Source organism: Cryptomeria japonica, chromosome 1 (assembly GCF_030272615.1).
Source record: "Cryptomeria japonica chromosome 1, Sugi_1.0, whole genome shotgun sequence".
NCBI classification, from domain to species: domain Eukaryota; kingdom Viridiplantae; phylum Streptophyta; class Pinopsida; order Cupressales; family Cupressaceae; genus Cryptomeria; species Cryptomeria japonica.
The window spans coordinates 589,617,006-589,761,184 of record NC_081405.1 but is presented as its reverse complement, the minus strand read 5'-3'; positions in this window follow the sequence as shown (position 1 = coordinate 589,761,184).

Below are 144,179 nucleotides of genomic sequence, written 5' to 3'. Positions count from 1 at the left end.
AAGTTGTGGACAAGAAGGTTCAAATGTTGGAGAGCCTTCGAGCTGTTAATAAAGACCTTCTGAAATATAGTGAAGATGATTCTTCGAAAAAGGACTGTGAATTGAATGTTTGTATACTTGATGAACATGTTGATCTAACAGATGATTTTATGACAAAAAATTTTAGTGAACATGCTGCAAACTCATCTGACGAAGTAAATGGCAGCGATGTTCACATTCATTCTTTAGCTGATGATGAGTGTTCAATTGGTGAAGAAGATCAGTTGTGGCAAGATAAGTATGATTATCTTGATTTTTAGAATGATGGTAATAGTATAAAATCTTTATGAATGTGAAACATGGAACACTGAGGATTGTTCCAGCCAAGTTTCATTTTCTTCTTCTTTGTTTGATGAAGATGATTATGATGATCGAATGGATGGTGTCTTTAGCAATTTTACTAATGCTTTATTCAATGCTGATATAGATACGGACCAGCCACTTCAGTGTCATAATGTTCATAAGGGGGCTCTTCATTTTGTTTCTAACCCTTTGTATGAAGAAATAACTGATCAGTCAGATGTTATGGATGATGAACCAGTCCATAATACTGATAGAATTCTGAACAGCAATAGCAAGAGTTGTAAGAATTTATTTCATGATCAAAGTAAGAGGCATGGATTATGTGATGATCACTTAAAACCACAAATGAAAATGTTTCAGGTGGATATAAGTTTGGATGAAAAAGATTCAGCTAAGGATTTGCTTCAGCCAGAGGTATGTATTCTTTTCCATGAAGGGGATGTTGAGAATGCAAAGGTTTTCAGTTTGATAAGCAAGGGTAGTATGAGGTGTGATCAGCGTAGTGAAGTATCACATCCAGATGGTAATGTTCATGTTCCTTGTTTGCATCATTCAGATAGTAGTGTCCCTCATTCTATTGATTTAAATGATAACAAGGTGAATGCTGATAGGAATTGCAATGTTGAAAATGAGTGTTTTATTTTTCAAGTTCAGCATGATGATGTCCTTGCAAGTGATAGAGTTGAGTGGGACAGTGAAAGGCATGTCAGCTTGTGGGAATGCCTCTATGGTGAATTGTCTCATATTTTTACTTGTGTTGAAGTAGTGTGTGGTTACAAAGCTCAAAATCAGATAAATGGCATGCACACCAACTGTTTCAGCAATATGATGGCAAGGTCTGATTATAATGATTATGCTCAGTTGTTACTGGAAGGTGCCTTTGTTTCGATCATGATATCAAGAGATGAGAATCAGATTTTTGACAGAGGTAAATGTTTGTAAGTGGAGCAGTTATAATCAGTTGTGTGTTTGTTTGTATATATTGTACAGTCGCTTTGCTTCAGTTGTGTGGTTTTCAATAAGGTGCCTTGCTGTTTGGGTAGAATAAGGAAGCCCTATTTTGAGAAGAGAAGAATTGAGAGAAGAATGACCCGTCTTTTGGGTGGTCTGCTTAACCAAAGATATCTGGATTGTTGTGTTGATCTTGCAATCAACCATCCCCAGTCAGAGCCACTGTTGGGACTAATTAAAACTGAGTCAAGTTTATAGGCCCATTTCAAAAATTTGCCCGGCATTTCCGAATGATTAAAATAAGTCAGTTTGAATGGCCTAGTTAGCAAGGGGGTAAAATGGAGCCGGTTGATTTTCAGAGGGTAAGGCTCGGGATTCATGTCCCACACCTTTCATTTGGCCTATTTAGTGTGTTGCAACTTTCAGAATTCAGTTTGGAGAAGTTTATCAAGTACCCGTTTTGAGGGGTGAGCTGAAAGTGCATCCTAGGCACAAATGCAGTTTTTATTGAGTAGCCTACTTTGAGGGATTACATCTTTTGCCCTATTGATCATCATGGAGAAATTCAAAATGGATTCAATTGTATGCATTAATGTGATTCACCCTGCAAAATTTCAAGTCTTGACAAATCCATTTGCTTAGTTTTCAAAACTGAATCCGTTTGCAGTTTGTGTTTTTTGGCAAGTCCCTGTTTCGACAGCTAGTTGGAGCCCTGTTTTGCACAATTGTAAAACTTGCCTCAGTAAGCATCATGCCAAAGTGTTTCTTTAAGGTTGATGTCAGTATAAGTGGTGAGCTACGTTTCAAATTTCAAGTCTTTATCAATCCGTTTGCTCAGTTTTCAAAGTTCAATCTGTTTGTAGTTTGTGATGTTTGCACAAGTGTAAAAATGTCCCGGTGAGCGTCATGTCAGAATGTTTGTTCCGGGCTAATGTTGGTATAAATGGTGAGATACATTTCAAATTTCAAGATTTTATCAATCCGTTTGATCGGTTTTCAAAAGGACTCATTTTGCCATCAAATTCAGTTATCCGCACTTCCAGTATTAGATCAGTTAATGTAGCCGTTTTGGTGAGTGCGCCGTTTGCATCCTGTCAATCAGGTGATCGAACTGAGAATTCAAAGATTTAATATGTACTTAAAGGTACCTATGTTCCGAATTTGAGAGCTTACGGAGGTCGTTTGGTATTTTTAAGAAAGGCATCATGTGTTGCCAGAACATTGACTTCATCAGGTCCGCAGTGTCGACAAAGCCAGTTGGGCATTTTCGGAAATTAATATCTCTTCGCTCGGGACTCATCTTGAGAAACCGTTTGGTAGATATCATCCTTGTATATCAAAGTACACGCCTGTCAAATGGCGAGCTCCAAAAAGGTGTTTTGACAGGTTTGAAAATTACGTCTTCGCGATTAAATGCGAAAATTGTGGCGTAATTGCCTGAAGGATGTAAAATGCAATTTTATGATCCGAAAATGGTGCCGATCGATTCCAGAGGTGTGTTTGAAGTTCCTAAAGCATTTTGAAGGCCAATCATTTGAAAACGAAAATTTTTTTTAGTCGGACCCACTTTGGGGCCCGACCTGGCCCATGCTTGTGCACTAATTTTTTGTGGCGAATTGTCCAGTTTTCAGAGTGTGCAATTTCCCTTTTGACAAATGATGAAGTAGAGAAAGAGGTAGTTGATATGGAAATGGTTTTAGATCCTGCTGACAAAGAGACCACAACTGAAGAAGAATGATTCATGTCAATTAATTGTTCTTTGTCATGAAATTGAGAAGACTTTCAGTAGCTTAAGCAAATGGAAAATTCAAATTGACAAATGTAATGTCAAATGTTCCTTCAGCAAACAAAGATAGACATGAAATATAAGCACATTATGCACAATATTTTGACTACTGGGTATGCTGGTAGTTATTTATATGCAATTGCAGAGGCACACACATTTTCATTGAGAAGTATTAACCAGAGGTGAGGAGCGTTGAAAGCATAAGAGAATGCAGACTTTGGCAAATTAAATGCCAATCAAACAAAGAGACCTCTTTCCACATAGGTTTATTTTGGCAAATATCTCCAGCGGATGATTGAAGACCAGCATTCTCCCTCACATGGCATGGCTAAGAAAGGTGAATGGAATGCAAACAGGTTAACTCCCATGTGGTTTTTAGAGTCCCAGCAAGTGTTCATAAACTGCATCAAATGTCCCTCTTCTTACGTGCTGTAGGGAGTTCTGAAAGAAATGCTCCAAATTTCAAGTGATATCCTCCATTTTGTGGTCTCCTGTCTTCTTTTCCCCCTGCGTGACACGGAGGATGGTGAGCGGGCTGCATTGGAGCTTTGAAACTAAAGCAAGTATGGTATCTCCCTTCCCCCATGCGTGGTGTGCTGGAAGGTACAGAGGCTGTTATCATGGATTGGGGAGGAGTTTTTTTTAAGTTTTCAAAAAAATTGATATGGCAGCCTCCTCTTTCTCCTCACGCACCCTCCCATTTTCCTCCCAGAGTTCACGTGGCATGTGAAAAGGCCATAAAAACAAAACACATTCAAGCAAATGTGATTGGCTGTTGAAAGCCATAAACCCCCTCTGCGTGAAGTGGAAGGAACCAGAAAGCAAGCAAAATTCAGTCAGAAAGGAGGTAAATTGGTTGCGGTTTCATGTGTTTTGGCTGCATACAAATTGAAGGGAACCTGTGTATGACTATGCTATTGACTAGATTAGGGTGAATAGTTCCAATTTTGATCTCAAGCAGAGCTCTTGTGCAGTGTTTGATTTTGAAAAGGATGATTGAGGTATTTGTTTTGTAAATTTAAATGGTAATGCAATTGGTAGGCCTCCAGCATCATCCTCGTGTGAAAAATGGAGAAGAAAGACCATTGATTTCCAATCAAGTGCATAGAAAACACCATTAAAGTCGTAGGGAAAAGCTCTAAAGTGTAGCTACAGGCATAATGTTTTATCCCACATGCACTGGGAGATAGTTATTTTTAATGTTTATAAGTTAAAACGCACTATACTATAATGTCTAAGCCATAAAGGCTTTTGACAAATGGTGCCTATGGGCGCCTAAGGCGGGCCCATGTGCGAGCACGCTTCCCGAGGCGATAGAGGAGTTGATTGGACGAATACCAAGTGGACCCCACGTAGGCACGCTTCTCGAGACAAACAAGCAAAATTTTGCAGACGAAGGTCGGGTTAACGATCGAGCAAGTCCGAGAGAGATCAACGGCTCGCGCTATTTCGCGAAGGGAGATGCGCATAGTTTAAACCCCGCAAAATAGCGAAAGTGAACGAGAGTCGTCCATGTGGCACACAAGTGGTGGGTACAGTCAGCGGTCCAGCAAGCGGGCCCCGGTGAGGTGGCACCCAGTGGCGATGATGTGGCATACAAGCAAGCAGCCCAGTGGCGGCGACCAGGCCGACAAGTGGCAAAAGATGAGGTGTCATCCTAGGTGGCGTCCGGTCAACCCCATCGACCAATCAGATCCCGCCACGTGGCAAGGTGTCAGAGCACAAATGGAGGCAAAAATCAAATTTAAAATGATTAAATGATATAGTTTAAACTATAGAGAAATTCGAAAAATTTAAATGATGGGTCCATGTTGAGGATTAATTCGCCCAGGGCTCAATTTTTTGCCAAAGTATAAAGTGTTATATGTTTTCGGAAAGCTCTCGGAGTGAGGAATCCGATTATGTGGTTAATTTTGACAAATGTGAGATATTTTGGAAGCAGTATACACGGGAACAAAATTCAGTTAGAGGGGAGACACTTGGCAATTTTCAGTTGTAGATTTGATTCTCTTCCCTCCTCTTCTTATTCCCCATTCTTCTTAGTTGTAGGGGTTCCAGTTTTTGAGAGATTTGCTCCAAGGGAGAAATCCAAAATTGCAGGTTCCAGTGATGGCATCCTTTTATCAATGCAAATGACAGTGTGTTCGTCTATGTTTTCATTGTTGTCTTTACTGTAGGTTTAGTTTTAGTTTGCAAGTTCACACATATGCAAGGCATGTGTGAGTTTCCATGAAATTGTCTCCAAGATGTACTCAGATTCATATAATTTCATATTATCAAGGATAATTTGAGTTGTCTCTTTTAGATTCCTCTAAGAGTGTAATGTTGTCTTTTGGGTATTCTTCAAGGAAGGATTTAAATCCTAAAACCCAGCATTAATGATTTTGAATGCATATTGGATATCTACATATAAGTATGGTTTTGTGACAGAGAAGAGGATTGTATTAATGTAAGGCATTGATACATGAAAATTTAATGTTGAAAAGAACTTGCATCTGAGATTTCTCATCCAGTTTTATGCATGACTCTGTGGCCTAGATAAGGCACTAGTCTCTTGTAATATTGAAAGGTTGTAAGAACACCATTTAAAAATCCAAAATCAGAATATCTTTTATATTTTATGTTATGTGGAAGTGTCCCTCCATCTCATGATTCAAAATGTTGAGTTGCAAGTGTGGATCTAGCCCATCTGCAGTTATCTCTTAGTTTTTGAACCTTTTGAGATCCATCTGCTTTTGATTGATGCAATCTTGTGTGTAATAGGTCTGATTAAATGCATCAAAGTTATACCTGCCTAGGTTTTGCAGAGCCTGAAGAGTAGAAGGATTCATATCCTTGTCATGTTGTCCAAGCCCTGAAGTGTTTCGTAGACTGAAATTGGCCATTTCATAGAAATATTTGTAGGTGTTCTTGGGTTATCACTTTTGGTGAACAACAAAAATGGCGACTCTGCTGGGGAATAAATGAACTATCAAGAGCCTCTGGTTAAGAAAGAATTAATTCATATAAGGTTGAGATTATCCCATCCGAGTCACCACAACAAAAATGGCGACTCTGCTAGGGAAGCTGAATAGAAATTGCCTAATTTCATCCAGTTAGTCAGTCCATTGCATATGCATAGAGTTAAAAGTGTTTTATGATGAAGATACTAGTTCTTGTTCTGGATCTGTAACATGATATGTTTTACATGTCATGTATTGTATGAAGGAGTAACAAATAAAAGTTATATTGCATAGTTGTGAGCAAGTCCTTGCAGCTGTATGCAAATTTTTCCCCAATTCCTTATTGGGTGGCGACTCTAGTCTCTGTACTGGTGCTTGAAGGAAGTTTGCATTCCAAGACTTTCACAAGATTGGTAGATAATCTTATGAATCATCTTAAAGTGTAGATGGATTAATTAGCAGATTCACACATAAGTGCTTTCATCATAAAAGCTTGAGAAGAAAAGTGCAGTAATAGCCTGGAAGAGTGAGTTGGTTGCAGCGAGATTGAAGGAGACAATAAAGAATTTGAATGTGTGTTGAATGGTGTTCTGATGTTCAAAATATCCTCTGTGCAAGAGGTGGCGACTCTGTGATAAAAGACCGTGCCAAAGGTGAAGTAAATCTTCCGATCTACAAGTCTTACAGCTGCAAATCTCCAGGTATTTTTTCAGAGGTTTCAAATGCAAGAGATCTCTTCTGAAATTTTGAATGTGTAATGTTGTTTTCCCATTTAGTGAACAACACTAGTTTAGAGGGAAAGAGAGGATCTCAAAATTGATTTGCATATCTATGCTGCTAAAATATTCAGTGTATGTTATCCTCCGTAGTATGCAAATGTGGAAGAACTTTATGTCAAGCAGTGTTATGAATAGATCAGTATAAGGATACTTGCTTGAAGTTTTCTATCCAAGATTTTATAATCATTTGTGGAAGTAAGAAAAATGAATAGTGAAGTTTTTCAGTCTTGTGTATTTCCACATAGAGCCATGCCCAGTAAACCAGAACAACCATATAATAGGAGAAGTTTCATCATGAACCATTATGCTGCTCTAAATTTTAGAGATATTCCGGGTTACCCAAATCCCATACCCACAGAAATTAGAAAGTATTTGCCAATTTTCAGTGGGAAGAAATCAGAATCAGCATGTCAACATGTTAAAAGATTTTCAGATTTGATAGGAGAATTTGAAATTTGCCAAGAAGATGTATGCATGAAATTGTTTATTCAGTCATTAAAAGAGGATGCAAGAGATTGGTTCTCTTTTTTACCAGTGAATTCTATTACCTCATGGGAAGAATTGATTTCAGATTTCATGGATCAATTCGATGAGAAGGTGAGTGATTCTGACTTACTGAAAGAGTTCACTTATATACAAATCAGGGAAGATGAATTGGTACCCACATTTAACACCAGATTTTCACAAGCTTTGTCCAAAATTTCTAGAAAGTATAAACTCGATGATAAAGTATGTCTCGATGTTTACATGAGTGCATTTGATGAGGAGATGGGTTTCCTATTGAGAAACAAAGAACCCAAAACCTTGTATGAAGCCTTTAACACAGCTAGGGATATGGAAAATAACTTGAAGTTTGGAATCTCAAAGAGATTCATGTCTCCTGTTGTTTCTTGTCAAAGCACCTTCAATGGTAAAATACCATGTGAGTCTCAGCAAATCATTCCATGTCTAGGTGCATCAAGCTCTGCAGTTCCGAATGGTTTTGTTGATGCATGTGCTTCAAAGTTAAATGAGAGTCAAGAACCTTTGCTGTTAATGCCGGTTGTCTCTTGCAGTAGTGATGGAATGATTAGTGGGAAGCATTGTGAAAATGTTGATACAGAGACAGATATATACAAGGGATATGTACCATTTGATTTGTATGCCGGTTATGTTGATTATGTGACTGCCAATTACCAAGTGAATTATGCATCTCCCCAAGATAATATTAAAGAAAATAATGATGGTGATGACCATCAATCTTTACATGCTACTGATGTATTTGATGTTGAAATACCAAATACAGAGGGATTACTAAGTGTCGCTGTTTGTGCAAGTGAAAGTGTGCAATATGATGAAAATCAAAATTGTTTGGTGCAAACAATAGCTGATCCTCTTTTAAACATTGATGATGTCAATTGTGTTGAGAATGAAGTAAATGTATTTTCAGATTTCACTTCTTGTAATCATGTTGATAATCTTTCTATTTTGAAAGTTATGCACAAAGTAAATTCAAAAAATTGTGATGGTATGCATGATTGTAATGAAGATATAGCACACATGGATGGAGAAAATTTTATGGAATCTCACATGGAACAGCAAAGTGCAATGCAAGTCCAGAAGATTGCAGAACTTAAGAAATCTCTTAAAGTTGTGGACAAGAAGGTTCAAATGTTGGAGAGCCTTCGAGCTGTTAATGAAGACTTTCTGAAATATAGTGAAGATGATTCTTCGAAAAAGGACTGTGAATTGAATGTTTGTATACTTGATGAACATGTTGATCTAACAGATGATTTTATGACAAAAAATTTTAGTGAACATGTTGCAAACTCATATGATGAAGTAAATGGCAGCGATGTTCACGTTCATTCTTTAGCTGATGACGAGTGTTCAATTGGTGAAGAAGATCAGTTGTGGCAAGATAAGTATGATTATCTTGATTTTCAGAATGATGGTAATAGGATAAAATCTTATGAATGTGAAACATGGAACACTGAGGATTGTTCCAGCCAAGTTTCATTTTCTTCTTCTTTGTCTGATGAAGATGATTATGATGATCGAATGGATGGTGTCTTTAGCAATTTTACTAATGCTTTATTCAATGCTGATATAGATACAGACTAGCCACTTCAGTGTCATAATGTTCATAAGGGGGCTCTTCATTTTGTTTCTAACCCTTTGTATGAAGAAATAACTGATCAGTCAGATGTTATGGATGATGAACCAGTCCATAATACTGATAGAATTCCGAACAGCAATAGCAAGAGTTGTAAGAATTTATTTCATGATGAAAGTAAGAGGCATGGATTATGTGATGATCACTTAAAACCACAAATGAAAATGTTTCAGGTGGATATACGTTTGGATGAAAAAGATTCAGCTAAGGATTTGCTTCAGCCAGAGGTATGCATTCTTTTCCATGAAGGGGATGTTGAGAATGCAAAGGTTTTCAGTTTGATAAGCAAGGGTAGTATGAGGTGTGATTAGCATTGTGAAGTATCACATCCAGATGGTAATGTTCATGTTCCTTGTTTGCATCATTTAGATAGTAGTGTCCCTCATTCTATTGATTTAAATGATAACAAGGTGAATGCTGATAGGAATTGCAATGTTGAAAATGAGTGTTTTATTTTTCAAGTTCAGCATGATGATTTCCTTGCAAGTCATAGAGTTGAGTGGGATAGTGAAAGGCATGTCAGCTTGTGGGAATGCCTCTATGGTGAATTGTCTCATATTTTTACTTGTGTTGAAGTAGTGTGTGGTTACAAAGCTCAAAATCAGATAAATGGCATGCACACCAACTGTTTCAACAATATGATGGCAAGGTCTGATTATAATGATTATGCTCAGTTGTTACTGGAAGGTGCCTTTGTTTTGATCATGATATCAAGAGATGAGAATCAGATTTTTGACAGAGGTAAATGTTTGTAACTGGAGTAGTTATAATCAGTTTTGTGTTTGTTTGTATATATTGTACAGTCGCTTTTCTTTAGTTGTGTGGTTTTCAATAAGGTGCCTTACTGTTTGGGTAGAATAAGGAAGCCCTGTTTTGAGAAGAGAAGAATTGAGAGAAGAATGACCCGTCTTTTGGGTGGTCTGCTTAACCAAAGATATCTGGATTGTTGTGTTGATCTTGCAATCAACCATCCCCAGTCAGAGCCACTGTTGGGACTAATTAAAACTGAGTCAAGTTTATAGGCCCATTTCAAAAATTTGCCCGGCATTTCCGAATGATTAAAATAAGTCAGTTTGAATGGCCTAGTTAGCAAGGGGGTAAAATGGAGCCGGTTGATTTTCAGAGGGTAAGGCTCGGGATTCATGTCCCACACCTTTCATTTGGCCTATTTAGTGTGTTGCAACTTTCAGAATTCAGTTTGGAGAAGTTTATCAAGTACTCGTTTTGAGGGGTGAGCTGAAAGTGCATCCTAGGCACAAATGCAGTTTTTATTGAGTAGCCTACTTTGAGGGATTACATCTTTTTCCCTGTTGATCATCATGGAGAAATTCAAAATGGATTCAATTGTATGCATTAATGTGATTAACCCTGCAAAATTTCAAGTCTTGACAAATCCATTTGCTCAGTTTTCAAAACCGAATCCGTTTGCAATTTGTGTTTTTTGGCAAGTCCCTGTTTCGACAGCTAGTCGGAGCCCTGTTTTGCACAATTGTAAAACTTGCCTCAGTAAGCATCATGCCAAAGTGTTTCTTTCAGGTTGATGTCAGTATAAATGGTGAGCTACGTTTCAAATTTCAAGTCTTTATCAATCTGTTTGCTCAGTTTTCAAAGTTCAATCTGTTTGTAGTTTGTGATGTTTGCACAAGTGTAAAAATGTCCCGGTGAGCGTCATGTCAGAATGTTTGTTCCGGGCTAATGTTGGTATAAATTGTGAGCTACATTTCAAATTTCAAGCTTTTATCAATCTGTTTGATCGGTTTTCAAAAGGACTCATTTTGCCATCAAATTCAGTTATCCGCACTTCCAGTGTTAGATCAGTTAATGTAGCCGTTTTGGTGAGCGCGCCATTTGCATCCTATCAGTTGGGTGATCGAACTGAGAATTCAAAGATTTAATATGTACTTAAAGGTACCTCTGTTCCGAATTTGAGAGCTTACGGAGGTCTTTTGGTATTTTTAAGAAAGGCATCATGTGTTGCCAGAACATTGACTTCATCAGGTCCGCAGTGTCGACAAAGCCAGTTGGGTGTTTTCGGAAATTAATATCTCTTCGGTTAGGACTCATCTTGAGAAACCGTTTGGTAGATATCATCCTTGTATATCAAAGTACACGCCTGTCAGATGGCGAGCTCCAGAAAGGTGTTTTGACAGGTTTGAAAATTATGTCTTCGCGATTAAATGCGAAAATTGTGGCGTAATTGCCTGAAGGATGTAAAATGCAATTTTATGATCCGAAAATGGTGCCAATCGATTCCAGAGGTGTGTTTGAAGTTCCTAAAGCATTTCGAAGGCTAGTCACTTGAAAACGAAAATTTTTTTTAGTCGGACCCACTTTGGGGCCCGACCTGGCCCATGCTTGTGCACTAATTTTTTGTGGCGAATTGTCCACTTTTCAGAGTGTGCAATTTCCCTTTTGACAAATGATGAAGTAGAGAAAGAGGTAGTTGATATGGAAATGGTTTTAGATCCTGCTGACAAAGAGACCACAACTGAAGAAGAATGATTCATGTCAATTAATTGTTCTTTGTCATGAAATTGAGAAGACTTTCAGTAGCTTAAGCAAATGGAAAATTCAAATTGACAAATGTAATGTCAAATGTTCCTTCAGCAAACAAAGACAGACATGAAATATAAGCACATTATGCACAATATTTTGACTACTGGGTATGCTGGTAGTTATTTATATGCAATTGCAGAGGCACACACATTTTCATTGAGAAGTATTAACCAGAGGTGAGGAGCGTTGAAAGCATAAGAGAATGCAGACTTTGGCAAATTAAATGCCAATCAAACAAAGAGACCTCTTTCCACATAGGTTTATTTTGGCAAATATCTCCAGCGGATGATTGAAGACCAGCATTCTCCCTCACATGGCATGGCTAAGAAAGGTGAATGGAATGCAAACAGGTTAACTCCCATGTGGTTTTTAGAGTCCCAGCAAGTGTTCATAAACTGCATCAAATGTCCCTCTTCTTACGTGCTACAGGGAGTTCCGAAAGAAATGCTCCAAATTTCAAGTGATATCCTCCATTTTGTGGTCTCCTGTCTTCTTTTCCCCCTGTGTGACATGGAGGATGGTGAGTGGGCTGCGTTGGAGCTTTGAAATTAAAGCAAGTATGGTATCTCCCTTCCCCCATGCGTGGTGTGTTGGAAGGTACAGAGGTTGTTATCATGGATTGGGGAGGAGTTTTTTTTAAGTTTTCAAAAAAATTGATATGGCAGCCTCCTCTTTCTCCTCACGCACCCTCCCATTTTCCTCCCAGAGTTCACGTGGCATGTGAAAAGGCCATAAAAACAAAACACATTCAAGCAAATGCGATTGGCTGTTTAAAGCCATAAACCCCCTCTGCGTGAAGTGGAAGGAACCAAAAAGCAAGCAAAATTCAGTCAGAAAGGAGGTAAATTGGTTGCCGTTTCATGTGCATTGGCTGCATACAAATTGAAGGGAACCTGTGTATGACTATGCTATTGACTAGATTAGGGTGAATAGTTCCAATTTTGATCTCAAGCAGAGCTCCTGTGCAGTGTTTGATTTTGAAAAGGATGATTAAGGTATTTGTTTTGTAAATTTAAATGGTAATGCAATTGGTAGGCCTCCAGCATCATCCTCGTGTGAAAAATGGAGAAGAAAGACCATTGATTTCCAATCAAGTGCATAGAAAACACCATTAAAGTCGCAGGGAAAAGCTCCAAAGGGTAGCTACAGGCATAATGTTTTATCCCACATGCACTGGGAGATAGTTATTTTTAATGTTTATAAGTTAAAACGCACTATACTATAATGTCTAAGCCATAAAGGCTTTTGACAAATGGTGCCTATGGGTGCCTAAGGCGGGCCCATGCGCAAGCACGCTTCCCAAGGTGACAGATGAGTTGACTGGATGAATACCAAGTGGACCCCACGTAGGTACGCTTCCCGAGACGAACAGGCAAAATTTTGCAGATGAAGGCCGGGTTAACGAGCGAGCAAGTCCGAGAGAGATCAACGGCTCGCTCTATTTCGCGAAGGGAGATGCGCATAGTTTAAACCCCGGGAAATAGCGAAAGTGAACGAGAATCGTCCATGTGGCACACAGGAGGCGGGTACAGTCAGTGGTCCAGCAGGCGGGTCTCGGTGAGGTGGCACCCAGTGGCGATGATGTGGCATACAAGCAAGCAGCCCAGTGGCGGTGACGTGGTCGACAAGTGGCAAAAGATGAGGTGTCATCCCAGGTGGCGTCCGGTCAACCCCATCGACCAATCAGATCCCGCCATGTGGCAAGGCGTCAGAGCACAAATGGAGGCAAAAATCAAATTTAAAATGTTTAAATGATATAGTTTAAACTATAGAGAAATTCGAAAAATTTAAATGATGGGTCCATGTTGAGGATTAATTCACCCAGGGCTCAATTTTTTGCCAAAGTATAAAGTGTTTTATGTTTTCGGAAAGCTCTCGGAGTGAGGAATCCGATTATGTGGTTAATTTTGACAAATGTGAGATATTTTGGAAGCAGTATCCACGGGAACAAAATTCAATTAGAGGGGAGACACTTGGCAATTTTCAGTTGTAGATTTGATTCTCTTCCCTCCTCTTCTTATTCCCCATTCTTCTTAGTTGTAGGGGTTCCAGTTTTTGAGAGATTTGCTCCAAGGGAGAAATCCGAAATTGCAGGTTCCAGTGATGGCATCCTTTTATCAATGCAAATGACAGTGTGTTCGTCTATGTTTTCATTGTTGTCTTTACTGTAGGTTTAGTTTCAGTTTGCAAGTTCACACATATGCAAGGCATGTGTGAGTTTCCATGAAATTGTCTCCAAGATGTACTCAGATTCATATAATTTCATATTATCAAGGATAATTTAAGTTGTCTCTTTTAGATTCCTCTAAGAGTGTAATGTTGTCTTTTGGGTATTCTTCAAGGAAGGATTTAAATCCTAAAACCCAACATTAATGATTTTGAATGCATATTGGATATCTACATATAAGTATGGTTTTGTGACAGAGAAGAGGATTGTATTAATGTAAGGCATTGATACATGAAAATTTAATGTTGAAAAGAACTTGCATCTGAGATTTCTCATCTAGTTTTATGCATGACTCTGTGGTCTAGATAAGGCACTGGTCTCTTGTAATATTGAAAGGTTGTCAGAACACCATTTAAAAATCCAAAATCAGAATATCTTTTATATTTTATGTTATGTGGAAGTGTCCCTCCATCTCATGATTCAAAATGTTGAGTTGCAAGTGTGGATCTAGCCCATCTGCAGTTATCTCTTAGTTTTTGAACCTTTTGAGATCCATCTGCTTTTGATTGATGCAGTCTTGTGTGTAATAGGTCTGATTAAATGCATCAAAGGTATACCCGCCTAGGTTTTGCAGAGCCTGAAGAGTAGAAGGATTCATATCCTTGTCATGTTGTCCAAGCCCTAAAGTGTTTCGTAGACTGAAATTGACCATTTCATAGAAATATTTGCAGGTGTTCTTGGGTTATCACTTTTGGTGAACAACAGTCCGTTTCTCTATTTGCGCCTCAGATTTCATCTTTTTCCCTATATCCTCTATCGGTTGCTCTGTATCTCCTGTTACCAGAGGCTCTTTAGCCATATCTAATTTTTCAGTTGTGTCTTTATCAACTGTTATGTTGATCTTTTGGGTATCAACATTTATAGTGTATAGGACTTCAGGATTTGTATTGCTATCCTCTGCATCCATGCTTTTAGCTGCCGGTTGGTTTTCAACGATTGTAATTTTTACAGGTGGAGGTAGGTTATCTTTAACCTTTATGCTTGGAGGTCAACCAATTTTTCCTTTCCCTTTGTCCTTATCCTTCTGATATACCTTAATAGGCTTGGGATTCCTATATTCTTCTTGTTTCTCTTTCTCAACCAAAAATATGTCCCAACCATCTTCTGTTTCCTCTGAAACTTCTATAACTCTACCTGCCATCGATGAAATTTGCCGGCATGTAGTGGAAAAAACTGTCTGGTTAGCTTGAGCTATTAGATCATTAATTTCTTTTGGGGAGTTTACCAGATGTACAACAAGTAGTTTTTCTATTTTTAATTTCTTGTCCAGTTCAATTACTCCTTGTCTTCTGGCCTCAAGTCTTTTGTATAAGTCATCAATAATTTCATTTATGACTTCCATCAAAAACTTTTTGAACATGTCCATGTGTAATATTACACTTTCCTCAACTTGCCCTTTCTCATCAGCCGATAGGGTGTCATAAATTTTCCCTATGTTCTTCAGTTTTCCTTCCTCTGTGATCTCATTTAACAAAATGTCTAGAGGTGCCAAGTTAGTTTTTGCCTTTTTCTTTTTCTTAGGAGTCAGCTTCTTTTTAGGTGTGACCTTTCTGACCGGAGATCTCACAGCTTGTTGCTTCTGCCTTGTCCTTCTAGGTGAAGGAGTGGTTGTTGGTGAGGGATCACTTTTCCTAACAACTCTTTTAAAGGTTGCTGGCATGTCTCCTTCTGAAGAAGTACCTACCGGTGATAGATGAGCTTCAGGTTGTGGGGCTGCCAACTCATCTTCAGTTATGTCAGTTTTCTTTAATACATCTTCCTTAATGGCTTTTGCTTGTCTGGATCCTTTTCTCACAAATGCCTCTACCTTCTTCACTTTTTTCTTGGACTGTATTTGGCTTTCTATTGTTTCAAAACTACCAAATACTTCCTCCTTAGGTTCATTGGGGGCTTCCAGAAGTGCTTTGGCATAAGTTTCAACTATGTGGTCATCTGTCTCATAGCCCATTTCTATTACCCAGATTGTCCTTGGGATGACTGCTTCCATCCATATTTCATCCTTTTTGATAACAAAGCATATATCATCTTTGTATTTATCTACAATTTCCTGAGATAACCTTGTCCTTTTCTTCATTTTTGTCTTTAGTGCTTGGAAAAAGTCATGAATGTTGTTTTCCTTATTCTCACCCATGGTATTGAACAGTTCTATCAGTTGCTTTCCTACCAGTATGTCATAGCCAAGTTCTTTATATACTATATCGGGAACTTGTTTTGTTATATGAAGCATTAGACACACTAACAGATTTCCAAATCTAAAGGTTCCTTTCTTATCCTTCTTTATCTTTCCAAGGTTGTCTATCTGTTCATCCTTTAACCATTCACAGATGTCAATTTTTGCATTGTCTGTTATCATGTCATAAGTACTCTTAATGCATAAACTTGAAACTGGGTTAAGTCTATTGGCATGAGTGGCTTTGTAACCTAATATCATGCTTATGAATCTCACATTTGTATCCTTTACATCATTAACCCTTAAAGATCTTTTATCAAATGTTGCACATGTCAGGTCTATGACTAAATCATTTGAAACTTTCTTGTTTTTGTCTGGTCTTTTACCGTGGCAGGTAACCCTGTGACAGCCTTTACTACTTGCTTGGTGATCTTATGAATTGCATCTAACCAGAAAAATTCTCTGTGAACTCTACTTAACACTATGCTAATCACATCCTTTGGAAATTCAGGAATGCTAAGGATTTCTGTGAATCCTAGGGTTTCAATGATTTTGTGTTCAGCTTTGACATTGCCGGTATCATCACATATCTCAGTTTTGTACATGGTTTTGATTTCCTCATCTCCTAACTCTTCAATATTGTAGTGAATATACATTCTAGGGTCTTCAGCATATACAACACCTTTAGGGATTTGAGAAAATGCACCTAAGGTATCATCCTTCTTTTCTATTTTGGGGACCAACTGAAATACGGGCCTAGGTCTTTTAATTACTTCCACAATAGTAGGGTTCTCTATGTATTCAATTGCAGAGGTGGATTGCATGATAAAATACCTTTTTCTATCTTGGATGGATGATTGCTTGGAGTGTGCTTGCTTCTTGCTCAAAATGCCTTAGCTCAGAAATCTTCATGCTCTCTAAAAGTTTGAAATCACGGTGAAATGAAATGGAGCCAAAACCTTATTTAATAAAGTCTTTTTTGCTATCTACCACATTAATTGCATGTCAGTTAAGTATTAACTTAACTTTATTTGCCGGTAATAAGTGATTTTCAACTTCTTTTCTCTAACCGAGGGAATAATAGCACGTGTCATTAGATTGCCAAACCCTCAAGACAATTTTCTTCAATTAGATGAAGAGCTTCTTGCTGGTGGAGCACTGCTCTGTCCTACCAGTGAGGCATCACTCTGTCCTGCCGATGGAGCATTTGTTGGTTCTACCAGTGGAGGAGTATTCCCAATATTTAGACCAGCTTTTCTAATCCATTGCTTTGAGAATTCTTGCTTAACCTCTTCAACTTTTTCTTTACCTTTCAAGCTAGCACTTTTGTTGTCTATCGGTGTACCTTTACTTCTACAAAATTTAGCAATATGCCCAATCTTGTTACATGCATAACAAGTTACATTATTTTTCTGAATAGCTTTCCCATAACCTATGTCAGTTTATGTTCTGCATTGATTAGATAGATGTCCAACTCTTCCACAAACATAACATCTCACATTCATTCTGCAGTTTTCAGAGTTATGACCAACTTTGTTGCATTTGGAGCATTGATCGGTGGGTGGATTGATATTTTGATAATTCCTAGATCTACATTCATTTGCCCTATGACCATATTTATTACAGTTAAAGCATTTTCCATTGAATTTATAAGTATTAGGTGGTCTTACTAGTTTGCTGTGATCCTAAGTATTTGCAGTACCAGAGCTTTCTCCAACTTCAAATCCAATTCCAAAAGTGTCACCTTTGGGTTTTTAATTCTTCAATAAGGTACCAAGTTCTTCTAAGGTTTTCTTGAATTTTTGTTTATGTTGATTTGCAGTTTCCAATTCCCTTTCCAAGAATTCTTTTTATCTCATTAGTTCATTTGAGTCATTCTGAGTATGCATTAGATCTGTCTTCAACATGTCATTTTCATAGCTAAGTCGTGTGTTCTCATTTGCTGCATCACTTAGTCTTCTGGTCAATTCTTCTTCATTCTTCTTTCTGTCCTCAATCTCTTTGCAAAATCTCATAGTCATATCCTGCATTTCATTTTTTGTTGTCTGATCTCTTGTTTCAACTTGCTTATCATATCATTAAGTGATTCCTTTTCATCATTCTCATTTTGTAGTTTTTCACAAAGTTCTCTTCTCTTATTTTTTGTAACAGTAAGATTTTCTTGAAGTGTCTAAATGATATCCTAAGCTGCTCTGAAATCATCTTCTAATTTGATATTTTTCAACTTCTTTGCATCATAGTCAGTAAGAGCTCCTTCAAGTTGCTTCATCAGATTTTCCATCTTTACTGGTGTCAAGATCTTCCTCAAGCTGTTAGGCTTCTGAAAATAGAGGACCAAGCTCAGATACCAATTGTTAGGGTTCCCATAGATACTGAGAGGGGGGGGTTGAATTAGTATCTGACTGATATTCAAATTTTCTTAAGTTAAAACATGCAGAACATAAAGTAGCAGTATACTGGTATGCAAGAATTAATGTAATAAAAAAACATCCACATGAAAAGAACACCATAACACAAGATGTTTAATGAGGAAACCCAGTGTGGGAAAAACATCGGTGGGATTTGTGACCCACAATATTCACTTACTGGCCAATAAGAGAATATTACTTACAATAGGGGCCTACACATGCAGGAAGGCCAAATACCTAGAGCTCACTGCTCAATGAGAAGTCACACTGAATTACAATGAGGATTGTACTAATCCAATGATCTATACTTCTTTACAATAGCATCTCCAATGCCATATTCAGTACCAGTTCTAACTCTTTTCTTTACATATACCCTTGACCTATAATTCGCACATTAGGTCTACCTAATAATTTTCTTTTTGTCTGCTTCCTTACTCTCACAAATGTCTACAATGATCTCTTTTATATACAAGAGTCATTTTACAATTTGCCAAGTTGGCTTACAATAATAATCAAAATATTACATATCAAAAATCCTGTCAACCTCTGTGCCGGTATACATCTTTTCTTTTGTGCCGGTGCCAGTGCTAGTGTAGAGTGATCTTGTTGATGCCAGTGCACTGTCTTGCTTGAATAATGCTTTGCTGGTATGATGTCTTTCTGGTGCCATAGGATTGCAAGGTTTCCATCAATGAAAAAACCTTCAATCACACACAATGTCTCATTGGAGTGTCCATATGCCAACAGTCCTTCTCTCCCATAGGACCAGCTCCTTCATTTTGGCCTCTCCCACCATTGGAACTAGAGTTCCCATCTTTCAAAGGATTTGAATTTTGAATTCTCCCATTGTCACTTCCTACTTCGGATCTATTATGCAAGATGTACACTTTCATTATCATTCTTCATCTTCTCATGAAGTTATTTTCTTTTATTCGTATCTATAGTAAGATTCTCCTGAAGTCCTTGAATGAATTCCTATGCAGTCCTTAGATCATCTTCAAGTTTGATATTCTTCAACTTCTCTGCATCATAGTATACAAGAGCTCCTTCCAATTGCTTTCTTAAATGCTCCATCTGTACGGTGTCAGAATCTTCCTCAAGCTGATATGCTTATGAAAATAGAGGACCAGGCTCTGATAGCAATTGTTAGGATTAATGATAATCCCAAATATACTGAGAGGGGGGGTGAATCAATATCTAACTGGTTAGTAGAATATTTAACCTTATTACGAACTTTGTATTCCAAAACAGTGTACTGGTAATTAAGAATTAATGCACTAAACAGGAACAAGAAAGATAGCATAGAAAACACACCATAACACAAGATGTTTTAATGAGGAAACCCGATGTGGGAAAAACCTTGATGGGATTTGTGACCCACAATATTCACTCACTGGCCAATGAATAAATATTACTTACAATGAGGGGCCTGCACATGCAGGAAGACCAACTGCCTAGAGCTCACTGGTCAATAAGAGTCTCACTGACTACAAAAGTGGATTATAAAATCCAATACAATATACTACTTCAAATCAGCATCAACTATGCCAGGTTCAGTACCAGTTTAAGCTCATTCTATAACCAAAACCTTCACTGTCACTTATATCACCTTATACAAAAACATCATCCATTCATGCTATACTTCTACCATACAAAATGACCTATAAGATCTCATACATATATATGAGTCTTTTACAATATGCCATGTCGGCTTTACAAAAGATAATTACATTAAATATAATAAACAAAAGTTTATTCCTTGTCAACTGGGGTGTCGGTATGCATTGTTGCCACTGCCGGTGAAGTGTCTGCCAGTGTATGTAGATGTCAATGTTGATGTTGGTGCCTATCGGTGGATTTACCAGATGAATGCTAGAAGGTTTCCAGATGGTTGCCATCAATGACAACACCAACCATTCTCATAAGAGGGTATAATGCCAACAAAACCAAGATTTGATGTGCCTTGTAGGTATCAGAAAATCCTTTTTACTACAGTTTCATGATTTTCTTTAGGATTGCTTTGAAATCTTGAAACAATACACATTGCATTCATTATATCAGGTCTGGTTTACGTCAAATATAGTAACCCTCCAATCATAGATTTGTACCTTGTCAAATTTATAGGAGTTGAATCATCCTTTGATGTCAATTTATCTGTTGTAGTCATAGGAGTGCTTACCGGCTTGGATTTTTCCATTCCAAATTTCTTCAAGAGTTCCTTAAAGTATTTTGTTTGGCATATGAATATACCTTTATCTGTTTGAGAAATCTACAAACCTAGAAAATTGTTTATCTCTCCAATCATGGACATTTCAAATTCTTCCTACATCTTGTTAGCAAATTCTTTAAATAACTCTTCTTCTTCTTCAAAAATGATATCATCCACAAATACTTCAATAACCAAAATGTTATGATTGGTAATTTTATAATAGAAATTACTGTCAGCATTACGTTTTGTGTATCCAAGCTTTAGAAGATATTTATCTAGTCTAGCATACCAAGCTCTGGGAGTTTGCTTCAATCCAGATAAAGCTTTCCTTAACCTGCAAAACATATCCTTATCATCTGTTAATGAAAATCCATCAGGTTGTTCAATGTAAACTTCTTCTCCAACATCTTCATTCAAAAATGCACATTTTACATCCATCTGATAAACTTTATAGTTCTTGTGAGCTGCAAATGTAAGAAATAGTCTTATTGCTTCAATTTTGGCTACCGATGCAAAGGTTTCATTATAGTAAATTACTTTTTTCTGAGAATAACCTTTACAAACTAATCTTTCTTTGTTTCTAATTAATTCACCATCTTCATTAGGTTTATTTCTAAATACCCATTTAGTTCCAATTACATTTTTGTATTTAGGTCGGGGAACTAATGTCCAAGTATTATTATTTTCAATCTATTCTAATTCATCTTCCATTGCTTTTATCGAATGTTTATCCTGACATGCTTCAACAAATGATGCTGGTTCAACTTGAGAAATTAAACATACCTCTTCATTTGCCAATCTTCCTCTTGTCATAACACCTTGATTTTTATTTCCAATTATCTGATTTTCTGAATGATTCAATCTTACATACCTAGTTTTATTCTAATTTCCACTTACAACCTGTTGTTTTTCAGTCACAGATGATTTTTCTGATGATGTTGATGTGACTCATTCTTCATTTTGTTTCGATGCAATTTTTGGTGGTTCATTTATAATCATTTCTACTTTTGGTTCAGAACCTACCGATCTTGATTCTCCTCTAAAATGTTCATCTATCTTCACATTAGTACTTTCAATTATTTTCTGCAATCTTTTATTATAATAGCTATATGCTTTGCTTTTAGTTGAATAACCAAGAAATATCCCTTGATCACTTCTAGGATCAAATTTTCTAATAGACTCATCTCCCTTAATATAGAATTTGCTTCCAAATATTCTGAAATATTTAAGAGTAGGAATATAACCAAACCATAGTTCATAAGGGGTCTTACCAGTTTCACCTTTGATGTGAACTCTGTTGAAAGTATAGACCATTGTATTCACTGCTTCTCTCTAGTATATATGAGGTAGATTTGCTTCCATCATCATGGTTCTTGCTGCATCCAGTATAGTTATGTTCTTCCTTTCCACAACTCCATTCTATTGGGGTATCGGGGGTGCTGATAGTTGTCTTTTGATTCCATTATCTTCACAGTATGCATTGAATTCCCTAGATGTTAATTCTACTCCTTGATTGGATCTCAAACATTTGATTTTCTTGCCGGTTTCATTCTCTACCATAGCCTTGTATATCTTGAATCTTCCAAAAGCTTCTGATTTCTCCCTGATAAAAGTAACCCAACACATTCTAGAATAATCATCAATTATTAGCATAAAGTATCTATCACCCTGAAGACTCCTTGTTCTTGTTGGACCACATAAATCAGTATGAATTAAATCAAGAATATTATTGGATTTCTCATAAATGCTCCTAAATGTTGTTCTAACTTTCTTTACCATTTGACATTCCTTACATACTGGATTATGAGGTTTCACAATCTTAAGTAAATCCCTTACTGCCTTGGTTGAACTGATCTTTACAATGCAATCAAAATTCACATGACAGAGTCTTGTATGCCATAACCAACTTTCATAAATATGAGAAATCAAACATGTCTTATAACTGGTATTCAAGTGAAAGATATTACCTTTAGTCTGATTACCTATTGCAATCTTTAATCCAATTTTGCTCATTATTTTGCATTTTCCATTCTTGAATTGTAGTTGAAATCCTTTCTCCACTAACTGACCAACACTCTATTGGCATATGTGTAGAGTATGCTGGCATGATGATATTGTGTTTTCATTGATGTCAATATGTTGAAGAGTGAACTGGTAATATGCTGAAGAGTGAACCAGTAATATTTTGAAGAGTGAACCAGTTTATTGAAGTTAAGCAACTGGAAAAGTGAATCGATATATGTGCAAAAGGTGAAGCAGTATGTTTGTCCAAATGAACTGGTATATGGAATGTTTTCTATCAAAGTTTAATATGGTATGACTATCGGTTGGTAGGCCCAACCTCAAGGTTTTCAGTTGAAGTGTTTTGAGCCTATGTGATTCAAGCGATGGCATTGTGTGATGAGTTAGCATTGTAATGGAGATCAGATCATGTTGCCACGTTAGCCTCATGTGCATCAAGGATCTTGAATGAAGGGGATTGATCCTATCTACCTTGGGAATGTGCGAAGTCCCTGCAAATGGTGAAGAACGCATGATGGGTTATCGCCTCCAAGAAGTGGTGAAGAACAAACGATGGAGAATGTCTTGAGATCTATTCAAGACCGTTGTATTCAAATGCAAAGTGTTCAATGGTCAAGATTGAACTGACTGAATTGCTCAACCTAAATGTTTAGGGTTTAGGGTTTATGCTACCAACCTATCTGTTTCCTATAAGGTCAATGTTGTGTTTTATGTTGAGGGTTGTTGGCAAATGTTGTGTGTGTATCTAGGTGCAGAGATACGTGATTCTTGCTAGACCAAATAAGAGAATTCATACCTACAAAGTGTGTGTGCAAAAGGAAGGAACTAAACCGGATCTGCATTGGCATTGAGTGCTATTACCAGATCATTGTAATACCTGTTGATCCCTAATCACTTCAATAGTTGGAAAATCCCTTAACAGGGTAGCTTTAACCAGCTTGGTGTAAATCCTTTAACAAGGTGACTCAAAGCCATTGAGATCATAAAATCCTCTAATAAGGTAACCTTTAACAGGGTTTAACCCTTAACTGGGTATTCTAGCCATCCCTTAACCGGGTGATCCCTAATAGGATCGGTTCCTAACAGAACCTATTGTAACAGTCTTTAACTAGACTAGGTTCTTAATAGAGCAGACTTCTAAAGAGTTCAAAAACAGCTTGTGCGTATTCAACCACATCGTGGTTTTTCCCAGTTGGGTTTCCATGTGAAAAATATGTGTGTCATGTGTCATGCCTCTTTCATGTGATGTTTTGTTACTTCCTGTTTAGGAGTGAATCATGTTGTTCTAGTAAATTATTGTATCTCTGATGATAGATTATCTATTTATGCATAAGGATAAAGTGGAAATGAGGAAGTAGATTGTATGGAAAGCTAAGTGTTGCCAGTTTATGTCTTTCACCGTCTCATTATTTTTAACCGGTAGTAATTCGGTTTAGACCGGTATTAGTGATTATCTGTCAAGTGCACTTTTTGTAGTCAAACTGGTTTGGGATAAGATATTGTGTCTGTACTGATTCACCACCCCCCTCTCAGTACCGGTTTGGTACTCACTGTTCGTCATTGAGTTATCACACTCAAAAGACTATTCTTTAAACCTTCAACATAATAAAGATTGTCAGTATTGTGCTTACCATCTAAAGATATAGTGCCTCTTCCTTTGATTAAACAAGCTTTGTCATCTCCAAATCTTAGTAGACCTCCTTGGCATTCTTGAAATCATAAGAATTTGTTTTTATCACCAGTCATATGATGCGAGCAACCACTATCAATGATCCATTCATCCTTTTCTTCAATTTTTGCTACTAATGTCTGCTCTACCAGTTTGACAATAGGTGTTGGTTGATCTTGTTTTATTGCAAAAAATGCCCATCCAATATCCACTGGATCTTCACCAGAGTCATCTGTAACACCTTCATCTGCATAGTAACATGACTTATCTTTGTTTTTCTTAAATCTGTATCTCTGATATTCAGGGTTAGGTTTATATGTTCTTTTTGCCTCCTCTTTTAGTCTTGAATTTCTATCAGGACACCTAGATGCCATATGACCAACTTTATTGCAATTAAAACATTTGAAAGGTGCTTTACCTTCATACTTACTTCCTGCTAGACCTTTAGGCATCTTCCTTGCAAATGGTGCTTCAACTTCTTCTAGTTCTTCATTCTCTCTTCTGATATCTTCAAGCTCTTTTGCATAAAGTGCTTTCCAATCAGATTTTTCAGATGATGATGATGCTAATGTTGATGCTTTGAAGGCTATATCAGTCATGACTGTAGCAACAAGACCAAACTCTTCAAGCTCAAATGCTGAAAGTTTTCCAACCAAAGTATCTCTAGATACTGATGTATTAGGCATTGTTCTCAACTCATTAATAGTTGTCACTTTCATTTTGTAAGCCGGTGGCAAAGCTCTTAAAACTTTAGAAACAATTTCATCTTCACTTAAAGATCCTCCCCAACATTGTATTCCTAAAACAATTTAATTAACTCTTTCAATAAATCCAGAAATTCTTTCATCCTCTTCCATTTTTTAATTTTCATACCTATCTTGGTAACATTCCAATTTTACAATTTTGATAGTGGTATATCCTTCATTCAATGTTTCCATTTTATCCCAAATAGCTTTATCTGTAGATTTGTCTAATAATCCCATGATTTGTTGATCTGATAATGTGCTCAAAAGTGCTTCTCTTACTTTTCAATCATTCTCCAAGTCTTTAGCCATGGTTGGTGGATTAGGGTTATTCGGAGTAGGAGAAACATGCCCATTCTTTGTAACATCCCATATATCTTTTCGAATGCAATTCAGATGTGTCTCTATTCTGATCTTCCATATACCATAGTTAGTTCCATCAAGTTTGGGCCTATCCTTCCTGAAGATATTTGTTGCCATAGGATCTCCTCAAGTTGTTAGGCTTCTACAAAAAGAGGACTAGGCTCTGATACCAATTGTTAGGAACCAAGAAGGATAACTGAGGGAGGCGGGTGAATTAGTTGTCAATAATTTATAACCCAAAACAAATTATTCCAACTTAAAACTTAGAGCCGGTAAAATAGATTAACAGTTATATTAATACTGGTATGACTTAAGCATGAAACAAAAATAAAAACATATCCACAACACATGACACAAATATTTTGACATTGACTGTAAGGGGAAAAACCATGGTGGGAAACCTTACCCACAATCAGATGATACTACTGCAAATAGTAAGTGAATACAATAATGGGGTATGCACATGCAGAAAGGCCAACCACCTAGAGCTTACTGCTCAATCACAAAATAGGAGCCACACTAACTACAATTGGATGGTTAAATCTAATAACAATGTATTGTTTCAGTATAGCATCTACAATGCTATATTTAGTACCGGTTTAAGCTCTGACCATGAGTTCCAAACACCTTCATCACCTTTCCTTCAACCTTCAGATAATATCTATGTGATTCGTACAAGGATTTGCTTATTTTCACTCTTCATAATGATCTTCAATATTCGCACACTCTCATACTTCTTCCAAATGAGATCTTATAATTATTTATACAAAACCTAAGACCTCATGATTAGGTCAGCTTCCTGAAGATATTACATTTAAAAAATAAGTCTTGATGCAATACGATATGTCAATCTCAATACATTTACACATTATCCAATCAATAAACCATTTCCAAAATGTGTCGTGCTGGTCTGGAACATGATATCTTGTACCGGTCCATAACCTAGACCTATCTACCAGTAAAGGCAAATATGTGAACCCAATAAATGCAAACATCCAATCCATGTCTTTGACATAACCAAATGATCTCCAGATGATAACAAGTCATCATCAACTTCTTGAGTTGCTTGTGAAACATATACTGGTGACTATGCATAAGCCAATATCCATGTCGAGACCATAATGTGCCACTTCAACAACAAACCAGTCTAACCAGAGTGCCAAATCAACAATGTAGACCTCCAGATAGATAAATGTTGACATCAATGACAAAACTAATGCAACACATGACGAACTCATCCATAATACCAACACAAGAAACCCTAATCTGTCATTGATATGAATGACTTTTAGTGAAAGAAACTTGATCTCGATCAAACATCTCCATGTCGGATAAAAATATCCAATGTTTGTAACGTCTTCTATAACTTACCAGGGCTTAAGCAGTATCTTCATGAAATTTTCCTACCCCTAGGGCATCTGCCTTAGTTACCGAATGAGCTTCCTGTCGGTGCAAGAGAAACCTCCTCTATCGGTTGAGTAACCGTAGCATTCCCATCTACTGATTGATCTTCTATCTTCCTAACCCATTTCTTGATATTTTCTTGTTGGATTTCATTAACCTTCTCTTTTCCTTTAGCATTTGATCCTTCATTGCCAATTGGTGGATTTTTGCTTCTACAAAATTTAACAATATGTCCAATCTTATTGCATGCATAGAATATAACATTGTTCTTTTGAATTTCTATACTAAAACTAGTTTAATTGTTTGACCTACACTGATTCGCCATATGTCCAAATTTTCCACATGCATAACATTTAACATTCATTCTACAATCTTTTGTCTTATGACCATTCTTATTGGATTTAGAACTGTTACCAAATTTTTGTACATGCTAAATTTGGTGGCCTAATGAGGCCTTGCACATCAAATGAAGGGAAGGTACACACAAATGTTTTTCCTTATACTTCATCATTTATCAAGATTTGAATATATAAATGAAGAATCCTTTTCAGAATGCAATACATTTCAATAATATACTTTTTAAACCACATATGAAGGAATATTTTTCATAGCATAAATGTGTAAGGACCCACACAAGTCATGGGTATGAATAAGGAAGGTGCATAAAGTAGAATGATAAACATATGTATAAATAGAATAGAGAGAAGAGAAAGAATCTATCATTTCCTTTGAATAACAAACTGCTAGTTTGTAAAAGCTACATCCTCATCTCTTCATCATCCTACTTCTCTCATCAGTACCTGCAAGGTGTATAATAGATGTGTCAGAGCTCGAGATCATTAATATTATAACAATCTACTCATACACATGTATATCAGACTACAAAATGGAAAGAAATCATATCAGAATCAGAGACAAAGGGTCAATGAAGAGAAAATGCCATGAGAAAACAACAAGTATCATGTATTATTTTACATTTTTGTTTCGTGTGCAGGTAAAAATGAATAGTACATTTTAAGCATATGGTTAAAATGAGGCTCCCAGAAGGGTTGAGCCCAACATGCTAGCATGTCAATAAAGCTTCAAATAATAGAGGCATGTCATCCATAATAGTGAACCAATGAGATCACTATCATAAATGACATGTCAGTGTCTAGTGAAACCATACTGGTAGGCTAAAAGGTTGGACAACCCTTAGTAGAGTCTCATAATACCAAGTATTTATGAGTTTAGGGGCAGAAAACAGAGTATCAAAGACACTTATGTAACTGTCATATAATGAGTATGTAACTGATTCAGTATCACAAGGGTGATATTAAGAATAGTCATGTGAAGGTATCTATTATTGCAATGAGTTCATGATTACCAACCAAAGTCACAACAATAGCTATATCAGTCATATGTATGTATCAATAGTTACAATAGTAAAGCTCTCACAACCATCATTAAAGAGTCAAAATCAAAGAAGGTGGAATACAGTAAATGCATGGGAACACAATGTCTAATAATAGAAGCATCAACTATAGTAAAGAAATCAAAGGAGATACAAAACCTCATTGCCCTATGCAATAGTAGCAACATGTGAATAGGAAGACATTATGATTTAAGGGCACAAATGCCAATGAACTGATTAAAGAAAAGTTCAGCCCTTTCATAGTCACCCCAAAAGCATTCAATGGACAACAAAATGATAAAGGATTGGAAAGAAATGCACCAATGCATCATATCCAAAGGGAAAAGAGGGAAAATTTGATTGAAGAGACATCAAATCAACATCACAAAGAACTATAACAAGCCACAATACATTGAAAACACAAAGTATTCATGCGGCCTGAAATATAACAATGAGCAATATCATGAAATTCATCACTGAGAAGAGAATGTATGGAGAATTTATAGATTAAAGTAAATAAGAGAGCTTATAACAATGTATCCATGCACAGAAACCTCAAAAAATAAACAAGAGCTTCTTTACACAGTAGACTATTTTCGGAGAAAAGGAGAGATAGAGATAAAATATCAAAACACAACTATAGTCTGAGATCATGCACAGAAGGTGCACATGTAAAATTTTATTTTCTGGAAATTGTATGCATGCATGGATATAAAACGAAGAAATTTTTTGCAATAAATCTCTTTGAAAAAGACAAAATTGATGAAGAGAGAAGCATACTCAGCCAATAAACTTCCTATTAATGTCTAGTTTAGACTTCAAAGCCTCAGATCAAGCCCTACTTCTAGCTCTCATAGCATGCAGGTGGTTGAAGCTTTTCACATATGCAAAATTACTTAGGGTTTTCAATTTTGATGCATGCCCTATATTTACCATGAGTTTTTCCTTTTCTTTTATTTGATTTAAGAAACAAATAGATGCATGTCATGTAATAGGCGCAGGGAGGCTTAAAACCCCTAAGTCTTTTAAAGACTTATATTATATGAGTATAATATCATGTTTAACACTATATTATTATTAATTAATATATTAATAATGGATTTAAAATAAGAAAAGACATATGCCATTATTAATATAATAATTAATAATTATTATTATTAATTGCTTTTTGTTAGCGAACGGATTTTGCCTTTATTTAAAATAATTAATTTCAAACTCTGTCGCCTTCTTTTAAAGACAAAAGTTCAATTGAACAGTTGGGTAGGTGTAATATACTACTTCCCTCTGAATTTTTTCATAGGTACAACTCCCTTTATTAGTCATTTGGGGAATAATCTAATTAATTTCTAACTGGTATGCTTTTAACCTAAAAGCAAGTAAGGCTAACTACTTCATTCTTTTGATGAGAGGCTAGTGATTTACAAATATTTTAGAGAAAAATAAGCTTTCTAAATGCTTCAACATGAGAAATAAAAGTGACTAAAACAAAGTTTAGAACACCAATTTTATGGTCTTCTTTAGTACGAAGAGTTGACATTCATCTGTTACTAGCTTGATTGAATGTTCAGTCAAAAACTTGGTAGTTTCGTATTCTTCTATTTTAGTGAACATAGGCAAGACATTCTCCCATTTGTGTTCCTCTTTCTCCAATGGCGAAACCTAGTTTTGAATCTCCGCAATGAGGCTCTGCATCTCATCACATAATTTTCAAGAGCTTCTGATATACTTTTCTCCGTCTTTAATTACTCCTTCAATCCATCTTTCAATAGCCTCTGCAATGCTTTTAGCTTGTTGAAACTGACTCATTAGCTTTTTATTCTCTAGTGAAGTAGGATCAAAGCTCTTTGTAGCATGGGATATAGTAAGTGCTCCAAAACAACCGATGTTGTCAATGAATTGAGCAAGGATGCTTATATGCCACTTTAGCTCTCTCTTTTCCCACTCATCTTTCTCTGACTTGGTGAGCATTTTCTTTGCGGATACCTGGGAGAAATGGTTATCTAAATCTCTACTCATGTTTCCCAGCTCCACCTTAGTGACCTCAAAATCTTCTGTGCTGACTTCCTTGTCCTCTTCCTTGGTCTTCTATGAGGCAATCTCAGCAACCCACTTTCCAGTCCCTTCATCACTATCCAGCCGAGTACTTATTTTGAACCTTTTTGTCTTGGAGCCCTTCTCTATGTAATTAATGACCATATCTTGAATTGGAATAGTCACAAGAATGGAACTCCATTTTTTGTTCATCGAAGTGGTCAGCCACTTAGGGGTTGCACTAGAACTAGTTGCTCCTTCAATCATTTTGGAGGGTGGAGTCATAGCTATGGTAACCGCATGGGAATCCAGGGCATTAGCAATGTCATTGTCTAGATCTTCAACCTCAAATATCTGAGCTTCAAGAATGTGATACTTCACCACTGTATCCTTAGCTTGATCCATCCTTGACTGAGAAACACTTCATGACTGGGTATGTTGAGGAGTGGAGAAATCCAAAGCTTGATTACACTTGTGCCTAACCTGAGGTGGCTTTTTATCCTTACCTGCATGAACAGGCATAGAAGCATTATTAGAAAAATGCTTTGGTGAACACAAAGTAACCTCACTATTTCTCACAGAGTTAGACTTGGTGCCTAATTTCACTTCTTTCTTCCTTTCAATCCATTCTTCGGTTCTGTCCAAAACCCTCTTTGTTTTCAGTTGTATATCATGCTCTTCTTCCTCATCCTAATTGATACAGGACACTTCAGTTTCGGCTTAAGCTAAGTATCCACGTTCAAACAATTCTAGATAATCTTCTTCAAGCCCATATATGTCAAGCTTTACCTGCAATGAAATGACTTGCTCCAACACCATCCCCATGTTTCCCCTTTTGAACACCTCGAGTTCATCAATGCAATCCTCTTAGAAGTCCTCTAATTGTAGAATTGGGAGATACGACATTAGACCAAGACTTCAGGAGAAACCCTTATTATCAAAACCTTTCCTTTCATAGTATAGGGGAAAATTGAAGTTCTTCATGTCCACTTCAATAGTCAAAGCATCTGACATTGACCTGCAGGATAGTATACCTAATTGAATGGGAAAATGACCCTCCCATTTGTCCCTGGGTTGAGCCTTTTTGATCATAGTAGTCAGTTGCCTACATATCTCTACTAAAACAAAACAATCTGAACAAAAATGAGGAAGCTTGAAGGGCTCTTCCTCAAAACCGCCTATCCTTATATAGCAAAAGTAAGGAAACTAGATAAAGAAGCTGTCAAACCTCTTCACCAATGCCTGTGCATACTCAGAAATTATTTTGGTTTTCATATTCTTCAATTCGTAGCATAAATCTCCCAGAAAGGCATTGTGTACCCTCCTAAATTCTTGCAAGGCATTATTCTTTTGCAACATAGGGTAAAAATTATATACGGGGACCTCCTCCTCAGTGGGTTGTCTAGGTATTCCAACTATCTCCTTAACACATGCCAAATAGTATATAAGATACGAAGACATGAAAAAATTCTGCTTAAACTATTTGGCCATACTCAATTGCTCCCTCATTGAATCGGCAATCAACTCTACCCAATCAAGGTATTTCTTCCCTTCTAATAATAGCTGCACATAGCAATAAATCCATTCGTCAAAACTGTAGGCTTCTATAGAGCCTCTAACTTGGTGCAACAGTAACATGACATTGCGAATGTGAGGCAACATATGATTCTTATTGGGATTCTTGGCAAATATGGAACCACCCCTTTGAGGAACCTTCAACTAATATTTTGCTACGTTATTTTGATGCCTGGTTCTATCTGAATTGAACTTGGTGATTGACTGGGTGGGAGAAAAGTTTGAGAACTGGTTGTCAGGTAGCTTGAAAATAGAGGAAATTACTTTGCGGTTAATGGCAAGGAGGGTTTCACCATTGTCTCTCCTGATGGTTTCGGAGGCTGGATCATACCTAGCAATACATTCCCTAACCAATTCTGGGCAACAGATAGTTAGGGGAAAGGCTGCCGCCTCTATGAGACCACTACTAAAAATTTCCACACCAAAGGAACCATCAATCCCCTTGAACACCCTTTCTTTTAAAACTTCAAGATTTTCCACTTTGAGGTTGGTATCACTGATTATGGGCTTTGTACATGCAAGACTAAAAACATTCCTGAACATGTGCAGCGTGGATTTCATAATTCATAAATGACAAGCCTTGTTTTCTTTCAACAAACCTTACTACGAGAGAAGAAATGCAGGTAAAAATCACTGGAGAGGATAAGAAATGGACTCACCTTCATAGTTGAGAGAAACCAGCTGACTACCAGCAAACAAACCTTCTATCCAAGAAAAATAACACTACAGCAAGGAGGAACAAATTTTTAGAGAATAAATCCTCTCATACCTTATAGCAAGAGCAATAATACGGACTTATTAAGTACAATAATTCCAATCATCATTTTAAGTGTATTGAGCTTGTGGATTGGACATCGCGCGCATGCATTTAATGCATGACAGCATTTTTGAAGTAACCACCAGTTCCCAAAATTATTACTTGCTTCAAAACTCAAACAATTGACATCACCCAAGATATGGTTCGCATTCCTCATACTTGGCAATAAATGCACCATCAAATATTTTAACTCATGGGACCCACCAAATTTGAACACACATGAACATACTGAATAGACTTCATTGGGGTTCAAGTAGTTCAAGGCATACACCGTGCCCAGGAGAAATCTTTTCTGAAAGGATTAACTATGTCATGTGTTGCTGACCATTTGGACTGTGTTGAACATATTGAGCATGTTTGAACCTTTTGAACTAGGTTCAAAGAGTTCAATGCCTGAAGAGAGATGACATAACACATCACTGAACGAGACCAATAAGGAACCACTACAAAACACTTTAAGAGATTGTTAGTATAAAAAATGCCCAAGACACCTAAGAACCCGTAGAACCTAAATAAACATAATGAACCCAGTTCAAAATGGTTCAATGTGTTCACAGAGTTCGACCAATTAGTAAAACTTGGCATTTTTGATTTAAAGACAATTTACAAATGGACTAAGGGATTGAACTGAGGCATTGAAAAAAAGACAAGGACTCCGAATGAAATTTTATAGGGTGATTTACTCCTGTCATGAAGGATAAATGATGCAGTAACATTGGCTTTGACAGACAATTGTATTTTGCAAAGGAAAATGCAAAGAACTCTAAATCTCTGGTTTCGCGTGGCCAAAAATAAATGAGGGAACCAAGGAAGACCTACACCTAAACAGGCACGAAACAAACACCTAAACTACTATATACAGGAAATCCCAACCACAGGTTTCATAGTTTGTAGAGCTTGAGATCTTGCCCATTGTAAGTATAGGGCATAACCATTCCATCGGAGTAGTTGAGTCTGAAAGCATTTTGTCCCACCACTTCGCAGACCTTGAATAGGCCTTTCCATAATGAGTCAAATTTGTCATGGGCACCCTTTGGTTCTTTCCTTTTATCCCATAATAGTACTTCATCTCCTTTAAGGAAACCTCTTGATCAAGCTCTCATGTCAAAAATCCTCTTCACTCTGTTCTGATGCTCCGTAATTCTATCCACCAACATCTCTCTTTCTTCCTCCAACTTCATTAGATACATAACCCTCTTCTCTAGAGCATTCTGAAAAAAAGAATCCTCCACTACTATCTAAAGCTTGGCTGCTGACAATTCCAGGGGTAAAGAAAGTTTTGCGTCGATCCCATCCACAAGCTCAAAAGGTGCCATTCCGATGGCTTTTTTAGGCATAATTCTATCTACCCATAAAGCTTCAGATACCTTCTTATGCCAATTTCGAGAATTTTCATCAACCAACTTCTTCATAATCGCTATCAGGTTCTTGTTGCTTGATTCTGCCAGTCCATTACCCTATGGAAAGTAATCAGAGGAATGTGAGAGGGTAATCTGATGTTCATAGCAAAACATAGTTAGTTCTTTAGAGGAGAAATAAGATGTGTTATCTGCAACAATATTTTGAGGAACTCCAAAATGGACCAGGATGCAATCTTTGAGAAAGTTACACATGACCTCTGAGTTTGCCTTTTTAGTGGGAATAGCCTCCACCCACTTGGTAAAATAATCAATTCCTATCAAAATGTACATATTCCCAGCACTGGAATGAGGATTTATTGGCCCAATGAAATCAATACCCCATTGTTTGAAGGGTTCATCTATTACCACAGGCCTTAGAGGCAGAGCCGCTAAATGTGGTTTCCCAGAAAATAGTTGGCATTTTTCACATTCCTTAACATAAATATGCGCATCTTGAAACATGCCAGGCCAATAAAAGAAATTCCTTAAAATATTGAAGGCAGTTATAGAGGATGAGAAATGCCCACCACAGGCTTCATCATGATAAACCTCCAGAAGTTTTTGTTGTTGAGGCTTATCCACACACCTTAAGTATGTTCCATCCAAACCCTTTTTGTACAGGACATCCTGCCAAATAACATCCTTAGCAGCCTTTAATTTAAGATTCCTTTTCTCCTTTTCTAACAAATGACTTGGGTAGCTGCCATAAGTCAAATAGTAGGCCACATCAGAAAGCCAGGTATCTTGTAATCCAATAAATAGGGTCAATGGTAACTCTTTTCCTGTTTCCACCTCATTTTCTGCTATCAATTTACATAAGCCTTGTCCTTTGACTATCTTTGTAGGGTGAATGTCTAGATCATATTCCTGGATTTTTGTTACCCATGTCGCTCTTTTATTGAGTCTGACCTCTTGCTGAGTTAAAATGCTTTTCACTACGGAATCTAGAACAAAAACCACAGAGTGAGAGTGCAGAATATAAAACTAAAATTGTTTTATAGCTTTGACCATAGCAAAGGCTTGTTTCTCTGAAAGAAAATACTTAAGCTCATGCTTCTTGAGTAGAATGATCATGAACACTATAGGTGCTTCCATCCCAGATTCATCCATTTGTAATAGTATTCCAAACATTGTATGTTCTGAGGCATAGCAGTATAAAATGAAATCCTTTTTGAAATCCGGATTGATGAGAGTAGGCGCATTTGCAACTGAACTCTTAATTTTTTCAAAATCTTCTTTGGCTTCTTCAGTCCATTTGAAAGGATGCCTTTCGCTCAAAAGGATAATGATATGTTTGGTAGTTTTCGCAAATTCGGGTACAAACCATCTTAAGAAATTCACCTGGCCAAAAGAAAGACCTTACTCCAATCCAATTTGAAGGCATGCTGAGATGTTGAATTACATTGACTCTCTTCAGATCAATCTTGACACCTTCTTTTGGAATGATATGCCCCAATAATTTACCCTCAGTTACACAGAAAACTGAATTCTTTGAGTTCAAGGAGATTCCATGCTCTTGACAGAGTTGTAGAACTGCCCTTAGATCCTTGAGATGATTCTTCTTTTCTTTAGAAAACACTATCAAGTCGTCTAGGTAAACAACAATAATTCTGTCACGAAAATCCTTAAAAGAAGAATCCATAGCCCTTTGAAAGGTTGCTCCAATATTTATTAAACCAAATGGCATACAATTATATGTGAATGTTCCCCATGGAGTGATGAAGGCTGTCTTGTGCTGTTCATTTTTTGAACCCTAATCTAATTGTAACCAGAAAAACTGTTTAACATCGACATCATTTCTGACCCAGATACCGTTTGCAGAATATGATCCATATTGGGTAAGGCATATTTGTCCTTAAGACTTGCCTAATTCAAGTTGCAAAAATCTACACAAATCTGAATCTCCCGATTCTTCTTCCTCACGGGCACAATGTTGACTACCCAAGTAGAGTGATGAATTGGATATATGATTCTGGCTTTAAGCATTTTATCTACTTCCTTAAAAATTGTGTCTGCCATCATGGGATTAAAATTTCTCAATTTTTGTCTAAAAGGAGAAACACCAAGCTTCAATGGTATTTGATGTTGATAATCACCATCCCTAAACTCCTTCAAATCATCATAGGACCAACCAAAAACATCAATGTATTCCTTCAATAGCCCATTAAGAATTCATTTTTCCTCATAGGAGCAACATTTGCCAATTGTTACCACCTTAGGATTAGATTCATCACCCAGATTAATCTTTTCACAACTTCCTTTCCTGTCATCCTCAAGAGCTTTCTTGCTTATGAACACATCATTTCAGCTGAAAAATCTCTCCAAAGTCACTAGCCCTTTTAGAATTTTGTTCCCTTTAAGGTAAATGAAATTGTTTTTAGAGCCTTCAAAATATGATTGGGAGAAAGAATGAGCGCATTCTAGAAATTCTTTGATCTGAGCATTTGTGTCAAATACTTGCCAATGGTTTACATTATCAGGGACACTAGGCCTATAAATCATTTCAATCCTATATGAATCATCCTTAAAGTCTGGGTGTGGTAACAAAAGAGAGGCTAAAATGGCCAATGAATCTGCCCTAGTGTTTTGATCCCTTGGTATAGCTTCAATAGAGAAGGCATCAAAAAATTATATCTCATCCCAAACTTTATTTCTATAATGTCTCAATCTATCATTCTTAACTGAATAGACATTTCTCACCTATCTAGCAATCAGCTCCGCATCCCCCTTAACTTTGAGTAATTTAATACCTTTACACTTGGCTTCATTTAATCCTAACAATAATGCCTCATACTCTGCAATATTATTAGTATTCTTAAAATCCAACTTGAAAGAAAAAGGAAAAATGTTACCATTTGGGGAGAGCAAAAATACCCCAGTTCCGGAGCTAGAGTTCGTGCAACTTCCATCAAATTCCATATGCCACAATCCTTCATGATCATCAACTACTTCTTTAAATTCTTTTTCATCAGGCACAAGGATGAGATAGTTTCCAAATTCACATTCTTGAAATAGAATCTAGGCCTTAGGATTATCAGAGGGAAAGACTGTGTATTTATTTTTTGGTTCAAGTTCAAGTTTGATTTTCTGTTTCCCAAGTGGAATGATAGCTTCTAACTAGTCCATCTTAATTTCACCTCCAAGTTCCTTACTAAAATTTCTACTCAAAAGCATCTCATAACTTGGTGGAATGTCAGCAACCAGAATAGTCAATTTTACCCTTTTATCAGGACATGCTGCTAGCACTGCCTGGACATCCTTTACCTGTCCAATAAGAGGGACCTGCTTCCCATCCATTGAATAACATCTCCCAAATGTCTTAGTAAGAGTTAAACCTAAGGACCTAGAAATAGATGAAGGCATTATGTTATCTGATGCTCCTGAATCTATTATACAATTGCTAAGCTTTTGACCATTTAGGAGAAGGGATATGTAGAAAGATTTAGGTTTTAGAACCTCTATTTTAAGCCAATCTTCAGCATTATGAAAAGCACATGGATTAACCAAGTCAGTGGAAGGGCATGGGACAGACGCAAGTTTTTCAGCAGTAAACAAATCACTATGCCCCACACATTCATGCACTGAGGAGTCTGAAGAAGAATCTCCTTTTACATACTTGACCAATTTATCTAGTTCCTTTGAGTTTAGTTTCAAATATTCTATGGTGGAAAGTTGAACAGTCGAATCTTTACAAAACTCAATTATGTCAAAGGAGGGGGAAGGAGAAGAACTATTTTTACTTTCAAGATTCCTTTGCAAAATCTTAACATCAGGGGTCTTTGCATGAGAAGGAAAACCATTACTTGTGGGGTCTTTACCTTTGTAATTAGCTCCAGAAGAGCTCATGAAAGGAGCAGGCTAGGAGGTCTTTTGATTTCTTGTAAGGATTGCACATGCTGGATCTTCAAGAGTTGCCAAATTATTACCACCTCTTTCTGAATCAGACTCATATTCAAGGTAGAATGATCTAGACTCACCAGGTATCCCTTGAATTTTCTCTGCTTCAGAGATCTCACCTAGTTCATCCTTTGTGTTTTTAATTTGAACATGTCTTATCATATTCAAACAAAAACCTCCATCATGGTTTGTAGTGAGGTGAAAAGAGCACATAGCACCCTTCTCAGGAGGAGCCTCTATTTGCAATATTTGTGGGGTAGCAGGCAACTACAAAGACCATCCATAATTATATTGGTTTGGGGTTTTCCTGCTTATATCTTGATAAGGTTGTGTGTAGGAAACTCCAGGTTTTGGTATCTGCCTCTTCAAAGTAATCATATCATTGACTAGCCTTTGAACAACTAGATTAGTTGAAGAGGTGGAAGCTTGGGGTTGACCTTGATGAATTTTCTCATCCTTTCTCCATTTCCTAGTTGTTATTAAGTCATCTTCAAGTTCTATAGCTTCATTTTGTGCAGTCTTGAGATCAGTTGGCCTATATCTTCTGAGGTGGAAACCAACATCGGGAGGCATGGAGTTTATAAAGAAACATTGTTGATTGTCAACAATTGGTCTTTTAGCCTCAGGAATTTTATGGATAATCTTATTATACTTGGCTACATAGTCCCTCATTGGCTCATGAATTTATTTTTTCATTTGTGTGAGCTGAGCCAATAGTGAGTGTTCATCATCAGCACTCTTGAACCTTTTCTCAAAAGCGGTTTTCATTGTTTGCCAATCAGTTATAAATCCCGCTCATAGATGACTAAACCAATCCACTACCCCTTCAGTAAGTGTTTGACCAAAAGGATAACAACCACATCCTCAAATTGTACCACCAGTATGCCAATAGCTACATTAAAAGAATTCAAGTGTTCCTCAACTAAGACTTTTCCATCTCCATTAAACCTAGGTAGAACATCCCTTGTTCCTTTTGGAAGTGGATTATGAGCTCCGAGGGCAAGAGGTTTGACTGTAGCACCCCATGGTTGGGCCATAATGAAAATAGGGTAAATAGTTACAAGGGGAGGAGCTTGAACTCTAGTAAGCATTAGTGCCTGCCAATGGCTTGAAGAGGAAGGTATAGGAGTGGTCCTAGTAGGAGAGGAAGGCCTACTTTTAGCGTTTCTTTTGGGAGTGAAATTTGTGGCAAATGATAACCCTTGCAATTCCTCAAAATAATTATCAATTACTCCCTCTCTCCTTTGTGATCTACTATAAGCATGAGAATCCAGTGTTGTCACCCCTAGGGTTCCTAAGATCTCTAAGCAAAACTTTCAACATCAGCGATGTTCCTGAGATATGGAAATTTGTCTCAAACAAAGCAAAATTGTGGATATCGCTGATTATGAGTTAAATTCTATCATGCCCGTGGCATGCTGGTCTATTGAATGTTTGACTTATTTCTCCCCAGCAGAGTCACCAAAAATCTGTTAGCAAACGAATTTTGCCTTTATTTAAAATAATTAATTTCAAACTCCATCACATTCTTTTAAAGACAAAAGCTCAACTGAATAGTTGGTTAAGTGTAATATACTACTTCCCTCTAAATTTTTTCATAGGTACAACTCCCTTTATTAGTTATTTGGGAAATAATCTAATTAATTTCTAACTGGTATGTTTTTAACCTGAAAGAACGTAAGGCTGCCTACTTCATTCTTTTGATGAGAGGCTAATGATTTACACATATTTCAAAGAAAAATAAGCTTTCTAAATGCTTCAACATGAGAAATAAAAGTGACTAAAACAAAGTTCAGAACACCAATTTTACAGTTCATAAAAAAAAACAGATAAGAGAGACAAAATCTCTTTTCAAACACGCATCCTTTAAAAACTCACAGGAAGGAATCTCAGAAAAGAAATAACATTCTGCATTGAAAAGGTGATCACTGTCATTTGATTTGATCAACATATACAAATATATGCCATGGTGTAGATTCAAAACTCAAATGTTTTCTTTCTCCCAAAATAGTATGATCCTTTATATATATATATATATATATATATATATCTTATGTAACAAAGACATAATCAATACAAGTATAAAACCCTTTTCAATTCCAAATCTTTAAAGTCTGATGACTTCCTTCAGCACAACAAAACTTTTCAAACAAAAAAGAAACTAAGTCAAAAATAGAAAAATTCTAACCAAAATCTAACCATTATCCCATCCATCTTAGTCTAATTTATAGTTTTTAGAATAGTGGAGGTGTCCCTGAAAACTTGACCTCCTCTAAATTAGTTATGAAACTAACAGAGTATAATTGGGATAGATGTCCCGAAGTCTTTTGCATAAACATGAAAAACACATAAAAACAGGGCCTTGATCAACATGTTATGTTGCTTTCCCATCATCATCTTCTTCTCTACTTTCCTGGGTGTCATGAGCAGTTGCGAGTTCTTGGATTATTGATTGGTTCGGGATCTTCATCACATTGAGTTTTTCCTTCATCGCTTCCTTGTTCCATCTATACTTTACCATCTTTTCGGCATGTTTTGGTAATTGATCGTTACCGATAAATGTCATGGACTCGATCTGAGCAACCTGTGTTATATCCTCAGGAGTTAAATTGCCCTTGGCTTTGATTTTCTCCATGTATATCTTGAAAACTTTTATCGCATCCTGCGCGTTCATCCTGCAAATCCCCAACTGCCAATCGTGGTCAAGATTAACCACTTTGTTGTCATTAAATAAACTACATTGGAGGTCTTGGAGTTCATACACAGAAGTCTTAGAATCGAAGATCACAGATTTGAAGGTGAGCACCCACCACATTATGGTCTTCTTTAGCATGAAGAGTTGACATTCATCTGTTACCAGCTTGATTGAATATTCTATCAAAAACTTGGTAGCTCTGTATTCTTCTATTTTAGTGAACATAGGCAAGACATTCTCCCATTTGTGTTCCTCTTTCTCCCATGGAGAAACCTAGTTTTGAATCTCCATAATGAGGCTCTACATCTCATCACATAATTTCTGGGAGCTCATGATATACTTTTCTCCATCGTTAATTACTCCTTCAATCCATCTTTCAACAGCCTCTGCAATGCTTTTAGCATGTTGAACCTGACTCATTAGCTTTTTATTCTTTGGTGAAGTAGGATCAAAGCTCTCTATAGCATGGGATATAGGAAGTGCTCCGAAGCAACCAATGTTGTTAATGAATTGAGCAAGGATGCTTATATGCTGCTTTAGCTCTCTCTTTTCCTGCCCATCTTTCTTCGACCTGGTGAGCATTTTCTTTGCAGATACCTAGAAGAAATGGTTATCTAAATCTCTACTCATGTTTCCTAGCTCCACCTTAGTGACCTCAAAATCTTCTGTGCTAACTTCCTTTTCCTCTTCCTTGGGCTTGTATGAGGCAATCTCAGCAACCCACTTTCTGGTCCTTTCATCACTATCCAGTCGAGCAGTTGTTTTGAACCTTTTTGGCTTGGGGACCTTCTCTGTGTACTTAATGACCATATCTTGAATTGGAATAGTCACAAGAATGTAACTCTATTTTCTGTTCACCGAAGTGGTCAACCACTTAGGGATTGCACTGGAACTAGTTGCTCCTTTGATCATTTTGGAGGGTGGTGTCATAGCTATGGTAACCGCATGAGAATCCAGGGCATTAGCAATGTCACTATCCAGATCTTCAACCTCAAATTTCTGAGCTTCAAGAATCTTATCCTTCACCTCTGTATCCTTAGCTTGATCCATCCTTCACTGAGCAGCACTTCGTGACCGGGTATGTTGAGGAGTGGAGAAATCCAAAGGTGGATTAGACTTGTGCCTAACCTGAGGCGGCTTTTTATCCTTACCTGCATGAACAGGCATAGAAGCATTATTAGAAAAACGCTTTGGTGAACACAAAGTAACCTCACTATTTCTCGCAGAGTTAGACTTGGTGCCTAATTTCACTTCTTTCTTCCTTTCAATCCATTCTTCAGTTTTGTCCAAAACCCTCTTTGTTTTCAGTTGTATATCATTCTCTTCTTCCTCATCCTAATTGATACAGGACACTTCAGTTTCGGCTTGAGCTAAGTATCCAGGTTCAAACAATTCTAGATAATCTTCTTCAAGCCCGTATATGTCAAGCTTTACCTGCAATGAAATGACTTGCTCCAACACCATCCCCATGTTTCCCCTTTTGAACACCTCGAGTTCATCAATGCAATCCTCTTAGAAGTCCTCTAATTGTAGAATTGGGAGATACGACATTAGACCAAGACTTCAGGAGAAACCCTTATTATCAAAACCTTTCCTTTCATAGTATAGGGGAAAATTGAAGTTCTTCATGTCCACTTCAATAGTCAAAGCATCTGACATTGACCTGCAGGATAGTATACCTAATTGAATGGGAAAATGACCCTCCCATTTGTCCCTGGGTTGAGCCTTTTTGATCATAGTAGTCAGTTGCCTACATATCTCTACTAAAACAAAACAATCTGAACAAAAATGAGGAAGCTTGAAGGGCTCTTCCTCAAAACCGCCTATCCTTATATAGCAAAAGTAAGGAAACTAGATAAAGAAGCTGTCAAACCTCTTCACCAATGCCTGTGCATACTCAGAAATTATTTTGGTTTTCATATTCTTCAATTCGTAGCATAAATCTCCCAGAAAGGCATTGTGTACCCTCCTAAATTCTTGCAAGGCATTATTCTTTTGCAACATAGGGTAAAAATTATATACGGGGACCTCCTCCTCAGTGGGTTGTCTAGGTATTCCAACTATCTCCTTAACACATGCCAAATAGTATATAAGATACGAAGACATGAAAAAATTCTGCTTAAACTATTTGGCCATACTCAATTGCTCCCTCATTGAATCGGCAATCAACTCTACCCAATCAAGGTATTTCTTCCCTTCTAATAATAGCTGCACATAGCAATAAATCCATTCATCAAAACTGTAGGCTTCCACAGAGCCTCTGACATGGTGCAATAGTAACATGACATCATGAATGTGAGGCAGCATATGATTCTTATTGAGATTCTTGGGCAATCTAGAACCACCCCTTTGAGGAACCTTCAACCAATATTTTGCTCCGTTATTTCGGTGCCCGATTCTATCAACGTTGAACTCGGTGATTGACTAGGCAAGAGAAAAGTTTGAGAACTGGTAGTCAGGTAGCTTGAAAATAGAGGAAATTACTTCATGGTTAATGGCAAGGAGGGTTTCACCATTGTCTCTCATGATGGTTTCGGAGGTTGGATCATACCTAGCAATACATTCCCTAACCAATTCTGGGCAAGGGATAGCTGGGGGAAAGGTTGCCGCCTATATGAGACCACTACTCAAAACTTCCACACCAAAGGAATCATCAATCCCCTTGAACACCCTTTCTTTTAAAACTTCAAGATTTTCCCCTTTGAGGTCAGTATCACTGACTATGGGCTCTATACATGCAAGACTAAAAATATTCCCTAATAGGTGCAATGTGGACTTCATAATTCATAAATGACAAGCCTTATTTTCTTTCAAAAAACCTTACTACAAGAGAAGAAATGTAGGTAAAAATCACTAGAGAGGACAAGAAATGGACTCACCTTCACAGTTGAGAGCAACCAGATGACTACCAGCAAACAAATCTTCTATGCAAGAAAAATAACACCGCAACGACAAGGAACAAATTTTCAGAGAATAAATCCTGTCATACCTTATAGCAAGAGCAATAATACGGACTTATTAAGTGCAATAATTCCAATCGTCAGTTTAAGTGTATTGAGCTTGTGGATTGGACATCACACACATGCATTGAATGCATGGCCATGTTTTTGAAGTAACCACCATTTCCTGAAATGATTACTTGCTTCAAAACTCCAACAATTGACGTCACCCAAGATATGGTTCACCTTCCTCATACTTGGCAATAAATGCACCATCAAATCTTTTAACTCACGGGGCCCAACAAATTTGAACACACATGAACATTCTGAACAGACTTCATTGGGTTCAAGTAGTTCAAGGCATACACCATGCCCAGGAGAAATCTTTTCTGAAAGGATTAATTATGTCATGTGTTGATGACCATTTGAACTATGTTGAACATATTGAACACGTCTGAACCTTTTGAACTAGGTCCAAAGAGTTTAATGCCTAAAGAGAGATGACATAACACATCACCAAATGAGACCAATAAGGATCCACTGCAAAAAACTTTAAGAGATTGTTAGTATGAAAAACCCCCAAGACACTTAAGAACCCGTGGAACCTAAAAAAACCTAATGAACCCAATTCAAAATGGTTCAATGTGTTCATGGAGTTCGACCAATTACTAAAACTCAGCATTTTTGATTTAAAGACAATTTAAAAATGGACTAAGGGCTTGAGCTGAGGCATTACAAGAAAGACAAGGACTCCAAATGAAATTTTATAGGGTTATTTACTTCTGTCATGAAGGATAAATGACACAGTAACACTTTTACATTTATATATAAGGATATTTTTAATCTTTATATCCCTATATATATATATATGTGAAAATAATTAGTATTGGCATCATAATGGGTATTTATGAGTTTAGTTTTAGTATATAGGCACAATGGAGAACATTTCTAAAATAAATACTTAAGTTGGATGAAATTATGAATCCTCTTAGTATTTATTATATATGTGCCTTGGATATTTATCTTAAAAACTCTCTCAATTATGCATACATGCTAAAATCAGAACTCATGAGAGAAGTTATTTGTTAGTTTTGGAGGTTGGATTTGAGCTTGGAGTGGGATTTTGCATGATTTTTTCTTGTTATTTTGAGGAGTTAATGCTTCAGTTTGAGTGCCACATGGGTCAACTATGAGTCGACCAAGAGATTGAGATGTGTTTCACATATTTTTGCATGATTTGAAGCCTTCTTTCATTACTTTTTAATTTTGCTCGTGGATCGGATTTTAGAGGAGATATTTTCAATTGGATTTTACTTCAGTTCACTGGGATTTTGTTTTCTTGTAAGGCCTTTTTGTATAAAGTGGAAAAGTTTGATATTTTTTCGCTAGTTCTTGATTATTATTCTCATTCTCATTGCAGAGAATTCTTCTTGTAGCTCACTTTGCAGTTTATGACAGATTTTAGAATAAAGCTTTCAAATTTTTGCCTTCAATTTTAGGATTTATTTTATTTTGTACATGATTGAGAGTATTTTATTGTGCTATGCTTTATAGCCTTTCAAATTATGTCTCATACATAAGATCACAGGTTATGTTTTGTGATTCTTTAATTCATTCTTTTTGATTGTGGAAGATTCCTTTCCTCTTAATTGATTGAATTAAAGATCCTTCGTATGAAATATTTATGCGTAATGAATCAAGAGTTTTCATTGTGCAAAATGGTGTTTTGATAAAAAATTATTGTCATTTTAGAAATCATTTGGTGCACCACTTTCTATAATAGTTTTAATTTTTTCAGTTTTACCAACCATCTCTTACTCTTTTCCACACCCATTTTGATTTTGAGGAGGTATTCAAAGGGAGACAACCCATAACCTAGAGATTCATTTCTCATTCTGATTTCACCCATAGCTTGAGATTCATTTCCATGTTGCACAGGATCCCTCAAGAACTGGTATTGATTTTCTTGGCGGAAGTGGGTGCATCCTTCGTGACAACAAGAACATTGACATGGAGCAGAATCAAGGTTCTAATTTGTTGTATGTCTATATTGCATAGCCATGTGACTAAATTTATTATAGACAAAGCATCTACCATTAAATTTATAAGCATTAAACTTCCTTACTAGTGCCTTATGGTTTTGGTCTTCATTTGCAGTACCAGAACTTTAACCTTGTTCAAATCCAAGTCCATTGAAATCTCCATTTTGTCTTTGATTTATCAGTAATTCATTAACCTATGTTGAACTAACCTTGAATTTTGATTTATACTCACTTGCAATAGTCAGATCATCTCTCATAATTATCATTTGTCTCTCCAATTCTTGTTCATTACTCTAGGATTGTACTAAATTAGTTCTCAACAAATCATTTTCATGAACCAACCTACCGCATTCCTCAAATTTGTTTTTCAAAGATACAACAATATTTTCTTCCTTTTTCTTTCTGTCCTCAATCTCATTAGACATCCTCATAGTTAAAGCTTGCATTTCATTCCTCATAACCATATTCTCCTATCTCATCTTCTGACATCTTTTATTAAGGGCATCTTTCTCTTCATTATCCTTATTTTGCAAAATTTCCTTCCTCCTAGCTTGAAAAGATGATAGCCTCTCTAGTAGGACAAGAATGCATTCCTGAGAAAAATTCAATTCATCTTGTAACTTCAACTTCTTCATCGTTTCAGCATCATAATCTTCAAGTGCTACCTCAAGTTGCTTCTCCAAACTCATATCCATGGATTTCGGAGTCAGGATCTCCCTCAAGCTATTAAACTTCCTCTGAGGCACAAGGCTCTGATACTAATTATTGGAATCCAACTGAGAGGGGGGGGGGGGGGGTGAATCAGTGTTCTACCGGAATGATCAATTTTGACCTTATTAAAACATGCATTCACCAACCGGTATACAGTTACATATAGAATTGAAAGAAGTAAAGCAACCAATAATCCAATCACATAAATCAATACCATAACAAAGAGAATTATACATGGAAAACCTCAAAGAGGAAAAACCACGATGGGATTTGTGACCCACAATATCAATCCACTGGCCATATGAAGAGATATTACAAATTAAGGGGGCCCACACTTGCAGGAAGGCTTACATCCTAGAGAACACTTCTCAATCACAAAAGGAGCCTCACTGACTACATACAAATCCAAACTACAATCTGGAGAAATAATTGAACTGCAATGATAGCATCTTTTATGCCTGAACACAGTTATGGTTAAGCTTTGTTTGTTCTAGTATGAAACCTTAAACCCTTACTAGAATACCCTCTTACATAAATATCCTCACATACATGATCTCTCTCATATATCTTGCATAAACTTCTTCACATCCTCACATATCATATCCTGACTTATCATAAAATGATCTAATCAACTAACCTATATACCCTTTACAATCCATCATGCCTTATGTCAGCGTACAAAGATAATTTCAATATTAATATACACGTCAACTCAATAACATAAATACATGAATATCAAAATCAATAGTCAATGTTGAATCTCCAAAATGATGTCGGCCTCCAATATTGATAACTTGAATGTAAACCATGTCAGCCTGCAATGGCGGTAACTAAATAATTCCTTCCAACTGATGAAGATACCTATCGGTGTCATTGAAGTGTCTATCGGTACACTACTAAACCAAAATATGAAGCTAGAACATGTTTCCATCAATGACAACATATTAAAACCAATCAATTGAATGTCAATTGCCAATAGACTATGAAAGAGTACACAGAGGAATTCTACAAGGTGGTGATTAGATCTAGACATAGAGAGATGGACAGAGAAAAGGTGGCAAGGTGCATAAATGGACTTGCATTTAGCATTCAAGATGAGATGATTATGTTGAGGGTTTCCACAGTTGTAGAAGCTTACTAGTATGCTTTGAAGGTTGAGGAGAAGGTGAGAAAAAGACAACCGAATAACCCTAGAGGGAAGGAGAGATTCAAAGGGAAGATGACTAAAGAGAAGAAGAATTTTGAAGAAAAATCAAAACCTAAGTGGAGTAAAGAACCAGAATAGAAAACACAGAGGAAAGGTAGTGATAGTACCGACAGAGAATTTCCTTACAAATGTTTCAAGTGTGGAGAAATGGGACATAGATTTTATGAATGTAAGCAGGGAATGGAAAGAATTTGTGTGGAAAATGAGGAATCAGAAGGTGAAGGTACCATAACTGACTATACACTGGAGCAAGGAGAATCCCTTATATATAGAAGATTCGTGATGGAGCAGAGCAGTGAGGATACCGGATCTACTCAAAGAAATAGTCTTTTATGGAATGTGTGCAAATCAGGGGGTAAGTGTTGCAAGGTTATTGTGGATAGTGGAAGTACTGATAATTTGGTATCTGAAGAGATGGTAGTGAAGCTTGGGTTGAAGAGTCTTGAGAATCCTTGTCCTTACAAGGTAAGTTGGTTACAAGATGATCAAAAGATATAAGTAAAGGAACAATGTTTGGTAAATTTTAATATTGGGCCTTTTAGGGATGAGGTTTTGTGTGATGTTGTATCTATGAGTGCATGTCATGTCTTGTTGGGAAGACCTTGGCAATTTGATAGAGCATCTATTTATGACTATAGAAGAACCCTAATTACTATTTAGAAAGATGGGAAAAATTTCACATTGACTTGTTTGAATGAGAAAGAGAAGGAGGTGAAGAATCTATGTCTTGAGAAAAGTTACAATACTAAGAAACTGGTTGCAGAAGGTATATTGGAACGTGACATGAGTTTGCAAATAGATTTGATAGATAACCTGATGGATAGATAGAACCGGATGATAGAAAGCTTATGGTGACAAAACAGATGAAGTCTTATGGCAGAAACAAATCAGATTTGCAGAAGAAAGAGAGCAGTAAGAAGAGACAATGTGCAAATCTAAAGCAAAGGAAGAGAAACAAAGAGAGTAAGAGGTTAGTGGATCCAGTTGAGATCTTGGAGGAGCTAAAGAAGAGATTGGCAAATAAGGAAGATGTTTGGATCAGAAATGAACATGGGATCTTTATCCCGAATCCTTTTTGATGTTCATGACTTGCCTCTCATGGAACATCTCTTTCTACTTGGGGTGTTTGATGCAGGACCATCCCCAGTCTATGAGCAATCTTGCATCAACCAAAAATATTTCCTTTCAGTTTAGTTTTTGTTTAGTTTAGTGTGTAGTTTTCTATGTTCCTGCCAGTAGGTGCCAGTAGTTACTTGCTTCTCATTGAAGATCCTATTTTTGGTCTCTAGGCTGGTTCATGTGCTTAATTGCAGATTTTCAGTTCATTTGGATTCTTTTCCAACTAGTTATCACTCTCGGTTGACTATTTATGGGTTATTGGATAGTTCTTGTGCTTACCGATTAGTCTTCCTTCATTACTATAGCAGTTCTTGGCATGTGGATCTATTTTGGGTCTTGTCAAATGTTCTTTGGCATGTGGCTGACCTTCCTGTTGATCCACACTTCTTGGTTGTTATTTTCTGGAAGAATTTCTCATTCTTAGGGCCGACCTAGTTACACATTTCATTTTCTTCCATTGGTAAATGTAATCCTTTATGGCCAACCCAAATATGTTTCAGAGGGTATATATAGGGTGTTATGTAATCATTTGGAGGGTAGAGGAGGCATAAATCAGAATAAGGATTGAAATTGGTGATTAGTGATCCGATTGATTCTGAGAGTCCCGATTGGATTGTATCTAGCTTGTAGCCTGCATGTAACCAGTTAACTACTAAATGTTCTATGATGATTATATGATGATAACCGATTGGTTGCTGAAGGTTCTAAGGCAATAATATGATCTGTTTCTATATCTTGCTATGTTTTATTGTTTCTTTCATTGTGTTACTCTTGCTGCATAAGTCGGTTAATTCTATTTTGAGGGTTTTACCGATTATGGTTGCATCAAGTTCGGATATCACCAGTTGAGGATCCATGAGGCAGATATACACCATACAAATTTTTCACACTAGGCATGGGCACTATGTGTTTATAGTTGTGCCATTTGGTCTAACGAATGCACCATCAGTCTTCATGAGCCTGATGAATGGTGTCTTCAGTGCATACTTGGACATATTTGTGCTAGTTTTCTTAGACGACATTTTGATTTATTCCAGTTTAGTGGAGGAGCATGACGATCATGTTAGATAGGTCTTGCAGTGTCTTAGGGAGAATCACCTATATGCTAATCTGGTGAATTGTAAGTTTTTTCGGTCAGAGGTTAGATACTTGGGAGATGTTATTTCTGTAGAGGGTATCACAGTTGATCCCTCAAATATTCAGGGGATAGTGGATTGGCCAACACCCACTAATATGAGTGAGGTATGCATTTCATGAGTTTAGCTGGTTATTACTGCTGATATGTGTAGGATTTATCTCAAATTGCTCACCCCATTACTTCACTTCAAAGGAAAGAAGAAGTTTATTTGGTTTGAGCAATGTGAGGTAGCCTTCAGGACACTTAAGGAGAAGTTGACCAGTGCACCGATTCTTGTAGTTCTAGATCTATTAGGTGACTTTGTGGTGTGTACCGACGCTTCCTTGGAGGGTTTATGAGCAGTATTGATGAAAATGGTAGGGTGATAGGCTATGAGTCACAAAAACTTAAGGATCATGAGATGAACTACCCGAATCATGATCTTGAGTTAGCGGTAGTAGTACATGCATTGGTTCGTTGGAGGCATTTTCTCTTAGGGCATCAGTTTGAGCTGCAGATGGATCACAATAGTTTACAATATATATTTACGTAGCCAAATCTGAATGCTAGGTAGAGGCATTGGATGGAGTTCTTGTGTGAGTATGAGTTCAAGGTGAATTTATTCCAAGGTAAGGAAAATGTGGTAGTAGATGCGTTGAGTCGTAGGAGACATGAGATATCAACAGTGACTTTGGAGGTGGATTTGAGGAGTCTCATTCTTAGTGCACCACTAGCAGATACATGGTACTAGGAGGTTAGCTCAAAGATAACATCAGGTAGAGCCTTGGAGGGTAGATATATAGGTTATTTAGTGGACACAAATGGTATTCTTAGGTATATGGGGCATATTTATGTTTCACCATCGGATGGACTTTGAAAATTGATCATGAAAAAGACCCATCGTGCACCTTACTCAGCACATCTTGGTGTTAAGAAGATGCACATAGACTTGTGACAACTTTACTTTTGGGCAAGAATGAGGAGAGACATAGAAGATTTTGTGTCATGTTATCTTGAGTGTCAGTGGGTTAAGGCAGATCACTGACATCCGACAAGATTTATGCAATCACATGCAGTCTTGGAGTGGAAATGGGACGTCATTGCCATGGATTTTGTAGTTGGATTGCCTATATCATCTCATCAACATGATGCCATTATGGTCACCATTGATAAGTTAACCAAGGTTGCAAACTTTTCACCAGTTAGATCCTCATATACAACAGCTTTAGTGGCATAGATCTTTGTGAAAGACATTGTTAGCTTGCATGGTATTCTACTTAAGATCATATCAGAAAGAGATACTATGTTCACTTCTATGCTTTGGATAGAACTTTAGCATGATTTAGGGACCTAGTTGAACTATAGTACAATATATCACCCAAAGATAAATGGTTAGATAGAGCGAGTGACTCAAGTTCTGGAGGATATTTTGAGGATGTATGTTATTGATCAATAGTCGAGATGGGAGGATTACCTATACTTAGTGGTGTTTTCTTATAATAATAGATACCATAGCTCCATTGGTATGTCCCCCTACCAGGATTTATATGGGAGACCATGTCATACTCCTTTGAGTTGGGATAGGTTAGAGGATAAGGTGTTAGGATAACCGGTGGACAACTGAGAGGGGGGGTGAATCAGTTGTCAACAGATTATAAAACTTTAAGCACACAAAACCTTTTATTGGAATATATAAACCAAATACTAGAATAGAAGATATAACAATTAAGCATAAACATAAATTATAGAATAATTACTAACCATCCATAACACATAAAACTGTGATTACCTGATAAAGGGAAAAACCACGGTGGGAATACTACCCACAGTCAGATAATACTTATGCAGCAAGTGTGTGATTACAATAAGAGGGGCCTACACATACAGGAAGGCCAACAACCTAGAGAGTGCAGTGGAAATCACAAAAGGAGCCTCACTAACAACAAAATAAATCCTGACTACAATCCAGAAAGATGAAAGAACTCCAAGAATAGAATCTCCTATGCTTGAGTATAGTTCCAATTAAGCTCAATACCGAAGGTCTTAAACCTATTTTACAAACCCAATTCGATCACCTATGATCGACCAAAATCTCTTCATATGATTACAACTTTATTTGCACAAATAATCCCATAACCTTCATACCATGATCTATAAAGAGATCGTACATCATATTTATACCAACTCGGGACCTAAACAATTAGTCCAACCACCTAAAATATAATAGAATAGATTCATTACATAAACTCACAAACCAATGATAAACCAAGTCGGCCTAATACCAAAACAACATAAACCAAACAATAAATCCAACCGGTGACGCATTGGGAGCATCAACCAACACCTTACATAAAATGGTCCATAACCTAACAAAATAATGGCAGACCCAAAATAGGTCACCATAACCCAAATGAAATAGCACGAACAACTGGAACATGAACATGATTACAATCAACATCGTGATAACCTTCTAGAAGCCACACCAACACCACTTATCTCTATTAATGGATGTTTGAAGAACTTATTTTAAACCTAGGGATGATTAAGGGTAAGAAGAAAGGTGTTTTCTAGTATGACAACCTTATTTTTTGCTTGATGCTTTTCTTTTTGATTGAGTTATCAAGATTTGATAAAACACAATGGGTATTTGTTATGCCAGTAGGGAAACAAATAAAAGATGCTACAAGACGCTTGGGACAGGACAAGGAGAGAGACTCCATTTTATGGGGCTATTTCAAATTATTTCAGAAGACAATGAAGAAGAGAGAGAGAGTGCCTAAGCATATTGTTGATAAGTACTCTACATAGATCTACTTTATGGTTAAGAAGGATGAAAAATTGATGGAGGCAGTGAAAGCATGAAACATATGGATCACTGAGATGGGCTATGAGGTTGATGTTGAGATCTTAGACTTATATGCCAAGACTCTTATTGATTCCCTAGTTGATGAAGCTAAGAAAACCTTTGGGACAACAAAGCAAAAGGAATCCGAAGTTCAAATAGGTTTTATCAAAAAGAAGAGGGAAGGAAAAATCAAGAAGGTTCATCTCTGGTAGCAGTTCAGACTCCATTGGCAGCAACAACCAGAAAGGGTGTATTGAAGAGGAAGAAACTAAAAACTTATATTTCGCCTGTTGAATCTAGTTTTTATATTGATGTTGTGCCCTCAAAGATTCCAAAGAATTACATAAGGATATAGAGGAAGAAGCCTGAGGAAGGAAAGAAACAAAAAGTAAAGGTCACTCCTCCGACAACCCCAAAGAAAATTTTGAAGGAGAGCAAACCCACAGAGAAGAGGAAACTGGTTAAAGAGTCTACTTCTACTCCCGACAAGAAGAAATTAGATATAGATATGGCTCTTGAATCCGGTAAGAGTATTGAAGTCATTCCTCCTCTCTCAGTTGTTGAATTGATAGATCAAATAACTAAAGATGGAATTTTGAATAATATCCAGCATTACTATATACATATGGATGATAAGGAACAAATGGAGATTGAGGAAGTAGTTTTGTTATACTTAGATATATATAAGAAGGCATTACTTAAGATTGAAAATCAAATACCAAGAGATTTGTACAATAAACTAGATCCTAGGAGATTGTCTGTAGTTGAAGATGATACATATATAAAGATGTAGGAGTTATTGATTGTTTGTGGTGCAATAACTGATGAGGAGTTGTAGCAATGTCTAGAATATGAAAACAAAACAATTTTCTAGAGTAGACACCGACATGTGAGTCTAATGGTAGGTAGAGTAAATGAAATAGTTAAGGAGACCCACAAGGCATGGGTAAAATTCTTCATAGATAAAACCTAATTTCTTTACTCCACCGATATTCCCTCCTAAGTCTAGTATTCAAGATATCTCAGTTGATGGTAAAGGGAAAGGTATATTAGGTTTGGATTCTCTATTTTTGGAACATAACCTAACAAAGGATATTCCTCTGGTAGATAACACTAAAGTTGTGCATGATAAGCAAGATACACTAGAACAAAACATTTTGGATGTAGAGGTTATTGATGTGGATACAAACAATAAAAAAATTGAGGATATTGAACCTCTGACAACAAATGTACATATAGAAGAGGTTAAGGTTGAGTAGGTTACTATACCAAGTGGCGAAGCCACTAGTGCTAGTCAGCAGGTTGGAGAGTCTAGTAATTCATTGTTGGCACTTGGCTCATCTAGTCAAGTTGATTTTGGACAGAGGAATATTGAGAAACTAAGTAGTTTTGAATTGATGTATGTTGCAACTCAGAAGTTAAGGAAGGAAGGAATAGAAGACAAGCAATTCATTGAGAAAGCCATTCCAATTCTGCATCACCTAGTTCTAGGATACACTAGTCTAGTAGCTAGCCCCTCTAGTAAGCTTAAGAGTTTGATTGAACACATTGCAAAAGAGTTTCAAACTCTTCAACAGATATCAAGTTGTACTTAATAGAGAGATACAATGTAGCTAGGAAGGTCACCTATGACAATACCATCATATCAAACAAGGTAAAGATGGCAAAGCAACTAAGAAAGATTGATGAGGATCTTAATCAGTTCAGTTGTATATATTGGTCTTATACTAACACTGACAAACTTATAGCTGACCTGGAGGTAAAAATAAAAGCAACAAAGGCCCAAATGGAACATCTGGCTAACAATTTTTATGGTACTCAATCATTGACCAGCACTATTGATGGTCAAATTTTGGTTACAGAATTTGAGATATCAGCCTTGGAGAAAGATTTGGACAGGTTAATCCAACGAGCTAGGGATTTGAGAGGATTGGTTAGTCCCCAATTGAACACTTTGTTACTTCATAAGCTAGGAAAATTTTAAAATGATGAATAAACCCACACCGACAGACCTAAATGAAGAAGAACTTCATGCATACATTCTTAATGGGTTTATATCTATTTTGGGAACATTGAAAACTGGTTGGGATACTAACCTGGGATTTTTGAAGGGTCCTTACCTAGATATATTCAAGTACATCTAGATTCGGTAAACACATTTTTGATTTCATTCTTTCATTCATTTGCCCAGCCTTTGTCATTGATGTCAAAGGGGGAGTGGTTGTTGTGAAAAATGTTAAGGGACATAAGAAGTAATGTATAGCTCAGGGGGAGCAGGGACAGTTTTGGGAGGAACCAGGACAACACTTCAGCGATCCATTTTTTCACATGAGTGTTGCCATCAATGCCAAAGGGGGAGATTGTTAGAAATTAACACTCATCCAGTTTAGTTGTGTTGTCATTGATGGAAACACACACCATTTTGGGTTGGACACTTAACTGGTACTCACCAGTATTCATGATTCAACAACTAGAATTCAAGTCATCTGGCATACAAGGGAAACCGACAATCTAGGAACCGATATATGAGGCTGATATAGGAGATTGATTCGGCAAGTTTACAAGGCAACAATCAGTGGCATCAATCATGAAGTTTAATGTATTTATTTTTGTCTAGGCCAACATGTAAATAAATTATAATATCATTGTAAGCTGACATAAGGCATTCATGTTTATGTTTGGGAAGGGTATTTAAGTCAATCCGATTAGTTTATTTTGGATATACATATAGAGAGAAGGAATATATAGTTGTGTGATATTGTGGGAGCAATGTTGATTGACTAAATATGAATATAATATTTTGTAGTCGGTCTTGGTTATTGGTTAAGAGGTTTGGGATACGAAGTAAGTTACCAGTAAAGGAGGACATAGTGAAAACCGATACAGATAGTGCTTGAACTGGAACTCATCCAGCATAGCAGATGCATTCTCTGAGCTCAAAATTTTGTTTGTAAAGTAGTATTTGGTATTTGTAGTCAATGAGGATCCTTTTGTGATGAGCAGTACGCTCTAGGTTGATGGCTTTCCTGCATGTTCAGGCCCCTATTGTAATATTTATTCATTTGGCCAATAGATAGATATTGTGGGTCACCAATCTCACTATGGTTTTTCCTCTTTGAGGTTTTCCATATATAAATATTTGTGTTATGGTGTATGTTCTTATTGTGGCATCATTTGTACTTACTATTATATTCTTTTATTCTTACCGATTACTGGTACTTTGTTAATAAGGTCAAAATTGATCTCACCGATAGAACACTGATTCACCCCCCCTCTCAGTGTCATTGGATTCAAATAGATACATGGTATGCAAATTGAAAAGAGCACTATATGGATTGAAGAAAGCCCCTAGAGCCTGGTATGGAAGACTAGATAAGTAATTGATGAAGTTAGGATTTTGTAAAGGTATTGGAGATAGTAACTTATACTTTAAGGTTGAGATTGATAACATTTTGATTATTGAAGTGTTTGTGGATGATATTATTTTTGGAGGAGATGATGATTTGAGTATGAAGTTTGCCGATGATATGCAAAAGGAATTTGAGATGTCTATGATAGGTGAGATGGAATTCTTCTTAGGATTACAGATTACTTAAACCAGAAAAGGTATTTTCATTTCTCAATCTAACTATGTGAAGGAACTATTGAAGAAATTTGGGTTAGCTGATTCTAAACATGTTGGAACTCCTATGGTAACTAGATGTAAGTTTTCTAAGAAAGATGAATCTCATAAAGTTAATCAGACCTTGTACAGATCTATGGTTGGTGGAATATTGTACCTAACTCAGAATAGACTGGATATCATACATGTTGTATGTCTTTGTGCCGGATTTCAAGTTGATCCTAATGAGACTCATGTTACTTCTTCATGAACTTATAAGGCACTGAGAGGGGGAGTGAATCAGTGCAAGTAAAAACAATACAAATCTCATTATCAATTTCACCAACTTAAAACTTAATAGGCATATAAGAAATAATACCAAGTACGCAATCACCACATAAAGCATAAACCACATGAAATGAGAGTTTATACGTCGAAAATCCAAATGGGAAAAATCACAGTGGGAGTAGGTACCCACAAATATCCACTATATGTAGCATAGAGATCTGACCGGTTAAGGTCTACAATACCCAGTTAGGGGCACACCCGGTTAGAAGTGTCTAAGAATAGTTAAGAGCTTTCCAAAAAGGCTTGTGAGGACAATCCCTATTAGGAGCTACCCAAATTAATTGGATTTACAAACACAAGTTAATGTCTCACCTGGTTAGAGGATTTAGTGATCAAAACTATTAGGATCTCACTGCACCCTGTTAGGAGTGACCTTGTAAGAGGATTTTCTTGCTGCAACTATTAGGGAGACAACAGGTACAAATTATCTCAGTATAACACCTTTAGTGTCTGATAAGATCCACTTAAGAATATTACAACATCACATTAACTTCATCTCTCAACTCCTCTGATCATCGCACTACCAGAAATACAAAATTCGCTAATGATATTTCACACTTTCAAGCTCATACACATATATCCTTTCATACCTCATCACACATTTAAATTCATCTTTAGGTCGGCTAGAACCTTGTTACAATTCCCTCAGTTCAATGCATCTAGACAATATTTAATTGTACACTTTATTTATGTTGGCCACCAACATAGAAAATCTAATTTTGTGTTGTTTTACCGATCTGAGTGATTTTCATCACTACTGGTTAAGTCTTAGTCAGAATACCTACTCTATCAATCAAATCTTGTTCATCTGATCGAATCAACATGTGCGGTCATGAACATAAATTCATCTACCATCCTTCATTGCTACTGTCAAACCGCATCATTTCATTCTGCATAGATTTCGTGTACTAGTTTTTGGAATATAACTATGTCTGTCTTTTACCGATTAAAGTCTTAAATACTGGTTCTAATAAAACTATCTCTTCTTAATAGTTAAGCCTTTCCAGTTGACCTATAGGACTTAGATGACTGTAAAAACATAATTACCATCAATGATATCATACAACATAGTCATCATACAACAATCTAATCAAACATGTACCGGTTGCATCAAGTAAACAAACAATTACCGGTTAAGATCAAATGATCAAATGCCAACAATATCCCCCTTAGGCATTGATGGCAACACTTAGAACAAAAAAATTATCAACTAAGTGTGCAATACAAAAATTGACTATATGACATGTACTCCTCCTTAGCAATTACTCATATTACTCCATGTTTACATTGCATACAAAACTTTGACTGGACTCTTAACTATTACACCCCCTTTGACAACAATGCCAAATAAAGAAATAAAATACATGAAAGATATATACATTTTACATCAAAATTTGCATCAGAGCATCTATAAATATAAGAGTTGTATGCTTAGAATGTGGTATCAACCTGCAAGAGGAGAAAACAATTTAAACACACACATGAAATATTGCATTGGAGGTTAGAAATCCAAACAAAGAAAGTTAAATGAATCTAAACTCTTTAAAATCATTGCATGTTCCTCTATCTCCAAGGATCTTCAAGATTCAAGGTGGCTCCAGCTTGGAAGAGCACTTGATTCTTTAAGATGATAACCTAAAGAATGAGATTTAAATGATTCTAAGATATAAATGGAATGCAATCAAGATCCTAGTGAGGATTTAGATATGAAACTAGATGATAGGATGCAAGATATTGATATGAAGCTTAAACTAGTATGAAAATGATACTAAGATGAAGCTAACATGATATGAGATAAACATGATATATCTAAGATTATAATACTATCAAAATGATATAAAATGCTATTCTATCAAAGAGAGACAATATGCTTAATGTTATGAGATTATAAGTTTGATGCACAAAGACTTGGATGTTTAAAATGAAGAATGAGAGCTCTATTTATCAGAAAAACAAGACAATGGATGGTCAAGATTGAATAATCTTAATAAGGGTCGGGATTGAAAGTTAATCAATCCACGTTTACAATTCTCACCAATGAAATGGTGACAATTGTCAACAAAAGGTTGCTTGAGAGGAGATGAAAGAGGCATTAAATGCTTGAGAAGACATGAAGGTTACCTTAGGAGGTAAGGGTTAAGGTTAGGTTAGGGTTATCCAATGGATTAATCTTTTATCCAAGGGGTAAACTCTTGTGCAAGGGTTAAAGGGATAACCAAGGTTAAAGCAATGAATTCTTGATGAGACCCTTGGGTTAGATGAAGGTTGAGTTAGAGAGAAAGTCTCTAATCATACAAGAAGGTTGAGTTAACCATTAATGGTTAGGAATACTTTGAGGGTTAACTTGTTGAGAACATAAAGCCTTTAATGGTTTTCAAATACTTTGAAGACTTTGAGAAATGACTCATCTTTTCTTAGGATTGTGACAATAATTAGGAGATGAATTAGGATAAAATGGAACTCATTAGAGGAATCTAGAAGGGGTTTAGGAGGCAAGTGGGAGATGTACGAAAATTTAAGTGGATGGAGAAGGATTTTAATTAAAATAAAATTACTTTATTTCAACAAAAATAGATGCAACTTGCATTTGTAGGATTTTGCAAGTGGGGGGATTTTTAAATAAATTTAGATTTATTTAAATTGAAAGGAGATTTTAATTAAATGTAGATTTAATTATAATGGGAAAGGGGATAAATTGATATTTTTAATTAAATGTGAGTTTAATTAAAATGGTTAGAGGGGGGTATTTAATTGAATGGCTAGGATAGAAGAAGAGAAATATTAATCAAATCTTTAATTTGATTAATAGGCTAATTTAGAGAAATAGGGATATTAATTAAATCTTAATTTAATTAATTGCAAGAAATAGGGATAATTAAATGAATAAAATTCACTTAATTTGTTGTGCAACTTTTAGGTGTCTATATTTTTCCCCTCTTTGAGTTCACGTGTGACCACATATTGATTCAAAGAAAAATGCTCAATTTTTCATCAAAATTGTTGATCTGATGCCCCAAATATGAAGAATTGATTTGATATGAAAAGTTGATATGAGAATGATGTCGATATGAGATTGATATGAAATTTATGTCGAGATTTGATATGATAAGGCCCCCTCTCGAGATAAATTGAGAAAAATATGATTTTTGAAAGTTGGATGATTTGAATTGTTCATTTTTTTTATATTTATCTGCCAATAAAGGAATATTGAAGAAATGAGGAAGACTAATGTGGGCATAGCACATACATGTCCCACACGTCCACTGAAGATTGAAGAAATGAGGAAGACTAATATGGGAATAGTGCGTACATGTCCCACACGTCCACTGAGGTCGTGTTCGTATGAATCTTGATTGTCGATATGGTTCAAGTGTTTATATGGGTCTTGATTCGATATGGGTCCTTGATTTTTGATATGGGTCCTTGATTTTTGATATGGGTCCTTGATTTTTGATATGGGACTTAGGTTGATTGATTTGTGATATGGAACATTGAATTATTTGATTTACGATATGGAACTTGGATTGAGTGATTGATTGATATGATATCCAGGAACTTTGGACATTTATTTGTTCTGACTGACGATTGATTTTGACTTGTATCATTGATTTTCCTTTGGATCGGCATGTGGTTACACATTTTCCCAGTGATATGACATGGATGCAACTATTTTGATTTTGATGAGCTATATGATATGCTTTTAATCTATATGACCTTTGCAGATAATGATGCAGATGATGTTATGTGTGTGTGTGTTTTTATTTTTTATTTTTACATGCTTATATGATGATTATAATGATACTATATGCTTAGAAGGTGATATGCATATGATGGTTGGAAGTGGTTGATCATATGGATCAGATTGATAAGATTGATTAGAATTGATAAGATTGAGGTCAAGTCTAGTTTTAGGAATGACACCTCCTATATAAGACAAATATGATCAAAGCATCTGGATTCAAGAACAATATATCCTGTATATGTTGGTAAATGGACACTCCAATGAGAAATTGTAGGTGATTGAAGGTATTGTAATTTATGGCAACCTTACAATCCTATGATACCGGTAGGCATCGGTACCGGAAGACTCAACATCGGCACATAGATCACCGACATCGAAAAGATTGATCACTGGCACCATGGTCGACAGGAATTTTGTTTAAATGTATTTTGTATTTAATTGTAAAATATTTTGTAAGCCAACTTGGCGGATTGTAATATGACTCATATAAGTATGAGATCATTGTAGATCATTTAGTGTGTCATAGATGGAAAGATGAATGCAGACCTAATATGTGAATTGTAAGGCAAATATTGGATAAGGGTTTATGTATATTGCAGAGCCTAAACTAGTACTAAATATAGCATAGTAGATGTTGATCTAAAGCAATACAAGACATTAGATTGTATAATCCATTTTGTTAGTTAGTGAGACTTATTTTGTAATTGAGCAGTGAGCTCTAGGCACTTGGCCTTCCTGCATGTGCAGACCCCTATTATAAACAGTAATATTCCCTTATTGGCCAATAAGAGAATATTGAGGGTCACATATCCCACCGAGGTTTTTCCCATACCGGGTTTCCTCATTAAAAATATTGTGTTAGGGTGTTTTTCTTATGTTGTGGTTATTTCTCTTATTTACTGCATTATTTTTGGTTTACCGGTACACAGTTTTGATATGTTTTTCATGTTATAATTCAAATAAATTCTTATACCGGTCAGATACTGATTCACCCCCCCCACTCTTAGTATCTTTGGGAATCCTAACAATTGGTATTAGAGCCTGGTCCTCTTTTTTCAAAAGCCTAATAGCTTGAGGAAGATCTTGACACCGATAGAGATGGAAAACTTGAGAAAGCAATTGGAAACAACTCTTTCAGACTATGATGCAGAAAAAGTGAAGAATATCAAACTTGAAGATGATCTAAAGGCTGCACAGGATATTATTCGAGGACTTCAAGAAAATTTCACTATAGAAAGGAATACGAGAAGAGAACTTTGTGAAAAGATACAAAATGATGAAGATGAAAAAGAAACTCTTAATGATCTAGTAAACAAACTGAGACAAGAAAACAGTACAATGAAGAATGAGATGCAAGATATGACTATGAGATTTTGTAAAGAAACTGAAAATCGAAAGAAGAATGAAGAGGACTTGGTTAGAAGATTGAATGATGTTGAAAATGAAAACACAAGACTTAGTCATGAAAATGATATGTTAAAGATAGATTTGATGCATACACAAAATAACAGAACTAAATGGCTTTGAAGTTGGTGAAAGCTCCGGTACTGCAAACAAACATGATCATATAAAATTGGTAAGATAACCTAATGCTTACAAATTTAATGGGAAATTCTTTAACTGTAACAAGTATGGTCATAGAGAAAATTAGTGTAGATCTAGAAATTATCATAACTGTAATACACCCACCAGTCAATGTTCTAAATGCAACAAAGTTGGTCACAATTCAGAAAATTGCAGAATGAATTCAAGATGTTATGTTTGTGGAAGATTTGGACATCTATCTAATCAATACAGAACAAAAACCGGCATAGGATATGGGAAAGCTATTCAGAAAAATAATGTGACTTGTTATTCTTGTAACAACATTGGACATATTGCTAAATTTTGTAGAAGCAAGACATCACTGGCAAATAACAAAGGACCCAGCTTGAAAGGTAAAGAAAAAGTTGAAGAGGTAAAGAAAGGATTCTCAAAACAATAGATCAAAAAGTCAAATCAAAATGTTGATGGCAATACTCCTCCACTGGCAGAATAGAGTAACACTCCACTGGTAGGAGACTCTTCATCTAACTAAAGGAAAATCCTTTGGGAGTTTAGCAACAAACTGAAAAACATGCTAATATATGCTTAGTTGATGGTGAGAAGTTGAATTACTTCTTTACCAACAGATGAGTTAAGTTGTGACTTAATCGGGAAGCATTAAATGTGGTAGTTGGAGAAAATAAAATTATAAAGTAAGTGTTTTGGCTCATTTTTCATTCACTGAGCATTCAAATCTTCAAGAGCGCAAAAATTCTCGAGCGAAGGCATCCTAAGTGAAAAAGTGAAGTAGTTCATCCAAGCACTCATCCTTAAGGCAGATTGAGGTATTTATAACTATGGCTTCCTCATCCACACCTAAATTTATTGAAAACCCTACTGTGATTGATGTTATCAATCGTCCTAGACCCGTATTCAAACTTGTTCATGAAATAGTGAAGAAAGATGATACCCTAGGTGCATTCTCTCAAATTCCTAAAGGAGTAGTTTATGTAGAGGATCCTAGTTGGAGTTTAGAAGATCATCTGGCGGGTGTTTGAGGTATACATACATTGTCACATAGAAGAATTAGGAGATGATGAAATTAAGAATATGTATCAGACTGTTTTATGTGATAAATCTGGAAATATCAAACCGGAACATAAGATAGTGGAAACCCTAGGTTTTACTGAAATCCTTAGTATCCTAGATTTTCCCAAGGATTTTATAAGGATTGTGCTAAGTAGAGTTCATGGTGAATTATTTTGATTGGATTCAATTCATAAGATCACAAAAGAAACAGTTAAGGAAGTAACAGGGTTACCTTCCACCAGTAGTAGGCCTAACAGAACTAAAAAGGTCTCTAATGACACAATAATGGACCTAACCGGCACAACATTTGACAAGAGATCACTTAGAGTCAACGATGTAAAGGACATAAATGTTAGATTTGTCAATATGATCCTTGGCTATAAAGTCACATGCAAATAGGTTAAACTCAGTATCTAGCTTGTGTATTAAAAGTGCTTATAACTTAGTGAACAATAATGCTAAGATTGACATCTATGAATGGCTTAAAGATGAATTGATAGACAATCTCAAAAAATCCAAAGGAGACAAGAAAGGAAATTTTAGATTTGGGAATTTGCTTGTATGTTTGATGTTGTACATTACTAAGGAAGTACCCGATATTGGTAGAAAAGACTTTGGCTTTGATGTACCGGTAGGAAAGCAACTATTGGATACATTAAACAACATGGGAGAAAACAAAGAGAAAAATATAAATAAACATTTTCAAGCACTGAAGGCTCGAATGAAGACAAGAATTTGTCTATCTCAGCCAATTGTAGATAAATATCAAAAGGAAATATGTTTTGTATTCAAGAAAGATGAAATTTGGATGGAGGCAGTTGTCCCTAGGACTATTTGGGTAACTAAAATGGGATATGAAATAGATGATAACATCATTGAAACTTCTGAAAAATCCCTCCTTGAAGCACCAAAAGAACCATTTGAGAAAGTCTTTGGCAATGCAAAAAAAATTGAGAGTGGAATTTAGTCTAAGAAAAGAGTTAAGAAAGTTGAACAAACAGTGAGGAAGGGAACTAGACAAGCTAAAGCAATTAAGGAAGATGTATTGAAGCAAACTGGTATCAAGGAAGTGAGTTGGAAGGAATTCAACCGGAAGCTCATCTTTCACCGATTTCAACTTCTTCTGAAAGTGATATACCAACGGTATTCAAAAGGGTAGAAAGGAAAAGAAAAACCTCACCGACACCCTCACCTACACCCAGGAGAACAAGACAAAAGCAACAAGTAGTGAGGCCTCTAGTTAAGAAGTTAACTCCAAAGAAGAAGAAGAAGGTCAAACAAGATATTGTTCCGCTGGACAAACTTTTAAGTGAAATAACAGAGGATGGAAAGTTGAGAAACATTAGCAAACTGTATAACACACTTTCCACTAATGATAAAGAAAGCTTAGAAAATAGTGTAATTTTACACTTGGACATATACAAGAAAATTTTGATGGAAATTGTTGATGAAGTACCCACTGATCTATATAGAAGACTAGAAGCTAGAAGGGTAGCTATTGTTGAGTTAGATAAAAAGATAAAAAATAGAAAAACAACCTGTAGTACACCCAGTGAACTCCACTGAAGAAATAGATCAATTAATCAGTGAAGCCAACCAGACAGTATTTTCAACCAGTCACCGGCATGTTGCACTTATGGCCAGAAGAATGAATGAAATTTCTGAAGAGACTACAGATCAATAGGGACATATTCTTTTTTGAAAAGGAGAAACAGGAAGAACTTAAAAGACCTAAGACTATCAGAGTCTATCAAAAGGACAAGGATAAGGAGAAAGGTAAGGAAGGTGGACCTCCAAACCTAAAAATAACTAATAACTTACCCCCACCTCTTTCTGATACTCCACCGGTAGAAACTGTTGACAATCAACCAACTATTGAGAGTATGGAGACTCCTCAAGAGGATACAAATCCGAAGTCTAAAATCTTGTACACTATGAATATAGACACCCAAGAGGTAAACATTGTGGTGGACAAAGAGACCACCGAGGATAAGAAAGATATGGCTACTGAGCCACCAACTGCAGATGTTGGAGTTAGTGATATTGTAAATTTAAGCATAGAAAAGCCTACTCAGACAGAGAAACCGGAAGAGGACAACACTGGGAAACCATCAAAAGCACTGGTAGATAAAACTGAGAAACAATTAGAGAAACCAGCAATGGATAGTGCTAAGGTGAATACAAAGAAACCGACAGTGCATACCAAGACTTCATCAGAAAATCCGATAGTAGAGAGCACAAAGAAAACCTCTGAGGTACAGGTTGAGAAATAGGAACAGAAACAGGCTGAGGTACAGGTTCAGACCAAGACAGTGCCCCCAGCAACAGCTACAAAGCCTAAACCTTTGCTAGCAGAAATGCAAACACAAATAGACCTACCAGAGGTTGAAACAAGCAAAGCTATTACTACAACTGATAGCATGGAAATTATGAAAATAGTTGGGTAGACATCTAGTACTTCAATGATAGAGTTCAAACCAACAAATGTAATAGAGGTATTATTAGATTCTACTAAGAAGATCACTGAGTGTAATGCACAAGCCTATAAGGTTATTGATGACACAATTCCCATTCTTAAATTCATAGCACCCAAGTGCATTGTTGGAAGTAAAGATTCTTTAGGTCCACTCGACACATTTTCCAAATACATCACTAGTAACATTTTGACAGTTGATCAGATAAATGAGGACACATTTAAAGAGAGAATGAATAAAGAAAAAGAAAATTTCTTTGAGGAAATAGTGAAGAAGCATAAGGAGAAAACGGAAACCTTATTACCGACACTAGGAGAAACAATTTTGGATTTCAAAAAACTATATAAAGATACCTGCAAAACTAGTATTTTGATAGAGAACATAGATTCGGAGATCAACAAAGCTCAAGAAGACATTAACAATATTGCTCACAATTTAATAGGATCATCAGATTCATTTTTGGAAATTGAAAAGAACATTGTAGATCTTGAAGAGAAAATAGAGAAGTTAGAAAAAGACAAAGAAAAGATAAAGGTTAAGGCAAAGGATTTAAAATGTAAACTAGATCCTAAACTAGATTACCTCATTTCTTTGAGAAAAGAAATTTCTTAGGCTCCGGTTCTCGAACTTAAGACACCGGAAGAGAAAATGCACATACTAACCGGTAAAGTTTAGAGAATAGAAGTAGCATTACATGATAGCAAAAGATTCAATGACAGTCAAAATTTTGCATCGGTGGATATCTATCAAATTGTAACCCACCAGTTACAAGGATCTAGGAAGGAACCACACTCCACTAACTGTGAATGACAACATTTGTCATTGATGTCAAATGGGGAGTAGTGGAAATGAGAAAAATGATCAGAACAAACACATCATCAGCTCAGGGGGAGCATACATTTTTGACAACACAGTTTTGGTAAGATATTTTGGCAGATTCTTTTTGGAGAACATTTTTGGACACTTTTTGGATTTTTCTCATGAGTGTTGCCATCAATGCCAAAGGGGGAGATTGTTGGCAAATGCACACTCCAATGAGAAATTGTAGGTGATTGAAGGTATTGTCATTGATGGAAACCTTACAATCCTATGATACCGGCAGGCACCGGCACCAACAGACTCAACACCAGCACACAGATCACTGGCACCGAAAAGATTGATCATCGGCACCATGGCCGACAAGAATTTTGTTTAAATGTATTTTGTATTTAATTGTAAAATATTTTGTAAGCCGACTTGGCATATTGTAATATGACTCATATAAGTATGAGATCATTGTAGATGATTTAGTGTGTGATAGATGGAAAGATGAATGCAGACCTAATATGTGAATTGTAAGGCAGATATTGGATAAGGGTTTATGTATATTGCAGAGCTTAAACTAGTACTAAATCTAGCATAGTAGATGCTGATCTAAAGCAGTACAAGACATTGGATTTGTATAATTGATTTTGTAAGTCAATGAGACTTCTTTTGTAATTGAGCAGTGAGCTCTAGGTACTTGGCCTTCTTGCATGTGCAGGCCCCTATTGTAAACAATAATATTCCCTTATTGGCCAGTAAGAAAATATTGTGGGTCACAAATCCCACTGAGGTTTTTCCCACATCGGGTTTCCTTGTTAAAAATACTATGTTATGGTGTGTCTCCTCTGTTGTGGTTATTGCTCTTATTTACTGCATTATTTTTGGTTTACCGGTACACAGTTTTGATATGCTTTTCATGTTATAATTCAAATAAATTCTTATATCGGTCAGATACTGATTCACCCCCCCCCCCCCACTCTAAGTATCTTTGGGAATCCTAACAGTATAAGACCTGATCAAAATTTCTAGTTTCAAGAAAGATACATCCTATATAAGACATGATAAAATTGATAAGATTGAGGTTAAGTCTAGTTTCAGGAATGACACCACCTATATAAGACAAAGATGATCAAAGTGTCTGGTTTTAGGAAAGATACATCATGTATAAGACATGATCAAAATGTTTGGTTTCAAGAAAGATACATCCTATATAAGACATGATAGATGATATTTGGAAGAATGATGAAGATATGAAAGTGAAGAAAGATTCCATGATGATACGATAGATATGCATGCGATGGATGCAATGATGACTGCGACTAGATGATGATGATGAGATGTATGATAATGATAAGGATGAAATGACGATAATAATGATGTGAAATGATACTACTACAAGATTAAAATGATATGCAACGTAATGCCATATTAAGATGATAATGATAATGAAATGATACTAATGCAAGATTAAAATGATATGCAACCTAATGCAAGATTAAGATGATAATGATGTGTAGCTAATGCAAAGCTTAATATGCATTCTCATTCTCAATGTTGCCATCTGTTGTGATGAAAGTGCCAGTGCTTCCTTTGTTTTCATCATCAAGCCTTGATTTGTTGAAATTTGATACAAGTATCATGGTGTAAGTGAACCATAACGACTTGAGTATAACTTACATGGATTTTGATATTGCAAGATGACACAAGCATCAAGGTATAATTGAACCAAGATGACCTGAGTGTTGCTTGCATAAACAAACAAGAGTTAACCTTTGTCCCATACAAATCCAAAATGTCCTTAGTGATATGCCACCTGATTGTTTCGTAGGACAAATTTGTATGATAAATTACTTCACTCATAGATAGCAAACAAATAAAACATCACATTTGTTCCTTGCTTCTCTAGCTTTTGAGACATCCTTGAGTCATTAAGGAAATATGATAAGCAAAAATTAACAACCATAAGTAAGAATGCATGCTATTGGAAATGTATTCTTGTCAATAAAAACATCTTGCAAATAGATATTTTGTTCAGTTGAAAATAGTTCAAGTCTGTGATGTCTAGCCTTCTTGCATTGTCATTGTCATTGTGGGTTGTCTGATCCTTGTTGTTATACTATGTGTTTGGTTTGATGTTGAAAACCCTGAAGGTAAAATGCCCCTAGCGAGGTTAGGATTTTTCCCCTTGTTGTTGATAATACTTTGATATGGATATGTACATTGATCACCAAGCCATGGTGGGATACGATTTGGATAACTGACTCAGATAAACCAAGGACAGTGACTACACTAAGTTTGTCCAGGATTGATAAGCATTTATGAATTTCTAGTGATGTCTCAAATGGGTGGATATGATATGTACAATATGATTTGTGAAACATGTACTATCATCAATTGAAAAAGATAAGGCTAACTTAGAACAAAATCCAACAATCATACTTATCTATGTCATTATTTTGATTTGTTCGATGATTGATTAGAATGTCTAGTTTCAAATAGTGAGTACCCTGTATAAGACCAATCTATCTGGTTTCGAGTGTACCTATCCTTGTATAAGACATGTTGATGTTGATGATGATAGATGGATTTCTTATCAAGACTCAATGATTGATATGAATGCCTAGTTTCAAAGAGTGAGTACCTCGTATAAGACCGATCTGTTTGGTTTCGAGTGTACCTATCCCTGTATAAGACATGTTGATGTTGATGGATTTCGAGTGATGAATTTATTAACAAGACATGTGATAAGTTTGATTTAAGACTCTTGAGAGTTTTCCTATTGTTAATTTAATGGATTGGCCATGCGTTCATGCTTTGATTTTCAATTTTTTATTTGATTTCGTCAATTTTCTTATTTTTAGTTTTTGGATATTTTGATTTTGGAGATTTTTGGATTAGAAGAAAATATATTTGGTTTCCCAATTTATAGCAAGACAAGGAACATTATGAATGGATGACTGAACCATTGAGGTGGAAATGGATTTTTTGTCCATAATTTTTATCAACATCAAGGATGGAAAAGGGGATATGGATGAAGATAGGATATGGATAGGAGAGGCAAGATCATAGATAGTGAGGGATGATGGAAGAAATGAATAGATAGGATAAGGGACATTAACTAGAGGGTATGGATAAGGTGAAGCAAGATACTAGATGATGGAAGAAATGAATAGATAGGATAGATGGTATGGATAAAGTGAAGAAAGATCATAGATAGCACTGGATGATAGAAGCAACAAATAGATATGATAGATGGTATGGATAAAGTGAAGCAAGATCATAGATAGCACTAGATGATAGAAGAAATGAATAGATATGATAAGGGATATGGATTAGAGTGAAACGAGATCATAGATATCATTAGATCATAGAAGCAATGAATAGATAGGATAAGGGATATGGATTAGAGTGAAGCAAGATTGTAGATAGCACTAGATGATATAAGCAATGAATAGATAGGATAGATGGTATGGATAAAGTGAAGCAAGATCGTAGATAGCACTAGATGATAGAAGAAATGAATAGATAGGATAAGGGATATGAATTAGAGTGAAGCAATATCATAGATAATGATAAATTTAGATAGGGTAATGGATATTGGAGGAAGGATAATGGGAGATATGGTATGAAGAATAAAGTGGATGAACTTTTCCCCCAAGCATAGAGGTTTCCATTTGCAAAGAGGTGATATGTAAGATTGTCATAGTATTTAGCACCATTTGAATAAGTGTTCCTAAAATTTTCAAAGATAGAGACCCAACCCACACTTAGAACCTCCAAATAAATTCAACTGAACATTTCTAGCAACTAGGAAGTAGACTCAAAATGGAAGAAGAATCCCAAACTGGATCAAGGTACTTAGTGTTTGATTACCCATGTGTGTGCAAGTGGGTTCATTCTGGCTCATATGATAATTTTAATCTTTAGAATCCAGCATGGCTTACTACATGAGTTACCTTGACTTCAAAAGCATCCTGGATAGAGCCTCACTGCCAGTGAGCATCCATAGCCCCAATGAGGTTATCACTGTAATCTCACAAATATTGCTCCATTTCTAGTCAGGTATCCATAGCCCTGATGGAGTTACTTGCATGTTCCCATGACCAAGCATTTTGATATTGCATTTCATTGCATTTTTCTTTTCTTGATATTGATTTTCTTGCTCATGTTTTTGATATTTCTTTTTGCTCTTTATTTATCTTGCATTGGCTTGTAAGTGATGAAACTTACATGGGTCTGATAATTACAGTTGCGCTGAAGCAAGATTTTTGTTTTTTCACTAGCCATGTCTTCAACTAAGAGATCACAATGATTTAGAGAAATTGATTAAGTGTATGAGATATAGTAATCAAAAGAGGTCAGTAGCAAGATATGATAAGTGGTTCTTTTCTGGATGAGTGTGTATCCCAGCCAAAAGAAAATGTTAAAGAGGAACAACCTCAGATTCTAAAGTATTTCATGAATAGATATCTAGGAAAAGGATTGAACATGAGATTCAAGGATGGGAAAGTATGTGACAAATTGACACAAATGCCTATTTCATAGATGATGAATTTATGCAAAGGATTAAATGATAAGGATTGAAGGATAGAAAAGAGGTGTTGAATAATAGATAGAATGTTTGAAGATTTGTGTGAGGATAGATGGAAATGTATTCAAGATGAGTGTTAGTACACAAATCGACAAGTGATGAAGAGGTGGAAGAAATTTGAATTTTTGGGGCATAAGGACCCAAAATAGATAAATGAAATGATGGAAGAATAGTTTTGGAGAGATGTTTAGATAGATGGTTGAAAGAAGTTCAAATATATGTCCCTTTGTTGATCTTTCTTATGGATCAATTGAGGTGATGGTTTGGTGGATGGAGGGAGGTAAGGACCCAAGTTGGATGGAAGGGATGGAAAGTTTGATTGTAGAATGAAAGGATCTAAGATAGATTTGGAAGATGAAGAGTTTGACTTTGGAATGAAAGGACCTAAGATAGATTTTGAAGATGTAGAGTTTGACTTTCGAATGAAAGGACCTAGAATGGATTTCGAGGATGAAAATTTTGACTTTGGAATGAAAGGACCTAAAATGGATTTGGATGGTGAAAGGATTCTTGATCTTGATCTTGACTTGGAGTATGATCATTTGTGTTTTTTTCTCGATTTTCAATTAGATCAATGGAGGATATGGTAGGGATGTCATGCTTTTTCTTAGGAAATGGATGTTGAATGGGACTATTCTCTTGAGATGAAAGGGGATCATTATGGATAGAATACCAAAATATTAGGGGATCATCATAAGATTCTTGATAGGTGGGATCTTGATGGAAGATGGGATCAGATTGGGAAGTCATGATATTGTGATCTGTATTTATGCTAGGACTCAATTCCTTTGACTGAGTTTCCTTTTTCTTGGTTTGATGATGAATGGTTATATGAATTATCAAAATTTATGTTTTTGATAGGTTGATGCAAATAAATTTACTCTTGTTGGTAAGGGCCCTAGGACTAGGTTGTCTCTTCTTTCACTTAGTCTCTTGATGAAAACTTCTTCTTCTCAAAATGTGGGGAGCGGTCATACACAAATGATCAATGTTGATGTTGAGGTTGGATTTGGACACTTCATTTGAATACTCAAGTTTACTTTATCAAGTAGAGGTTTAGTTCGATTCACCTCCACAACAAAGTGTGTCAAATGATATGGATAAAGTGTCCTAATATGGAAACTTGAATTAACAACTTGAGGACCAAACTAGGTATTTGTTTTGATAGGATCCACTAGATGGTGAAACTTTGATCACGGTTTTGATACTCTTTAATTTTGTTGGATGAAGTTTGATCTCAAGATAGTTGACGATTTGAAAAACTCATTCTAAGAGTGCTTTGTTAGATTTGGAAATTTTATCACTGATAATCGGATTTAAAGTTTTTCTATTGAGTTTGATAAAGGACCTAAAAGGGTCTTTGAAACTATTGATAAATTTTTTCCATAGTATTGGATTTGCTCTCTATTTTTCCCTAATATTGGTAATGCGCTAAAACATAGACCCAATGTGCTAGAGATAGTTCTCGAAATGCTACAGAATGTTCCCTATGCACTATGTTGCCTCTCCAACACACTATTTCAGATTGCTTTATTATAAATTGGCTGGATAGGTTATGCGCTAATATGTCCCTGTTATGCGCTAATGTTTGATATGAAAGTGCTATAAGATGTCTTGAATGTGCTAGGTTGATGCCTAAATGCGCTATAATGATGTTGATAAGCGCTACCAGAAATTTCACCAGTATGATATTGATTATGCACTAAGTTTTGTTGTGAATGCGCTACTAAATGTTTTAGATGCACTAGGATGTTGCTCTTATGCACTAATTGTCCTGATTTCTTCGTTTGATGCTTTTGTTGTGATGATGGAAAATAACTTTTATGACTTGATGGGTACTTTGTTTTGGATACTCAAGCTTACTAAGTCGAATAAAGGGTTAGTTCGATAGGCCCCTATGACAAAGTACATCAAATCATATGGCTAAAGTCTCCCCATATGGAAACTTGATTTGACTAACCTCAATACTTAGCTAGGTATTGTTATCGTTGAGATAGTTGGATGATAAACTCTTGATCACTTGGTTTGATACTCCCCTAGCCTTGTTGGATGAAAGTCTTTCCTAAAGATAGCTGAAATGTTGATAACCACCTCAAAAGATGTTTTTTTGGATTAGGAAATCTTCTCCACTTTATGATTTTTCCTTGTTTGAACTGACTTTTGAGTTTGATTGTTAGATACCTTGCAATATATTTTAACATTTGTGACAAGAATACATAGCACACATGAAGATAATGGTCATCCTAATGCTAAACATTGAGTGTATGTTCTTTTGAGGATGTGTTCAAATCCCCAATGTTATCACTGGTTTGATTTACAACAAAAGACACATCAGATAGACTCTTTTTTCAAAGGTCATTGACAATATCATAGCCCACTAGTCTCGATACTCCATCAGCTCAAACAACCTTGTCACGCCTAGGGGGCGCCCATTTTTTTGTCTTTTGCCATAAATTAACTCAAAGTGAATTGCTTCACAATTGAGTAGGTATCTTGGGAGATATATGGTGAGTGATCCTAGAGGAGGATTCTTCCCCACCCTTGCACTATAATATTGCCAATGTTTTGTAATTGAATTAGCTCAAAGTTTCTAATGCTAAGGTTCGTAATCAGGCTTTCATTCGCTCTTCAGTGAGAAACTCCCTCGAGAGACTTTTCAACCTTTAGAAAAAAGGCTTTACGTATCTTAAAGATACTGGGGGAAGGCTAATCGCTGAGTAAAACCGTTGAAGGGGACTTTCATCAGCCTCTACTTTTGATTATAGTGGGTTGGAACACTTGGCGATAAATTCATTTCCCACTTAGGTCATTCCCCTCTCACCGGTTAATAATGGCATCCTAGGGGTAACTCGGGAGGGCAGGCCTTTGAAAGGTTTTAATTGCTTGATATAAAGAAAACATAAGAGTTATTTGGCTTTTTGGTCACCCAATTAATGGGAGAGAATATACCTTCCACTTTCGAGACAAGGCAAACAATATTCTTTTTAGCCTTCAAGACAATGATTTACTAAAGTCTATTTTGAGATGTTGCTCCAACAAGCATGGTGTTCTTTTTATCCCACAAAGCAATTTATTTGTCTAACTAGGAAATTGAAATCTTGGTCAGCATAAAGTAAAGCACATTTACTTGAAGGTAAATCACTTTGCAAGAAATGGACAAGTTGATTTTTCTTTTTAATCTTGCAAGAAAATGTGGATTGTTCTTTTTACCTTTTGCAAGAAAATTGAAAATTTATGGTTCTTTTTAGAGCCCAAAATGAAGTGTTTCCCCCAATCTTGCAAGAAAACAAAGTGTTTGATTTGTTGGTCTTTTTACCTTGCAATGAGATTCTTTTTAAGTCCAAAGGAAAATGTAGTTGATTTCAAGCCCAAAAGAAAGATGAGGTTCTTTTTAATCCAAAGGAAAAATGAGTTCCTTTTATCCAACTTTAAAAAGCTAGAAATAAATCACAAACCATAATTCTAACTCCTCCAACCTACAAGAAACTGTTAAAACCTGCAAGGAAAGAAGTTAGTGAAAAATTAAAAAAACCCTTGGTGGGCTTCCACAAGCCTAATTTCAAATCTTGGTTACAAATTTTACAATCCTGATCCTAAAATGCCCTGAAATTTGACTAAGTCTAAAATTTGGAGGATCTTCCAAAAACTAGGTTTTGCATTATAACTCCTAGAGGTCTAAAACCCCTCTCAAACATCCTGACAATATATATGGAATATAACTTAAAGTATAACTTAATTTTTGACTCTGTTATAAATTTTTACTTCTGATAGATGTATGCACTAAAATATCACATAGATGTACTAAAGTATGGCTCAAAAGCACTAAGAAAAAATACCTACGCACTATTATGTGGTCTAAATGTGCTAAAACAATACTTCTATGTGTTTGACAAGCAGAAAAGGGTATGCGCCAAAAAGGTTACAAAATACACTAAAAAATGGTCTACAAGCACTAAACAGTGTCATGGATGCGCTATAGAAAGTTCAGGATGCACTATTCTGGTATTTTGGTGTGATTGTTGTCTTCTACTTGCATGAAAAATGATGTTTATTTTGGGGACATGCCCCATAGTGGGGACCAATTAATGTATGCCTGCAATGTGGTATCAACTTGCAAGAGGAGAAAACAGTTCAAACACACACATGAAACATTACATTAGAGGTTAGAAATCCAAACAAAGCAAGTTAAATGAATCTAAACTCTTTAAAATCATTCCATGTTCTTCTATCTCCAAGGATCTTCAAGATTCAAGGTGGCTCTCAGCTTGGAAGGGAACTTGATTCTTTAAGATGACAACCTAAAGAGCTCAATTTAAATGATTCTAAGATTAAATGGAATGCAACCAACATCCTAGTGATGATTTAGATATTAAACTAGATGGTGATAGGATGTAAGATATTGATATGAAGCTTAAAATAGTATGAAAATGATACTAAGATGATAATGCTATCAAAATGATCTAAAATTCTATTCTATCAAAGAGAGATAATATGCTTAATGTTAAGAGACTATAAGTTTGATGCACAAAGACTTGGATGTTTAAATGAAGAATGAGAGCTCTATTTATAGGAAGAATAGGGCAACAGATGGGCAAGATTGAATAATCTTAACAAGGGTAAGGATTGAGATTTAATCAATCCATGTTTACAATTCTCACCAATTAAGTGGTGACAATTGTCAACAAAAGGTTGCTTGAGAGGAGATGAAAGAATCATTAAATGCTTGAGAAGACATGAAGGTTATCTTAGGAGGTAAGGTTTAAGGTTAGGTTAGGGTTATCCAATGGATAAATCTTTTATCCAAGGGGTAAACTCTTGTGCAAGGGTGAAAGGGATAACCAAGGTTAAATCCATGAATGCTTGATGAGACCCTTGGGTTAGAAAAGGGTTGAGTTAGAGAGAAAGTCTCGAATCATACTTTGGGTTAGATGAGGGTTGATGAGCCATGAATGCTTGATGAGACCCTTGGGTTAGATGAGGCAAGTGGGAGATGAAGGAAAATGCAAGTGAATGGAGGAGGATTTTAATTAAAATAAAATTACTTTATTTCTACTAAAATAGATGCAACTTGCATTTGTAGGATTTTGCAATTGGGGGAATTTTTAAATAAATTTAGATTTATTTAAATGCAAAGGAGATTTTAATTAAATATAGATTTAATTAAAATGGGAAAGGGGATAAATTGATACTTTTAATTAAATGTGAATTTAATTAAAATAGCTAGAGGGGGAGTATTTAATTAAATGGCTAGGATAGAAGAATGGAAATATTAATTAAATCTTTAATTTGATTAATTGGCTAGTTTAGAGAAATAGGGATATTAATCAAATCTTAATTTAATTAATTGGAAGAAATAGGGATAATTTAATGAATAAAATTCACGTAATTTGTTGTGCAACTTTTAGGTGTCCACAAGAGTCATAAGTTTTTACAAAGAAAATTTAAAAAAAGTGTCACTAAAATGAAACTTCAACTGTTTGAGATCATTATCCCATGTTTCTAACAGTGTGTCGGTAATATCAACATGTGTCTTTATCTACGTAGACAATTCCTCCATTGCATCAACTATTCTCATCTTAGGTGTAGCCAAAATAGCTTTTGACTTCTTGGATGCTCACTATAAAATTTCAACTTTAGGAATTAGTTGAGTCTAGAGCTCCTTCAGTGATCTAACCTGTTTTACCTTCTCATGTTCACACATATCAAGTTTGTGATGCAAGTCTATAATAGATCTACCAAAAATAATAGTTGATTCATTTAGTGACCTAAATGTCTCACTCTAGACTTTAAGTTATTTCTCAGCATCTTCCCTTTTCTCCTTCAAGTCAGCACAAAATAGTGAAAACTTAAAAATAGTAGCCAAAATATTTCCTCTGGTTCCTAGTGCATTCTTCAACAGGTCTTCATTAACCGTGAGCACTACCTTACCTTTATCTATCTCAGACATTAGGAATTTTGTCCTTTTATTCTTGTAATCCTTTTCAACTGATATATATGCTACATCTTCAAAAGCTTTGAGTTCATCTTTGGAAATGGTAACCAACTCTCCAAGTTTGTCAATGAGAGTAACAAAACTTTCAGTATTAGTCTTCAGTAGGAGACTAGACAAAATATCAATTGCTATCTTGATTGTCTCTGCCTCTCTCTGATGTTCATTCATTCTTTTCTTTTGAGCTCTAGATTGCATTGTTGTTGTAACCTCCATCAATTGAGAAGAATTTAGATTTTCCATATCAATGGGTCTTTTAATGCTCACCGAGTCATCATCATCATCATCAATTATTTTCTTCTTCTTTGACTCCTTTTTCTCTACCTTTTCTTTCTATGTTTTCTCCTTCTCAGTCTTATCTTCTTCTGTCTTCTCTCCCTCTGTGGTGTCCTTGACCTATAGTGGTTGTGTCTCCACATTTTGTTCATTCATTGGTACTTCCTCATCAGTCTTTTCCTTTTGAATGTCATCAACATTTACACTTACCAATGGAATTTGACTATCAGTAGATTGTGTGTTCACCAGTGTTTCATCAGAGCTCTTTTCTTCAGTTTACTTCTCCAATTGTTCCTCTTGTTGCTCATGTTGTTCAAACATTTGAACATCAACATCTAGTACATCTATATGATCAACACCATTATCAATATTTTCTCCAGTGTTATCATCAGGAATGAATATTGGTTCAGTATCAATTGGTTCAAAATCTGTGATCTTAACACCTTTAGGAAGTTCTTCTACCTTTGGCTTTAGAGAACTATCCTCCTCAACTTGTTCATCTTTCTCTTCATCTTCATCTGGGATGAGACCTAAAGCCTTCTTAATCAAAATCTCAGTCTCCTTCTGGATTGATTTGGTCTCTCCTATTAACATTCTTATTAATCTCTTATTGGATCTGAATGATGCCTTTGCATTAACCTTTATTTGTTCAATTTCTTCTTCATTTTCTTCCGATTGCAGGTGCTTAAAGATATAATCAATAAGTTCTTTGTCTTGGCTAATGCCTTCCTACCATCTTGCATCAATAAGATTATACAAAGAATTGGGAATCTTCCCTTTTAGCTCAATAAGAGCTAGGCTAAATTTATTCATACTGAAGATGACTGCATCTTCAATCTCCCTTTGTTGACTTTCAAATAAATGAACAAAAAATGTATTCAAACCTTTGTATATCCCATAGTCCTTAATTATTCAAACCATTCTATTGAAATAAACTTCTAATGTAAGTGGTTTCTTAGGTGACCTGCCCTTATCAGTTTCCTTAGGCTTTTGAACACTTTCTCTAAGTGCTCTTTTATCCTCCTCTGATGCAGTAGCCTCTTCATCATTTTTCGGTTTGTGGGATTATTGCTTCTTCATCTTTCTAGTTTGAATTGGTTTAGTAGGTGGATATCCAATTTTATGCTTCCTCCACAACTGAATTTTAGATGGTTTCCCTCTTTGTGATTCAACCACTTTGTCTTCTTCCATATCCTCTGTTGCTTTATCTTTTGCATCTCTAGTCTTACCGGTAGGTGCACTTGATGGTTCACCTTGATCTACTGCATACTTGGTCATTGGTTCTGCTATTTTCTCCTTTGTGAAACCTACCTACTCAGCAAATTCTTCAACCTCCTTCCTTACCTTCTTAGAAATCACCAGTTTCTACAGCTCATAGTGGACTTGAAGATATTTTTCTTTGTAAGTCCCAAATCTTTCTGCAGTTATATCTGTCAGTTGCTCTAATAGATGGTTAGCATAAGAAATGAGTAGATCCTTTTCTACCTCATATTCCATAGTTAATACCCATGTGGTTCTAGGGATAACTACTTCCATCATACAGGTGTCGGTATCCACCATAAAAAAATTGTCTTCTCATACCGATTAACTACTTTTGCTGCTATACGCTCTCTAGCATGCATTTTATTTTGAAATTCCTTGAAGTAACCCCATGAAATATTATCAAACTTATCCTTCAGTATCTTAATGTTGTACTTCATCTGAAGTAGTGCAAGGGTACCTTCAATACATTGAACATCTTCAATACTAGGGAAATGGTTTTGGAAATAGAAGAATAATAAAAAATCAATTGTCTAGATTTGAGTCTCGGCTTCTTATCTTTCTTCATAGCTTCTAGAATAACCATAATTTGACTTCTTAGTGCCTCTACCAGATCATAGTCAACATTCTCTTTTACCATTCGATAGGTTGTATGAATAGATGTTGTCGATATAATTTTCATTCTACTAGAATAATAAATCCTGTATCCGATCACCATGGAGGCATATTTCAAAGCTGGATCATTGATGTTGTTTACTACCATGGCTCTACCATCCCATCTTGATCCTATCAGCTGCTCAACATTATTCTTGGGTAGTGATCTAAGTAAGGGTACTTCTGTGGTTGAGCAGAATCTGGATACTGCATGAATGACCTCCTTAGTTATTTTATATGGTCGATCCAACCACATACATTGATCATGAATGAAACTCAAAACAAATATAAATAACTCATTATCAAAATCATTAATGAAGTTAACTGCATGATCGAACCCTTTCTTGATGATTCTTTTAAACTGTTCTTTCAGTATGCCCTTGTTATCACACATTGATCTATAATGTTCATAAATGACTAATACACCCATGTCCTCTAGTTTGCAGTGATAAAAAGATCTAACATTCTCGACATGCAAAACTCCATATGATACACTAGATAGGACATCGATAGGGTCTATTTCCTCTTATTTAAATGGACGTCGTTTAAACTCTAGTCATGGCCTCTCGGTCACATCAACTAGATGTGAAGTATCCATACTAAAATATGCAAAAATTCAAAGCAAAGAATAGGATTTAGTGATAAATACCTTTCTTGCTTCTGAACTAGGGTAGAATGACATCGTCAAAACCTTCAACACCATTCACCAATTCACAATGCACTTCTGATCACCTCATATCTCTTCTATACATGCTAAATTCTACAATCACAAACTTTCCTCTGCTCTACTCGCTCATCAAATCCTCTAAAGATTGCAATGTGTCAAATGAAATTCAAAATGTTCCTTTTATTTGCTTTTAGACTATTGCATTAAATGCTTTAACTGACAAAACCTTAAAATACCTTAAAACAATCTTAAGCATATTACTGGTTACAAAAACTCAATGATATTTACCATATATGTTTCAAAAAGACTTATAAACATCAAAATGCATCAGAATATGCAGATTTAAATTACAGTACTTCATTTAGGGGTTCATCTCAAGATTTGGCAATAAGCTCACCCCAAGTTGTAGAAACAACTTAGTTTGTCAGTGATGGATTCTCCACACTAGGTGAAGAAATTGATTCCTCATCTGGTTTGTCATCACTCTTAGTTTGTCGGTGATGGATTCTCCACACTAGGTGAAGAAATTGATTCCTCATCTAGTTTGTCATCACTCTTATTCTTTCAGGTTCTATTCATCTTAGCTCTGGTTTCTTCAATATCAACTTTCTGCTTTCCTTTCCAGTTTGCAGGATGATTCACCAGTTGGTTCTTCTGTGTTATACAAAACTTAGCAATGTGTCCCGGTTTGTTATAATGATAACATGCCATTCCAGATGCTTTCCACAGTCTTGCATTGCCTCTACCTATCCTTATTTGACAATTCATTTCCACTTGTCCAAAGCTATTGCAGATCGCACAAATCACATTAATTCTTTTCTCCATCTCATAAGGACTAGACCGGTTAACATAGGGTCTTTGCCAATTAGTGCTTCTCTGATCAATGAAATTTCTTCTCCAATCACCATTAGTTCCTGGATTCATATGAGGTGTTGGATAATTAGCTCCATACCTGCATTCAATAAATCTATGCCCATACATGTTGCATGTATAATAGTAACCTTCAAATTTTCTAGGCACATATCTAGTGTTAGGTCTATAACTAGTATTAGCATTAGATCTAATTCTATAAACATTAGCAATATGTCTTGGTATATGATAATTAAAACAAATAGGTTGGTAAGCTTTCTTACCGGTAGGATTCTGAGCCTTAGGAGTTGTTTTACCTTCATGCATGTTCCCCTTGGTACCAGAAGGTTCTCCCTTCTCAAATATATTGTATTCTAACCTAGATGTATCACCTTTCATCCTCTGAGATTGGATTTGTTCATCCAAAATGGTATAACTCTTGTTTAATTTAGCAAGCTTTTCATAAGCTTCTGTAAGCTCTTTGGTAAGATCTTCATTTCGCTTCATAAGAGTCTCTCTAAAAGACATTTCCATATCAAGATCTTCTTTTATTTCTTATTTCTCTTCTTTCTCCTCATGCCAGTGTTCATAAAGAGTGCTACTCTCTTGATTTATCTTAAATATCTCATTATCTTTCTCCTTTTCCGTGCTGGTGTTTTGTATGTCGGTGTAGAGTCTACTGGTGTCGATGCATGAGTATTCCTGTTGGTATCACATGATTGTAAGGTTGCCATCGATGACAATACCTTCAATCACCTACAATTTCTCATTGGAGTGTGCATTTGCCACCAATCTCCCCCTTTGACATTGATGGTAACACTCTTGAGAAAAATCCAAAAAGAATATATCCAACAATGGTTTGCCAAAATTGTCTTACCAAAACTGTGTGCCAAAAAGGTATGCTCCCCCTGAGCTGATGATGTCCTATTCTGATCATTTTTCTCATCACACTACTCCCCCTTTGACATCAATGGCAAAGGTTGTCATTCGCTGTCACTGGGGTGTGGTTCCTGCCTAGATTTTTGTAACTGGTGGGTTACTATCTGGAATATGTCTATTAGAACCAGTTTTAAACTGTCCCTGAATCTTTTTCTTTCGTGTAATGCCTCTTGGGTTCTCTGAGTTGCACCGGTGTGTCATGCCCAAAATTTAGGGCAAGAACGGGATAAAATTTTTTTAAAAACATAACTTTAAAAAAAAACTTTAATTTGACAAGTATAAAATGCTACAACATGTTTTGTCTTAACTATGTTTATAGTTAAATTTTTTTCTACTAGCTTCAAGTACACAAATTTTTTTTTATTTAAATTAAATACGGAATCCTAAAATAAACAAATGCTATTTTAACTTTTCAATTTAACCCCAAGGATTATTCTAAATCAAAAAATCTAAATTTGATGGACCAGGATACTAGAAATTCTATTTAAATTTAAAATATTGACATCATTAATATATAATTTGTAAACGCCTCAATCAAATTAAATCTAACATAAATGATACTTCATTAGTAATTAAACTCCTAAAGAAGTATGATCTGTAAAGTAAATACCTATATTTAGGTTCACCTCCAACATAAAAAAAAAAATATTTAAAACGAAGGATTTGCTTAATTCTTTAATTTCCATAACTTTCTAATTTTATTTTCATATATGTGTATATAAATAATTATATTTATATTTATATATATAAACACATATATAGAAATATATATATTTAATTAATATAATGATTTCTTTCCAAATTTATAAAAGACAAAATCATGCAAACCCTAGCCAGGGATATTGCATTATAAAATACTCTTTACATTTGAATTTTACCATTTTTATATTAATACCCTAGCCCTACCCGGGCTAGGGTTTAATATTATATTTTTGATTTGAGTTTTGTGTGCAAGGCCAAATGGGAATTTCACAATGACGGCCATGGCGGTTGGGCGGAGGCAATGTTCCCCAGTGGGTTGCCCCACTGTGCGGGTCGTGGCCCACATAGTGGCCTTGGCCGCTATGTGAGTTGCAGCCCGCACAGTGGCCATGGCCCACTAGTGCGGAGCACGGCCCGCACAAGAAGCCGTAGGCCCATGTGAGAGTCATGGCCCAAACAGAGGTTGTGGTCTCTGTGAGGGACGCGGCCCACATAGGGTTTGCGTGCCCTGGGCAGTCGAGGCCCCGGTTTGCCCCCCCCCATTTTTCTTTGCAATTTTCTTTTTTTGTTTATTATATATATATATATATATATATTTACAAATATATATACATTTTTATTTGCAAATAAGTATAAATATATTTATATATATATATATATACATTTTTATATGTATATATTCATTTATATATTTATATATATATTTATATTTATATATATATTTATATTTATATATATATTTATTTCCCAGGTAATTATATGATATATTTTATATTTATATATATATATAAGTGTATACGTGAAATCTGCATGTATATGATTATATATATTTATATATAACTATATTTTTTTTTATTTAAAAAAAATAAAAATAGAATTTATATATTTAAGAGTCCATAGTATTTTGAAGTTAGGTGAGCATTCGAACAAATTACTGAGGCATTATATTGTTTCCTTTTGATTTATTTCTTTGCATAAATTTCCTAGATGCAAAATATAAATTAGATGGATTATGAAAGATTCTAATTTCAATTACAGCAAAAGTAAAGTCATTAAACTGTTTACTAGTAGATGTTATTTCTTGTAAATAAATAATGCCAGAATTTTAAAAATACCCAACTTCAACTATATCCAGGACTAAATTTAATGAATTTACCAGCAACCTAATAAATATAGATTTTATTTAAATAAAACTATAATAGGTCAAGATCTTCATTTTCTGCAATAATTAAAATTGACAGACTTTGCAAAAATCTTCAGCAACTATTTAAATGACAGATTTGGATACTTTATAGCTAAAACATAGATGTACTTTCTGTAATAAAAATAAATAACAGAATTAACTAATCCTAAAACAACAACTATATTAAATAAAGAATTTATTAACTTAAACTATAGAGATGATTATGATCATTTTATATTTTATTTTCTACATTTAAAATAAAATCACAGATCTAATTAAAATGCTTTTATATTTCCATGTATAATCCTAAATTCTTTTATATTTCAGCCTTTGCATGCATCCAAAATCAATTCTATTTCTTTTCAATTAAATAAAAGAACAAATTTAACTCATTTCTTTTAAAGAAATATTAAATACTCTACAAGATTTAACCTCAACTTTAGGACTAGAACTTAGAAATAAACCATTTATCTTTTCTACAAAATAACATGATATTTCCTGCATATATATAACAAATAACATATCCCCAAGTCTTTTATTTCTATTTTACAAATAGCCTCTTATTCCAAACAAATGAGGACTTTTCAAAGGGTATTAATTACATTTACAACATTTTTTTTTTCTCAACATCTTCCGCCATAACTGCATGCCCTGATATTTCTTCTAACAATCTGCAAGTAAATCAAACTATGACCATGGAGTGCTCACCTCCCAGCCTAGGCTAACTGGTAGCCACCCCCGAGCTCGGAGAACCAAGCCCTAGACAGGTAACGAACATGCAAACACAAAAAGACAGAATACACACAAACTCAAACACATCCCAACCCAGGCTACACTGCACCACACATTGTGATGTCCTTTTCAAGGGTGTAGTGGACCAAGTACCTTGAGGAGAACTGCAAGTATGGAAAAAAACATCTAGCCACCTCATGGCAAACCAAATACATCAAGTATAGCAACCCCTTATTCCTTATGCCCCCCAAGGCATTCATGCCTTATTTCCCTCTTTATGACCCCCAATGCATAAACAAGCGATGTAGCAAGGGTCACATAAAATCCCTTGTGATCGCTCTCATAACGAGAGTCTCTCACTCGAGGGCTGCCACTTCTACCACCCACAAGATCCTCCTCTCTCCCAAGAGTAGGAGGTCTTGATTACTCCCAAAAACACATACAATGTATAAACACAAAATACCATATAAATTTCCAAGAGAACATGCACGGAAACTAGTCTTTTACACAATCATTACTTTCAAAACACATGCAATAAGAAATCATTATAAGAAAAATACAACCAACCTTAATTTGCCTAAAGGTATGCTAGTTTTGTTGAGGATGAGCAGCCCAATCCCACGGTTATTCCCTTTCTACCCTTAGCAAAATTCTGAATCCAAAAATCTAGCTTATTCTTTTCAAAATTCTTTTGTCTCCAAAAATGGAGAGTGGGTGATTACCCACAAATTTTCTAATTCTTGCTTAAGAAGCCCATTGTGAGAGTTCTCACAAGTTTCCAAAAACTAAAAAGGAAGGTAAGGTAAAATAGGAAAGGGAACTCTCATTGAAAAAGGAAGGTTTTCAACTTGGTTCAAGTCTTCTAGTTCAATTTTCGCACAACTTAGAAAAGTAACTTTTTAGGGTGTCTAAAAGGTCACATGGGAGTAGAAACTTGCCTAAAATTACCCCTAACCCTTAGGTATACCTTATGGGCTTTAGGAAACCCTATTAAACTACCCCTAGGTGTCCATTTAACCCTTTTTTAACCCCTCTGAAGTTTATTTTCGTGGTAAACCTATGTTGACCATCCCAAAGATTCTTTACCCAAGGCATTTATGGAATCACATTACATTAATTGAAAAAGCTATAGTTAAACGATTCCCACCAAGAGACAAATTTAAAAATTCAAACATAAATCCACACATGTGTCAAGTGACACAAAGAAAACATTTTTAAAATTTTATACATGAAATCATGTCTCTTGTGGATTTTACAAAAATCAATTAAATAACACTTAACACACATGCATTATTTACTATTACGAATAAAATATGACACAAACGGGGTGTTGTCTCCCCAAATAGACAAAAACCTTGGCTTTACGAACATACAGAGGTCTAGGTTTGGTTCTCCATAATATTTCCATGGTCACATGGATAACTTCTTGCGCATCTCAATTTACACATTAGAAGCTTCAAGTAACCTCATATAATATAAATCACAAGAATAATAATACACATCATCACTTGCATACAATTTACATCTGAACAATTTAATACATCTTATATCCAAGCAATTTCACATAAGCAATTCATCCTAATTCTCATAATTTTTATCCACATGTAAAACATACATCATGTTTCTATCATCATAGTAAAGTCCTGCAAATTCAATAATGACATTTATCACCGCAATTTCATCCTATTCAAAAAATCATGTAGTGTTCCATATCATAAAGCATATAAATGAAACATCAACATTCATCAATGTTATCCAATCATGGAATCATATAAGTTCTACATCCAGACATAGCTGACATACATTAAATCAAGATTATCCAATCAATGGATCTTTTAGGATTTCGTAACACATCAAAATGTACACCACAAGGTGCAATAACTCTATAACTTGGTTCAATTACTTTTCTCACCAATCTATCTGTCTAACATAGTACATTCTATTAACTTATAAGGCATTTATTAATAGGGTCAAACATGGTCAACTAAGTTAATCAAAGCTTGGTTTGGGGAAGGCCTTACATCCTCCTCCCCTAGAGTTCGACTTACTCCTGGAAGTCGCATGAGTAGAATTACGAGGTAGGGACGTAACATTTCCCACAATTTCAAAGACTCACTCAAAATCTTATCTTTCTTACTAGCAGGTTGAAATACTAAAATCAACTCTTTTTTTTTTGTAATTAACTTACTATCTGCACAAGGTTAAATTCTTAGTATTTTTATTACATTTCCCTTAAATCTCAGGTATGTGTTTACAAAGTTCTGTCTTCCAACAACTTACATTAATGCGCCATCCAAACTATATCAATAACACACATCAACTTGCACAATCTAGGTTACACATATTGAATTTCTAGGAGTCCTACTTTGTTTAGAATTTGTTTAAAAGCATGTTTATCCTATTGTATTCTCATCCAAGAATGTTACTTAAGAAAAAAAAAATGACATCACACTCATCTATAATGAATCTACTTACTCTACAACCAGGCACCTCATTAGGGTGTTAATAAAATATTTGTTAAATCGTCGTAGGTGCATAATTTATTCCAACTTCCTTAGGTAACAAATTTAGGTTCTTCAAATTTTCCCCTATATAGGGTAGTTTTCTGCCACTAGGGATTTCAATGTTTATATTTCTAGGCACCAAGGTTTAAGTTTCATAGGGTACATTATTCGCAATTTCCAAACATTAAGGTACATAACAATCCCATTCTAAGGGAGTGATGGGAATTATTAATACTTATTTTAGATATCATCCACGCAATCATCTCCATGCACATGCTAAATTTACCAGTTGACAATCATTACTTTCGTAATTCATTAGGTCTAGATCACGCTATTGCTATAAATTTTTCTCTCTCAGATTGCCGCAATTAATTTATCTTAGGAGGATATTCCTTCCTTTATCTTAATTTGGTAAAATATATTTTATTTTTTGTTAATTCTTTGTGCCTAATTTCACTCCTTGTGGTATTCTCCCGTGACACCCTATCAATGGATCAACGAACATGATAGACATTTACACAAATCACATCACTAGGGCTAGTTGTATCAACCATAAAAACGACCACTTTGACACTTTAAAAGATCAAAATACAAGTTACTTCTACCAAGTCCAATAAAAAGAAGAAAAATGCTAGCAATTGAAAGATATTAAAACTAGAAACATGGCAAGTGCCATAGTTCAAAGAAAAAGAAACATAAATTTAGTGGTCCTCTCTTCATAAAAAGAAATAAAAGAAAGTACTAGCCCCTAGGTCACAATATACTTTTCAAAGAAAGTTGAAAATACTGACAAATCAAAACTCGAAACAAGATGACCATATTGGTCATGCCCCAAGGAGTAACCGCAATACATCACCCAAGATCACATGTCCTGAGTGTGTTAGGAAGTGATTCTTAGACTCTTAAGGTTCTTAGATTCTTTATAATCATTTATTGATTTATGAAATAAATTCTTATACACAAGAGATTGCATTCATTTTTACAAATCATGTTACATTCTAACCTTCATGTGCTTACTATTTCAAGCAACACTTTCCGATATAATCCACTATCTATTTAGGGTTATTAACATCCTTAATTATATTCAATCTGGTGCTTGCACTAACTCTACCATTCTCTATCCATTCCTCTTGCACTTTTTTTTTTTGAACACTTAATTATATGCAATCTATGCTTCATTAGAGATTAAAGCTTAACAAGCTGATCCAACGAAACCTTAGGTCTTGATAAAACTCCTAGGTGATAGGATTATGAAAAATACAAACATAACAAATACGATAACTCCTATTATCAAGTGGATCAAATAAATTTTATAAGGGCAATAATAATTTTACTCAAAAGTCCCTTCCATTATAGTTGTGTTTAATAGTACATAATTAGATCATTTTCTACTAAATAGGCATTTATATAGTTATTTGGTTCAATATCAATTATTTAATAAATATCCATTTTCTTCCATCCTGTTAATACATCCCCCCTTAATAACTTAATTTAATATGGCTTCTATTAATTATCTTAATATGCTAAACCTTGATTCAATGTTACGTGGTAGTTCAAGTATCGACACTTTCATGTCTTACACACACAGTTGATAGTTTGGTACAAAATTGATACTTGTTTACTTAGAAACACTTTGGATTTGTATAATGTAATCATATAATCTTACTAGGGACATCATTTATTTTCTTAGCACCTTATGCTAACTCCCTATACTTTTACCTCTAACATTCACTTGCCTTCATTAGGTAGGAGCTTGTTGTCAAATTACTCACACTTAAGGTTAAGAGCCATTTGGGGTGAACTAATTGTCAAGTAAAATCAATAGCGCTTGACAACTAATTTCTTCCCACACATTCCATGACATAATTCAAACCTCGCGGAGAGTTGACTTATTCCCTCCTACTTCCCTTATGCAGCTTATGATATCAAGGGGGTGTGCACTCGAAAAGTGACCAACACCCACCCTTTTAAATAATATTGGTAAAAAGGGAAGTTATCTCGTTCCATATTACTTATTTATATTTACTAACTAGCCATTTTCGGCATATCACAACTTACGATTTCCTTCAATCCACAAAAATAAACACCTTATCATCATAATATTTTGTTACCTAATTACAGTATAACTTAAAGGTGTCCGATAATTACCAATGTCTTAAGACCCATAATTTTCCAAGTTCTCCCTTGGCTAACCACATAATTCGGCTCCTTATCCATGTTCTCATAAAATATTTTATACTGCCAACTAATTCTCATTAAAGCTTTGGTATTATATCATTGTTATACTATCCTTCCATAAGCCATTTCCATCTACCTGTTGCTTCATCCATACTTAATGTTTTCGCATACTTTCACACTTGAGTGTCGTAATTTGCAAAAATTCTTCGAGTGTGCCTAGTAGTTAAATTGTGTTACATACTGTCTTGTACCTAACGACTAACCATGACTGGGTTGCACTTTCCTCCTTAGTTTTCTGAATGAATATTAGTTACTTATTCTTAGATTATAAGATCTTAATTCTTTTACACCCCTTGTACTTCAATGGGGATTTTTGTATGATTCCTAAATCAACTCTACTCTCTCTTCCATTATTTACTTTTTCCAAGATTATCTTCCCATACAAGAACTAGTTGAGGTTTTACTTGCTTGTTTCCCCAATTATATAACCATGGATGAACTTAGGGTCTATTGTGTTCTTTACCCAAAAATTTCATGCCTTCTTTTTCCTTATTTAACTTACCTATAGTATTACTAGGGTTTTTTGATCAAGGAAATTTCCATTCATCATTTTAGTTCTTATCTTCAGGGTTATCCGACTCTAGCTCCACTACATTTCTACAAACATTGTCCAACAAATGCTCTTAATAAGAACTCTAGCATGACCACAATCTTAAGGTACCTAGTCATTAGGATGAGATTCGCAAGAGTTCCTTTTAATTCTTCCTCATTTATGTCTCCAATGACGGCCTTGATCTTTTTAACCATCATAATTTCACATAGCTTAAAACTCAACTTGAACTGTCTCAGTCTTATTTATCTTGTTTATGGTGCCTTCATCTAAGGTCTAATTTATCTCGCTTGATTTGCCATGTCAAGAACATATCTCGATGGATGGCATTCCTTTAGTTACCATAAGAGGTATTTTATTGAAAGAATAACTCCTCATACTTGATTTGATTAGGGAAGTTATTGCATTTTAGGTTCCAATTGAATGGTAACCCCATAAGTACTAAAGAACTAAATTTCGTTAGTAAACACCGAAATTACTTTGTATAAATAATTAGTTGAATATTTCATAGCCTTTGGGGTTTTATTTAAGCCATAAATATTATGACTATAAGTTCAAATTTCAGGGTTTTTAGTGACCCTTGGAACCCCTTGAATTGATATATGTTGATCTATTGATCCACAAGAATTTTTACTTATGTTTCACTTTGTTATTTCGCAAGTTTTCCACCTAGGTGTTATACTTCAAACCATAGTTTGTTTTCAACTAAGTTATGAATGTAGCCCATGTTCATCAATGTATGAACCTAGGGCTCTGATACCAAATTGTCATGCCCAAAATTTAGGGCAAGAATGGGATAATTTTTTTTTTTAAAACATAACTTTAAAAAAAAACATTAATTCGACAAGTATAAAATGCTACAACATGTTTTGTCTTAACTATGTTTATAGTTAAATTTTTTTCTACTAGCTTCAAGTACGCAAATTTTTTTTTTATTTAAATTAAATACGGAATCCTAAAATAAACAAATGCTATTTTAACTTTTCAATATAGCCCCAAGGATTATTCTAAATCCAAAAATCTAAATTCGATGAACCAAGATACTAGAAATTCTATTTAAATTTAAAATATTGACATCATTAATATATAATTTGTAAACGCCTCAATCAAATTAAATCTAACATAAATGATACTTCATTAGTAATTAAATTCCTAAAGAAGTATGATCTGTAAAGTAAATACCTATATTTAGGTTCACCTCCAAGATAAAAAATATATATATTTAAAACTAAGGATTTGCTTAATTCTTTAATTTCCATAACTTTCTAATTTTATTTTCATATATGTGTATATAAATAATTATATTTATATATATAAACACATATATAGAAATATATATATTAAATTAATATAATGATTTCTTTCCAAATTTATAAAAGACAAAATCATGCAAACCCTAGCCAGTGATATTGCATTATAAAATACTCTTTACATTTGAATTTTACCATTTTTATATTAATACCCTAGCCCTACCCAGGCTAGGGTTTAATATTATATTTTTGATTTGAGTTTTGTGTGCAGGGCCAAATGGGAATTTCATGGCGGCGGCCATGGCAGTTGGGCGGAGGCAATGTTCCCCAGTGGGTCACCCCACTGTGTGGGTCGTGGCCCACATAGTGGCCTTGGCCGCTGTGTGAGTCACAGCCCGCATAGTGGCCACGACCCACTGGTGCAGAGCATGGCCCGCACAGGGAGCTGCAGGCCCCTATGAGAGTTGTGGCCCACACAAAGTCTATGGCCTCTATGAGGGAGGCGGCCCGCACAAGGTCTACGTGCCCTATTCGGCCGAGGCCCTAGTTTGCCCTCCCCCATTTTTCTTTGCAATTTTTTTTTTGTTTATTATTATTATTTTTAAATATATATATATATATATATATATATATATATATATATATTTACATAGATTTTTATTTGCAAATAAGTATAAATATATTTATATATATATTATATATATATATATACATTTTTATATGTATATATTTATTTATATATTTATATATATATATATTTATATTTATATATACATTTATTTCACAGGTAATTATATGATATTTTTTATATGTATATATATAAGTATATACATGAAATTTGCATGTATATGATTATATATATTTATATATAACTATATTTTTTTTATTAAAAAAAAAAAAAATAGAATTTATATATTTAAGTGTCCATAGTATTTTGAAGTTAGGTGAGTATTCGAACAAATTACTGAGGCATTATATTGTTTCCTTTTGATTTATTTCTTTGCATAAATTTCCTAGATGCAAAATATCAAATAGATGGATTATGTAAGATTCTGATTTCAATTACAGCAAAAGTAAAGTCATTAAACTATTTACTGTAGATGTTATTTCCTGTAAATAAATAATGCCAGAATTTTAAAAATACCTAACTTCAACTATATCCAGGACTAAATTTAATGAATTTTCCAGCAACCTAATAAATATAGATTTTATTTAAATAAAACTATAATAGGTTAAGATCTTCATTTCCTATAATAACTAAATTGACAGACTTTGCAAAAAACGTTAGCGACTATTTAAATGACAGATTTGGATACTTTATAGCTAAAACATAGATGTACTTTCTATAATAAAAATAAATAACAGAATTGAATAATCTTAAAACATCAACTATATTAAATAAAGAATTTATTAACTTAAACTATACAGACGATTATGAACATTTTAGATTTTATTTTCTGTATTTAAAATAAAATCACAGATAAAATAAAATCACAGATCTAATTAAAATGCTTTTACATTTCCATGTATAATCCTAAACGCCTTTATATTTCAGCCTTTGCATACATGCAAAATATATTCTATTTCTTTTCAATTAAATAAAAGAATAAATTTAACTCATTTCCTTTCAAGAAATATTAAATACTCTACAAGATTTAACCTCAACTTTAGGAATAGAACTTAGAAATAAACCATTTATCTTTTCTGCAAAATAACATGATATTTTCTGCATATATATAACAAATAACATATCCCCAAGTCTTTTATTTCTATTTTACAAATAGCCTCTTATTTCAAACAAATGAGGACTTTTCAAAGGGTATTAATTACATTTACAACATTTTTTTTTTCTCAACATCTTCCACCATAACTGCATGCCCTGATATTTCTTCTAACAATCTACAAGTAAATCAAATTATGACCATGGAGTGCTCACCTCCCAACCTAGGCTAACTAGTAGCCACCCCCGAGCTCAGAGAACCAAGCCCTAGATGGGTAACGAACATGCAAACACAAAAAGACAGAATACACACAAACTCAAACACATCCCAACCCAGGCTACACTGTACCACACATTGTGATGTCCTTGTCAAGGGTGGTAGTGGACCAAGTACCCTGAGGAGAACTGCAAGTATGGAAAAAAACATGTAGCCACCTCATGGAAAACCAAATACATCAAGTATAGCAACCCCTTATTCCTTATGCCCCCCAAGACATTCATGCCTTATTTCCCTCCTTATGACCCCCAATGCATAAACAAGCCATGCAGTGAGGGTCACATAAAATCCCTTGTGATCGCTCTCATAATGAAGTCTCTCACTCTAGGGCTATCACTTCTACCACCCACAAGATCCTCCTCTCTCCCAAGAGTAGGAGGTCTTGATTACTCCCAAAAACACATACAATGTATAAACACAAAATACCAAATAAATTTCCAAGAGAACATGCACGGAAACTAGTCTTTTACACAATCATTACTTTCAAAACATATGCAATAAGAAATCATTATAAGAAAAATACAACCAACCTTAATCTGCCCAAAGGTATGCTAGTTTTGTTGAGGATGAGCAGCCCAATCCCATGGTTCTTCCCTTTCTAGCCTTAGCAAAATTCTGAATCCAAAAATCTAGCTTATTCTTTTCAAAATTCTTTTGTCTCCAAAAATGGAGAGTGGGTGATTACCCACAAATTTTCTAATTCTTTTTTAAGAAGCCCATTGTGAGAGTTCTCACAAGTTTCCAAAAACTAAAAAGGAAGGTAAGGTAAAATGGGAAAGGGAACTCTTATTCAAAAAGGAAGGTTTTCAACTTGGTTCAAGTCTTCCAGTTCAATTTTCGGACAACTTAGAAAAGTCACTTTTTAGGGTGTCTAAAGAGTCACATGGGAGTAGAAACTTGCCTAAAATTACCCCTAACCCTTAGGTATACCTTATGGGCTTTAGGAAACCCTATTAAACTACCCCTAGGTCTCCATTTAGCCTTTTTTTAACCCCTTTGAAGTTTATTTTCGGGTCAAACCTATGTTGACCATCCCAAAGATTCTTTACCCAAGGCATTTATGGAATCACATTACATTAATTGAAAAAGCTATAGTTAAACAATTCCCACCAAGAGACAAATTTAAAAATTCAAACATAAATCCACACATGTCAAGTGACACAAAGAAAACACTTTTACAATTTTATACATGGAATCGTGTCTCTTGTGGATTTTACAAAAATCAATTAAATAACACTTAACACACATGCATTATTTACTATTACGAATAAAATATGACACAAACGGGGTGTTGTCTCCCCAAATAGACAAAAACCTTGGCTTTACGAACATACAGAGGTCTAGGTTTGGTTCTCCATAATATTTCCATGGTCACATGGATAACTTCTTGCGCATCTCAATTTACACATTAGAAGCTTCAAGTAACCTCATATAATATAAATCACAAGAATAATAATACACATCATCACTTGCATACAATTTACATCTGAACAATTTAATACATCTTATATCCAAGCAATTTCACATAAGCAATTCATCCTAATTCTCATAATTTTTATCCACATGTAAAACATACATCATGTTTCTATCATCATAGTAAAGTCCTGCAAATTCAATAATGACATTTATCACCGCAATTTCATCCTATTCAAAAAATCATGTAGTGTTTCATATCATAAAGCATATAAATGAAACATCAACATTCATCAATGTTATCCAATCACGGAATCATATAAGTTCTACATCCAGACATAGCTGACATATGTTAAATCAAGATTATCCAATCAATGGATCTTTTAGGATTTCATAACACATCAAAATGTACACCAGAAGGCGCAATAACTCTATAACTTGGTTCAATTACTTTTCTCACCAATCTATCTGTCTAACATAGTCCATTCTATTAACTTATAAGGCATTTTTTAATAGGGTCAAACATGGTCAACTAAGTTAATCAAAGCTTGGTTTGGGGAAGGCCTTAAACGGTGAGTATGTGCATTTTCTCCTTCGATGTCTTAAGTTTGGGAACCAGAGCCTCGAAAATTTCTTTTCTCAAAAAAATGAGGTAGTCTAGTTTTGGACCAAGTTTACATTTTATGCTCTTTTCCTTATGCTTAACTTTCTCTTTGTCCTTCTCTAACTTCTCAATTTTCTCTTCTAGATTTGCAATTTTGTTGTCTATCTCCAATAATGAATTGGATGTACCTATCAGATTGTCAGCAACATTTTTTATTTCAATTTGAGTTATGCTGAACTCTGAATCTGTATCCTATGTTAAGATGTCTGTTTTGGAAGTATCCTTGTACATTTTCTTAAAATCCAAAATTATTTTTCCTAGATCCGGAAATAAGGTGTCCATTTTCTCCTTGTTCTTTTTCACAATTTCCTCAAAGAATTTCTCTTTTTCCTTAATCAATCTCTCCTTAAATGTGTCCTCATTTATTTGATCAACTATCAAAATGTTGTTGGTGATGAATTTAGACAATGTGTCTAGTTTACTTAAAGAATCTTTATTATCCACTATGCATTTAGGTGCTACTAGTTTAAGAATAGGGACTGTATCATCTATAACCTTATAGGCTTGTGCATTGCATTCTGTGATCTTCTTTATTGAATCCAATAAGACTTATGTTACATTTGTAAGCCAGAATTCTGATATTGAAGTACCAGATGTCTGCCCAACTGCTTTCACAATATCCATGTTGCCGGTTGTAGTAATCCCCTTACTTGATTCGTCCTCTGGTAGGTCAGTCTGTGTTTGTATTTCTACTAGCAAAGTTTTAGGCTTTTCACTTTTAGCCGGTGGCACTGTCTCTATCTAAACTTGTGTCTCAACCTATTTTTGTTCCGGTTCCTCCATCTATGTCTCAGAGGGTTTCTCAGAGCTCTCAATAGCTGGTTTATCGGATGTAGTCTCTATATGCACTTCCGGTTTCTCAGTTTGTACCTTTGCACTATCCATTTTCGGTTCTCCTGATTGTTTTCAGTTTTATCTACCGGTTCTTCTAATGTTTTACCAGTGGTGTCCTCTATTAGTTTCTCTATTAGAGTAGGTTTTTCTATGTTCATGTTTATAGTGTTATTAACTTCAACCTCAACATCTGTAGCCGATGACTCAGTAGTTACTTCTTCCTTCTTATCCTCAGTGGTTGATCTATCAACAACAACATTTACTTCATGTGTGTCTATATTTACAGTATACAAAATTTCAGATTCAAGATTAGTATCCTCAAGTGGAGTCTCCATACTCTCAGTGGCCCGTTGACTGTCTGTAGCATCTACCGATGGAGTATTCAAAGGAGGTGGGAGCACATTATCAGTTATTTTAAGTCTTGGAGATCCACCTACCTTACATTTTCCCTTATCCCTGTCCTTTTGGTATACTCTGATAGTCTTGGGTCTTAGTAACTCTTCTTGTTTCTCTTTTTCTACAAAGAATATGTCCCATGCATCTGTTGTTTCCTTAAAGACTTCATTCACTCTACCTGCCATTAGTGCTACATGCTGGTGAGCAGTTAAAAATATTGTCTAGTTAGCTTCACTGATTAATTTATCTATTTCATCAAGTGAGTTAACTGGATACACTACAAGTAATTTTTCAATTTTTATTTTCTTATCCAACTCAACAATGGCTACCCTTCTAGCTTCTAGTCTTCTATATAAATTATTTGGTATTTCATCAACAATTTCCATCATAAATTTCTTGTAAATGTCCAAGTGTAAAATTACAGTGTTCTCTATGCTTTCTTTGTCATGAGGAGATAGTGTGTTGTACAATTTGCTAATGTTTTTCAACTTTCCTTCTTTAGTTATTTCACTTAAGAGTTTATCCAGTGGAGCAATATCTTTATTTACCTTCTTCTTCTTCTTCTTAGGAGTTACCTTCTTTACTAGAGGCCTCACTGGCTGTTGCTTTTGTCTTGTTTTTCTATGAGTGGGTGAGGGTATCGGTGAGGGTTTTCTTTTCCTTTCTACCCTATTGAATACTGCTAGCATATCACTTTCAGAGGAAGTTCCAAGTGGTGAAAGATGAGCTTCCCATTGAAGTCCTTCCAACTAACTTTCTTTTATGCTAGTTTATTTAAAAACATCTTCCTTAATTGCCTTTTCCTGTCGAGTTCCTTTCCTTACTATTTCTTCAACCTTCTTAACCCTTTTTCTTGACTAAATTCCACTTTCAATTGTTTCTGCATTTCCAAAGACTTTCTCAGTGGGTTCCTTTGGTGCTTCAAGGAGGGATTTTGCATAAGTTTCTATGATATTATCATCTGTTTCATAGCCCATTTTAGTTACCCAGATAGTTCTAGGGACAACTGCCTCCATCTAGATTTCATCTTTCTTGATTACAAAACGAATTTCCTTCTAATATTTATCTACAATTTCCTCTGACAGTCTTACTCTTGTTTTCATTTGAGCCTTCAATGCTTGAAAATGTTCATATGTGTTTTTCTCTCTGTCTTCTCCCACGTTGTTCAATAGATCCAATAGTTGCTTTCCTATGCTATATCAAAGCCAAAACCTCTTCTACTAATACCGGGAACTTGCTTAGTAATGTACAGCATTAGGCAAACAAGCAAATTTCCAAATCTAAAGGTTCCTTTCTTATCTCCTTTAATATTCTTTATATTGTCTATCAATTCATATTTGAGCCATTCACACACATCTATTCTAACATTTTCATTTACCATATCATATGCACTTTTGATAAATAGGCTAGAAACTGAGTTCAACCTATTTGCATGTGTGGCTTTGTAACCTAAGATCATACTGATAAATCTGACATTGATGTCCTTTACATCATTTACCCTTAGAGTTCTTTTGTCAAAAATTGCACCTGTTAGTTTCATCACTGTGTCATTTGAGACTTTCTTTGTTCTATCCTATTATTGCTTTTACTGCTTCTTTGGTGATCTTAAGAACTAAATCCAACCAAAAGAATTCACCATGGACTCTGCTTAGAACTATTCTTATTATATCTTTGGGAAAATCAAGAATGCTAAGAATATCCACAAAGCCTAGGGTTTCTACTACCTTATGTTTCAGCTTGACATTACCATCTACATCACAAATCACAGTCCTATACATGTTTTTGATCTCATCATCACTTAATTCCTCTATATGACAATGTATGTATATCCTAGAGTCTTCAGCATATACTACTCCCTTAGGAATTTGAGAAAATGCACCTGTGTTATCATCTTTCTTCATAATTTTGGGAACCTGTTTAAATATGGGTCTAGGGCTCTTAATAACCTCAATCACAGTAGGGTTTGCAATAAATTCAGGAGTGGATGAAGAAGCCATAGTTATAAATACCTCAATTTTCTTTAAGGATGAATGCTTGGATGAGCTACTTCACTTTTTCGCTAAGGATATCTTCACTCAGAAATTTTTGTGCTCTCGAAGATTTGAATGCTCAGTGAGTTAAAAAGGAGCCAAAACACTTGCTTTATAATGTTATTTTCTCCAACTACCACATTTAATGCTTGTTGGTTAAGTCACAACCTAACTAATCTGCCGGTATGTTTTTCAATTTGTTGCTAAACCCCCAAAGGATTTTCCTTCAGTTAGATGAAGAGTCTCCTGTCGGTGGAGTGTTACTCTATTCTACCAGTGGAGGAGTATTCAAATCAATATTTCAATCTGACTTTCTGATCCATTGTTTTGAGAATTCTTGCTTTACCTCTTCAACCTTTTCTTTACCTTTCAAACTAGGACCTTTGTTATTTTCCGGTGGGGTCTTCTACAAAATTTTGCAATATGTCCAATTTTGTTACAAGCATAACAAGTCACATTGTTTTTTTTAATAGCTTTCCCATATCCTATGCTAGTATGTGTTTTGCATTGATTAGATAAGTGTCCAAATCTTCCACAAACATAACATCTTACATTCATTCTGCAATTTTCTAAGTTATGACCAATTTTGTTGCATTTGGAACATTGACCGGTGGGTGTATTAGTGTTCTGATAATTTCTAGATCTACACTGATTTTCTCTATGACCATACTTGTTACAGTTAAAACAATTCCCATTCAATTTGTAAGCATTAGGTTGTCTTACCGGTTTACTATGACCATGATTGTTTGTAGTACCAGAGCTTTCACCAGTTTCAAAGCCAAGGCCATTTGTATCACCATTAGGTTTTTGATTCTTTAGCATGTCAACAATTTCTTCTGAACTTTTATTGAATTTCTCTTTGTGTTGATTTGCAGCAGTCAGTTCATTCTCCAAGATTCCTTTTTGTCGCATGAGTTGAGTTCTGTCATTTTGAGTATGCATCAGATCTATCTTCAACATATCATTTTCATGACTGAGTCTTATGTTTTCATTTCCAGCATCATTTAGTCTTCTATTCAAGTCATCTTCATTCTTCTTTCTATCTTCAATTTCTTTACAAAATCTCATAGTCATATCCTGCATCTCATTCTTCATTGTATAGTTATCTTGTCTCAGTTGGTTCACCGGATCATTAAGAGTTTCCTTTTCATGTTCCTCATTCTGCATCTTCTCACAAAGTTCTCTTCTTTTATTCCTTGCTATAGTGAAATTTTCTTGAAGTCCTCGAATAATATCTTGAGAAGCCTTCCGATCATCCTCAAGTTTTATATTCTTCACTTTTTCTGCATCATAGTTTGAAAGAGTTGTTTCCAATTACTTTCTCAAGTTTTCCATCTCTACCGATAACAAGATTTCCTCAAGTTGTTAGGCTTTTCAAAATAGAGGACCAGGCTCTGATACCAATTGTTAGGATTCCCAAAGATATTGAGAGGGGGGGGTAAATCAGTATCTGACCAGTATAATAATTTTCTTAACTTATAACATGAAAAGCATATTAAAATTGTGTATCGATAAACCAGAAATAATGCAGCAAATAAGAATAACAACCACAACATGAAAAGCACACCATAACACAATATTTAATGAGGAAACTTGGTGAGGGAAAAACCTCAGTGGGATTTGTGACCCACAATATTCACTTACTGGCCAATAAGAGAATATTATTGCTTACAATAAGGGCCTACATATGCAGGAAGGCCAAGTGCCTAGAGCTCACTGCTTAGTTACAAAAGAAGTCACACTGAATTACAAAAATGGATTATACTAATCCAATGTCTTGTACTGCTTCAGATTAGCATCTTCTATGCCAGATTCAGTACCGTTTTAAGCTTTGGTACATACATAAACCCTTAACCTAATAATTCACACATTAGGTCTGCTATTATCCTTTCATCAATCGCCTTCTATATTGTCTACTAAATGATCTACAATGATCTCATACATATATAAGTCATATTACAATCTGCTATGTCGGCTTAAAAAATATTTTACAATTAATTACAAAATATGTTTATACGAAATGTTGTCAGCCAAGATGTCGGTATTCTTCCTTTTCGGTACCGGTGTTCTATATGTCGGTGTAGAGTCTGCTGGTGTTGATGCCTAAGTCTTCCTACCGGTATCACATTATTGTAAGGTTTCCATCAATGATAATACCTTCAATCACCTACAATTTCTCATTGGAGTGTGCATTTGCCAACATTATCATCTCATTGTGGGTAGGTTCCCGCCATGGTTTTTCCCTTAACCAGGTTTTCCACTTCAAAATTTTAGTATTATGCGTGTTTTTGTTATTGTTGTTATCTTTTTTTTTGTTGCAGTTGATCAAATCAGAGATTGTGCTTAATTTGTTTAATCCGATTAAAACTAATTCACTCCACCCCCCCATCAATTTTCCTTCCTTGTTGTTGCCAACAAAACTTTAGAGTCCTTAAATGCTACAAATGCTAGGAACATTTGGATTGCCTCCATTCTTGCAACTAGGACATAAGTTTCATTAAAATCAATTCCTTCAATCGAAGTGTATCCTTTTCAAACCAACCATGCCTTATTTCTTACAACCTTTCCATCTTCATCCAACTTTTTTTGGAAGACCCATTTAATTCCAATCACATCCTTGTCTTTTAATCTGCTGACTAATTCTCATGTCCAAACTAGTCAGCAAGAGTAAACACAACAGAAACACATAGATATGATAGAGGCAATGTAGAATAGATAGTTTTTATTGCATGAAAGTTAATTACATCCAACTGGTAATAATCGTGTTACAACATAGCGACACACAGGCCTGCTAGAATAGGTCACACCGGGACCTTGAAATGAAAGATCTATCTTTTAGGCACACTCTATCTATCTGATACATGATTTTTTAATTGATTACATTTAAAGCATAATTACAAATATATATATATATATATTAATCCAAAGGATCTGGTCAGCCCAAAAAGGATCAAAACCAGAAGAACAAGACCTAACGTGCAAAATGAACAAGGTCAGCCTTTGCCAAGATATTCCTCCCAAAAATACAAAGGATGAAATGTAGAAGGTTGACCACACACCAAGAAACATCGAGATTAATGTCCAAGGCTCTGCAAGCTTTAGAATAGGTTCTAATAGATCAGCAAAATAGGTCTCAAGCAACCGGTAACAAAGGAACAACTGGTAACAAGAAGCTGTCATGGAAACCGATAGCAATATCTTGTCAGAAAGTGATCCAAAAGGGATGTGGTTTGAAATCAAGAAATATGATCAAGTCTTCAAGTAGAATCCAACTCCATAAGATCCTGTGAGCCAAAACTAGGACACATAGAAAGGAAAACCGAAACTACAAATAGAAAACAAAATAGGAAAGAAAATGTTTTTCATTGATGAAAGATTGTTGTGAACCAGGGATGCTCTTGCATCGGACATCTGGGGTTAATGAAAAAGTGAGCCTCTCACTTTTCTAGGGTCATAGGGAAACCAAGGTAATCTACCTCTGCCTGAGAAATCAAAGATGAATCTTCGACTGGTCTGCTCTTCCACTTCACAAGATATTCTTTGTACTGGCAATTATTTCTCCAAGTCTACAACACTATCCTCACTGAATTTTGGTTCATGGTACTCATGAAGATCTACAATTTTGAATATAGGCAAAATACTTAGACTATTTGGTAGCTTCACTTAATATGCATTTCTAGAATTGAACTTCCTCAAAATCTTACAGAATCCAAACTTCTTCATCTGCAACTTAGTATTAGTTCCAACCGGGAATCTCTCTTTTCTCAAGTATACCATCACTTCATCACCAATTTCAAATTCCTTATGTCTCCTTTTCTCATCTGCCTTATCCTTATATTTGCTATTCATGTCTTCCAAATGTTGTCTAACATGAATATGCAATGCTATCATGTGATCTACAAATTCTTCTGCTTTTGAACTCTTTCGGTCTTCACTGCTAATGTCTCTCATTTTTATTATTCCTCTAGGATGCACTCTGGTAACAATCTCAAAAGGTGTTTTTCTGGTACTTTTATTCACTAAATTGTTATAGGCAAAATCTACTTGTTTAAGGATCAAATCCCAACTTCCGGTTTTATCTCCCACTAAATATCTCAACAAGTTTCCCAAACTCTAGTTAGCTACTTATGTTTGTCCATCAGTTTGTGGATGAAAAGTAGAGCTGAACTTCAAATCTATCTTCATCTTCTTCCAAAGTGTTCTCCAAAAATAGCCAACAAACTTAGTGTCTCTGTCTGAAACTATGCTCTTAGGTAATCCATGCAATCTCACCACTTCTTTGGAAAAAAGTTCTGCTACATGCAATGCATCTAATATCTTCCTACAAAGTATGAAATGATCCACCTTTAAAAATCTATCCACTACCATAAATATAGAATCATTCCCTCTCAATGTCTTAGGCAATCCAAGTACAAAATCCATGCTTATATCCTCCCAAGGTCTTACCGGTACTATCAAAGGTTTATATAATCTCACATTCTGACTACTGCCTTTTGCAACTTGACAAACTCTACAACTCTTCACATATCTCTTAACATCCTTATGAATCTGGGGCCAAAAGTATTGCTCACTCACCAATGCAACTATTTTATCAATGCCAAAATGTCCAGCTAAACCTCCACTATGCTTCTCTTTTATCAGGTTCTCACTCATGGAACTCTTAGATATGCATAACCAAAATCCCTTGAACAACATCCCATCCTAAATGAAATAATCCAACCATTTTCTTCTATCAACCATAACCAGTTCTCTACATGCTTTTCAAGGTTCTGCAAAATTTGGGTCTTCATCATACAAGGGCTTCAAATATTCAAAACCTAATACTGTCACTCTCATCTCTATCAGAAAATTCCTTATCCTACTCAATGCATTAGCAACTTTTTGGAGATTTCCCTCTTCTATACTTCAACACAAAGGTGTAACTCTGCAAGAATTATACCCATCTCATATATCTCTAATTCAACTTACTCTGACTATTCAAATACTGCAAATCTTGATGATCTGTATACAACACAAACTCCTTAGGCAACAAGTAATGTCTCCATTTCTTCAAGGATTGAAATATGGCATAAATTCATGATCATACATTGAATATCTCTTTCGGGCATCATTCAATTTCTCACTGAAATATTCTACTGCTCTCCCTTCTTGACTCAAAATTGCTCCTATTTCTATTCCACTTGCATCACTATCCACTTGAAATACCTTATTGAAATCTGGTAAAGCCAACACAAGCTACTCACTCACTTTCTGCTTCAACAATTCAAAACATTTATTTGATTTGGTGGTCCACTTGAATTCCTTCCAATCTCCCCTCATGGTCTCAGTCATAGGGTTACAAACTGAACTAAAATTTCTAATAAACATCGGGTAAAAACTAGCCAATCCATAAAATAATCTTACCTCTCCAATGCTTTCCTATGTAGGCCACTCAACAATGGCTTTCACTTTCTCAGGGTCCATCTTCAAACCATCCTCAGGTATCACAAAGCCCAAATACACTAACTCATCCTTCATGAAAGTGCACTTCTTGATGTTGATCACCAACTTCTCTTCTCTCAACCTCTACAAAACTTGTCTTAACTGCAAGAATGCTCCTCTTTTGTCTTACTGAAAATCAGAATGTCATCCAAATACACAATAACAAAATTACCCAATAATTTCTTCAATACCTCATTCATCAGCCTCATGAAAGTACTCGATGAATTAGTCAATCCAAAAGGCAACACTAACCATTCATATAGTCCTTCATTTGTCTTAAATGTTGTTTTGCACTCATCACCTTCTTTGATCCTGAGCTGATGATATCCACTCTTCAAATCTTTCTTTATAAAGTATTTTGCTCCACTCAAACAGTCCATTATGTCTTCCATCCTAGGTAAAGGAAACTGGTATTTCACTTTGATCTTTCTTATTGCTCTTGAATCGGTACACATTCTCCATTCTCCATTCTTCTTAGGTGCTAATACTACTGGTACTACACAAGGGCTCAAAATTTTCCTGATCAAATCTTTCTTCAATAGCTCCTACACTTGTCTATTAATCAGTTCTTCATTTTCTATCGGTGTCAACCAGTGTGCAACTTTGTTAGGAAAACTAGCTCTAGGGACCTAGTCCATGCAATGACTAATACTTGTAATAGGTGGCAATCGATTAGGTACATTATCTGAAATGATGTCCTCATATTCTGTCAGCAAATCTCTTATCTCTGCCTGGTGTTCTCCTTTCAGTTCCGGTCTCTTAGTCTTCTTAGGAATTAAGGCAAAGCACACATTTTCATGTCTTAGTCCATCCATGAATTTCCTTCCATCTACTAAACAAATTCTAGTATTCGTACAAACTTCACTCTTCAAAGGTTCCTTCAAAGGTAACAAAGTTTTCTTCATCCCATTGGCCACTGTAGTGTATGTATTCTTCCTCCCATCATGTATTGTCTATCTATCAAACTACCAAGGTCTTCCCAACAAAAGATGACAAATATCCATAGGCATAATATCACACAAAACTTCATCATGATAATTCCCAATTTTCAATTTTACCAAACACTGTTCACTTACTAACAACTTATGTTCATCCTAAATCCATACTATCTGATAAGTCTTAGGGTGTTTCAATCTTTCCAATTTCAACTTATTCATCATCTCTTCTTAAATAAGATTATCTGAACTACCACTATCAATAACAACTTTACAACACTTACCGGATACCTTACATCTTGTATTTAACAGGTTCTTCCTCTACAAGGGTTCTTTATCTCCTCCCGTATAACACAAAGCTCTCCTCATCATCAATAGTTCTCAATCTTCCAGTTTATTGTTTGATCTAGTGGGGTTTTCTTCCACCACTACTGCTCTTCCGGTAGCATCTATCTTCTTACATTCAAATGCACGGTGTCCTTCTCCTCCACACTTAAAGCAAGTTCCTCTAAATGTCCTCTTGTCTTCTCTTCCAAAGTTCTCATTCTGATAACCATCTAGTTCTCTCCTCCGGAAGAAATTTATATCATCCTTTTAGTATGAATTAGCTTCTTTTCTCACTTCCTTGTCCTTGTTCTGATCTATACTAGTTCCTCTTCCTCTGGTATATCCTCTTCCTCCTTGAATTCTTCCTTCGGTAAACCTTCCACCTCTACCTCTTTGTCTTTGCTCATGTATTTTGTTCAATTTCTCTTCAGCCTTTATTGCATATTGGTAAGCCTCTTCAACACTCTCCAATTTGATCATACTGAGTTCATCTTGTATAGATATCCACAATCCATTCAAATATCTTGAAATCTATTCAACTTCATCATCAAGATGTCTGGATCTGATGTTCAACTTGTAAAATTCTTTGGTGTACTCCTTCACACTAGATTTCTTGGGTCTCAGATTCTACAACTTTCGAAACAAATCCACTTGATAATTGGTTGAGACAAACTTTGATTTTAACTTAGCAATCATACTATCCCATGTCTTAATCTTTTCTTTACCTCTTCTCTATCTATCAACTTGTAAATGCTCCCACCAAATAAATACATGACCTTTAAACTAGGTACAAGCATATTTCACCTTCCTCTCTTCTGTAGTGTTTTCAAAATCAAAATACTATTCCATCTCCAAGATCCAATCTATCAACTCATCCAAGTCTAACTTCCCATCATATTCCAGTGGGGTAAAATGAGGTTTAGTGGTCGCCTTACTCAAAACCCTTAAAAATCTTTCTTTTTCTAGATCAACTACTGGTAGGCTCACTTGTTTTTCTGGGGCTTCTTCTACTTCATCTTTACTTACATCCTCAATATGTCAGCCTCTTCTTTGGGTTGTCTCCACAATTTCTAACTAGGTTGCTATTCCTCACAACATCTCCATCAAAATAGGGTTTGCATTCCCACGCACTCCACCATTCCTAGTTCCTCTTCACACCATTGATTCATGCTAGTCCTCTACAATTGCAAGTCGATTATTCAATCCACCACCCTACAACAAAAATTCAAGACACGCAACCTCTAGAACAAAACTTTGCTCTGATACCACTTGAAGCAGTCACTAGTGAGGAGGGACCTCAAGGAGATCAGTCCAAACTAGTCAACAAGAGTAAACACAACACAAACATGCAGATATGATGGAGGCAATGCAAAACATATAGTTTTTATTTCATGATAGTTAATTACATCCAACCAATAAAAACTGGATTACAACATACCAGCACAAAGGCTTGGTAGAATAGGCCACATCGAGAACTTGAAAAGAAAGATCTATCTTCTAGGCATAGTCTATCTATCTAATACTTCTTGATTTTATGATTGATTAGATTTAAAGAATGATTACAAATATATATCGATCCAAAGGATCCGATCGGCCCAAAAAGGATAAAAACCCAAAGAATAAGACCTAATGTGCAAAATGAACAAGGTCAACCTCCGCAAAGAGATTCCTCCAGAAAATCCAAAGCATGAAATGTAGAAGGTCGGACACATGCCAAGAAACATCAAGATCAATGTCCAAGGCTCTGCAAGCCTCAGAATAGGTTCCGGTAGATCTCCAGATCAGGTCTTAGGCAACCAGTAACAAAGGAACAACGAGTAGTGATATCTTGCTGGAAAGTGATCCAGAAGGGATGCAGTTTGAAAGAAAAAAAGATGATCAAGTCTTCAAGTAGAATCCAACTCCATAGGATCCGGTGAGCCAAAATCAGGACACGAAAGGAAAACTGAAACTGCAAAAAGAAAACAAAAAAGGAAAGAAAATGTTCTTCGTTGATGCAAGATTGTTGTGAACTAGGGATGCTCCTGCATCATATCCATTGTCCTGAAAAACAACATTGTATCTGTTTTTGCACATCTATCCAACACTCAAGAGATTATGATGCGAACCCTTCACATAATAAATATTGTCAATGTTATATATTCCATCAAAAGTAATTGAACCAATACCAACAATTTGTGTTGTCTAATCATCTCCAAACCTAACTGAACCTCCATCATAACTTTGAAGTTTTATGAATTTACTTTTATCACTGGTCATATTATATGAACATCCACCATCAATCAACCATTCATGTTCTTCTCTTCTAGCATGAAATGCATTAGCAACAATCTTAGAGATATCGTACTTAGGAACATCCTTTTCTGTCGGAAACAATATATCACCATCCTCATAGTCTAATTCTTCATCTGAGATGCTAGCATCATCTTTAACAAAATATGCCTTCTGATTGAGTTTTTCCTTATTTTTTCTAAATTTTTGTCTAGTTCCCCTTTTTGGACATCTAGTTGCAATATGTCCAATCTTTCCACATCTAAACCATTTAATGGGTAACATACCTTTTTACTTTCCATTGCCTTTCTTCAATTTTCTCACAAAGTTTGCTTCCACCTCATTTGAGCTTTCTTCATCATCCAAACTGTCTTCAGATGCCTTGAATGCGGTCTCTGAATTATCTTTGTCCTTTCCAAACTTTATTACTCCAAATGTAGTTAGGGTACCAAAGAGTTGTTCTCTAGTGAACTTCTTTGGATTGTAAGTTTCTTCAATCACTAAGATCTTATCACTATAGCTTACTAGAAATTTCATTATGATTTTTTCAATCACATCTTCATCATTCAAGGTGCCTCTGAGTTCTCTAATTTTATTTGGTGCGTTATCAACCTTCTCAAAATAGCTTACAATGTCTTCTCCTTCCTCCATCCTTAGGCTTTTGTATCTTCACTTAGTTGTTAACCACTTTGTTAACTTAACTCTCTCATTCCCTTCATAGATGTCTTTCAACTTCTGTCAAACCTCATAAGCAGTATTCAAAGAGCAAACCTTAGTCAATTTAGTTTTTGATAATGCACTGAAGATAACATACCTTTCTTTTTCATTTTCTTCATAAGATTGAATCTCATCCAAAGTGTTGAGACCATTTTTTGGTAAAACATACTTAGTCTCCATAGCCTTCCAAGTGTTGTAACCTAGAGAAACCAAATAACCTCTCATCTTCACTTTCTAGAAGCTATAATTAGATCCTTCAAAGATAGAAATGGATAACTTAAGTGGCATCGGATCAAGATCTACCTCAAGTAGTTAAGATCTATATCAAGGAACCAAAGCTCTAATACCAATTATTGAATATCTGAGTAACTAAGAGGTGGGGTGAATCAGTTGACAATAAAATATTCTCTTAACCTTAATCCGTAGATCTAGAATAATTAATAGAATTAACAAAACATGAAATCTTGTGCATAAAATAGATCAGACACAAGAAACACCAAAATTAATGTGGAAAACTCAAGAAGGGAAAAACTGTGCGGGGAATGATAATTCTCAATATATACACACCGGTTAAGGTGGTTTTTACATTGGACGGCTCACTACCAAGGTGTTCATTGTAGGTGGGCTCACTACCGATGTGCTCACTACTGGTGGGCTCATTGCCTTGAAAGGTTCACTACCGAAGAAGAAAGAAGGATAAATAAAATCCACCACATAAACACTGTCTACACTACTGAAACTTCTTCTAGTAACAATCTGCAACACTATACTCACACAACTGCTGGATTCTTTTAATCTCGCATGTCTTCAACACAAAAATCTATATATGATCTCATCAAACCATACTCCTACATATTTATAGTCTCCAGAAATCATAATTCTCAATGTCAACTAAGACAAAGATCTAAAATAGGTCTCCATTAAACATTCCAGTGGTGGGAAGGAATGAGAAGTAGACCATATTACACCATTCCTCATCAAACATATCAACATGCTGCATACATCACCAAATCTAAAACTAAAATGCATTCACACACTATATTACACAACTTCAAGATCTGGTCCTCGATCTCTGGACCAATCTGAACTGAAAGATAATATTGAGTAACATCTGTTAAGGTATGAAACTCATCTGGTAAAACCAAGAAACCTCCAATATGTACAACATACCTTAATCAAATATTTTTTCTCATGAGACCCCATCCAGACTTAATTTGGACAAAAGGATTTGACATCAACAACAACACATAATGTAATTCTAACATATAGATTTTAATTTTGAAGGAATAGGTCTCTTGTTGTCAAATATATTACCAAAAGAATATTTATTCCACCCTTTCACCCTTTCTCTAAAAAAACTTCAAGCTTTGCACCACATAGAACATAGGTGTCCCATCCACTTGAGTATTCCACCATTGAGCCACTGAATCCCTAAATTTTAGATGTTGATTCCACATGACCTCATCTCTAAAAGGAATAGGGCTTCTCTTTGAGCCCTCTTCCTAGGATAGGATGATATCATTATGATCTAATCTAGTTTTGGGAAGAGAATTGAGGAATAGATTGTCAACATTCATCCAATTGCTACAAACCATAAAAATATCTAATCCAACCTAGATTGAATGGTGTCCTTTCCTCCTATTAGAGCAACTGAATTGAGACCCCTGTAGGGTAATATTCATGAGACCAAGATCAAAGATTAAGTTAGAAAGATCCTTAATGCTTTTAGATAAGTTTGCAGAGCCACCCAACTTCTCAGAGGGGAACAAAGGGGAGTTGAGATCATCTCCCAAAATCCCCAGGTTAGTAGAACCATTTGGTATAAGGGAAGTCAAGGAACTCCATAGGGAAGCCCTAGGAGATGTGACATTCAAGAAATATATATTAATAAGGTTCCACCTTTGTTGCAATTTCAAATTCTTCATTCTAACAATAAGACTATTTTTAGAAGAGTGTATCAAAGTTCCAACAAAAGAGGTCGAGTTCCACAAAGTAGTAATGCCACTCGAGGCACATTTTGCATCACTAACCAAAAGCTCAACCAAAGGCCAACAAATATTCATGGTATTTTGAAACACCTCAAATTTTGCTTTAGTCTCTTGTAAAATAAGGATATAAATCCTCTACTCAAGTAGAAAGCATTTGAGCATATGTTATTTTACCAAGATATTTAATCTCCTCATATTCTAATATAAAATCTCCATCTTCAATCTAGGATAGAAGGAACTTCTCATCCTTGAGCAACTCGAAGGAACCCCTCATCAAAGGTTTCTTGCACCTTACTTATTCTTCTTCTTCTTAGATTTTGAGAGGCTATCAAGAGTCCTTTTCTTTCCATTAGCAATATCTCTAGCAACATCTCTACTTCTTGTGTCCCTTTTAGAAAGTCTTCCCTAATAAACTTCGCCACCTACATCTACCTTCTTTTTCTCCATTATTTTTCTCAAACCTACATTCAATCCATATTTGAGTCTTCTTCATCCAATATTTTTCTTTATTTACTTAGCGGGGTTGAAGAAAACCCTAGAAGGTGCAAATTGTCTTTTAGATTCATGAATCATGCTTCTTTTTTTTCATTAATAAAAATAGGAACCTTATCTAGGTAAATATTTTCTTTATTACATGGAGCTAAGATCTTTGAATTAATTACCTTTTCATCAAGTGAGTAGGGAACAAATCCCCCCCTCACTGGAAGAAACTCGGTCTGAGATAACTCCCCAAGAGTTTGAATGATTTGGTCTTGTTAGTGTAACCCTACAACATTAGGATACAGATCAACCATTATGTTATCTACCCCATTCCCACTATCCCTAGTTGGGCCCATCAAAATATGACCATGAAAGAAACTAGCATCTAACAAAGGAACTGGCTGAGGACTGGTTTGATCCACAATCCCAAAAGAAGACATCGTAAAATCATCTATTTTTTTTTTCTTATCCTTGTTATGTCATCTTTCAGCCTCCTTCATTGTATTCATTGAAGGGAACACCTGGCTATTTGAACCTTCCACAGTAGGGGTATTATCATTTACAAATCCATTAGACAAGAGAATAGATAAAGAGAGAGGGGTCTTTGCATTTACAGATCCATTGGACAATCAATTAGACAAAGACAAAGGGATCTTACAGACATGTCACTTCCTACCAAACTATTTTTTGCATTCATTTTTGAAATGCCTATATTTTTTAAAGATTTGATAGAAGGTCTTAGCATTCTCATATTCAATATGTTTCACCCAATAACCTGTTAGGATTCCCAAAGATACTGGGGGGGGGGGGTTGAATCAGTATCTGACCGGTAATTGAACTTTCTTAAATTATAACATGAAAAACAATTCAAAACTATGTACCGGTAAACCAAAACTAATGCAGTAAATAAGAATAACAACCACAACATGAAAGACACACCATAACACAATATTTTAATGAGGAAACCCAGTGTGGGAAAAATCTTGGTGGAATTTGCAACCCACAATATTTTCTTACTGGCCAATAAGGGAATATTATTGTTTACAATAGGGGCCTGCACATGCAGGAAGGCCAAGTGCCTAGAGCTCACTGCTTAGTTACAAAAGAAGTCTTATTGACTTACAAAAATGGATTATATAAATCCAATGTCTTGTACTACTTCAGATCAACATCTACTATGCCAGATTCAGTACTGGTTTAAGCTTTGTAATATATATAAACCCTTATCCAATATCTGCCTTACAATTCGCATATTAGGTCTACATTAAATCTTTCCTATTCTTCACATCCTAAATGATCTACAATGATCTCATACTTATATGAGTCATATTACAATCCACCAAGTCAGCTTACAAAAGTTTTTACAATTAAATACAAAATACATTTATACAAAATTCCTGTTGGCCATGGTGCTGGTAATCTTTCCTTTTGGTGTTGGTGAACTGTATGCCGGTGTAGAGTCTACCGGTGCCGGTGCCATATGATTGTAAGGTTGCCATCAATGACAATACCTTCAATCACCTACAATTTATCATTGGAGTGTGCATTTGCCAACAATCTCCCCCTTTGGCATTGATGGCAACACTCATGAGAAAAATCCAAAAAGTGTCCAAAAAAAGTTTTCCAAAATTGTCTTACCAAAACTGTGTGCTCCCCCTGAGCTGATGTTGTATTTCTTTGATCATTTTTCTCGTCTCCACTACTCCCCCTTTGACATCAATGACAAAGGTTGTCATTCACTGTCAGTGGAGTGTGGTTCCTGCCTAGATCCTTGTAACCAGTGGGTTACAATCTGATAGATGTCTGCCAATGCAAAATTTTGACTGTCACTGAACCTTTTGTTGTCTTTTAATGCCGCTTATGTTATTTGAACTGTACCGGTGAGTATGTGCATTTTATCTTCCGGTGTCTTAAGTCTGGGAACCAGAGCCTCAGAAATTTCTTTTCTCAAAGAAGTGAGGTAATCTAGTTTAGGACCTAGTTTGCATTTTAAATCCTTTGCCTTAACCTTTATCTTTTCTCAAAGAAATGTCTATAGTTTGCAGGTATCTTTGTACATTTTCTTGAAATCCAAAATTGTTTCTCCTAGTGCCATTAATAAGGTTTCCATTTGTTCCTTATTCTTCTTCACTATTTGCTTAAAGAATTTTTCTTTCTCCTTATTCATTCTCTCTTTCAATGTGTCTTCATTTATCTGGTCTAGTGTAATTAGATTGCTAGTTATATATTTAGACAATGTGTCTAATTGGCTTAAAGGATCTTTATTATCTATGTTACACTTTGGAACTATCATTCTCAAAATTGGTAATGTGTCATCTATAGCTTTGTAAGCTTGTGCATTACACTCTGTTATTTTCTTTATTGAGTCCAAGAGTACCTCTGTCACATTCGTTGGTCTAAACTCTATCATTGAAGTACCAGATGTCTACCCAACTATTTTCACAATCTCCATGCTGTCAGTTGTAGTAATAACTTTGCTTTCGTCTTTCTCAAAAGGATCTATTTGAGTTTGCATTTCTACTACCAATGATTTAGGCTTTTCAACGATTCTTGATGGCACTGTTTTTGTATGAACCTATACCTCAACTTGTTTATGTTCTGGTTTCTCAACCCGTGCCTCAGTGAGTTTCTTTGTGCTCTCAACTGACAGTTTTTTTGATGTAGTCTCAGTATGCACTGTCGGTTTCTCTGTATTCACCTCTGCACTATCCACTACCGATATCTCAACTATTTTTTTCAGTTTCTGTAGTTACCGGTGGCTCAGTAGATGCAACAGTATCCACATTTGTGGTCTCTGTCTTCCCAGTGTCTGGGGATCATTTGATTCTTCAGTTTGTTGTTGTTCCCCAATTCTAATATTATCAATTCTAACATTTTTAGCCAGTGGCTCTGTTGCCACATTTGTCTTCTCAGTTGATTCCTTATCTACCACAATATTTACCTCTTGGGTGTTGATGTTCATAGTGTATGAAATTTCTGACTCAGGATTTGTATCCTTGTGAGGAGTCTCCATACTCTCTGTTGCTGGTTGCGTGTCAATGGTTTCTACCAATGGAGTATCATAAAGAGGTGGGGGTATTTTATCGGTTATTTTAAGGCTTGGAGGTCCACCTTCCTTACCTTTCCCTTTATCCCTATCCTTTTGATAGACTCGGATGGTCTTAGGTCTTTTAAGTTCTTCTTGTTTCTCTTTTGCAACAAATAATATATCCCATTGATCTGTAGTCTCTTCTGAAATTTCATTCACTCTTCCTGCCATAAGTGCAACATGTCGATGACTGGTTGAAAATACTATCCAGTTGGCTTCACTGATTAATTGATCTATCTCTTCAGTGGAGTTCACTGGGTGAACTGCAAGTAATTTTTCTATTTTTATCTTTTTTTCTAGCTCAACAATAGCTACCCTTCTAGCTTCTAGTCTTCTGTATAAATCAGTGGGTATATCATCAACAATCTCCATAAAAAATTTCTTGTATATGTCTAACTGTAAGATTACACTATTCTCTACGCTTTTTTTATCATCTGTAGAAAGTGTGTTATACATCTTGCTAATATTTTTCAATTTTCCATCCTCGGTTATTTCACTTAGAAGTTTGTCCAGTGGAGCAATATCCTGTTTTACCTTCTTCTTCTTTGGAGTTAACTTCCTAACTGGAGGGCTCACTGCCTATTGCTTTTGTCTTGTCTTTCTGGGTGTAGGTAAGGTTGTTGGTGAGGGTTTTCTTTTCCTTACTACCCTTTTGAATTCAACCAGTATATCACTTTCAGAAGAAGTTGTAACCGGTGAAAGGTGAGCTTTCGGTTGAAGTCCTTCCAACTCACTTTCCTTGATAGTAGTTTGCTTCAATACATCTTCTTTAATTTCTTTAGCTTGTCTTGTACCTTTCCTCACTATCTGTTCAATTTTCTTAACTCTTTTCTATGATTGAATGCCACTCTCAATTGTTTCAGCATTGCCAAAGAATTTCTCATCCGGTTTTCTTGGTGCCTCAAGTAGAGATTTTTCATATGTCTCAATTATGTTCTCATCAGCTTCATATCCCATTTAGGTTACCCAAATAGTTCTTGGGACAACTGCTTCCATCCAGATTTCATCTTTCTTTACCACAAAGCATATGTCATCTTTGTATTTGTCAACAATTGCTTGGGACAGTCTTGTTCTAGATTTCATCTTTGCCTTAAATGCTTAGAAATATTCATTGATGTTCTTATCTTTGTTTTCTCCCATGTTGTTCAGTAGGTTCAGTAGTTGTTTTCCTACTGGTATATCAAATCCAAAGTCTTTTCTGCCAGTATCGGGTACTTCCTTGGTGATATACAACATTAAGCTTACAAGTAAGTTGCCAAAACTGAAGGTTCCCTTCTTGTCACCTTTGATTTTCTTTAGATTTTCTATTAGTTCATCTTTCAGCCATTCACAGATGTCAATCTTAGCATTGTTGTTCACTAAGTCATAAGAACTTTTAATACACAAGTTGGAGACCGAGTTTAGTCTGTTTGTATGAGTAGCTTTGTAGCCAAGTGCCATGCTAATGGATTTGACATTTACATCTTTAACATGATTGACTCTAAGTGATCTCTTGTTGAAAGTTGCACCGGTTAGGGTTTTTGCAGTGTCATTAGAGACCTTCTTAGTTTTGTCAGGCCTTCTACCGGTGGAGGGTAAGCCTATCAATACCCTAACTACCTCTTTCGTGATCTTATGAATTGAATCTAACCAAAAGAATTCACACTCTGCTTAGCACAATCCTTATAACATCCTTGGGAAAATCTAGGATACTAAGGATTTCAGTAAAACCTAGGGTTTCCACTATCTTATGTTCCAGTTTGATGTTTCCAGATTCATCACATAAAATAGTCTGATACATATTCTTGATTTCTTCATCTCCTAGTTCTTCTATGTGACAATGTATGTACATTCTAGGGTCTTCAACATATACTACTTCTTTAGGAATTTGAGAGAATGCCCCTAAGGTATCATCTTTCATTGCAATGTCAGGAATGATCTTAAACACAGGTCTAGGGAATTTAACTTCTACAATAATAGGGTTTGCAATGAATTCAGGAATAGAGGAGGATGACATGGTTATAAATATCTTAATCTGCCTTTAGGTATGTGTGCTTGAATGATTTTCTTCCTTCTCGCTATGGATGCCCTTGCTCAAAATTTTCATGCTCTCGGGAGATTTGAATGTTTGGTGAATGAAAAAGGAGCCAAAATACTTACTTTATAATGTTATTTTCTCCAACTACCACATTTAATGCTTGTCAGTTAAGTTACAACTTAACTCATCTACCGATAAAGAAGTAATTTAACTTCTCACCATCAACCGAGGGTATATTAGCATGTTTTTCAATTTGTTGCTAAACCCCCAAAGGATTTTTCTTTAGTTACATGAAGAGTCTCTTGTCGATGGAGTGATACTATGTTCTACCAATGGAGGAGTATTCCCATCAACATTCTGATCTAACTTTTTGATCCATTGGTTTGAGAATTCTTGTTTTACCTCTTCAATCTTTTCTTTACCTTTTAGGTTGGGTCCTTTGTTATTTGTCGGTGATGTCTTACTTCTACAAAATTTTGCAATATGTCCAATCTTGTTACAAGCATAACAAGTCACATTGTCTTTCTGAATAGACTTCCCATATCCTATGCCAGTATGTGTTCTACATGATTAGATAAGTGTCCAAATCTTCCAAAAACATAACATCTTACATTCATTCTACAATTTTATGAATTGTGACCAACTTTTTTGCATTTAGAATATTGACCGGTGGGTGCATTAGTGTTCTGATAATTTCTAGATCTACACTGATTTTCTCTATGACCATACTTGTTATAGTTAAAGCATTTCCCATTAAATTTGTAAGCATTAGGTTGTCTTACCAGTTTGCTGTGATCATGATTGTTTGCAGTACCAGAGCTTTCACCAACTTCAAAGCCAGATTCTTCAGCATGTCAACAAGTTCTTCTGAACTTTTCTTAAATTTCTCCTTGTGCTGATTTGCAGGAATCAGTTCACTCTCCAAGATTCCTTTCTGTCTCACGAGTTCATTTATTTCATTTTGTGTATGCATCAAGTCTGTCTTCAAAATATCATTTTTAAGACTAAGTCTTGTGTTTTCATTTCTAGCATCATTCATTATTCTAACCAAGTCCTCTTCATTCTTCTTCCGATTTTCAATTTCTTTACAAAATCTCATAGTCATATCTTGCATCTCATTCTTCATTGTACTATTTTCTTGTCTCAGCTTGTTTATCAGATCATTAAGATTTTCTTTTTCATCATCATTATTCTGCATCTTTTCACAAAGTTCTCTTCTCTTATTCCTTGCAATAGTGAGATTTTCTTGAAGTCCTTGAATAATATCTTGTGTAGCCTTCAGATCATCTTCAAGTTTGATATTCTTTACTTTTTCTGCATCATAGTTTGAAAAAGATATTTCCAATTGCTTTCTCAAGCTTTCCATCTCTACCGGTGTCAAGATCTTCCTCAAGCTGTTAGGATTTTGAAAATAGAGGACCTGGCTCTGATGCCAATTGTTAGGATTCCCAAAGATACTAAGAGAGGGGGGGTGAATCAGTATCTGACTGGTAATTGAACTTTCTTAAATTATAACATGAAAAGAAATTTAAAACTGTGTATCGTTAAACCAGAATTAATGCAGTAAATAAGAATAACAACCACAACATGAAAGACACACCATAACACAATATTTTAACGAGGAAACTTGGCGTGGGAAAAACCTCAGTGGGATTTGTGACCCATAATATTCGCTTACTAGCCAATCAGGGAATATTACTATTTACAATAGGGGCCTGCACATGCAGGAAGGCCAAGTGCGTAGAGCTCACTGCTCAGTTACAAAAGAAGTCTAACTGACTTACAAAAATGGATTATACAAATCCAATGTCTTGTACTGCTTCAGATCAGCATCTACTATGCTAGATTCAGTACCGGTTTAAGATTTGCAATACATATAAACCCTTATCCAATATCTGCCTTACAATTCGCATATTAGGTCTACATTAAATCCTTCCTATTCTTCACATCCTCAATGATCTAAAATGATCTTATACTTATATGAGTCATATTACAATCCGCCAAGTCGGCTTACAAAAGTTTTTACAATTAAATACAAAATACATTTATACAAAATTCCTGTCGGCCATGGTGCCGGTAATCTTTCTTTTCGGTGCCAGTGAACTGTATGCCGGTGTAGAGTCTGTCAGTGCCGATGTCATATGATTGTAAGGTTGTCATCAATTACAATACCTTCAATCACCTACAATTTCTCATTGGAGTGTGCATTTGCCAACAGAACCAACATGAGAATGAAGAGTAACTTGGGTAGGGAAAACATAGTTAATAGCCACATTAACATAAACTCTAGCAAAAGGAAGCCTAGATTTGGATTGCATTTTTTTGTCCACCACCAAAAATTTACAAAAAGGATTCAACAATCCCTTTAAACACCTCAATATTCTAATATTCCAAAGGCAACTGAGGTAGTCTGATCAAAGTAGGAGCCACCACCCCAATATCCTTCCCAAGGTCAAACCTCGGTTTCCATTTTCATAAGGAAAGGAAGTTTTGAAAGTTTCTTCAATAGGTTCAAGGACCTTTCGTAAGAACCTTAATAATATCTTCTTGGTTGACAAAGCTAAACAAGAACAACCCATTTACCAAAGCACTAATATAAACACTCCCTTTTAACATCTAATGAGAATAAACCCATTTCCTAACCTGATCAATATTAGGTCAGAATACTGGGAACTTACCAACCAAAGAGAGGCTGAGCTTAGCAATAGCAACATTCAGCAGTACATTGGGAACCTCAACTAATTGGCCTTAGACTTTGCATACCACTAGAGGGTCAGGCCTTGCAAGACCGTTACCCATTTTGGGGGAATTTTCTCCAAGAAGTTTGTCCATGAAACTTGCAAGTTCCTCATCTACCGATGAGGAAAGAATATTTTACTAAGGCAGAGATGGATGAGGTACAACTAGGATAGTCTTAACCCAAGAGTTAGCCTTTTGACTCATAGAAGTAGAACCCATAGGGGTTATATGGCCATGGGCCCTAGGAGGTGGGGATGCCCACGGCCCCCCCCTACTTCCATTTCCAACAAGAAACAACACAAACAAGGAGAAGCAACACTCAACACGGCTCAAACCCTAGCATAGAGCATCATAAAATGTATGTGTTGCAAGAATGGGCTCATAATACTTTACATGGATACAAAATGTTGGAAACATAAGATCTAAGTTTAAATCTCAAAATGTATATGATTAGAAATATGGGGATAAAGGTTGTTATTGTAGTTTTGGTCTCAAACAATACAATTCATAATTTAGTCTACTAGAAAACTATATATGCACATCTCATTTTATAGTTTATAGATGAATCATAGACTATACATAGCAATCAACTTTTCTATCAAAATTTATTTTATTAGTAATCTTTTTAATACCTTTAACCAACTTTGATATTTTATAATATTTATGTTCTATCTTTGACACTCTTATGAACTTTTTATGTAAAACCCAAGAATGTTTTTATTTTAGTAAAAATTATACACATGCAAATAATACAACTTCCAAATGTATATATATGCAAGTATCATTAACATACGTGTGTCTTAGATAAATCTATATAAAAGATACTGGAATATATTTTTTCTAAGATACTTATTTTATTTCACATATAATAAATAAATTAGAATATAAACATACTGAAAAGAATATTGCTCAATATATTTTACATATATAAAATACATATAAGTATAATAATATTTCTATAAAAATCAAATATATTAAAAATATTTAATTATTAAATAAAAGACAATAAAAAATAATCAATCATCTTAAAATTAGTCATACCAAATAATGACAATAATTTATATAATTTGAATTCAATTGCAAACCCTTTTTCATGTCATCATAGCAATGAAAAGCTTGTGTAAGAAAAATTACTTAGCAAGTACTAGGTAACATGACTTTAGAGTCATCATAACAAAAAATGATAATAATTTATCTTTTATGTTCAACCTCAAAATTTTGGTTTTCTTCTCATCATAATAGTGAAAAGACTGTGGTAGAGCTTTACAAGGAAAGTTTGTTGAGTCTTATAGGCCTTGAGTCGTTGAGGAGTACTAAGAGGCCCTTAAAGTCTGAGTAGCCCGGATGAGTTGTAGATAAAGACAAACAAAAAGTTTATAAGAAAGGTCGCTGAGATAAGGTAGCACTGATAAAAGACTTTTGAGGATGGTCCCAAACTGACAATGCACTCCATATGACCCGTCTCTTATCTGCGTCTTTTCAATTGAGTTACTCAAAAGTGAATTTAATGTGCTGAAATACTACAGAGAAAATTAAGTAATAGAGCACGGAAGGCTGCAGTTTGCTTTAATTACATTGGTTTGGTCGGCTGAATGGCCTGCAATGAATTCTTTTTTTGGCCTGCAAAAGAGAAAGCTGCTTTTCTCAACGTGAGAATGACTATTATTCACTGAGTTGTCTTCAATAGAGGGCACAGTATTGACGTGAGTAAAACAATTTCATTAAATTTATTTGGGTATCTCAAGGTAGCAAATGTACAGGAAAGTTCCTTTCCTTCTATTTTCTTTTTTCTCCTCTATTTCCTCTGATCAGAAATGGAGGGCCTACTGAAACCACCGTTCTCCCTCATTGAAGAGATCTTTCCATTTGACCAGTCGAAAACTGTTCTTTTCCTTACTTGGGTGTCAGGATATGGCAAATGGGTAGGGATTTTCAGAGAAAAACGCATGGAGATATCCCTTATTTGCCGACCAAAACTGAGATAAGTTCTAAACTCTGTTCACATCAACGTAGAAAACAGTAACAGAACAGAAAATGGCACTTAGAAGGGTTTCTTATGAAAAATCTTATTCATTACATCCCTTTAAGAATACCGTATGATAACAGTCAGCTAAAATAAATATTTTTTGGGGGTGCTCGCTTGGGGTTATTTTTTTTAACTGACGTTTAGGATATTTTAGATGCCTACGGAAATTTAAATAACAATGATGTAATCTTTTTTTTAAAGTGTTTTAACATTTGTTTTTTTAAGTTTTTTTTTTTCATTTTTGGGGAGTTACTTTTTTCAGTGACATTTTCTTATATGGAAATGTTTTATTATTGTTAGTGTACTTCACATTCCACCTAGATGTCCACATAGGCTTTTATGCCTAGTTAGGTGACTTGACACCTACCCTCATGAGGTGTTCAGTTAGTTATAGGTTTACGAGTGGTGTCAAATAGGCTTTGACACTTCACCCTATTTCCTTGGGTTGTTTTAGCCACCACTCACAGTTGAAGGAGTCTATCTCTCCTTTGGTGGAGGCACTCTCACCTATTTGCACACATCTTCTTTCCAAATTCGTTGGTCAACTTTGTTCAATTTCGTGTTATTATGTGCTTGTGATTTGTCTTCATTGAATTTTGGATTTTACATGGTATCAGTGCACCACAAACGGAGAGATAGCATGCAGGAGAGAGGATCAGGTCCTCCCACTGTCACCGACCCGTGTCACCTCTACACCCTTGACACCCAGCACATAGAGGCCTGCACAGAGGCATTCTACGACCCTTTTAGCCCTTACAAATATGGGTTTTTAGCCCTTGGTTGTTTCCAACCCAAGGGGGCTTAATGCAATCCAAGTTTTTTGGCAAATTTTCTTAAAATTGGAAATTATTTTTTTAAAATTGAAATTTTTTTAGGAGGTTCAATTTTGTAATTAGGCAAAAGTTCTTTTTCTCATAACTTTTGTTAGGAAACTCAAAATTGAGTGTCGTTTGTTGCAAAAGTGCATGTTTTTTGCCACGAATCCAACAAGCACGCTATCACACTCTCATTATAAAGTGCCAATTTCTATGTTTTTTTGGGGGGGGATATGGTTACAAAGCACTCCTATAAAGTGCCAAAATAAGGGAAAAATCCATTCTAAAGATGTAATTGGATGTCAAGTGTACTTAATTATAAAGTGTCACTTTAAGGGGAGAATTAGGCTAGAGTGTTCAAAACCACTCTTACTACACTAAAGTACCACTTTAAAAACAAAAACTGAGTATCCAAAAGTATAAATTGCATCATTTCATCACCAAAAATAAAAGAAGGTCAAAAGATAATGGCAATGCCAAAGTTAGAGATCAACAAATGGGTTCTAAATTTAGTAGTAGGTGATCGTATGTCACCATTCCCTCAATTATTTGTAAGTACCAATCCTTGCAATACTTCCAAAATACTAATGAACCATACCTATCTTGACGTCCTTGGAAAAGGTGTTGGCAATTGACACTCATCCGGTGTATGCTGATTCTTGACTAGTGGTTTAGGGTTGTCATTGATGGAAACTCTTCTTGAGATTCCTATCGGCTTGATAAATGATTATTTTGTGATTGTGGATATATAAGACCGATGTACAAGATCTTTTTGGTGTGTGGTGTGATTTATATGTGAGCGAGTGGTGATCGAGAATCCTTTGTAGCGTAGTTTCACGTGTGCATTCTTGATTTGGTAGCTGACCGAGATAGGAAACATAGCAGAATTGTAGAGTAGATACAGTGAAAGATTTGGCACTTAACTGGATTTCATCTAGGCATTGTTAGATGCTATTTTGGAGTTCTTTCATTGTATTTCATCATTGAAATTGATCACTGAGGCAGTCTCCCTTCTGGGGTTGTAGCTCTTATTGTAATTGAGCAGTGATCTCTAGGAAGTGTGCATGAATGCTTGTGCATTTCCCCTCATGTAATATTGTTTTTCTATTGGTCATAGTGGAATAATATTATGGGTTCAAATCCCACCGTGGTTTTCCCATTTGGGTTTCCACGTAAAAATCTTGTTGTTATGATTTTGTGGTTGGTTGTTTTGTGTTTCTACATTTCAGTTTCATGCTTATGCTTCTGGTGGTTTAAAGTTAAATCAGAAAATCTGTTAATCGGTAGAACAGTGATTCATCTCCCCTCTCAGTGTTTCTTGATTCCAACAAAAGGTTCTATTAAATTGGGAAAGGGATATGTCCATAATGTCTACTTCATTCCCGACTTATACAAAAATTATCTTTCAGTATACGAACTCACAAAATTTAACATGATAGTTGAGTTCACTGCTAAATGAGCCTTCATTCGAGACATGCAAATGATCAAAGATTGTAGTAGGGAAATTTTACAACTTTGACTACACCTTCATCTTTTCACATTTCACATCTCGTGAAGAAGACAAACATGATGCAACTTTAGAGCCTAGTATCAGCTCTCGGCTCTCCTCAGTTGGTTCTATATAATAGAAAAAAATGAACTCTACCTTATCTCTTGGTTGTAAAACTAATCATATAGTGTCAAATATTGAAAGTGTAAAAGTGAAATGTAAACACTAATTTATAAAGTGTAGTGGGGACATTGCAGCATTGCAACTTGAATCACATTGTTTCTTACCTCATTCGAATGTGCTCAAATGCACATCCTTTCTTCAGTTATTTTGTACATTTTTTAGACCAATATCCTTGTCTTTGTCTTTTAAAACACTACTTACTTCAATCCGTTTGCCAAAAATCTCTCAACATCGAGGGAAAGGCAAATTTTACAACTTCGACATGCATCAGGAGTTCTACATATCTGCATCGGAATTGACATTGGCATCATCATCTTCTAGAGGGTCTCTCTAGTTCTCTCTCTCTTTCTGTTTTCTCTCTTTTGGAGGATAGTTTTTTCCCATTAGGTTTTCTATCTTACTCCATTTTAAGAGAGATTTCTTTGTACATGAGTACCTTATTAGGCTTCAAATATGACTCATTTTCATTTGCATTTGTGCATGGATACCTCACCAGGATAGTAGTCAAGAGCCATTTTTCATTGTACTCACCTAAGCTATGCTTAGGGGGGGTGTTAGTGTACTTCATATTCCACCTAGATGTCCATTTAGGCTTTTAAGCCTAGTTAGGTGACTTGACACCTACACTCATGAGGTTTTCAGTTAGTTATAGGTTTGTGAGTGGTTTCAAATAGGCTTCGACAAATCATCCTTTTTCCTTGGGTTTTTTTAGCCACCACTCATAGTTGATGGAGTATATCCATCCTTTGGTGGAGGTACTGTCACCTATTTGTACACATCTTCATTCCAAATTCATTGGTTGACTCAGTTCAATTTCATGTTATTATGTGCTTGTGATTTGTCTTCATTGGATTCTGAATTTTACAATTATAATATGAGAAAGTCTATAGAATGTCTTGTAGAATATAGATGAATAGCATATCAAAACAAAATATTACTAAATTTGTAATAGATGTGAAAACATTTTCTAATATTGTTAGTTTTATATATATAAATTTGTATTCATATCAAGTTCTATTAGACTATTTCAAATGGCATGACAATTTAACATTTTATCTTGCCATTATGGTTGGTCTTTCCATCGAGGTTTCTAAAGATAAATCAAAATAAAAAAAGGTGAGATTTTTTGAACCTCGAGTCTGTAGTTCTCAGCCCTAAACAACTCTTATGTATCCCATACAAAGTATAGTGTGGACTCTTCTACCTATGATTCTAGCTCCTCTAAGAATTCTAATTCACCCGAACCAAATGTCCCCCTACAACTGCCTCCACTTTTCTCCCTTAGAAAAGAGTCCACAAAGCCCAAGTAGGTGTCCATTTTCAAACCAACCTAGACACAATGCATCCTTTGTATCAAATTGCAACCCCCCCAAAAAAATAGAGCTTTGTAGGGCCTTTAACAATCATATGGAACTTCCAAAGTGGAAAATGACCCATATTCACCAAGACAAATGCAAAATTTGAGTGTTGGAAAAATTGGCCTTTTAGAAAGCCTAGGAATGGCCAAATGAAGATTCACTAACAATAGTGCTTGGGAACACACCAAAATCATGGCTAATACCTTTGAAATTAGGAGGGTTATAGTTAAAGAAATTCAAATCAGTAACCAATAGGTCAAGAACCCCAAATTGGAAGTTGAAGTTGTGAAATTGAAAGAAAATTAGGAGGTCCTCATGAGTAACATAAAGGAGCTCTAATGGGTTACTATAGGGATTCAGTAAAGAATACGACTACCACCATCTAGGTATTACAATAGGAGCTATATTTTGATAAGGAGAAGAAAAGTTGGATATTGACACCATGTATGTGGATTAGAGTAGCCTCCCACAACAAGGACATAAACAAAACATATATCTAATTCAAATTCCTAACTCCTTCACCCAAGTGAAAGGTTGCAGAAGATTTGAGATCTAAACATGTATATTTTGAGGTGCAATTGAATCTAGTGTAGAAAGTATTGTAGGTAGCGAAGGGATCAGAGTCCCTTATTGATAGTTAGTCTATTGGTTGGTCCCTCACTGGTTCTTTGTTTTGATTTTTTGTCCACTCAGTTCTAAAGAATTTCTATTTTTTGGTGTTTGATTAATCTCACTCCTAGTGAGATTTATTTTGTTTGCCTTAATGACAACTATGTAATGGGTTTGGGCCCTTTCCCATGCTAATCTAATCAAATCATTTAATTTATTTACTTATCTAAAAATATAATTATAACTTTTTTCTTCATTATCATAGTCACACAAGTATCACTTTCATTTATTCCCCATAAAGGTCATCAAGTTGAGATGGTGAGACCACATTATGATAGCTCTATTTTCTTTGCAATCAATACTCTTGAAATTGTCTAAATATTATAGATAAATAATATGGTACTAAAATATAATCTCTTGGAAGGAATTTTCTCCAAACAACCCTACCCCCATGCATTGTGAATGAATATTCTTAAAAATATATCATTAAATTGGTCACTTTCTAGTGTTATGCTCATTATTTATGTACTCGCGTTAAAAAATATGCATGCATAAAATTGAGGGGACCCATTTGTTTTAACAATAACAAAATCGAAGAAATGATGAACGGGAGAAAAAGAAAGGGAGGAGCTAGGGTTTTGGGAGAGGTTGCAAAGGATTCAGAGAATGGTGATGGCGATGGAAAGGTCATGCCCCAACTTTGTCTAGCTCCCTTCGACTATTCTTGCCTTGTGTTGGTTTGTTGTGGGTGTTGAGGCTTCTTGGACATGTGGACTCTTCCTATTAGTGGTTGGAGTGGTAGCTGGTGTGTTGTGTATCCTAGCCCATGATTTTCCACGTGGATCATTTTTGGATAGGCTCTTGCTTGCAGAGTGTTCTTGGTCCTGTGGGCTCTTTGTAATCCTCATCTTTGGTGCTTCTCTTCCTCTTGGGAGTTGGTGTGGTGCTTCTTGTGGTTCCTCTTTGTGTGGAGGCCTCTATTTTTTCTTGGATCATTTTTCCCTCACAAGAAGGTGCTTTTGTTCTCTACTTGCATTGGTGCTTTATTTTCCCCTCTGTTTGGAGGATGAGGAGCATGTGTGGGAGTGTGGGCTTCCTCGGGTTGCTACATCAAAGATGAAGTAGAAGGCAATTCCTCTATGGCAGATATTGCAGACAATTCCCCCTCTCTTCTCTTGTTCATGATTCTGGCTTTGATCTTATGGATGGAGTGTTGGGGTTTGAGGGAGATTGGCACTTTTTTTATGGTTTGCTTGGTTCGTGTTGGCATCAAGAGAAGCATTGATATATGTCTCCCTCCTCAGATTGTTCTTTCTAATCTCTCCTCAAGATTCCCTGTTCAAGGTGGTTATCCTTTAGTGGTGTGGGCAGTGGTCAAAAGGGTTTTTCTTGTTCTATGAACTTGGTGCTTTTATATGATCCTTTTTTTCATGTGGTGGTCTGTGGCTGCTTCTACTTTCACCTTTTTTTCCTTTCTCTTGTTCAAGAGCTTGCTGGTGGGCCTAGTTAGGGTTTGGATCTCCTTCCCTCATTTATCTCTCTTTGCTAGTTCTATTGAGGTGAACAACTCTTCTATATAGGTGGAGAGTGGTCGGTTAGATGAAGATGATTGGAGTCTTTTAGGGACTTTCACTACCCTGCTTCTTGAGATTTTGGGAGACTTTTTTAAACCCATTTTTCGAGCAAATTGGTATGCTTTTGATCTCTTGTTTTTGGTTTTGGTTGATTTGAATGAAGCTCAGTTGGTTTAGTTGATATTTTGTCTCTTCCTAGTTCTTGTTGAGGTGGAGAGGAATTATGTTGGTTGGATAGTGTCTGTCAGGTGGATTATTTTTGTTGATCTCAACCCTTTGGTTTTGGGAGCCAAGGTTAATCCCAATTTCAATATTTGGGGAGCCTTTTAAAACCCTTTGTTTCCAAATTGTCCCATTATGTTCCATCTTAAGAAACTGGTTGTTTTGGTTTTGGGATCCATGTTAAAACCCAAGTTGGTTTTGGGAACCAAGTTACAACCCAATATAAAGGTTTGGGGAGCCTTTCAAAGCCCCCTGGTTCCAGATTGTTCTTTGATGTTGCTTTTGAAGATTCTGGCTATTATGGTTTTGGGATCTTGGCCAAAACTCATTGTTCAGGTTATGTGTGCCTAAAAAACCCTTTTGTATGAGGTGAAGGTTAAGGTAGCCTTGATAAAACCCTCAGACTCTCATGTTTTGATATCTTTTGGTGTTTGTTTGTTTTGAAGGGTGGCTTTGGCCTCCTCTTTTCAATCGACTCTTCAATGACTTTTCTTGTTAGGTGGAGGGTAAGCCTGCTGGTAGTCTTTGCTGATTCTTGTAGCAACATCTTTTTTGGTTCTGGATCCATGCAAAATCCAAGGGTTTTAGGTCCTTTCAAAACTTGTTGTAAGGGGTTTCAAGTCCCCTCGAAACCTGTTTTATCCTTAATAAAACATAATAACAAAACTAAAGAAGAGGAGAGATCTAATGAAAGGGAGAAGAAGGAGAGCAAGTCAAGGGAAAGAAGGGCTTATGAATTAGTGGAAGAATTTAACCCAAAGGATGCTAATGCATCCTGAAATGAGGATACGGAGGATGAGGAGTTTAAGGTACGAGAAGAAGAACAATCTAGGAACACTATAAGGAGGAGATGGATTTAGTGAGTGATTATTTGGAGGATACGAATGATTCTGACCCTATCTCCCTACCTCTTAACACCTAGGAGGATGTTGCAATGATGCCTTATTCTTAGGAGTTCCCTTCAGAACAACAAGAAGAACCTATAGAATTAGATAATGGAGCTACAAGTGAGGGTTATGAACCTGCAAGCAAAAATTGAAGAGTACAAGTAGTGCTATGATCAAATGGGTGACTCCTATTTGCTATGTGCCATCACAGATGGAATTATGAGAAAGGCTTCCATGGGGTTCGTTTCTAGGCAGTTCCAGGTGAAAAAGAATGCCAAGAATCTTATAAGGGAGGGGAAACTAGATGAGGAGAACAAGGAGAAAGATACCACTCCTGTGGATATTTGGATTCACCAAGTGCACAGGCTAGAGCACAATTGGAATCTGATTAAGAATGATTAAGAAGTTTTGATGCAAGAGCATCCCCAATTCTTGACAATCTTGCATTAACCAAATATATTTCTTTTCTATTTGTTTTATGTTTCAGCATTTCTTTTTGCATTTTCTTGCATTGGCTCATCAGATCTTGTGGAGCTGTATTTTTCTTGAGGACATGATCATCTTCTTTATTCCTAAACCATGGAGCATTTGGATCATTTTAAAGTAAGCTATTGATTCTGAAGTCCGAGACAGTTTTTTGGCATCGGAACTGCTTGGACCTATTTGCATTAGTGAATCTATCAGATCCTTTCCACAACTTGAAAATCTTAGTTCATTGATTTCAATGTTCCTTAGCATGTGGCCGACCTTCCCTTTGATCCATACTTCATCCTTTGGATTTTTTGGAGGAATCTCTTTGGCGGATGTCGACCCATTGGTTTTACATGTTTGATCTTGTTCTTCGATATTTGATCCCTTTTGGCTGGTTGGATCCCTTGGACCATATAAATTATTGTAATAGAGCATTAGAAATCAGTCACATAGAACATAGTAGATACATCTTAAGATTTATAGGTCCGGGAGTGACCTGTTCTATAATTAAGCATGTTTCTAGCAGGCCAGTGAGACAAATCTTTTAATCTGGATGCTATTGATTATATATAATCAGTATTTATGATCTAATTCATTCAGTTATGCATTGCCTCCATCATATCCTCTTTTTTCCATTGTGTTTACTCTTGCTGCCCGGTCTAGATTGATCTCTTTGAGGTCCCTCCTAACCGGTGTCTACACCAAGTTTCATTTTTATTTATGTTTTTTGCTTACCTCTGCTATAGTTAGTAGTAGGTATTTTAAATATCATCTAAGGAATCAACTTGTGTGCCAATTTATCAGACTTTTATTATTGTTGGCTTCTGTGTTAAGTTTGTTAACTCTTTATATCTTCTTACTACTACCACTATGTTAGGTAAATAGTGGTTAGCTCAAAATAGTATGTTTAGTTATAGGGACATGATGATTTTTTACTCTTTTTGAGGGTGGATGAATGTGATCCTTTTGCTGGTTGTTTTGATGCCAGACCTCTGGTTGTTGCTCTATGTTTGTGTTGTTTTATAAGATTTAGGGATTTGTCCCTACTAATATAATAAAAAATAATAACCAAATTTATATTAATTGAGGAAAACATTGGCAAAGATACATTGTTCTGCATGTACATAGATTATTATCAATCTTTACGATTATGAATTTCCTAACTTTAACAATCTTTGTTTATCTTCTTCATTGTACTTTTGTTTTATTTTAAATGCATATCTTACATATTGACAAGCATAACTAAAGACAACCAATTTTTTTAAAGAAGATAATTGTATTTAAAATATGATGCATGCTCATAGATGGCATTTTCACTTGCAATGACATTAAGACTAACATCATGTGAGATAACATATCAATATGATCTTAAGCTATTGTAGGTAAAACAACAATAGGTTATGGTGGAATATATACCTTCCACCCAATGTGTGTGTGTGTGTGTGTGTGTGTGTGTGTGTGTGTGTGTGTGTGTGTGTGTGTGTGTGTGTGTGTGTGTGTGTGTGAGAGAGAGAGAGAGAGAGAGAGAGAGAGAGAGAGAGAGAGAGAGAGAGAGAGAGAGAGAGAGAGAGAGAGAGAGAGAGAGAGAGAGAGAGAGAGAGAGAGAGAAGGAAGATATATCCATAAAAAAATTTAATTAAAACTAAATAAATTAGTAATTTATCAATTAACACAAGATCAACTTTTAAATGTAATTACTCTGGTGATAGAATATGAAAAAAATGTTTATCCTTACATATATGTGCATATGACCTAACTAACCTTATTAATGAAAGGATGAAATAAAAATTACATTTAGCTAAAATTGTTTATTCTTTATGTATGTTCACCATTTTTAGTTTATTTATGGTTGTGATTAATATATGATTTACATAGGAGTATGTTGGAGATCGCAATGAAATTTTCTAGTTTATTTCATAGTTTGGTTTTCTGTATTAATCCTTAACAATTAACATATAAGAACGATTAAGTTTAACCCTCCAATAATGACCTAAGATAATGTATGATTAAAGGGAAATATAATTTACCTTGTCAACACTCCAACTCTTGAGATAGCATTGAAATTGGTTCATAGAAAATATTAATGCAATAATAGAGCTAAATAATATTTAGACATATTAAAGTGATACTTTATCTATTATTTATTACTAATTCAATATTGTGTTAAGACTCTTAAATTTATCACCTAAAATACATGATCTAATTGATCTATTACCAATTGTATCCCTAGATTGAATAACTATGAAGCTCTATATGTGTGTATTAATATAATCATGTTTGAACTAGTTAATTTAAATTTGTAATATATTTATAAAAATTAGGACATCGTTATTTAGAAAACTAGTGGGACCCATTATAAAATTTTCTAAATAATTGGACACACTAGTCCCCTACAAAAACTATGGTGTTGTAAGTAAATACTTGATTGAGAATTTCATAATCATGGTCAATGATGGAAAAATAGCCCTCTAGCCTTTTCTAGATTCTATTCATACAATTTTATATTTATTAATTTGGATTTTTTTATTCTGCTCCTTGAATATCACAAATATTTTTCATATATTCACATCTATGTGATATAATACCAATAAAATATCTTAGAAGAACTCACTGGAGATTAATACAAGCTCCTTAAGATTGCACACACTAGCAATAACCTATAAAAGACTAGAAGTAACACTTAGAAATCCACCTTAATTAGAAACCACCTTTACAAGTAAGGAAATATTATAGCCAAACTAGTTTTAACTATATGATATTTAGATAAATTTTTTATAAGTTGTACTCACTTAATTTATCTTTATATAGTATAGTAAAAAATTGTTTTCATCAGTCAGCTATGAAGCATATGAGTAGAAGTAAGATAAGAAGTCTCTAGAGGAAATATAGCATCATTCATACAAAGGATTATGTTGAGATAGCTAGGATGGTTGTTTCCTTTTTTGTTGATTCACATAGTAACAACAAAGATTACCTTGGCGATTCTTGGAGAATGTTGGAGTTTATCCCTAAGGTGATTGCTGATCTAGACCTAGAACGAATGAATTCAAAATTTTCCCTTCAAGAAGTTAAGGAGACTATTTTTTTATTTGGAGCTTATAAATCCCCTAGCTCAGATGGTTTTCCCCTAGATTTTTTTCAATAATTTTGGGATGTGCTAGGGATGGATATCTACAATGCGGCAAGAGACTTCTTTAGAGCTAGTAAAATCCTTAAATAGGTTAACTCTACTTTTATTTCTTTAATCCCCAAGTATGAGAATGTTGTTTACTTGAAATATTTCAAGCCTATCAGCCTTTGTAATACCCTTTACAAGATCATGTCTAAGATCTTTGTTAATAGGCTCAAAACTATATTGGATTAGATGATTTCTGATAACCAAAAAGGCTTCATCAAATGTAAACATATCTTGGATGTTATAACTATCCATACATTGGCCCATTCTATGGAATGTAGCTAGATGGCTAGCATGGCCCTTAAACTGGATTTTTCCAAAGCTTATGATAGAGTCTCCTAGAATTTCTTCTTTCAAGTGCTAAAAAAATTTGGGTTGAAAGGTTGATTTTTGAAGATGATTAATGAGTGTGTTAGCTCTCCTATGTGATCGATGCTAGTGAATGGTTTTCCAGAATGTTATTTCTCCTATGGTAGAGGGCTTCAATAAGTTGACCCCTTTTCACTGTACTCGTTTATTATTGTTGAATTTTTGGGAAGAAATATTCAAAGTTATAGAGATCAAAATTGGCTCAAGGGTGTTAAAGTTGTCTACCATCTTCCTCCTATTACTTATCAGTTGTTTGTGGATGACACCATTATCTTTGGTGAAGCTTATGTTTCTAAAGTTGAAGGATGGTGGAAGATCCTAGATAATTACTCAATTATCTAGGCAACATATCAACTATACCAAAAGAAAAATGTACTTCTTCAATGTCTTTCCCTCCTTACAAGACAAAATCAACAAGATTCTTGGATGCAACGTTGCTTCTTTCCCAAATTCTTACCTGGGTCTCCCTCTTATTTTGAAATGTCCTCCTAACAACTCCTAAAATAGTCTAATCAAGACATTTCAAAAAAACTTATGGGGTGGAAAGGAAAATTATTAAGCCCTACAGGCAAAGTTCAACTTATTAAATCATGTTTATAGAATATTTTGGTTTATTATCTCTTTGCTTAATTTAAAAAAGGTCTATCTGGAATAAGACTAAATAAAAGTCTCATATTGCCCTAGTGGCTTGGGATAGAGTCTAGAAGCCTAAAATGTTTGGTGGAGTAGGGATCAAGAAGATTAGACCTTTTAACTGGGCTCTTCTATCCAAAATTGGGTGGAAAATTATAGAAGGGGATAAGGATTGGGTGAAAATTATCTGAGCTAAATACTTGAGTAATGCCCCTTGTGATAATATGTTCTATGACAATGGCTTACCCTCAAGATCTTATATTTGGAATAATATCTTGAAAATAAAAAATGTATCATTAAAAGGGGGTAAAAAATAGTTGGAGATGGAAGAAATACTAGATTCTTGGATGACTTATGGTTTAACGAAGTGACCTTGTCAGCTACTAATTGTTTTAATCTAATTAAAGATTTTCTAATCTAGAAAAAATGGACCTCATTGCATAATTACCTTAGCTGGTAGGGTAGCCATGGGAGATAGAAAAAAACCAAGAATCAACTAGGAGATGTCAAAGGTATTCATGACTCCGATGTTAAGAAATTGGAAGATGGGGCTACCCTGTTGTAGTCTTATCTTAGGGTTAGCTCCTTCTTTATCATAAATAGGAAGGATATTTGTATTTGGAGATATCAATCCTTAGGGGTGTTCTCAGTCAAATCTTCCTATAGGGCCATGGAGGCCTTGGCAATGGATAATTTTAATTGGAATAATATTTGACCGACTACCCTTATCCCCATAATTAATTTCTTCTAGTGGGTCACTACTCACAACAATATTTTGACTATAGATAATTTAAATAAAAGGGGATTTGTATTTGTTAATAGGTTTTCCCTTTGCTACAAGGAATTAGAAAATATTGACCATATTCTTTTGCACTATTAATATGCAGAGATGTTTTATCTAAGGTTTTTGTTGAATTATTGATCTCTTGGCCCCTTCCCATGCATATGAGAAGTCTAATGGAGTATTATGGTCACTTACCTTTTAATCACCTGATTATCTGTAATCTTTGGTCTCAAATTATTCCCTTTTTGGTTTGGAATACATGGAAGGAGTGAAACAATACAATCTTAAGGGAAACCACAAGGAACAACTATAAGCTATTCAAGGTAACCAAACAACAAATTAAGGAAAATGTGAATGCTACTTCCTTCGAGCTATTGGAAACTATGCCTAGGATTTAAGATCTTAGAGTTAAATAGATTTGGGGGATCAATCATAACTTGATGAAGATTAACTGGAATATGTTGATCATAAGAAAGGAGTATAAATGGTCCCCTTTGGAGGAAGGGTGGGTAAAATGTAACTTTGATGGTTGTTCTAAAGGAAATTTGGGGATCGCTAGTCCTAGGAGAGTTCTTAGAGATAGCAAGGGAGCTCTTATTGAATGATATTGTGTGACCCTGGGTAAGGGTTTGAACAATAGGGTGGAAGCTTTTGTTGCTTGGCAATGCCTTAAAAGACTCAAGAAGAAGAATTATAAAAAAAATATTCTTGAAGGGGATGCCAAATTGATTGTTGACTACTTAAATGATTTTTCTAATTGCCCATGAAAATTAAAAGTGTTACATAAGATGATAAAGAATTGGTTTGGAGCTTCTCTCAATCTAAAGTTCAACATTTTTTTCAGGGAAGGAAATAGGGTAGTCGATGATTTGGCCAATCATGGCCTCGGGTAAGTTGATTAGACCTTCCTTGTACATTTTCTTAATGTCCTACTAGTCTTAAAAATATTCCCTCTTAGGAGAGGGGTCAAAATTATCTAAAGGACTCTATTTTCTTTGTTAAAAAAAATTACTATGGTGTAAAAAAACAATTTTAAACAAAGGGGCAGAAAGGGTCTACCATTTTTCAAATTTAAATTTGGATGAAGTGTATGATGTTGACATGGCTTCTTGATCATGGGCTTGGTTGGATGATATGAATGACTCTCCTTGGCATGGGGGATTTTAATGATTTTAAAGAGTTGAATGTTACATACAATATTTTCTCTTATTTGACTTTCATTGCCGCAAGTGGTGATATGATTTATGGTAGTGGTGGTGCCTTGTATTTGTTTAGAATGGCTATCACATGTGTCAAGTGGGTTGATTTTTTAGATACTCTAAACCTTAATTGATTCTTAATTTTTCTTGTGGTATCTATTATAATCCTTGTGGGCATTATTTGCTACTTGTGTTTGTTTGTCAATTCTTATGGTTGTTGAATTAATGACTATAATGGGAGGCATTTTGAAAAATTCGAAACCTAAAGATTACAAGGAGCTATGGAAAAATGACAAAGTGTTGGATCAAATTTTTGACAAGGTGGGGATGAACCTTTACTTTATTTCCATGAAGGGATATAATAGGGCTCTGTTGACAAAATTATATAACTCCTAGCAAAAGGGGATGGTCACCATTAGTAGCATCAATTTTAGTGTCACTCCAAAGATCATTGTTGAGGCTACTAGTTTGAAATATTAAGGAAAGAAAGTCAAGAAGAAAATTTTGAGGGATTATAAAGGTTTCATGAAGAAAAAAAATGAGAAAGGTGAAAGGCTTCAAAGGTTTCACAAAATGGCTACGAGGATTCCATCCTGTCACCGTTGCATCCTATGGTGAGTTTCTATGTGATGAAATATTTTACATTGGAAGCTTGTTATTCAACTGTTCATGGGTATCATTTCCTAATTTTTTAAACCATATTTTTCATTGGGATAAAATTGACCTACCTTTTTATCTATTTACTTCTTTGTCTGCTAGTATCTCTAAAGGGGCATCTCCAGTATGCTGCCAAGGGTTAATTTAATCCCTATATCAGTTTTCCTTTGATCGTTTCCCTCACCATAGCCAACCATTAACCTTTCTTGGAAACCCTAGTGACTTTGAAGAAGCCCCCCATAGCTTTCTTCATATAGAACTGATTGAGTTAAAACCATTGCATTATGAAGTCGGTAAAATTGCTCCCAATGTTATAGGAAAAAAGGCAAAAAATGAACTAGTTATGGAAGCCCTGGAGGTATTACTTCTTAAAACTACTTTGAACAAAAGAAAAGATGCTACTACCAAGAATACCCCTTATAAGGATGGGAAAATAGAAAAATAACCCCTAAAATAATGAATTACCATTGATTTAGATGAGGTGGGGTTTGGAGATGAGGAAGAAGCTAAGCAAGATAGTGACAAGCAAGAAGGTAGTTTGAGAGAGAGATGCTCTTCCCATCTCATTGCAAAGGATAAAAAGGGAAAAATGGAAGTTAAGGAGGTCATCATTGATCCTATTGAGGTTTATGCACCAAAAGAAGATGTGGACTTCTCCTTTGAAGATTTAGACGATGAGGACTTTTAGGAAATTGAAGAGGAATAGGAGGATGAGAGTGATAATAACTCATAAGATACTAATGAGCCTAAGGAAGATAGTGAAAGGTCATCTCAAAGATCCCCATCCCCTATTGATTATGGAGAAGATGATGTGGAGCCCTTTTCTCCAAATTCTCCCTTGCAGAAGCAATACATAGCACTACCAAATTAAAGGGTTAAATTTTTGACCTTTAGGTTAGGTTTATGAACCTTGAAAGTAGAGTTGATGAATGTCACAAAAAAAATGAAAGATAAATGATGTTTTATAGTTCTATCTATGTCATTACTAATGGTATCATGCACAAAGCTACAATGGGTTTTGTCTTCAGACAGAGTAAACTTAGGAGGAAGGGCAGGAAATAGATGGAAAAGGGCAACTCCCAAGAGGAGCACAATAATGAAGATTCAGATCAGGAGGCATGGCAGGACTAGGTGAGGAGACTTGCTAGAAATTATGACATTCTCTATAGTAAATACTATTGTTTTTCATGATGGAGAACTAGAATTGGTGCCTTTTTGTTGTCCTCTTAGAGATTACTATTATTGATAGCTCTATAGTGCTAGGAGCTTGTTAGGGTTGTGTTTAAATTTTTATAGTATTTCTAGGTTTATTTCTCTGCACTATTTGGTAAATGAGGCCTACGTGCTTTTCAAGACTAAGTTAAATTTTGATTTTATGATTGCTAGTAGTGTTTATCTTTACTTTAATCAGTTAGGTAGTATGTATGTCTATGTTCATATGAAGTTAATCTGGTCAGATAGCCCTTGTTGTATGGTAGGGGTTAGGGATCTTTACTTTTTTTATTACTTACTAGTGAGTTATCTCCATGAGTTTTCTCTGGCTTATGGATGTGTGATGTTAGTTGCTATTATGTCATTGCTCGATTTTGTTATTTATTGTTTGTTTTTGTTAGGGATCAGGGCCCTTTCCTTGTTTAAGTAATAAAAAACTATAATATATTCTTATGGCTAACATAAAATATATATTGTTTAGTTTAGTTTAAGTAATACTACAAGTTATTGGATAGATTGGCTCAAAGAATGACCTACAAGAGGAAATTAAAGGTGTGTGATGTCCAAGTATGTTACAAATTTATTCACACTATTGTTTCCTATCGCCCTTGTGTTAATAATTTCGCTTGCACTTTTCACTATTGATCTCCTAAATTTTATGAGTTATATTATACTTATCCATGTTAAAATTTTAGGAAGCCTTTTCATGTCATAGATGATGATGATAAAATCCATTTATTGTATTATTGTGCGTGTGCCTCCTTTGAAAAAGTATGATCCTATAAAGGGGTTTTTGAATGTTATCATGTTTGAACTAGATAATTTAAATTTTCATATTTGTTATCACAAAAATAACACAAAATAGTTCCTAAGAATAGGGATCCTCTTTCAGCATTTGTATATATTATTGGGCATCTTCGTCTTCTAATTATACAATGGTATTGTAAAAAGTCCTTATTGATACTTATGTGATCGTGGTTTAGGGTGATCTCACAATAGTGAGTTACACTTTTTGGCCAAATATGACATTGAAATCAACATTTTGAACTAAACCTTCACTTTCTTACACCTATAGGCACTTAACTATTACAAATTTGAATATGATGTGAACTATTGATTTGTGAGATTTCATTTTCGTGTCTCATTTGATAACTAGTTTTTTTTTATAGTAAATAACAATTTAAAAAAAATGATTTGTATAATGTCATGCATAACCTTTTTTGTACAATGGTTAAGATTCTATGTTTTACAAATTTAGATTTCTAACTCCAATATCTAGTTCCTACATTTCGTTTCATAACGTTTTAATTTTATTTTTTTCATTTAGTTTTGAATTCAAACCAATTATAATTTGAACATAGGTATATTGTATCTAACATAACTTTTTTTGTATGTATCAGAATTTTTTTTATTTTTTTTTGGATCAAGGATATTGATACCTAGTGCCTAGATATTTTCATAAATTTGTTTCTAGTAATCTACTATTTTTCCACATGTGTAGAATAAAGAGCTTGATGTTTGGTGAAATACCTATGTTTAGTTAAACTAAGAAAAGAAGAATCATAATAACACAAAAAAATATTAAAACTATACTTGTTGGAAATCTCATTTTTTCAAGTACGATCTTGAAACTAGGTTTGTCATGTTGATTCCATTTTAGTTTTCAACCTAAGCCTAACAAGCTAAAAAATAGTAGAAAAATAAAAATACAGGGGCTGAAGTGCAAAATTAGGGGTTTCAAATGAACACTCATTCATTCAAACCCATTTAGATCCCTTCATTTGAATGGGGGTCCAAATGAAAGGTACTTCATTTTAGCCCCCTTGAACAATCAATAAGATAATAGTAAAATATTGGTATGGTGGACTATGAATAAAGGGCCCTAAATAAAAACAATTGGGATTTTTTTAACGAACGACCATTGTTTGAAAGCCCAATTGACCATTGTTTTTTCTAATTTATTCATAATGCATATAAATTTGTAGTTGTTTTTCATTTTTTTAAATCAATATTTCAAGATTAATTCACATTTTTGTTCATCAATACAAATTTTGGAGGACAATTTTTGGATAGAGGAATTATCAAGTCATCAAATAAGGACATGGGAATAAAAAAAACAAGACAAAATAAGAGTGCATGAAAGAATTTGATAGAAAAGGAACAAAGGCTGCATGAAGGAAATATGGCAAGATATTATGGCAGAAAATAAGGTATACATATATTCTCTTTGGACTATCTAATATTCTTTCAAAAGTATATGTTTTTAGTTGAAACAAAATTGTCATTTAATCTAGGTCAAGATTTATGCTTGTCCAAATATATATACACGTAATATTTTCAATTGCCATTTATAGTTTTATTTAGTGTCACTCCTTGTTTTTTACTATAATACCCAATGCATGCTAGATACCTATCTAGACTAGTACCTACCTCTTCCTCTCTCTCCTCCTAACTCTTTCTCTTTCACCAACTCTTTTTACCTCTACATGTCCCTCCACCCCTTTATGTACCTAGTCTGTCTACCTCTCTAACCCTCTCTATCCCTCAATCCCTCTCTCCAAGATTCTCACTCTATTTCTCTATAATGTTCCTTTTTTTCTCTTGTTTTAGTACCTCTATCTTTATCTATCTCTCCACATAACTCTAGATCTCTCTCTCTCTATCTCTTATTAACCCTTCTCTATCCCTCTCTACCTATTTAGATCCCTCCCTATCTCTCTCTAACTATGCTATCTACATAGATATGTATATAGGACTAAGTTTCTTATTAAATATGTATATCTCTCTCTAGATCTTAGATCTAGATATGTTTGTCTATAATGTATTACTCTACTAGCCTAGGTCTATCTTTCCCAATCTAGCCTCCCAACTTCGCTCCCTCTCTCTAGGTCTCTAGGTTTTACTCTCGTCACCTCTCTATAACTGGATCTCAATATGTCCCTCTTAATTCCTCTACCCTTAGATCTCTACTTGTGTAGCTCTACAGGTCTTAGTCTTAAACTACCTACCTTCCATTCCATTATTTCTATATCTCTCTTGTTAGATCTTTGTCTCTCCCCTAGGTACCTTTCACCCCCTCAGAATTCTTTGACATCTCTAATTTCCTTTTATCATCCTTTTTGATCCGTCCCTTTACTTCTCTAACTATCCTCTCCACCTATCTACATAGGTTGAGCTCTTAATATTCTTTCCATCTACCTCTCTCTAGAACACCTCTAACTCAAGTACTAACATAGGTCTCTCCCTCCCCATCTGGCCTCCTCTCCCTAGCTCTAAGTTATACTCTCTTAACATCTCTCTATCTATATCAAGCAATATGTCTCTCTCTCCATCTATCCCTCTCTCTACCTCTTAAGTTCTACCTATCTCTAACTATCTACCTCTCCATTCCAATCTCCATAAATAGATCTCTCCTTCTAATACATTCCTATCTAAATTCCTTTAGAAAACCTATATTTTTAGATATAACCTTGTTTGTAACATTATTGATTCTCATCAATTCTTTTATTCTTAGCTTCTATCCATTATTATAGATTTACTAATATGCAATTATCTCATAATGATGAGATCACCTTATCTATGTCCAAGATTTGTATTATTGGTTATATTCTTTCCCTTTCTTTACTTGAATTTAACTTATCATTTGTTTACATGTCTTTATTAGATAACCTCAGAAGTCATTTCTTCATGATTTCTATATGTTTTGAAATTCTTCTAGAATGGAGAGTGAAAATGTTATTTATACAAGTTCCTAATGACATATTTACCTTCGATCACATTTCATTTACATGATTTATCTACAAATGATTCAAAATAATGCAAAATTTTGGTCTTATGTCTTCATGTCATGTCATTTATGTTTCTCTATATTTAATATATATGAAACTCAAATAAAATATGTATTAAATTTTATTATTGGAACCTAAATATTTAATATCACACCCAGGCATGGGGTATATAATGATATCAATGGTTAAATTATTTATCATCTTTCATGATTAAGAATATACTTGTTAGTTTTAGATCACTTATTCATAGGAAAAACTTGAATTTTGAATATTTTGTTGATTATCTAAGTTTACATGTCATGGTTTGATTCTATCCATGATTCATGTTATGTTCATATGATTTAAATTCAATCTTCTGTATATATTTAAGAATGATACATGTTTTAGATCTAAAGTTTGTAGATGTGATTTCTATGACTTGCATATCATTTACTCTAGTTCTTGTATGTGATTTAAGTTAATGTTTTCACATGAAGATATATTGTAAAGGGGGATTTCTATGCCTGTATTTAAGGAAGTAAAAAATCAATGTTGGGTAATTCCACAAATCCCATGACAACTATAAATCATAAATACAAGAATCATAGTGTGAGAGAATGTAGGAGACGATGGCATTCTATGGTTCACCAGCTTACTCTGACAAGTGATACTTATTCTAGTGTTCCTTTACCTAACAAATTGGATGTTGACTTGGCCCCACCTCCTTAACCATATTTAACTTCACCTAATCCTAATCATGCTCCCTTTTTTCCTCTTAAGAATAATCCTTACCATTCCCAACCTAGAAGAAAGCTTAAATTGTCAAGTTTGAGGAATTATTCTATTCTTTTCATGAAGCTCATTCTTCTAATATGGTTGATAATTCTCATGGTGATGTTATTATCACTGTTGCAACAACCATTGTGATAAACTTGAATAATTATTCAAATACCATGGTTGAAATTATGGAGAAGCATTCGGAGTTATCCTTAATATTCACTCAAGAACTGACTCTAGCTCTTATGAACACACATAGTGAACCTTTCTTCGGTAATAATAACCCATTTTTTGCAACTAGACATATCTACTTATGTTACACTATTTTTAACTCCTTTAGCACATTTCTCACCATCTCTTTATTAAGAGAAATATTGAGAGGCATGAAATTTGTTATAGAATGACTTATAACTATGATACCTTTTGTCTTTTTATATTTTCTTGCATTAATATTTTTCCTTGTGATGTGCTACTTGGTATGAATTTTTTTGTTAACTTATCTTTATATGACCTTTGATTCTTAGTTGTCACAAGGATACAAAGAAATGAACCATATTGTGACATTCTTCTATTTGTATCTTTATTCTTCTATTCATCATAAATGTGCTTTTATCATAAATGTGCTTTTATTTAGTCTTTTAGAGACGATGAAAATAATTGAGGAACTTAGGTCTCTTCCATGTTCACCAAAAATGATTTTTTTATTTTCATGTGCTATTTCTTCTTTATACTTTTCATTTCCCTATATTTGTGAGATGAGCTCAATTGTGAGAGTATCATGTTAGCATGCATTATTTATCATTAATTTAAACTTCCCTTAGATCTATTGATCTCTTATATTCTATTGAATGATTAATTTTATAAGTGACATCACCTAAACTTGAATATGTTGGGGGGAAATCATTCTTGCAACATGCTTGTCTTAAAATGTATACTACCTTAAAGATGATTTCTTGGGATAAGAGTTAGCAATACCTTAATTTGGGGGCATATATTTCCCTATGAATTTCACTTTGTGCACATATTGAGTGATTGATTGTTTACTTTGACCACCCACCATGAAGTTGTTTGTGTTATTGTATCACCTTTTTGTTTATCCTTAGTATCACTTTATTATAATTACCTAGCAAATAACATGTTATTCTCTAATGAATAGTGTCTAATATTATTTGTGTGAGGTTCACTTGGTATATATGAGTATTTTTACTATCCTATAAGATATTCACCTATTATTGGGAACTAGCGTAACACAATTTTCTCTCTCAACTTATAAACCCCTCTATACATGGCTCCAAATAATTATTTGTGGATCTTGCTACTCAAAGTGGCCAAACCTTGTGTGTTTGTGTGTATAATCCAATGAAGAGTTTGTGGATCTCACTAGTCTAAAATACTATGCCATTTTTTCTATATATGCCTGATGTACGCTTCATACATGTGCTATGTATGCTTCATGTATATTTTAAGTGTTAACTATATTTTTACTAACCTTGTTCTTTAAATATATGTTTACTTTATTTTTTACATACTTGACATTTTTTATTAGCATTGTAGATTGATAAGACCCTAAGTTTTAAGGGCTACCACTTTTTCAATCTTGGAGTCATCCTGTCTCTTTAATGTTTTGATGAAAATATTTTTGGCTCCTTTGTACTTTACAATGGGTATGAATGAAAGTTAGACATGCAATTTATGTGATCCAACCTCTACTTGTCGACTCTACCTAAAGGTTTAGTTTAATAGACCTATAAGTTGAATACAAATATAACTCCCCTTCTCATTCCAAAGTCTAACAATTAATAGCATCCATTCTACTCTAGAAATCTAGTCTATGAAGAATATTCAAGGAGAACAAGTTGACAATTAAATCATTCATGTCTATTAGAACAAGTAATGATCAATTATTTTATGATATTTCACGTTATGAGATAATAAAAATAAAAATTAAAAAATGTTCCAAGACTTCATGTGAAATACATCAAGCCTTTATTTCAAATTCCTTTAGAAGTTCTCCTACCTAATCTATGATCTTGTCATTTTGATATTTGCCATTTCTTTAGCCTTTGTCATTACGAGGGTACACACTTTATCTCATCATTTTTTATTGTGGAAGTCAAAACACTAACATGAGGTTTGACTCAAGAAACCCCTTATATGGCACAATATCTTTTTCCATGTTTCCATTTATGGAAATCTAGATTCAATAGTGAGGAAGTTAAATATAACTAGAGAAAACATCAATATGCATTTCTAAATTTTGAAAAAGAGAAAAAACCTAATTTTAGGTCACCTAGAATCCATGTCCTATTAGGTTGACTTATATTTTTAGACGACAAGTGTATAGAGCTTCATGATTCCATTTTTTTTCATCTTATAAATATTTGTTACCTTCAAACATAGGCATCTTATACTTTTGTCTAGTACAATCAACTTCATATTTTAGTGATAAGTTCTTTTTAACATTTGCATTATTGATCTACTTTACTATTTCTATGTATCATGTTGAATTTGTTGTATTATATCATATTAGTTGGTTTACCATTGTTATCCTAGCTCATTTACACACACTTCACTGTCTTAATCTCTTGCAACAAAGGAACAAAATCCTAACACTAGCTTTTCCTTCGGGATAATAGTGAGTACTATTCATGTTCCAATTTTTATGGATGGATTGACATCTTTTTTATCATGTTGTTCAATATAGAGGTCTCATTACCACAATTTCACTCCTTATCTACTATTTTAGGAAAGTTTAATAACTAGTTGACTCCATTAGGATTGAATTATCCCACTTAAGATGTTGCAACCATGAAAATTTATTTCTCAAATTCCTCACTCCAACTATCCTCTCTTGGAACCTCAAATCTATAATTGCCCAATTGTAGGTCTCTAGATCATAAATAGAGATAGTTAAATTCTCATTTCTACTTTAAGGAAATCCTAAAAGTTTTTGTTTGATGTTTTTTCTTCCCTTTAGAAGCAATTTGTTTTATCTTAATTAGATTATTATAATCCCTCTAAATATCATATCCAGCTTCTTATTTTTTAAATTCTAGATTATAGCTTTATACTTCTCTTATTCTTAGATACCCACCTATTTTCCTCACTAAGGAATACTTTGGTCACTCTAATAATTCTTTTGATAAATCAAAATATTTCACTTCTTTACCAAATAATTCTTACTAAAGTAAACTAATTTATATTGGATTTTGAAAATAAGACATAATGCCTCACATTTCATTAGTTGTATCTATTTACCATACTTTGAAGATAGATTGATAGAAAATGGAGGATCTTTACACACATCTAGAGTAAAGTTAATTCATCAACAAACACTGTGGTGATAAGAAGTTGTGATTCAGGTAAGAGATTTAACTATACCTATCATTACTACATCTTCTCAATAATATAATAGAATAATTTTGGTTCTAACCCACACATCCAATACATTAATGTTCTGCTTTGATGGGATAATTGTTGGCATATGCACACTCTAATGAGACATTGTAGGTGATTGAAGGTTTTGTCATTGATGGCAACCTTACAATCCTATGGCACCGGCAAGGCATCATACTGGCAAGGCATTACACCGGCAAGATAGTTCACTAGCATCAATGATCACACTCTACACCGACACTCAGGACACTGGCACCGACACAAAGAAAGAAAGTATACCTGCACAGAGGCCGACAGGATTTTGTTATATTATATTTTGTTTATTATTGTCAAAACTTTGTAAGCCGACTTGGCATGTTGTAAAATGACTCTTATATATAAAAGAGATCATTGTAGACTTTTTGGAAGGAAGTGATGTAAGTGATGTAAGCAAAATATTAAGGCAGACCTATTATGTGAAATATAGGTTAAAGGGTGTAAGAAGCAGAGCAGCAACCGGTACTGGATCAGGCATTATAGATGCTATTGTAAAGTAGTACAAGATATTGGATTTATACAATCCACATTGTAAGTCAGTGAGACTTCCCATTGAGTAGTGAGCTCTAGGCAGTTGGTCTTCTGGCATGTGCAGGCCCCTCTTGTAAGTAATATTCTCTTATTGGCTAGTAAGTGAATATTGTGGGTCACAAATCCCACCGAGGTTTTTCCCACACCGGGTT